Consider the following 143,470-nt stretch of genomic DNA (forward strand, 5'->3'; position numbering starts at 1 on the left):
TTTTTGTGACAAACTCAATCAACAAGTGAAATGTGGTTCAGATCAACGCTAGGAATTAGTTATAACTTATAAGTGGGTCTTTTTGGGGGGCAAATTTATAAGTGGGTCTTATCTTATGCGGAAAAATCTTCACGTACTCGTCGATAATTAATGAATATATTTGAATTAATTATCTGCATCCCATTAAAAAATATTATGGACGACACTACAAAAAAACGCGCAAATAGCGACGAAAACTACCGACGGCGACGCCGCCGCCGGCAATTACCGACGGCACGGCGGCGGCAAAAACGGCGACCCGCCTTTTGACTATTACCGGCGAATTACCGACGGCAAAACGGCCGCCGCTAATTAGCGGCGGTTACGCCGTCGCTAATTTAAATATATATTAATATACATATATATTATTTATTACCGACGGCATTTGCCGTCGGTATTTACCGGCGGCAATCGGCCGCCGCTAATCGCCACCGCCGGTGACATCCGGCGATAGCACAACCGCCGTCCGGCCAACGTTACCGACGGCATTTTTCCGCCGCTAATTACCGACGGCAAATGCCGTCGGTAATTAATTTTATTTTTTTTAATTTTTTTTTTAATTTTTTTTATTTTTTAATTTTTTTTTTCATTTATCATCTAATAAATTGATCAAAGATAAAAATACAAAAACATTGAAATCAAATATATATTGAAATACAAGTGAAAATGTTAATTTGATTAGTGATTCACTCATCAATCATCACTAATCCAAGATTATTACTAAGAATTCAAGATTCTTAGTAAGAATCTTATAATTATAACTTAAGAATGTTAATTTGATTAGTGATTCACTCATCAATCATCACTAATCCAAGATTATTACTAAGAATTCAAGATTCTTAGTAAGAATCTTATAATTATAACTTAAGAATGTTAATTTGATTAGTGATTCACTCATCAATCATCACTAATCCAAGATTATTACTAAGAATTCAAAATTCTTAGTAAGAATCTTATAATTATAACTTAAGAATGTTAATTTGATTAGTGATTCACTCATCAATCATCACTAATCTAATATTATTACTAAGAATTCAAGATTCTTAGTAAGATTCTTATAATTATAACTTAAGAATATTAATTTGATTAGTGATTCACTCATCAATCATCACTAATCCAAGATTATTACTAAGAATTCAAGATTCTTAGTAAGAATCTTATAATTATAACTTAAGAATGTTAATTTGATTAGTGATTCACTCATCAATCATCACTAATCCAAGATTATTACTAAGAATTCAAGATTCTTAGTAAGAATCTTATAATTAATTATAACTTAAGAATGTTAATTTGATTAGTGATTCACTCATCAATCATCACTAATCCAAGATTATTACTAAGAATTCAAGATTCTTAGTAAGAATCTTATAATTATAACTTAAGAATGTTAATTTGATTAGTGATTCACTCATCAATCATCACTAATCCAAGATTATTACTAAGAATTCAAGATTCTTAGTAAGAATCTTATAATTATAACTTAAGAATGTTAATTTGATTAGTGATTCACTCATCAATCATCACTAATCTAATATTATTACTAAGAATTCAAGATTCTTAGTAAGTAACTTATAATTATAACTTAAGAATGTTAATTGGATTAGTGATTCACTCATCAATCAACACTAAGGTTATGAATGGTGTATAAACTAGATTGAAAAAAAAAAAATCGAAAATTAATACTCCCTCCGTCCCGCTATTCAAGTCCCACTTTCCTTTTTGGGTTGTCCCACCGATAATGTCCCGTTTCCTAAAAAGGAAATAATAAGGGGATGCTTAACATTAAATGAGATCACTAATTATTCAACTAATAAACCCTTAATTAATTGATTTCCCCCCTATTCTCTATCTCTCTCTCTATCTCTCTTTCTCTCGTCTCTCTCTTTCTCTCGTCTCTCTCTCTCTGCGCCTGAGATCTCCACCGCCGTCGTCTGCTCGTCGCCGGAGGAAGCCTTCTCCTCCACCTTCACCGCCTTAGCCGTCTTCTCCTTCGGATCTGTCCTTCGCCTCCGCCGGATCTGTCATTCTCCCTTCGCCGGATCTGTCCTTCGCCCCCGCCGGATCTGTCAAGGGAGGAAGCCGCCCTTCGCCTGCCGGATCTGTCCCTTGGCTGAGCGACAGCAATTCTCGTCGCCGCCCTTTTCCTCCCTCTGATCTCCTCCGCCTCTCACCTCTGATCTCCCCTAACCCTCTGCAAAACCATAACCCCTAATTTGGGTTGCAGATTTGGTTGGGGGAAATCGTTTGATTTCTAAGTTCGATTTGGGTGGGGTTGTGGTGATTTACCGGCGGTGGTGCTTTGGTGGTACACGCGGTGCTGTGGTGGTGCAGGCGGTGGTGTTGTGGTGGTGCAGGCGGTGGTGCTGTGGTGGTGCTGTTGTGGTGGTGCAGGCGGTGCTGTGGTGGTGCAGGCGGTGGTGTTGTGGTGGTGCAGGCGGTGGTGCTGTGGTGGTGCAGGCGGTGCTGTGGTGGTGCAGGCGGTGCTGTTGTGGTGGTGCAGGCGGTGCTGTGGTGGTGGTGCAGGCGGTGCTGTTGTGGTGGTGCAGGCGGTGGTGTTGTGGTGGTGTAGGCGGTGGTTAATTAAACTACATTAAGTTTTTTGAAGACACAATTTAACTCTTAATTTTAGTCTCCTTAATCTCCGTGCCGAAAAGAAACGAGACTTGAATAGCGGGACGGAGGGAGTAATAAATTAATTAATAAATATTTTTTCGACATAAAAATAAGAACGGAAACGAGCCCAATCCGTAATTAACAACATTTTTTGTATATCATCTCGACATATTCTAAGGTTATGAATATATATGATATTGTATATTGAAGTAGACTTTAAATGAATTAATAGATACTATATATATATCAATAATACGAGTGTTCTGTACTGGTGACCATTCGAAAAGAACTTCAAGGTTAAGCGTGCTTGACTTAGAGCACAACTAAGATGGGTGACCGACTGGGAAGTTCGTCTAAATTATGCAATACTGTATAAATACCGAAATAAATTGTGGATATACAATAAAATAAATAAATAAATAAAATAAATAAATAAAATAAATAAAATAAAAAAAATAAATTAAAAAATATTACCGAGGGTAAATGCCGTCGGTAATTACCGACGGCATTTTGCCCTCGGTAATATCGTGAACAACTCCGGCGTGTGCGCCACCACCGTCCGGTGGAAATTACCGACGGTGATCTCGCCGCCGCTAATTACCGACGGCAAACGCTGTCGGTAATTTTCCGGCAACTCTCCGCCGTTCAACGGCGGTATTTAACGGCGGAAATGCCGGCGGCTTCGCCGCCGTTAATTGCCGGCGGCGGCCGATCGCCGTCGGTAATGGAGTTGCCGACGAACCGTTTAGCGACGGCGAGTTGCCGCCGGTAACGCCGCCGGTAACACTATTTACCGGCGGCCGTCTTTTGTTACCGACGGCGTTTCGCCGTCGGTAATCTACGATTTTTTTGTAGTGCGAACAATAAATCAAACACAGTGATTTGGCGCTAGGTCAATTAAATAAAAAAACAATGGTCGATTTGTGTTTTGACCATATTTCTTCTTTTAAGATTATAATAATTAATCATTTTTCTTTCATTTTTTATAATTCCCTTTGCTAAATCCTCTCAACACCCTAGCTATTAAACTTTGCTTATTTCTTTTCATCATGGTTATTTCAAATAATAAGATTATATTGTTGTATAGCTCACATATAAAATGTAATGTAAAATGATTATCCAAAATAAAAATATGCCAAATTTATTGGGATTATTCAAAAAGAAAAATATGTCAAGATTAAAGGGACAAAAGAAATATAACTCTAGTATCCGACGCTCTAGGCACATGTGGATCCAGTACAGACTTACTCATATATGTAAATATAAAAAATTGCTACTATTTTTTTTTATTTGTATCCCTTTTTAAATGATGTTAGTTTTCTTTCAATGAATTTTGTTAAAATAAATATACATGTATCATTATATCAACAAAAAAAGCAATAGCTGCGGAAACATTCAGTTATGACTTAGACATAGAAATTCCGCTCAACACTACGAGTTGAATACATTAATTCCATAATTTATTGTAAAACTTGTCGTTAAGGACGATTTGTTTCATCGTTGATGTTGATGTTGATTCTTTCAATTGCTATTCTAAGTGTAGAGAGAATTTTTTCAAAATGACTTATATCAATGATAAGTTGCGAAATATTAACATAAATGATCAATTTTTAAGTGATTGTTTAATCATTTTGATTGAAAGATTTTTTTTTAAATTTTAATATTGAATATCTTTTACATTCATGTTGATATAATTATTTATCGCATCTTCGAATATAAATTTTGAATATTTCGCTTGTCCGGGTTGTTTAGCGCATGACACATCAATTAACAATAAGTCAACAGAGTAATACATGACCCAAATCAAAAAAAGTAAAAAAAATTAATCATTAAATTGTACTAGTTTTTTAAACAATTATCATCGACTGTACTTTTAAATACTCCAATTCTTATCAGTAATGTCATTCGTCGATATAAAATGGAAATATCTTTATTTTAATTCTCTCATTCTCTTTTACCCAAGTAACTAAAAAAAAGACATAACACCACAGAAGCAAATTCATTAAGAAAAATCCAATACGAGAAACGAGCTTTATCCAATCATTCAAGAAAATGAACAAAAAGAAATTAAGCACGTTCTTAATTAATTTTAGTCCATCAACAATTAGACTCTTATTAAATATTGATAGATAATATGTATATTATATGTCATATACATATATAGATGATATGTAGGTGAAGAAGCAAAGTAGTGAGATGAGAGAGTTAATCTAAATGGTGGAGCCAGCGACGCAGATCCACTGTCCAATGAAGAGCGCAGAGCAGTTGAGATTAGGGTTAATGGCGTCAAAGGCGGTGCTGCTCAAATTCTGTCCCTTTGCAATATCAAAACATGTATCTCCACTTACCACTTCAACCACACTATCGCAACTTAATATTGCGCTATTAACTGCATGCAATTTCTCAAATTCAATTTAAGTTTAAACAATCAAAATGTAAATCCAAAATCAGGCAAATGGGACAGCTGTGATTCAAAACACCTACCTCCAAAAAATGATGTGCTTTCTGACACAGTGATGATGAGTATAAGTGAGAGCATGAAAGCAAGGTTGAAGAAAGTTGAAACTTTGTTGCTTTCCTTTGCCATCTTCGTTCTTCTAATGCTTAATTTTTGTGAGTCTATATAAATTTAAGAGTACATTTTACCTATTTATAGAAGAATTAATCCCCCCCTCCCCCCTAACTACTTATTCATAGAGCCGTCTTGCAACAACGCAATACATAAGAGACAATTATGAAATATATACAATCATTTTTTTTATAGCTAGCAAAAATAAATTCTAGCTCACAAGAAATAACCATTGTAGGCCTTGTTTATTTATTTTAAATTATAGTATTCTAATTCGACCGAATATTCTTGTATAGCGAGTTGGGCAATTCATTGTTTTGGCTTTCGTTTTCATGTCTGCATAAATTGTTGAAGAAATACATAGGTAACAAGAAATAAGTGGATGGAGTTGGACGAGTAAATCGAAGGTCACGTATATGAGGCAGAATCATCATATGCAAGTAACGACAAATAAAAAATATCATATTTGTATCTCTGTGGTTTTGTTTTGTGTTAATTAGGTATCCAGCAATTGAGGTACATAACTTTGTGTAGGGATTCATCAGCCTGGTTTGTCTTGTTCTTTTCATCAGCGGCGCCGCCCATATAAGATCCTCCATTAATATCGTTTGGAGGAGATCTCGAGCCATCCTTCAAGTATTGTCCACTGTTGTTGCCTTCCACCACCGCCAAAGCCACCGCCGTGCCGCAGATTCTGCTCAACTCATCCATCGTCGTCTTTCTGCTGCAGCCTTGTGAAAAATTGATTTTGTGGTTGTATTGAGTTATGGATGAAGCATAGATGTAGATTACATGTATAACATATAAATAGGTAGAGGCAGAGAGATTTGGTTGGCGGGAGACAGTGGTTTACTGAGTATTCTGGTGGCGTATCAATATGCGGATAAGATTCATTGTTGTTATGAGGATTAATGATCAGTGGATATATATAATTAATATGCCCACAGATACAGAGAGTGATGGGATTCGCACAAATCTGTCGCTAATTTTGTCCGCTAGTTAGAGCATCCGCAGTGGTGCTCGAATCTCACCTCGACAAGCCCCATCCTGCTTGGGGGGCTTGAACGTCGGCTCGTGAAATCGAACTAGGCTCAGACGATAAAATGTATAGCGCGTGCATTGCATGCGATTAATTTTTTTTTAAATCGCATTTTAAATGCAAAAAAGTCGTTGCAATATTTTTTACACTATATTTATACTCTTTTTATACTTCTCTTCATCTTTTACTCTCTCCGTCTCACGAATCTTGACACGTTTGGTTTTGACACGGAAATTAAGGAATTATAGATTAGTGTTTTAAGTGTGTAGTTAATAATGTATAAAAATGATAAAGTAGGAGATAAAAAATAATAGAAGTAATAAAATATGAGAGAAAATGCAATACTCCCTCCGTCCCAAACGAAATGTCCTGTTTTTCTTTTTGGGCTAGTCCCAAACGAAATGTCATGTTTCCTTTTTTGGCAATACACTCTCTCTCTACACTTAATATTTAAATAATTTCCACCAACCCACTTTATCTACTTTATACACATTTCTTAATCTATGTGTCGAAAAGAAATAAGCCATTTCGTTTGGGACGGAGGGAGTAATTATTACCTTATTTGAAAATGTGTCAAGATTCGTGAAACAGCACAAAAAGAAAAATGTATCAAGATTTGTGGGAGGGAGTGAGTAATATTTTAAACTAAGTTCTTATTTTTGCTCTTAGAATAACATTATCTTAATTTCGTAGCTGGATGGGATAAAATTCCCGAACACGCTCATTTAAAAATGGAGAAATACATCTCCACACGTCAAATCTGGTCCGATGAGGACAATGATGTCAGAAATACAGTTCCTGGGATGATGGTCCTTAATTGCATCATGGCCAAAACCGTAAAACCATATGCTATCGATCATCGTATTCATTTTAGCACGTCAAGAAAGTACATTCTCATTTAACTGATCAAGATTGATATGTTTGATTACATAGTATATCTTATATTATAAGAGGTATTAATAATATACAATTTGATTAGATGTATTTGATTATTTACTTTATAAATAAATTATGATAGGAGAATGGAATTTTAATAATTTAATATATTAATTTATAATATAAAGATGTATTATGATAGTTTACTCTAGTGTTAAATTAATAAATAATATAATTAAAATTTATATTATATATCTCACTTAGGAGATGATATACAAAATTCCAATAATTTATATAGTAAATACCGAAAATCCTCATATTTTGAAGCAGACATGATATTAAGATATTACTATAAATTATAAATATATTATACACCATACTGACTTATAGTAAACAATCCTTTGGTACATAAGCACTGCTACATAGTGATATGTTTGAGCCGAAATGGACTCAAGCTCTATTTATCGAATATTTCTAAACAAACTTTTTAAGTTTAGAAACAACTACAATGCGTATATGCGAACAAGCCAAATACTCGAAAGTCAAGACAGATTCAATTGCAACCGCCACATCATCTCCTACACAACACTTTGGCGGAACATAGCTTTCACAATAATGGAATTACTAAATACACTCATGCAAGTACAATGCAGTAGAAAAAAATTTATCCGATCGACACCGAGCATACACTACTTTCAGGGAGAAACTTCCACTTGCTGTCGAGCCAGGTATCGTTCTCGTCTTTCTTTCTGTATAGAGGAAGAAGATATCGATAAGTAGAAAACAACAGGAACTAGATCACTTTGTACAAGCACTTTTAAGGTGACAAGGCTCACCCATTCATCAATCACAAGTCCTTCTCCAACAAACTTTGGCCCTGTGTCTTCTGAGGGCTTCTTACGAGCCTCAAGTTCAGCCTCAGCTTCAGCTAATTGTCGCTTTAGTTTGTCTAGAGCCTTAAAGTATAATACAAAATTGATCAGCAATTTTAATCAAATCAATTGTATATTAGGAGCACATGAGTAACAACACACATGAAGAAGATTTAGAACTACAATAGCTTAACTTACAGGACTAGGGCGTTCGACATCCAGAAATACTACCCGAAGTATCTGCTCGACAGCTACTTGATCCTTGTGCTCATCGAACTGTGTTGACACATAATCAAAACATCATAATTAATGCGTATGGAGAGTTGAGTGAGACTTCGTTCAACAAATCAAGCATTTTCTCCGAAAGCTGACCAGATGCAAATGTGTTTCCATTCTAATAAGCATATAGCATATTAGAAATCATTCAAAATAGGCTAAAGCTCTTTCTATCCTATATTATTACGCTGCCAGTTTTCAAATGAGTGTTTGCATTTCAAGCTGTTTTATACATGAAAAAAAAGGAAGGCGACAAACCAATTCGGGCACATAGTCCATTTCTTCCTTCACTTTTAGGCTCATTATTTTGAACTTCACCCTGCTTTTCTGATCCATTGGCTTTTCATTGTTCTCTGGAACCTCTACAAACTTGAAGACTGATGGAAACACCCAACACCAAGAATGAAAAGATTCATAAGATTAAAAATATCAAGGATAGTGCTTCAAATCATGCATATATATACTGCCTCAATCCTTTGTTTTTTTTTGGTGGGGGGGGGGGTACAGGGGTTCAAGAAGATTACCAGTTGCTATTATACTCTCGCCAGGAACAAGAATGGCCCCAGGAGGACGCATGAAACAGCTCTTTGGTTCTGTTGTTTGGAACTAAAAGACCAAAATAAACAACTCTCAGAACAATCAATCATACAGAAGAAGTATATGCATATGATCATGAATTGTCTAAACAAAACCCTAATATTTACAAAACTTCACACAAATTACAAGCTGGTAAGCAAGACAATGATTAAATGCTTGGATTACCTTGAATGCTACACGAGACTTGCTTGTATTCTTTATTTTGATAGCACTTCGGACTTGTTTACCAGCCTCATCTGAATGGAGTTAAAAAAATAAATAATATGCCATGTACACGACCACAAATAGAAGGAACTAAAGTTCATCCAGTCAATCTGTTACAGAATTGCAATACTTGAAATTCAAATATCAACTAGAATTCGCTCTCGGCATCCAGATGGCAAACATGCGTGTCAGTTTTCAGTCGATTAGGGTAATTCTGAAATAGACACCGAGAAAGGAAAATCAGCCAAAGAAGTCCTTATGCTTACACTTCTGAAGATGGCAAACCAGCACATGGCCTAGTTAACTAAAACTGAATAAGAAAGATAGACTATAAACAAAAAGACCTGTTTGGTACATAAAACCTGTTCTTTTCTTGAGATTTTACTTTTCTCCATATCCGAATATGCTTCAGAAAGATAGACAATTTTGCAGAAGATCTTTCTGTATAACTAAACAGTCGAAACTCCAATCTCAAACTCATAATTCCGGAAGGTCTAAGAATATAACAGCACTTGATCGTTTCTCCTAGTAAGCTTTGCATTACCCCCAATCAAATTAAAAGTTAGGATATAATAAATGACAAGAACCAATTCAAGTCAAAATCTCCCTAATCTAGTTTAATTTTCTACAGACCATCTAACGAATAGCTTTCAAACAACATAATAATCTTTTAAATTACCTAAAATGTACCACAGCAACATAATTACATTAGTACTCAATCACATAACTAAAAATAAGAAGGAAATGACAATTTCAAGCAATCTATGAAATGATAATGTCAGATCAAGTTTAGCTAAATCAGGAAAAAAGAAGAGAAGTTCTCTTTCAACAAAAAATGTTATCAGCAGTCAAATCCAAGTATCGCCAACACACTGTCCAAACTTCAATGTGAACAGGAATATAAAAGAGGGAGAGAGAGGCATCCATACAGGGAAAATAGAGCTTATTAGAGGGATCGAGCTTCAAACGACGGCGCGTGGGGAGCAGAGATCTGGCCACCGATGAAACCGAGCTCCCAGCCCCACTGTGAGCGCTCGATCCCTCCACCTGGGAATGAGGACCGTTGCTCCCGTGGCCATAATTGTGCTGGTAATGGGCGAAATCGGAGGAAGACGATGTCGTCGGCTGCGAGTTTCTGAAGGGCATTTTGAATAGCCCCCACACTTTGCCGTCAGATTTGTCGTCGGCGGTTGGCATCCGTCGCCGGTCACCTAAACGACGTCGCAATGGAGGGGGTTTTGGTTTGGGTTTCAGCCTCTGGAGAGTGAGACTTTTCTAAAGTTCTTCGTTGGTGCTGTCTGTGGTTCTTGCAGAAATAGGAACAATTTTTACTGGCGTTGCTCCTTTTATTTACTACTAGTATTTTTTTATTATTTCTTTTTTTAGGGCCTTTTTCTCTCTCTTCCTTGTGTAGACTTTTTCAGTTTACGGCCGTTTTAATTGTCATCGGATTTGAATTTTGAACGAATATGGTTTCAATTTTCAACTTTTATTGATCTTCAATCTTATACTGATACACTAATATTGCTAGTTTAGTCATAGATATATTATTAGTTGAGAAACCACGTTGTCTTCAAATACAAAAAAGACATCAATAATTGACAGTTGTAATAAAAACGAGAAAGAAAAGTTGCATTGATTGATTAAAGTAGGTATATAGCAAGATAATCGCATATGGTAGCTGGCCAAATCCATATCAACTGTGCAGCTATGCCTAAGACGACCAACTAATTTATCGCAACGGATTATATGATGCCTCTCACTCAACCCCAACTAGATCTAGATGCCTACTCCAATTTCTTATATTTTAAAATATATTTTGTGGTGAATTGGAACATCTTATCTATTACTCCATCTGTTCCACTATAAGTGGCTCAAAACTTTTCAACACATAAATTAAAGAGAAGATGTAAATTAGTTAAAAGTGATGTTTAAAGGTTAAATTTTTCCATTTGTGTAAACATGCAACTTATAGTGGGACGTTCCAAAATGGAATACATGTCAACTTATAGTGGGACGGAGGGAATATTAATTACATAGTAGTAGTATATTTTATCATTTGCTCTTTCAATTTAATTACGAATTTTCATAAATAATAAAGTAGTTTAAGAAAATATTTACGTTCAGTAACTCTTTGTTGGGTTAACTAGTCTTTAACCACTTTTAACATTAAAAGACAAAATATTCATTATAAATAAAATTATACTCTTTCATCCTATTTTTAAATGACACGGGTTTTAATAAAATAGTTAGATGTGTTGTGAGTAAAGTAAATGTCTCATTTTATTATGAATAGAAAACTCATTAAAAATAGACTGTATACATTTTATGAGGACGAATGAAGCAATAATTATTCATTTTTTAACATTAAATGACAAAGTTATCCTTATTTAATAGATTCGAAACTTTATCTCGTGATTTTATATTACTCGAGTTGCGAAACTTAATTTGTTGTACATGATCGATCAATGCGAGTCGAACATTTATATTAATGCACTAATGTTCGACCACTGCGAGTTAAGCAATCAAGCATTAGTGAAAAATTTAACTGATACCCAATATAAGGATAAAAATTTATAGATGAGTATAATTTATACATATTTTATCAAATGGGTAATTTTTATATTATGTCTTTCAAAATTAGCGAAAGCCATTTCATGTCTTCTCAAATCTAGATCTATATCTCAATCTCCTCTCCCTCTCTTTCGACTTAGTAGATCTATTTTTCTCCCTCAAATTTGTGGGATTTAATCATATTCTCTATCATTTTGAAAATATTGATTACGTTAACTACATATGGTGTTTGTGAATATTTTTAGCTAGTATATCTTTCTTGTATATATGGCTTGGCTCGTAATTGTTTTTTCTATATTGGTCTTTGTTGGTTTTGTGCAGATGCATGTGTCTGGCTATTGTGGTCTTCACTGTTCAACTTGGACTAGCTTATCAAATCATTTTCTTATATTTGGAGTTATATGTAGGTGGTCAGACCTAGCTATATATATATATATATATATATATATATATTTGGGGTGCGGTTATAGTGAGAACCACACTTATCGTGAGAACATAAGAACCATTAAAATCAATGCATCTACTATATAAATTAATGCATTCGCTATTAAATTTAATGTATCCGAAAATAATAAATTTTTTGCTCCCTTCAGGATTCGAACCCAGGATCTGCATTCATCCACCAAGATGATGCATCCACCGTAGATCTTGATGATCGAATGGTTTAAAATGGTTCTCTGTTCTAATTTTATTTAGTGGTTCTTATTTGAACCTCTCCCTATATATTTGTCCATTTATATGACCTTATAAGATTGTGTTTTTTCCTTGCATTAAAAAAAATAAAATAAAAAACAACATTTTTTGTTCGCTAATGTTTTGTGCATGGAGAATTAATGAATGATTTTAATTATTCTTACAATCGTGCTGTTTTATCTATCTTCTTTGAATTGAAATTCATCATTAATTGACTTTGTTCGATAAACTTGTTCGTTCTTCTTGTTATGATTGGACATCTTCCCCTTGTCCCATCTCCAATTTTTATTATCAAAGGCCTCCTTTATGATTGCGTAATTAGAATTTTTCCTTTGTAATTAATATAATTGGATATTATTTTTAAATTATATTGCATATGAAAGTGAGATGCAAGCAGAATATTCTATTCCAATATTATGAAAATTAAAAATCTATTGAATATTGTTTATGAAAATTTACAATAATTGAAAGATTTTGCATAATAACTGGCAGATTTTAAATTTAATTAACAGATATTCAGAATCCATAAATGCAATAAACATAAAAATATAATCGGTCTTCTTTGTAGGAAAGAGTGAGGAACATAAAAGTTTAATCCTAGTTGACACTGGCCCTATTTTCCGCGTTTAATTTAAATACAGTGGTTGTCTAATTGTTTTATGAGAATGAATGGTTAAATTATTAAGTTCATACATTTAGTGGTCAGCGTAGACTATTTTGTGATGCTAAAGGTACATTATACTTTTGCTTTGATTTCTTCTTTTTCACATGTCCTACAAAGTATATTAAATAGTCTGAGCACACAAGATTTGAATCAAATGCAAAAAGGACGTGGCTGGCTTCTACTATGTATAAATCAATAGGTAAATACTCCCTTCGTCCATGAAATTTATGTCATAATTACTTTATCACAAATTTTAATAAAATATAAATGAAGTTAATAGTTAATTTATGACCAAATTTTATGTTTTTTTAATTAATGACCAAATATTATGTTTCTTTCTTCAAAATGATCATGCCAGTATACTGTTTCTTATATCTTATTTCATACAAAATAGAATTTAACCCTTTCTCATTCCTCATTTTTTACTATAAATGAGGGATAATATTATCAAACAAAAATAGATGGATAATATTATTCCTCCTCTGTAGTCAAGGACGGAGCCAGGAATTAAGTTTGGGGGGAGGGGGGCTGAACTTGTGCGGGGGTTCGGGGGCGGCAGCCCCCGATAAATTTTTTTGGGCATTCTGTATATTAAGGTATTTTTTTATTAAAATACGAGCATAATACTAATAATAACGAGCAATATTTTCATAGATTATATAGTTTCAATATATTACAAAACTTTTTTTGGACATTCCGTATATTTAAGACATTTTTTATTAAAAGACAAGCATAGTAATAATAATAATAACAAACAACATGTTCATAGATTATATATTTTCTATATATTACAAATTAGTTTCAATACATTATATTTTTTTTAGCATTTCATACATATTAGGCATTTTTTTATTAAAAGACAAGTATAATAGTAATAATAATAACAAACAATATTTCATAGATTATATAGTTTTAAATAACATAATTATCCTTAAATTAAGTATATAGTATGAGAGAATATAATAACCAAATACTCTTTTACAAAACAAAATTATTTTATAATAGGTATAAACATATATTTATATATTTAAAAAAAAACTCAGAATTTGGGAGGGGGCTCTAGCCCCCCCTGCCTCCGTCCTTGTCTGTAGTGAAAGCGAGGAATGAATAATGGTCAAATTTTATTTTATAGGAAATAAGGGAAAAGAAATGAAGGATTTAAATGGTGATTTTTTTGTTATCCCTCATTTTTTCATGATAAATTTACAACTAAAGAGAACGATCCCTTAGATGATTGATTATCATTTATGATCCAATCTTAACCCTGCAATTAGGGAGGTCAATCCAGGCCGAAATTTATTCTAAAGGGTTAATTAAGATTGAAAATTTTCAACTCGACAAAATTTCAATCCGAATAGGCCGTAAGCAAATATTCCGATAACTAGATAGGGTTGTTCTGAAAATAATTTGAAACCTATATCGCTTACCCGAAAATAATGTGTTTGACTAATTATATGAAACTTTTTCTCATGATTTGATTTTCAACTTCATTATTTTGCTTCTAAAAGTTATTTTAATAAGATTTTTTTTTCAAAGGTTTGTGAAATGTATTTTGATTCAATTTTAAAAGTTATACTCATCATTTTACTTCTCTGTGTTTTTAATATAATACTTAACATAAAATATTGAGATGTAAAAATTAGAAAATAATAATCATTTAAAAAAAATGTGTGCATTTTTATATCTCTGAGAGTTGTATAATTAAATTCACAAATTAATTGTGCAATTTAAAAAAGAATCAATTAATGTATTTGTAGCAGTTAATTAAGAAAATTAATTAAAATGAAATTAGTATATATACCTTGAATCATGTGGGCCAACATATTTTATACACTAAACACACTCGCTCAACTTTTCGTGCCGAAAAGAATCAAGACACTTATTATGCAACAGAGAAAGTAATATTTTAATTAACTATAAATACTAAATTTATTTGATAAAAAATTATTACAATAAAATATTGAATTATATTGAGTAGAGTGTGAACAGTACAGTCTACAGTGGATTAACCTTATTTTGCCTAGAATTCATGTGTAAACTGCTTCTAATTAACCGCGAATTCAACATATAAGTCACGATCAAACCCCTATGAACTCATGAATTAAGGCTTTGTACGAATAAAGAATAAAATAATATTTTAAGCTAAAAGATTATTATTAAGTAATTTTTTTAAACTTTTTTCTCTTTAATTATCTTTTTATCTTTACAATATGAAAGTGATACAGATTAGCTCTAGGACAACATCCACATAAAAGAAATGTATTTGAAAGCTAATAGAGCTTAACTTAAATGACAAAATTGAAGAATGAAAAAACACTATTTTAAAAAAGCATTGCAAGTCCGACCATGCAGTGGCGGAGCCAGGATTTTTTTTGGGGGGGGGGGGGGGCTGAATTGTTACGGGGGTTCGGGGGCGGTAGCCCCCGAAAATTTTTTTTTGGGGGCATTCAATACATTTTAGACATTTTTTACTAGAATACAAATATAATAATAATAATAACAACATTTTCATAGATAATATAGTTCAAAACATTTACTAAAATTTTTTTTGGGGCATTCAATACATTTTAGACATTTTTTACTAGAATACAAATATAATAATAATAATAATAATAATAATAATAATAATAATAATAATAATAATAATAATAACAACAACATTTTCATAGATAATATAGTTCAAAACATTTACTAAAATTTTTTTTGGGGGCATTCAATACATTTTAGACATTTTTTACTAAAATACAAATATAATAATAATAATAATAACAACATTTTCATAGATAATATAGTTCAAAACATTTACTACAAATTTTTTTGGGGGCATACAATACATTTTAGACATTTTTTTACTAAAATACAAATATAATAATAATAATAACAACATTTTTAGACATATTATAAATTTTTTTTTTCAAAATTTGGGGGGGGGGCTCTAGCCCCCCTAGCCCCCCCTGGCTACGCCCCTGCGACCATGATATGTACGTAACTTATTATACTTCATACCATATCAAATCATGATATGTAAAATAATCTAGTTTGATTATTTATTATTGTTTAATTTATCTTTATAATATTCATTTCGTCCACGAAATATTGTCATAATTTTGTTATTTTGGTATATCCACAAAAAGTTATCATAATCTATTTTTAATAAATTTGTGGGTCATTTTCTCCACTTACTAGCATGTGAGCCTCATTTTGCATTCACTACCTTAATTAACATTTTTCACTTTTCTTTATTTGTGAACTCCTTTCTTCACTAACTAAATAAACAACGTAATTTTTTTTTGATTTTTCACTTTTTTTTAAAGAACAAAAATTGTACATATCAAATCATGTACAAGCTACGTACATATCATGGTTTGAAATAAACTCTATCCACGAAATGTTAACCGTGATTGAAAAATTGAAGTGGCTGTCGACCTTTTTGACCTGGCAAGAAAGACTATCGATATGATTCTCATCCAATAACGTTTCCTGCAATCTTTACTTAGGATCAATTGACTTTGAATCAATCAACCAAATATGATTTATTTAATTTGCTTATACATTTTTAGAAGGTACCTAATTACAGTTGGGTACTTTTCATGATTTATCGTCGGGTGTAAGCACAATAAATGGCCATCAAATTACAAATAAGTAATTGGCTTAATTTTGCAATTTACAATTTTTTAGCCAGTTCACATTTAAACTAGACTTCCAAATGACTACTATTGCAACTCCATCAAAACAATAATTATTATGGTCCACTTCGAGCAAAAATCCATTTTTCTGAAAGAAAAACATTGAAGCATACTAATATGTATACCGAAGAGAAGGAGAAGTGAATGACATGAGAATTTTAGTATATAGTGTAATATCACAATTATGTATACATGTACACTTCTTACATAACAAATAGCTAAAAGCTCCACTACTCCTTTCACCCAAACAATCAAATTTAGCTTTCAAAAAACATAAAAAATATATATATAAAAATAGAGAAGGCAATGCATAAACGATGAAGGATATCAACCGGGTCCCCAGCAGCTCAAGTACATAACTGTCCGCAGCGACTCTTCAGCCTGTTTCAACTTGGATCCCATCGAACCGGATAACTTCCTCGCTTGCCTTGCAGACGAAGATTCCTTTGCTGAAGTCTGCTCTTTGATCCTCTGCATCGCCCTTATTGCCGCCTGGTACTCCACTCCGCTCATCTACCAACAAATCCCACTCTGCTGTCTATATGCTTTTCTCGACTTGAATTTTGTGGTGCTAGATGTAGATGGATATCAGAAACCGGAAATATTTCATTTGGGGCTATCGCTGAATTTAAATGGCGCATGCACGACATTGGATATGCTTGCAAGCAAAGAAAAATCGTTGTTATGCTGCGTAGGATGATGAAATTCAAACTTATCCAACTAATTATTTGGATCTTTATCTCACCAAAACTATATAGTCTATACACACCCACGTGCTCCTCGATATTTTTTCCACAGGAAAAGGTAACAACGTAACATAGACTAAGGGAGCAACTAGTAATGTTCATACTATAATATCATTTCTTTTAGAGTTGATTAATATTAATATTCCATTGGAAATTTATCCACTTAATATCCGAACGTCGGAGGCCCAATGTATTAGGTGGCAATGCATCCAGAATTTTCCGAAAACCAAGACTTTTTTGTCCCTATAATTGGGCCAATAGGGCCCAAATACAGTAGCCCATAGCCCGGGAAAGTTTCAATTGGTAGTACTGGTCTCAAACGCCGTCGTTCCTCCCACGAACAACTATCCAAACATCTGACCGTTGGTTCCCGCTCCCGCCATGGATGTTCTCATCCACTCCGCGGCCTCTCGATTCTCATTGCGTCTACACCGCCGCGCATCTCTCCGCCAATGTGCCCTCTCCGTGAGGTCGTTCGCTCCCTATTCCTCCGCCGCTCATTCTGGCACCTATTCTAGGGTTTTGATTTTCGTTTCTTCTGTTGATTATTGATTTCAGGTCGCAGTTGAGCCTTCCTTTCGCGGAGCAGAAAGCAAAGTACTATAGGCATCTCCAAGCGGCTGTTGATGTGGTTGAGCGCGCCTGCCATCTCTGCGTTGACGTAATTTTCTTTCCTTTACGTTTCTTAGATTTGTTTCTATTCATGTTTGCTGTTATTGGAATTTATTTTCTTTCGGAAGACAGGTGCAAAAGTCATTGTTTTCGAGTGATGGAAATATCATTGAGAAAATCGACCAGACACCGGTCACTGTTGCGGATTTTGGAGTTCAAGCTCTTGTTAGCCTCGGTATTCTTTTGATACTCAGAGATATAGAAAATTAAGATTAGCTATCCACTCGTTATACACTTTTTTTTTCAATGTTTTTGTTTCTTATCTTATGCAGAGATGAGCAAACTATTTCCTTCAATCCCACTGGTAGCTGAGGAGGACTCAGGGTTCGTGCGTGAAAATAATCTAGCCGGTGCTGTTTTTGCCGAGGTTACAGAAAAGTCATCCATCAGTGATAAAGAATTGAGTGAAGATGATGTTTTAAAGGCAATTGATAGAGGGGGAAAAGATGCTTATGTGTTTGGACCTGAGCCAACTACTTATTGGGTAAGAGAGAATCCAGATAAGGAAGTGTTTTCAAGTCTAACTGTTCTCCACTAAGATTACGACTTGGTTTAAGGTTTTGCTAGAATTTGTAGAGTCTACGATACACTATAAACATTTTCGTACACAATTTTTATTAGAAATGTTAGGGTGAATGCTGAAAACAAACTGCTCCTTTGAAGATGACATTGTTATGTTATATCGGTGCACTGCATATTTAGTTCAAAGCTTGTAACCTCAAATATGTTGCTGATATCATGGATATATACAGATATTGGATCCTATTGATGGGACGCGAGGATTTGTTAAAGGTAGTGAGGCTCTCTATGTGGTATGGTTTCTTTACGAGTTTCTCTTCTATCATGATGTGGGATTGGTTCCATTAATGATTTTCCTTTTGGAATGCATTTGCTTTGTGACATGTTGTTTTAGTCATGCTAGTGGGTGATTTACAATGCACTCAATTTTGAATGCATTGGAAGGAACAACACTGTGTAAAAGCTGGTTCTCCTCCTTGAGATAATTGTTGTGCATGTTCTAGACTTCAAGTGATCCAAATATGATTTTTTCCCCTGTGATTTATTAGTTGGCGTATGTAGTTGCTATACTGAAATAGTGAAATTTCCTTTTTGTTGTTTTGTGTTCATGATAGGACTTTCCTCTATTAATCCATTAGCTGGCACAAACAACAAAGTTCTGGAGATGACACAATTTTAGCTGTTAAATTGTTTTTTGAGTCTCATTTTGTTTGACAAATTTAGTTATTATGTTTCCCTGCCCTGTTATATGTGTCATGTAATGATCCTGTAAGGGTTTGTGTGTTGGGCCTCAGTGAAAATCTGATCCATTAGTCTCTGTTTTCTTTAAACATTGTAAAATTTCAGGTAGGTTTGGCTTTAGTAGTTGAAGGGAAGATTGTTTTAGGTGTTATGGGATGCCCAAACTGGCAGGAAAGGGATTCTGATATATCGAACACTGATGGAGCTGAGGAAAATGTTTCCAGATCAGGGATTATTATGATATCTCATGTTGGTTGTGGAACATGGAGTACAAGACTATGGGATTGGCCGAATAGCAATATCAAAATGGCTTGTAAGTGGATCAGGTGTGTAGTTGATGGGTTTCACCAGGTCCATGAAGCACGATTTTGTATTCCAGAGAGTCAAACATGGGAGTCTTTACCTTTGTCTGCTCAGTTTAGTGCAACAACTTTTGCTAACAATGTTGGCGAGAAACAGATTCTTCTTCTTCCTGCATGCTGTGGAAGGTTCACTTTTTAAGTTGTCAAATATCATTCATTCCCTTTTTATGTGTATATATTTTCTATTTGTTTCACTTGGTGTGCTTTTCTCATTTTCATGGGATGGAAGGTTTTCTTGTTATTACTACTTAAGAGCTGAAGTACTGCAGTTAAATGCTATAAATGGATCTATGGTAGCATAGAACTTGAATTAATCACCTTTTCATTCTTGTACCATCTCAATCTTTAAGAGTACGTATATGAAAACATGCCAAATATTTCAAAATATATGCACTTTTTAAAGTAGCTGAAACTCACTCAAATTGCAATTAGTATCTTCATGCCATAGTGAGCTTTAATGATCTGAGCTAATGTAACAACTCATGTACGTCGCAGATATAAAGATGTGTAGTATATCACTTGTAATTCGTTGCTTTCCAACTCTTGGATATCATAGTATATCTAGATTATACATACAAGTACATGAATACATTCATCCACTACATGTTCCTCCTACAATGATATGCCTTGACATTGGTTTTTGTCGTATTCGGATATGCTTTCTGTACAGTCTCTGTAAGTATCTGATGGTGGCATCTGGAAGGGCATCGACTTTCATAATGCGTGCAAGGACCAAGAGAATTATAAAGGTTATTTCTTAGTTTCTTTATGTGGTCAAGTTTTTGTCATATTCGGATAATGTGTGCATATCAAGTAGCTGAATCAATTTGAGTTTATGTTATTGCATTTAAATACAGGTCTGGGATCATGCTGTGGGAGTCATATGCATTCATGAAGCGGGGGGAAAGGTATGTACCTTCTAGTTCTGCACAAATTTTCATGTTTTATAATTGCAGTACTGCAATTTTAATTCAACTTTTTAGTAAATTCAGCTGACCTCAGTAGCTTCATCTAATCTAAAATAATGCAACGGTTCAAATAATTCGTATTAGCAAGTACTATGCATATTTATAATTGCTTACTTGTGATAGAAATTTGTTGAAACGAGTATGAAAATTAGGGTATTTCGATGAGCAGGTAACTGACTGGAAGGGAAATGCACTTGACTTTGCTGCTGATGAAAAAGAACGAAGAGTTTTATTCCCTTGCGGTGGTATTTTGGTGACAAATGACGGTTTACATAAACGGATACTGGAGATTATATCAGCCAGCTGATGATTACTTGATTTTAATTGCTAATCCACCATGATTACATGTATACGCATTCATCTGCATCCAACCTTGTCCTTATCTGATCTGCAGATTGAAAATTGTGTAATATTGTAAGAATTGAATCGGTTCCTATCAATCAGATATTATGGAATTATCAATAGTTGTTGTTTTTTTGTAACCTTGTGAATGTTGATGCGTTATAGAACACCCAGTTTAATTACTTCTGTTGACATGCTCTGTTTCTTTCAAACTCAAACGTCATTAATCAAATCAAAAGCTACAATATCCACTAACCATCTAGGAAAATTTCATGTCCAACTAACTTGATCAGAATTAGTTTCCGAGAAACTGCAAGAGCAGCAGCAGCTTGATCATAAAGTTTAGTGAGAGAGAGGAGGCATTTAAGAAATGGTGCTTCCCTTCTATTGGATACTCTCTTATTATTCTTATATTTTCTAATGTATTACACCAATACGATGATCCCCACATGTTGATGCCTAGAGCCAATAATGTGCTAACACGTTAAATATAAATATAAATTCGAGCCACCAATGACTATGATATTTTCATACATGAGAAGGCACACTAGCTACATTAGGCGAGACTAATTTACGATAATCTCAAAATGATTTCTTCATAGTTTCCCAATTCCCCATATTAAATTACTATTTTGGAAGACTAAGCTATTTTAGTTTAGCCTAGAAGCCTCTCGAATTTCTGAAGCCAGGTGTTCCACTCCATCAAATTATAAAATTCATCCAATCACTGCGCTTGCATTGCATGGCTACGAACATTAAACTACGCAAACCTACGCAAGGATTAAAATATGCAGGAAATTGCTGAGAATAGTAAACCTGGCACACTAGCCACAAATTCCTGTGATCCCATATCCAAAAACAGATCAAATATATCTAATAAAAATTGACGAATATCTCACTTTTCTAATCAAGGGTTTGTTGGAGGAAACGAACAGCTATGAGGAGAAGAGGCAACAGTTACTTTAACAGATAATCTACCGAAATTATATGCTGTTTGTTTGGTCAACTTTAGAGCGTAAGCAGCTTATTTTTGGAGATTAAATAAACCTCAGAAATGAACTAGTCATCACTGATTAGATTGCAAGTCTTATTAATAACTATGCATGTAGGAGTTGGGTAAATTAATTAGTGTTAACGTAGAGATACACTCTTACTACTTAGAATTGTTTGATTATTAATTAATTAAATCTAAGATGACCTGCGCTCCTGATAGCACGTTTGCAGACATTAAGCTAAGATTAAGGTTCTAAATCAAATTCCGAATCCAATTAATTAAGCCATTGAGTATATGCTTGTTTTAGCCTCATCGCTTTGCATTATGAGTTTGGACTCTATTATATTTAGGAGGAAAAATGATTTAATTACTTAGTTTTTTCTGTAATGCATGCACTTTGAAACTAAACCCTTTATTCCGATAAGATAATTTGTATATAATTAGTTAATTAATAATTATAAATTTTTATTGAATAATTAAAGGTTAATTACAATATATACATGCAAGCCCAGTGGAAGTGAGCTGGCATGATTGGTCTAAAACTGAACAGTAACGGCCAATATAATAATGTTTGACCTCAATTTATAACCTTGCTATTTGTGATAAAGGATGCGCGCGTTTTACACAATAATTGATTATAAAAGATTGTAATAATTAGCGATTGACTGATAAGGTGTGATCTAAGTGGCGCGTGTCCTAATCTAGTAGTCTCCCTAATTATGTCCAAGAAATTCGTAGGATCTTCACTTAAATTATATTTTCTATAGTTGAATTTGGTCCCCACCTTTACTATATCGAGCTAGCCACGTATAAGGTCCTACTTTCATCTTAATTTGTTTTATTGTTACAGCCCAAACGATATTAGTTTAATGTGTAATTAATTAGAGCGGCGAAAAAATAATTTGTACAGTACGTGTGGAATGCTATTAGATACGGTGGCAAATTCTTTTCAAAATTAGTTTAAATTTTACTAATGCGCATTATAAATTGAGCGATCGACTTCTTCTTGTTTGATCTACATGACTTATTATTCAGCAGGAGTTAGATAATTTGATCAAGATTAAGTGTACCCTTAAATACTGACTCGCCTTTATTTAGATGAGGGATACCATCAAATTACAAAGTTTGTGGTATTCTTCCTCATCTTTATAAACATGTATAGAGAAATTACTATATATATGTACAGGGACAGAGAATGCCTTCAAGCAAATCAATGCTGGGTAAATTTATTTATTTGATTTATTTTAAAGTCTTCTTTCAAAATTAACTTCTTACACTCCGAGTTTATATTTTTTTTTTTTGGTAAAATGTGATTTTTATTTGAAGTTTCATATATATAGTAGTATTTTATTTAGTCTTACACACACATGATGAATATCGATGAAATAAACTAATCAGTAATTATTATTCGTTTTTTTAATGCATGGAGGGATTCAAGTCATAAAAGCAAAGTTGAGGAAGTAAAAGGGAAATTAAATTCCAATCTAGTATAGTATATTGATGTGAGGTGATGGAGAAATTATGGTGATAGTCCATCATTGCTAATTCCTCTTGAAAACTTCAAGCTCTTATTTTGGATGGATGCTTATTGGAGTTTTAAAAGTCAATGAACTTTAAACACTCATGCGTCAATCTTCATAGCAATTAAATAAATACTTATATTTATTGGGAATTAAAAAGAATAGGGAAACCCCGTCTTGCATGTCTTTACAAAGAGTGGATATTTTTAAACCTAACGCAATTACTCCTGTTCCCTTCGTCCCAATTTTTAGTGTCTAATTGAGAATGATACGATTTTTAATAAAGTGGTTGACTATATTGTGAGTGGAATAAGAGTCTTACCTTTTATGTGAGTGTTAAAATAATTAAAGTGCATGGAGTAAGGGTCTCACCCACTTTTACTAAAAATATAAATAAAATGGGAGACATCCAAAAAAGAAAATATAGATACTAAAAGATGAGACGAAGAGAGTACTAGTACTATTTATTAAATTATGCAATTATTCCCTATCATATTTCAAATGCTAATATTCTCCAAATAAAATTAATGCCAGCTAGCTGTGGCGGCAAATTAATGGATGTTGATTTCTTCCATCTCTTTATGTAGAAATGAAAGTAATTTGACAAGAGGCTGATGCTCTTACATGTATTAAATTGAGAAATTGACGATGCACTAAATTTAAAATGGTAGGTCATTTTCTTTGGCGCCATATATATACGTTTGACCACATTAGTATTCTCCACTGTCGCTGATTTTTATGACACCTTTTTTTTCTTCACTTCCCCAAATTAGTTAACTTGTGCCGTATATGGGAAGATTTATTGCAACTTTTTAATTAATTCAATATCTAGTCGGCAATAGCTTACTGAAAATATGTTAGTATATATCATAAACATACCACACAAGTATGTTGCTTTGATGTATTAATAAAGGAAATATGAGATACAAATTGGTCGAGAATGTTAGCTAGGTAATGTGCTATTGCAAAAGAAGCACGTACTTGTGTAAATTAAAAATCACGGGAGTTTGTTTTTGTTTAGTTAATATGATGAAGATAATACATATGTATACTATAAATGCGCCCATATTTCGGCAAAAGCCAAACTCAATTATTGTAGCCTTCAAATTAAATGCAAGCTTCAAGTCCTCCACCCATTTATTATTTGAGATAAAATGTCCAACCATAAAAGAGAGGACCACCTGGCATTTCTACTCCAAATTTAAATAATTAATAACACAAATTAAAAGTTGAAGTCAATAATGCCCCTACCCCCGTACGTCTACACAAATCCAATAGGTTTTGGAGATCCAGGCAAGTACAGAATAGTCTTTTAATTATGAGGGAAGCTACATGGCTCCATGAAGCTGGCTTCAATTTCAAGCCATGCAGTTCCATTGGTTTGAAAACCTATATAGCTTTATTTATATATATATATATATACACACACACACAATTAAATTACTCCTACATTTATACTTTTGGTGGGGGTTACGTGTCCTTTTTTTTGTGTGTGTTGAAGACAGCTAATGTGAATCCAGAAAGCGAGGAGCCGAAAAATGATTTGTGTTCTATGTACTATACGTGACTAAACTTTGTGGTCAAAATATTAATTAGGCATAATAGTGCATCATTTAGCCATTAATTTTCATATAATATATATACAGAGCGATTTGGTGTCTGGAAAAATTATGTTGAACGGTCCTAATTTACAGCTAATTAACCTTCTTCCCTCTGTAGAAAGGACCCTAATTAACATGACAGATGAGAGTCATACAATTATATATTCCAAGAAATTTCACAAATTGTGAACATTCATACTGAACGCATGCACTAATGCAAAATCATGTAAATGGAGTGGTATTATTATTAATATTATGTGAATGGACGGTAATCATAAATGTAATATGAAGGGATGGTAATTAAAATTAAAAACCGAATAAGACGCGTCTGGTGAAATTGGAATGAGAATGGAACATGTGTAATTAATAAGCACAGTATGCAATAGTTACGTAATTGAGAAGTACGGAAATGTTTTCACCAGCGGATTAATTGGTTTCCCTCAATTTTTTGGGACACGTCGACTATGTGAGTAATAGGGACGGCACCGAATCCTTTTGACTTCAATTTGTTCGCTTCTAACCTTCTATTAATCCTTTCTGACTATATATATACCCTTCTCCAAACCCTGTTTTTATGTTAGGGACCTACACACCTCCTCTCTCCTACTATTTTTCCTACTCACTCGCAATGGGAAGAGCTCCTTGCTGTGACAAAAATGGCCTCAAAAAGGGGCCTTGGACTCCAGAAGAAGATCAGAAACTCATGGATTACATTCAGAAAAACGGTTACGGCAACTGGAGAACTCTTCCAAAGAATGCTGGTTAGTATAAATTCTACTCATTTTTACTTCTTTACACTCCAATTCAATTTCCAACTCAAACTCAAACTCCATTTTTCTAATTTAGGTCTGCAAAGATGCGGGAAGAGTTGCCGACTGCGGTGGACCAACTACCTCCGGCCCGATATCAAGAGAGGAAGATTCTCCTTCGAGGAAGAAGAAACGATCATCCAACTGCACAGCATCCTCGGCAACAAGTACGTTATTTAATTTATCATCAACTAGTAATAAAATACTCCTTAATTAGTTTTATACTCATATATGGAGCTTTCTAAAAGAGGAAAATTATTGATTTTATTGAAATTAATCAACACAGATGGTCCGCGATAGCTGGGCGACTTCCCGGCAGAACCGACAACGAGATCAAGAACTACTGGAACACTCACATTCGAAAGCGGCTGCTCCGAATGGGAATCGACCCCGTCACTCACAGCCCCCGCCTCGACCTCCTCGACCTCCTTAACTCCTCCCTCTACGCCCAACAACAACAACCCTCCAACATCATCCACTTCTCCAGATTACTAGGAATGCAGCCTTTCATCAATCCCGAATTAATAAGGTTGGCGTCTTCCTTCATCTCCTCCGACCGTCCAAACCACGCCTCCTTTCAAAACCAACCAATCACAAATTGCAACAATCAAGTTTCTCCATCTCCGACCACACTCGCTAATCACAATCAAGATGATCAGTTCCTTCAATACGACGCCCAGAATCCGGCCGGATTTGGGGACTGGCACCAAAATGACGGCTCGGTTTTTGATTATGCTGATCAGCTCCCCAACTATGGGTATTACGGTTCGGATCAGTCGGTGGTGGATCCGGCGCCGTCGTCGGAGACTTCGACCTTTCAGTCTAACAGTAGCAACAACAACTTCAGCTTCCAATCCGTTTTGTCCAACATCTCCACGCCCTCGTCGAGCCCCACGCCGTTGCATTCCGGTTCCACTTACAATATGACCGCCGCCGCCGGCAGCACCGAAGATGAGAGGGAGAGTTACTGCAGCGATATGTTGAAGTTTGAGCTTCCGGCGGAGATCTTGGATGTCGCCGATTTCATCTGAATTTTTTACCATCCGATCCGTGCAAAGCGATGCGGACTTTTTCCTTCTTCTTTGTTTAGTTTGTCCCGTGATGATCTTTCTCAAGTTCCATGTTTCTTGTAAAAATCATTATCTGTGTTCTAGTATAACTTGTTCAATTAATTTTTCTAGCTAGTGCTCACTAGGCAACACCATCTTTCTTTAACAATTGATATGTTAGAAAATTATTATGCCGTCTCAGTTTCTTTTCTGGCTTTCTTGTCTGGATATGATCAATGTCATGATCCATCAATTAATCGAAATTGATTGGACTCCTCTTCAATTATTGATATAATTGTATAGTAAAAAAGAGGGAGCGAGGGGAATACATCGAGGAAAAATAAAAATGCATAAATTGATACATCCAAAGAGTCAAAATCACATTAGACTTTCTGTCAATTTATTTATTATATACACGTCATAAAGAACACGAACATTGTTTGTGCTAATATACTGAATTTGGTAGCGGATTATCTATTTAATTATCATGCTTCAATGTATTTCATATTTGCATGGATACCAAAGCGGAAACCACATCATTAATTATTGTGAATAGCTACAACTTTCTTGATAACATTAATTAGTATATCTTGTTATTTTTAGTAACCTCATCATATCTTTTATTATTAGTTCGCATCATTGTCTGGCAAACTTGCTTAAAGGGGCAAACTAGATCCATAATTTATTGATGACACTTAAATTAATCCAAAAGTTGATACGTACAGAAAAAAGGAAGAAGATAGATTTAGCAGCGAGAAGATGGTTTCATTCACCCCGACAGCGGAGTTGCGGCGGTGGTAGCCCAGCCGCCGACAGTGGCCATAGAAGCTGACGCGTGGAGGCGCCACCTGTTATGACTTAACTGTTTACGTACTAATAAAGTAATGATAATATAATTGTAACAATGTGCATGGGTTAAGCAGGGGTTTGACTAAAATAGGTGGGCACGTGTCAGATGCTGGGGTGGCGCTAGGGACCACTCGAAAAAAATAAAAAAGGGATATTTAGCTTTACTTAAAAATCATGGCGTGGCTCTTGTGCAATTTATCGTCTTTTTTGTCCTCCCACACAATAAATGAGGCGTTCGTCAAACCCTCGGTGACGACAGCGCCGGGACACGTGGTGCCAATGACAGAGACACTGGGCCCCACTCCCGCACGGGTCGCCGGCTGCCCCCACGGCCAATCGGCCACATCCGGTTTAATTTTGGCTCAATTTTATCCAACTGTTTAACACTGAATTTTTGTTAGAGCATCCGCAATGGGGTTACATGATAGCCTACTTTATGATGGGGGACCACATGGTGTAAAGATGCTGCAGTGAGGTTACATGATAGAATTAGTTTTGAATTTTATGCTTTTTACTTAAATTTAATTGCTCAAATTTAAATAACACATTTGAGTAATAATTAAAATTTCATTCAAATAAAAAACCTAAAAATTATATTAAAAAAATTTAAAAACATAATTTAAATTACATAAATTAAACTCCTAGTCTAGATCGGGGCACCAATTTAGATCATAGTAATTTGGGTTGTTTGGATCCATGGGGTGTAGAGAGAGGAAGAAAGGAAAAAGATGAAGAAGAAGAAGTGAGGGTGTAGAGAAAAAATGAGGAAGAAGAAGAATAAATAGAAGAAAAAGAAGAGAAAAAAAAAACAAAAATTGGAACGGGTCAAAAACACGCAAAACGAGGCAGTCAACGGTCAAAATCGATTTTTTTTTTAAATAGGCGCGTGCGATGCACGCGCCTTACACTATTGAGAAATTGGGCTACACGATAGAACGTGTAGCCCTCGTGTAAGTTGAGTGTGCAACGCTTACACGATAGACCTTTTACACGATAGGGCTATCGTGTAAGGTCTATGGTGTAAGCGTTGTGAGTGCTCTTAAATTAAAAATTTTCAGTCATAACTTTTTACATTTTATTTAGTTGAGTCAATTATCTATTTTTATGTCGGATTAACATTTTTGGTGATCATCCACTCGATTTTCAGCTAGTCTTATCGGGGTTTTAGACTATTTAATTTGGGGTACCCCGATTAATTTTTTTTTCATTTTAATCCTCCATCTTTTTATTCAATCTATTAATTCAAATCGATCAATCATTTCGAGCTATATATTAATTCACAACCCTAATTGGTATATGTAAGTTGATCTAAAATTCTTCATTCCAAACGTTTTAATGTTCAAATCACAGTTCAAGGAAGATATAATACATTAATACGAGTATATCAGAAAATACATTTTCTGGTTTATAAAAGCAGGAGACGTTAATACAGTATTTGGAAGATTTCGAATGACAAAATCCTCAGTTCTTATTTTTGTACCTCAATGTACTAATTAACAATCATATAGATTATGATATAAATTACAGTCGTATGATGAATAGGTAAGAAGATATTGGTATCGAGGTGTGTATGCATTTTTCAGTAGTCAAAAAAATTTATTTTAAAGTATAAAAAGTTTGTGCAGCCTTAACCATCCGAAGGAAGGTGAGAGGGTCTTTGCGGCCATTAAATTTGCGATGGACGTCATTTACATGTCACAAATGCGTCATGCATTGTACAATTTTGAACTTTTCCGTGCCATTCACTCGTGAGGTTGGATTTCATTTACTCCATTGTAGATCAATATTCTATTTCGAGATACTTCACTTATATACTCATATTACTAATGTTTTAATAATATGGAGTAATTTTTAATTATATATAAATGTATCATATGTTGTCTTGAAGGTTAACAAGTAAATTTAATTACTATATCGTATAATATATCATATTTTTTTATTTGGATGTCCCATTTTAATAGGTCATTTTTTTATAATGAAAAATCAATATCTAACATACATTGCCCACATAACTCATATAATTAAATCTTTTTCACTAAAAAAATAAATATTTTTACTTCCTCTTACTTTTTTGACAAATACACTCTCAAAAAATCTATTTTTTCTCTCTTATTCGTTATTAACTATTCGTACTCAAGTCATGTTGCCTATTGAATTGAGATGGAGTATTATAGATCCTAAATTTCGTTAAATAATACTTCCTCTGTCCTATTAATAACGACTCACTTTATCTGAGCATATGAATTAAGCAGGAGATATTTAGGGTGTAAACTGTAACGTAAATGACTTGTAAGGAGGAGGTGTAAAGAAAATTTTTGGTGTAAATTAAGTGAGTATCACTTGTTTAGAGTGTAATGTAAGTTGGACACGAGAATTAAGGAGAGTTAAGGATCTTAATTATTTTTATTTTTGAATTAAGTCATTGTCAATGAGACAAACAGAAATGAAAAGAAGTAATTATCAATAGGATGGAGAAAATATAAGAAGGAAGTTTCTCCAATATAATTTTTTTTTATATGAATAAAGCGAGTTATTTTACAATTTGTTGTAGTAATAATAAAGGGTTTATATGATAACCAAAATATATAATCTTAGATCAGGGAGAGACAGACTGAGACTATCAATCACTGAACTGCGGAAGGAAGTTAATCTATACAAGCTAATCCTTCAGGTTGAGGAGATTTAGTTTGTTATTTTATGATTAATAAAATATATGATTGAGTATTTTTATCCTTAATTTATAAGATTTCTCCATTAATTCTGCACTTTTAATGGAATATGACTAAATCAAAATTAATTCAAACCATAGGAATGACCATAGATTAACCTATTCTATTTTTATCTATTTAAACTAAGGGAACATTTACTTTTGATGATTAATTAACCTCGATAGATAAAAATAATAAGACTAACCTTGATAGATTCAGTGCCCCACAATTTTGTGTGTGTCGAAATGTCCCACTATTATATCTAGTTACTATTTTTTATAAAAATAAAATTTATTATAATTAATAATATTAATCATACTTAATTTTTATTCTATAAAAATAAATTTTTAAAAATTATTTACCATACTTTAGAATTTATCAACATATTATTAGTTAATAAAAGTAAAATTAAATTATAAAAATAATTACACACCCTAATTAGATGGAACAAATCCTAGTTAATAATCATAATATTAAATTACAGCATACAAAATTAAAATTGAAAAAAAGAATGTAAGAAAAATAAAATAAAAAATGAGATATCGAATGTGGTACACTGAATCTCAATTTTTGAATGAGTGAGATTAGAAATCTTACTCTTATGAATAAAAATATCCAATCATGCGTTTTATCAATAATACAAAATTAATACTCCTATATTCAAAAGTAATCGCCCGTGAATCCGTAAACACTCAATATAGGATGAAATATTTACCTTAATAGTACTCCATTCTTTAATGAACTGAAAATTGGGTGCAACTGTTTCTTCCGTTTTCTTATAATTCATTTTAAATTGGATAATCAATGTGATTTTAGATTATTAAGTTAATCGATTGAGGTGGGCAAGGTGATTAATAAGCATGATTAATAGGATTAACGTGTCGAAAAATACAGGGTCGAAAATGTAAGGAAAATACATGCAATAGAAGCCGACCATGATCCAAAAATGAAAAGTCAGTGCTTTGCTTGAGAAGGCCTTTCTTTCACTATCTGGCTCGACCGCCCAAAGAAAAAGCACTTTCAAAGTTTTGAATAAACTCGACGACTCTTAAAAGTGTGCTCGTGTCTTTTCCATTTTTCCCCCTAGCCTCGGACTAATTAATCTTGCTTTTTATTTTGTGTTTAATTTGGGTGTTTTCCCCTTTTCACAAAATCTCCGGTACACCTGAGTGTACCGTACAACCGGGTTGACCCGTACTCAGAATAGTATTATTTATATGGGTTGAGTTAGGATATGGGTTCAAATCAGGGCATGAGTTAAAGTTTAAATGAAAGTGTAAGCCCGTTGTACAGTACACTCAAATGTACCAAGACCACCTCTTTCCTTTTTGGCATTATTTAGTCCATCAACCCGAGAAATTGTGCTTAAAAGGATGGAGTTTTTCAACTAAAGAAAGTGTGAAATGGGGCCTGCCTAGTATTTTTATTAATCTTTCTGATTATTATGGTTGACTTTTGGTAATCGTTCTCTCTTGGGATAGCAAATAATTTGGAGGTGAGAATGATTGCAGTGCTGATTAGTTTTACAGGAGTTGTTGGTTGTTGCTTCTTTTGAGACTTAAGTTTGGCAAGACCTAATAAAAGGGTTAACAATTCTATATTTCTATTTGTGGTCTTTAAGTTGGGCTTGAACCTAAGCTTTTTTAATAGTTACACGTCAAGGCTTAATAAGGAAATTGTCGAGAGCAATTTCAACAAGTTTAAGACTAACATAAACGACTGTAAGCAGTAGATTTATGTTAATTAATTATTTCCAGCAAATTATCAAACATTTTATGGGTAGTTGTAACTTGTAAGCAGTAGATGGAAAATTGAAGGAATTAATGAAGATGAAAAGTCCTAAATAAAGTTATGAGTACTTAATTCATGTTTGATCAGTAGGTCCAAATTATGGCAAAAAGAATCACAGCAGTCCCTGCTGTGCCAAATACTGTGTCGTTTTGGACCAATTTGTTCATTATACATTTTATTCTTCAAAAACATAATAGATATAATCAAATCTTAAATAAATGAGTGCCTAGTGTGCGTGTGTTGACCTAGTGGTAGGAGGTTAATGCCCAAGATCTAAAGTTCTGGGTCCCAGTCCTCGATCGCGCGGTCTTTAAAATTTCTTTATTTACTTATTTACTTTATAAAAAAAAAAAATTGAGTGCCTACAGAATTAAAATGTTGAAAAGATGAAATATTATTAAACTCTAATTATGAACATTCAACCCTAAAAATAATTAACTCAAAATCCTAATAAAATGATTTCTAATTTTGAGTATTTCAAGAGAAAAGAAAATTGTTTTTTAGTTAATCATTTTTATTAGGATTAATTTTTATAATTAGGGTTTAATAGTATTTTTCATTTTCAAAATTTTACTTTATATATGATTATTTATTTAATAATTGATTATATAATAATTATTTTTAATTTACAAGTAGATGGTTGTGTTTTTGAAATGCATGTTATTACGAAATTGGTGTATATATCATGGGTGTGTGACGAAACTCTAATTATATGACATGTTATTACGAAATTCATGTACATATATAATTTGCAGTGTGTGACGAATATCCCATAATATTTTTGGCATCATCCTCAATATAATAAAAGTCTTCCAAGAAACTCCACATTTGACAATATGACTATGACAGGCCTATATGTGATAAATATGCTTCTTCTTCTTTTATGATAAATGTGATAAATATGCTTAAAAATTGTAAAAGTCAGTAAAATAAATGTCTGTCAACTCTTTACATAAATAAACCAGCTAATTAGATTTTTGTTCCAAAGCATTTTTAGGTTCTGTTAGCTGGTTTGTGGACAACGTTGTCATTAAGAAATATGACATCTGATTGTTGGAATTGTGTTAAAAATGAAAGTGGGGATTTTTGTCCCACATTGGTTTTGCTATCAAAGTAGGTGGAGACCCTTAGGCTATTTAAGGAGTTCCAAGGTCTTTGATACAATTACACCAATCACTACCTTTAGTCTTGTGATTACTTCTAGTTTGAAATTCCTTGCTCTTTGTTTTAGAGGGGTGAGAGGTTTTCAAAGGCTTGTAAGAGTGTAGTGGTTGTGAGTCGAGAGGGTGAGAAATACTGTGTGATTGTAGAAATTTATCATATAGTAATTTTTCAGTGGGTCGTGGTTTTTCTCCGGATTTGGAGTTTCCACGTTAAATTCTTGTGTTGTTAAATTGTGTCTAGTTTTTTTCTTATTTCTTGCTTCTACCAAGTTTGGATGGGGAACTGATTTCCCAACAATTGGTATCAGAGCCTGGCTGAAGTCTCTTGATATTCCAAGTATGCTCTGTGGTTGCAGCATTGTCTGATCTTCCACATCAGAAAGCATTGTCTGATCTTCCACATCAGAAAGGATTTCTTGAGAAAGATCCGGGCGGGGTGTCTCTTGCGAGACGGCTGTTCATTTTGGTGGAGAAGCGGTACGTCAAGTCAACTTCAAGTCCAAATGAAGTTCGACATGGAGAAATTCGATGGAATAATAAATTTTGGCTTGTGGCAAGTGCAAGTCAAGGATGTGCTGATACAATCTGGGTTACACAAGGCCCTGAAAGGAAGTCCGGGTGCAGTCAAAAAGCCCGGTGCAGATGATGACGCAAACAACAAGTCCGGTATGAGTGATGAAGATTGGGAGGATCTGGATCTGAAGGCGGCAAGCACAATTCGTCTCTGCTTGGCCAAGAATGTACTTGCAAATGTACATGGGATTTCGAGTGCGAATGAGCTTTGGGAAAAGCTGGAAGCTCTGTACCAAGCAAAAGGCATCTCGAATCGGTTGTATTTGAAGGAACAATTTCATACCTTACGGATGGATAAAGGTGTGAAGATTTCAGATCACTTGAGTATTCTCAATGGCATTATCTCTGAACTGGAGAGTATTGGAGCGAAAATTGAAGATGAGGATAAGGCGTTGAGACTCATCTTGTCTCTTCCACGTTCCTATGAACACATGAAGCCAATATTAGTTTATGAGAAGGAAACTCTGGTCTTTGCTGAAGTCACGGGCAAACTTCTTTTGGAAGAAAGAAGGCTGATGAGTGAAGGACGTCCTTCATCGGAAAATTCAGCAATGGTGGCCTTTAGCAGAGGGAGGAAGAAAGACTCCAAGGGCGTTGTTTGTTGGAGGTGCGGAAAACCCGGCCATACGAAGCGAAACTGTCCAGGTGGAGCTTGTCAAGGTGAAGCGGATTCGGCAGAAAGCTCCGAACAAGCAGCTAACATCATTGTTGATGATGTCTTTTGAGGACATGAATATCCTTATGGCATGTCCAATGGCCATGATAGAGGATGTGACGATGTTAGTTGGACCACATGTGCATGGTTTTTGGCATGGATGCAGGTGTGTGGTGAAAAGTATGTCGATGGCTGATGACTTCTAGGAGGGCCAAAAGCTAGAAGGTTGCACCAAAATTTCAGCAAGGTTTTTTCGACATGTGCCGAAGTAAAATTCTTAGAATGGTTTATTCTAAGTGTTCTACTCATTTGGTGGAGTAGGTTTATTCTCTTTTGAGGATGATGGTTCTTTGTGATAAGAATCATAATTGTCGGTGAAGACAATGGTGTTTTTTCTTTCATTTTTAACAAGGTGGAGATTGTTGGAATTGTGTTAAAAATGAAAGTGGGGATTTTTGTCCCACATTGGTTTTGCTATCAAAGTAGGTGGAGACCCTTAGGCTATTTAAGGAGTTCCAAGGTCTTTGATACAATTACACCAATCACTACCTTTAGTCTTGTGATTACTTCTAGTTTGAAATTCCTTGCTCTTTGTTTTAGAGAGGTGAGAGGTTTTCAAAGGCTTGTAAGAGTGTAGTGGTTGTGAGTCGAGAGGGTGAGAAATACTGTGTGATTGTAGAAATTTATCATATAGTAATTTTTCAGTGGGTCGTGGTTTTTCTCCGGATTTGGAGTTTCCACGTTAAATTCTTGTGTTGTTAAATTGTGTCTAGTTTTTTTCTTATTTCTTGCTTCTACCAAGTTTGGATGGGGAACTGATTTCCCAACACTGATTACACAAGAAATTTTTAGTAACTAATTAATAGAACCAAGGAGAAATATTCAACTTTCTTAAACTTTATCTTCGACATGTCATGCACTGAAACACTGCCGACATTTTTTGCTCTTAAGAAATATTTAACTTTCTTGAAGTTTACCTCTGACATGAGTAGGACTGTTTAAATGGATATCGAATACCGGTTCATTTGATAATCGAATCTAACCGAATCAGTTGAACTAGAATTTGAGATAATGAGAGATCATTTCATAATAATATGAATTGAAATAAAAGGACTATGTTGAGCTAATGATGCTAGAGCATCAACAACGGCGGGTGCAATGGCGGGATCGAACCCGACCTATCGCACCCGCCACCGTTGCCGCACCCGGGAGCAATGGAGATGGAGCAACTGGGCGCACCGAGTGCAATGGAAGGGGGGTGGCAACACGCGCTCCTTTTCAAGCAAAAAAGAAAAGAAAAAGGGATAACTAAATATATTGGGTGCAATAGAAGTGGGTGCAATACCATTGCTGGAATGGGTGCAATAGAAGTGGGGACCACTTCTATTGCACCCACTCAGGTGCACGGTTGTTGATGCTCCTTTATCTTCACAGTTTGTACCACAGTTCGAATATTGATCATAGCATACAACAATTGCTTTCTTTTTCTTTTTCTTTTTCTCGATTATTCGAATAAATTTTGGGTTCAGTTTCGATTACTAGAATTTATGAAATTTTGTGCTCGAGTAACCAAAATTTTTGGTACGAATAACTGAATCCGAATAATTCGACACCTCTACGAGGCAGGCATCCATCATCTGTAAACCAAATTACCAATGCCCCTAGGGTCTCGAGACCACCTTATCGCTTTTTGTAATTATTATTACGAATGAACAAGTAAATTTGTTATGCAAAAATTAATGCAAAATCCATAAGGAGACTTTATACATAAGTAACGTACAAGAAGAGAAGCAATAGATGATGTAATAGATAGTAGATAGTAATAGGTGAAGCTATGAAATCGGATTTTAAGCGATTCGATCTATATTTTAAAAGGCCCAAAAATAGTTTAGCAAGAGGAAGCCCGACTCTACATATTAGATTTAAGCCTGGCGGTGGCCCAACAAGAAAACTCGATGCTGAATGGACTTCTATCACCCAATTTTTTGGACTAGCCCGGCGGCCCGGCCTGCCCATCTGACACCTCAGCTGACATGCAGTCTATAAACGATTCATGGATTTCGTCATAGATTGGTAATGGGGGATTATCCTCTCACTTTATTTACTATAGTCTTTTATTTTAAAGATAATAAAAAATATTTATAAATTTATTGTCATACCCAAGTTAATCCCAAACCAATACACCCTCCTAAATGGTTATGTAAATTTTCACATTCTCAACAAAGTAACCATCACTGCCACCTCTGATTTATTCGATCGATTCTGTAGATGTTCTGGTTGTTCGTTTTTTGTGTTATTGACCATATATTAGTTTAGCTAAAAATATGATTCATTTCTCGATTATAATTTCAAGATAATATCCATATTCTCTATATTATTTAGTTTGACCAAATGTTATTGACAAATAATGCAAATGATATATATATTCAATTAAGTCATGAAAATAAGGAAAGAAAAATGGTGAACTTCTCTTTTGTATAAAATGTGGGAAAAGAAAAGAGGCATTTAAAGACATAAATTTTTGTTATCCATCATTTTCTCATGATAAATTTATTCATCAAAGTAAATGCACCCTAAAGGTAATTGACTATGATCAAGTGGATCATATAATAGTAAAAATATCATGAACTTTCATAAGTATAAAATTGACATGGGCTTACATTTTTTTTTAATATGACAACATATAAGATCCGAAGTTTACGTGAAATTTTTTAATTTACTTGGAATATTCCTAACGAAATATAAGAGCTCTCCTCTTCTGTGAATCCTAATTTTATACCAATTTTCTCTTATAAAATATTGTTGACAAAATCCACAAGCATAACGATACGAAATTTTTAAACTTTTGGAATCATAGAAACATAGGCTTGTACAGACATATAAATTATGTTGATGGAATTCCTTAACAAAGAAGACCAACCAATATTTCATAAATTATTCACTGGATTCTCACAAGTATGATAACACATTTTTTTCTGCGAGAGAAAATAAAATTATCTGTTCGAGGTTAGGGTTCATAGGGGAAAAAAAAAGAATTCATATTTATTTGGGAATACACTAGGTGAATTTAGATTTCTCACATAATTTTTATATCAACTTGGGGTATTCCACGCCGTCAATTCAAGGGATTTTTGTATTTGTGAAAGTTTGGGATATTTGTTATTTTTTTTAAAGTTCAAATCATTTTTAAAATTAATTTCAAAGTTTCAGATATTTTTTTGTATATTTTAAAGTTCAGCCCATTTTTACAAATATGATTCTAAAGTTTAGGTAATTTTTTGCACTTTTTAAAGTTCATATTATTTTTACAAATGACTTCAAACTTCAGGCTATTTTTTTACTGTTTAGGTCATTTTTACAAATGTCTTCAAAGTTTGGACCGTACTTGAAGTGAGAGATTGAAATATATGGACTAGATTATGGTATATATATTTGATATATTAAATTTGGGTTTAATTAGTTAATTAATAGTTGGATAATTGAACTAATTAATTGGAAATCAGTAGCGAAAGATCGGTTTCTATCAGTGTACTTTTGTAAAAAAGGAAAAAAAAAAAAAAAGAAAATCGATATTGTACCTACGAAATCGGTTTTTCAAGCTACGAAACCACTTTTGAGCAAAAACTGAGTTCTTGAATTCAGAGACGGATCTAGAGGCCGGGCAGCCTCGGCAGTCGCCCGGTCAATTTTTTTTTTTTTTTATTACCTATATATATGTATATATTTTGATGAAATCTCGGCGGTCGCCCGGTCTGTTTTCTTTACTAAAAATTCATTAAAAACATTCGATGAAATCTCGTCCGGTCCTAATTAAATTCTTAGATCCGTCCCTGCTTGAATTTCAATAGTTTCTGCTAGAGTAAAATTTTTACCATCAAAATTAACTTCATCAAACACTATGTTAATTATGACAGATTTTTATGTAACATGTAAGGTGTGTAGAGTACTAGGTAGTGATAGTATAACTGAAGAATATTGGAGTATGTAGAGAATCTGTGTCAACACTTGTCCGAACCTTTGCACCACGTAGTTCATCATCACCCCAATTTCACAACGTGTCTTCTCCTTATATCCTCTCTCTCCCATACCATTAATTTCACAAATTGAGCAGTAATCTGCAAAGGGACGATCGATCGAGATGCGCAGGGCGTCGCTGGATCCGCTGGTGGTAGGCAGAGTAGTCGGGGATGTGCTCGACATCTTCGTTCCGACGGCGGAGCTGGCGGTGCGCTACGCCACTCAAAAGATCAGCATTAACGGCGGCAAGCTGAAGCCTTCCTCCGCTGCTGAAAGGCCTAAAGTCCGTATCACCGGCTCTCCAAATAACTACTACACTCTTGTAAGCCCCTACTACACTCAAGTCACATCAAAATATTTATGTTCATAATTATAATTGTAATATATGCATGACTCATGATGATGACTTGCTTATTTTTGGGCACATGAGTAGGTCATGGTTGATCCTGATGCTCCTAGTCCGAGTGAACCCGCATTTAGAGAGTGGCTCCATTGGTAACATATTCCAAACTTCACCGCATGTTAAATTCGATCTCTTTATTAATTACAAGATGCTTTGTCACGCGTTTTATCGAATCATTTAGGTGCTCAACAATCAAATTTCATTAATTGAGAGTTGTTCGATCGGTTGTGCATGCAGGCTAGTCATAAATATTCCTGAGGGATCCGATGCCAGTGAAGGTAGTGATGGCGCCATGAACTTAATTATGTATTTTAGTGAGATGGGATACAGTAAGTAAAAATATATGTTGTAGGGAAGGAGCTAATGGCGTACATGGGGCCACAGCCGCCGATCGGGATCCATCGTCACGTATTTGCAGCATTCCGGCAGGCGGGGCTTATGGAGACGGTGAAAGGGAAGCCGGCGGAGCGAGGACTTTTCAATACGCGGCAGTTTGCGAGCGAGAATCAACTCGGTCTCCCCGTCGCTGCTTTCTATTTCAATTCTCAGAAACAACCTGCTGGAAACAAGACACGTTAACTAATTAACTACTCTCTCTCTCTCTACTATATGTTTCTGTCTTTCGTCTTGTCTTGTGCGCCGCCATGTATTTTTTAATTAATACTTATATATTAATTACTGTAGTCTGGTTAAATTTAAATTTAGATACAGTCATTTTGAGCTCTATTCGAAATGAGAATATGTAATCGTTGTTCAGGGATATCTAATTCTCAGATATTATACTAAGTTCTCAATATTTTTGAAGTCACAATATTTTTTGTGTCAGTAATCCTGCCTCGCAATCAAATTCGTTAAAGAGGTAGTGTTTAGTGAAAAAGTGAAATGAAAAACTAGAATGAAAGAGAGAGTAATCATGTGTTTAGGAAAAATAAGGTGTAATTAGTAGCTTTAACTATTTCAAAAAGGGAAATGACTCAACTTCGTTGAGATGACCAGAGGGAGTATAATATATTAAATTATAATTAATATTTATAATCAATGAGATTTACTTGTCATTTTTTATTTAGACATGTCATGTCTCAATGTCTGCTGAAATAAGATTTTATTAAAAAGAAAAGAAACAACAACGGAGAACCAAAAACCCTTGAAAGCACAAAGCTGCAGACTAAGGGCCGAGCCTCGTTAAAACCTCATAATAGCTGAGGAAAAAGAGTACTCGTCAAGGACCAAGGTTGACAGAGCTGAGTTAGGAGGTCTCAAGGATTCCGGCCGAACCATTACCCTTAGGCCTCCCGGCTCACAACCGATCCAGAACGAAGAGAAAAAAAACCAAAAAATCAAGCGAAACGAGTAAAATAGGGAATAGAAACATCCTCCTTGACAAAATCATTTAAACCAGCAATGGCATGAGGCCAAAAACCCTCCTCCGAAGCTTGAGAAGCTAAAAAATCCGCCGATCTGTTGCCCTCACGAAAAATGTGAGAAATGCGCCACGTGAAAGAATGGAGTTTGGAGAGAGCAAGCTGCCACCGAGGCTTGAATCTCCAAGGAACCGTCTCAGATAGCGACTGAAGAAGCTGAACCACGTAAGAAGAATCCGACTCAAACCAAACTCTCTCCCATTTGGCGCGATGTGCAGATTCAATCGCAATAATAATAGCTAAAAGCTCTGCTTCGAACGCAACCCCATGGCCGCCTGAAAAATGATAACAACCAAGAACGTCGTTGAAGGCATTCCTAAAGACGCCCCCCGCATGAATCCTCCCTTCACGGACCGAGCCATCAGTATTAACTTTAATCCAAGACGGCGGGGGAAGGTGCCAAGCAACGTAAATAAAGGATAAAGGCTTCCTGGGTTGTCCAGCGATGGAAAGATTCTTAAGAATGAGTAGATCAGTAACCGAGTTGGCCATAGTGCCAAGGACGAAATTGTTGGCAGCTTCACAAAGAAAAACCCGGACCTGCTTGAGAATGAGGTGGCGCGAAGGTGCTAAATTGTTGTGTATGACGTTGTTGCGGTGAGACCAGAGACTCCAGAGGAGAGAGACCACCCCAACTTTCCACAAATTGCCAACTTGTTTGCTGTTATTCTGGTGGATAGAGAAGCGAATCATGCTGCCCACGTCCAACGGTAAAGTTTGCTCAATCAAAAAACCAACGAAAGACATCCGCCCAAATAGAAGCCGAAAAGAAGCAGTTCAACAGAACGTGATCCATCGTCTCTTCTGCTGCCGAGCATAAAGGGCAGCGGTTAGGCCCCTGAAAACTAAGGAGGCGATTCATATCAAAGGTAGGGAGCTTGCCAACAATAGTGCGCTAGACAAAGAGAGATCGTCGAGCAGGGATAAAAGGGGCCCAAATCCAGGATCCCCAGTCGACCTTAGGGAACTGAGGTCGTATGTGAGCAAAGGCCGAAGCAGCAGTAATGTTCCCGAAACCCGAGTGTATCCAGGATCTGTCGTCCGTCAATCCAGGAATGGGGGTAGATATGATGTCGAGAGCAATGCGCGGGAAAGACTGTATAAAACTATAAGTGAGGTGCCACTTATTATTAAAGTAGAAGTCTGAAATCTTCTGAGAGAAATAGGGTGTCATGAACTCCAGAATATGAAGTTTGTCGATCAGCCGATACCCGAGCCAATTATCTCTCCAAAAATAAATCGTATCTCCATTGCCAATCGTGCAGAAGGTATCCGAAACAATCTCCCGAATCGTCCTTCTAACACCAGTCCAAATCGACGAACTCGCCCATTGGGAAGCCCAATCCATGGTCTGAGTGAGATATTTCTGACGAAGCAGCCGATAGCCGAAGCTGTTCATGTTCAGAATATACCAACCTAGCCGAAACATGAAACTATTATTGATGTCAGAGAAAGATTTGACTCCAATGCCGCCATGTTCCTTCAGAGCACGAGCTCTGATCCAACTCACAGAAAAAGAAGGTTTCTTCATAGTACTCCCAGTCCAGATGAACGATCTACAAGCTCTGTCAAGATCATGCAGAAGTTTCACCGGCCATTTATAAACCAGCATACTATGTACCGCAACACTGTTGATAACAGAAGAAACTAAGCAGAGCCTGCCCGCCATAGAGAGTTGACTACCTTGCCACCTAGGGAAATGTGCAAGAATCTGATCAAAGATAGGTCGAAGTTTAGCGCAAGAAGGTCGACCCGAGAAAATAGGCACTCCCAAGTATGTGAAAGGCATGGAGCCAATGTTGAAGTCCAAAATCCGTTGGAGCCTAGAACGTCGCCCGGGCGACACCCCTTTCCCGAAGTAAAGAGTAGACTTATTTTTGTTACAATATTGACCAGAGACCGTAGCATAGAGCTGAATAATCGAGTCAATCATAATGCAATTACGCTTGGAGGCCTGACAGAACAGGAGCACATCGTCAGCGTAAAGCAGATGAGAAGGGAAACTCAAAGATCTCGAGAAACGCATGCCGGCGATTAAACCCCGATTACCAGCATCCAGAAAAATACGGCTAAGAACATCTTCCGCCAAGGCAAAAAGAATGGGAGACAAAGGATCTCCTTGTCTTACTCCCCGACCGCATTCGAAATAGCCATAGAGAGCACCATTGAACCGAATAGAGATGCGAGCCGAGCTGAGAATAGTTTTGATCCAAGAGCAGAAAATATTGGGGAAGCCAAACTGTTGAAGCACGAACAGAAGAAAATCCCATCTAAGCGTATCAAAGGCCTTATGAATGTCGACTTTAAGAGCCATGTTTTTGCCGTGTAAAGATCTCTCCATGCAGTTCGCCCCTTCTGAGGCAAGAGTGATGCACTCATGAATAGAACGTCCCAAAATAAAGCCAAATTGGTTGTTGGAGACGATGGTGGCAGCAGCAGCATTCAGTCGGATCACCAGAATCTTGGAAATAACTTTGAAAAAGAAATTGCCAAGAACGATGGGCCGATAGTCAGAGATAACCTTGGCATTAACTTTCTTGGGAAGAAGGCTCAGAGTATTGGAATTGAGACCCGAAGGGAGATAATGATGAGTGAAGAATCTTCTGATGGCGGAAGTGAAATCATGCTCAATAATTTCCCAAGCGGAACGATAGAAAGTACCTCCAAAGCCATCCGGGCCGGGAGCGCTATCTTTGTCCATAGCAAAGACCACCGCTTTGATCTCCGTCGCAGTCGGACAAGTAACCAAAGCCGATTTATGTTCCAAAGTGAGGCTACTGGGGATATAATTAGTAATCCACGAAAGATCGGCCCCAGGATTGATATCCGCCGCAAAAAGAGATTTATAAAAGTTTTCCACATGAGACGCCAAAGTGTTATGATCTTCAACCAGGACGTCGTTAATCTCAAGATGCTTGATAGTATGGCTAGCGCGCTTCATTCTCAACATGTTATGATAAAACTTTGTATTTCGATCGCCATCCTGGAGCCATCGAATTCTACTTTTCTGGCGAAGTAGGTTCTCTTGCCGAGAGAGCATGACCGAGATAGAGGCTTCAAGCTCAACTTCTTGATCAAAGAGCGTCTCAGAATAGCCAACATTATCGATATGTGCCTGAAGAGAAGAGAGCTTATTATAGAGTTCCTCAAGCGAAGTGTTGAAGTTCCCAAAAGTGGATTTATTCCACATTTTGAGCTCTTTCCTCAAACGTTTCAACTTGTGCATCATACGCACCATGGGGCAGTTCGTGTCAACAACAGGAGCCCAAGAACGCTGAACCATTGGAATAAAATCAGAGTGAGAACTCCACATGTTCAGGAAACGAAAAGGACGGGCGCCATAGGTATTAGGAGGAGTGGAACATTTAAACAAAATAGGAGCATGGTCAGAGCCAAGACGAGGCAAAACCCGGCTCTCAGTAGAATGACATTGCGTAGCAAAATCCTCTGAGAAAAGAGTGCGGTCCAGGACAGACTCAGTAGTCATAGGAAATTTACGCCTGTCCGTCCAAGTAAAAAAAGGTCCAGAGGTGGGAGCTTGTATGAGAGTATGGCGATCGATGAAAGCTTGAAAATCTCTACAGGAAGCACGGCTGGGAAACCTGCGTCCACGCCGCTCATGAGCTCCAAGCACAGCATTAAAGTCCCCAAGAATCACCATTTGAGGGACCATACAAGAAGAGATATCATCCCAAAGAATCCTGCGAGTGATATAATTACAACTTCCGTGAACAATAGCCACTCTGAAAGAATAGCTAGAAAACAAGATGTCAAAAATAACCATCTGCTCCGTGGACATAATCAACGAGCAGGTAACCCCGTTGGCGATGAGAATCCAGATGTTGGAAGCATGAGGGGCGCGATCATTTTGATGGAAATGAGTCAAATTGATAGAGTTCCAGAATGAGGTCGGAATATGAAGAAAGTTAGTCTTAGGCTCAATAATGCCTAGAATAATAGGATGATGAACATGACAGTAATTGTGAAGCAAGTTACGTGCCGTGTCCGTCATACCACGAATATTCCAAGAGAGAATGTTCATTGAGAAAGGTGGATATTATCGTCCTCCTCTTGAGGATCATAATCATCATCCACCATATCACCCCATTTCCGTGAAGAAGTTGTGTCCATACTTTTACCAGCAGCAGAAGAAGTTTGAGAGATGAGGAACTCTGAAATTTGAACGCCTTTATCCACCGCTTCCTTAACCAAAGAGTTAAACTCCGTCGTGGTCCCCTGAAGTTGTCCAACCTGATCCCCAATAGTAGCTGCCTGATTGTGTCGTAGACGATCTTTCATAGTCGGAGTTGCCGTGCGCACCAACTGTTCGACAGTTTGCTTAGGCGGCCTACCCCGCCCCCGTTTGATTGGTACAGCTTCAATCATCCCGTTTGTAGTACGACTAATGGCACCAACTGTTCGACAGTTTGTCTCTTGTTCTTGCCTTTCACTAGCACTATCAGCCTTTTGATTTTGAGTTAATGTTGTTTCTAAAATCTGCACTTTCATCATGTTTCCTAAGGCCACCTCCTTATCAGCAAAAGTACCCGTGTCAGTGCTCTTGTTATTACTTTCATCTTCGGGTATTATCAGTGGTACGGTGTTCGAATCAGGAACGGGTCTGCACGCAGCTGCAAGCAAATCAGGTCCGGACAAACCTTCTTTACGCTGGGGCAAATTATGTGCCCCATCTGTCCTCAGGGGGAGTGTGATTAATATGTTCCGAAGCGCTGATATTGGAAGTCCTCTCCTTCTCAATAAGAGGCTCCTGGTTGACGTCCTCATCTCCGGAAGGCTCTAGAGGTAAAGCTTCGAAAGAATTACCGATCGGAATCTCTTTATTTTTCTGCCATTCTTTCCCCATAGTTTTGTTGTGAATGGTTTTGAGAGGAGGTTGATCCGAGCTTGTAGGCTTCGTGATGTCCGTGTTGTTGTCCTGCTATTTCTTGCGGCGGCATTGAGCAATGTTATGACCTGCAAGATTGCAAAAGCCACAAAAATACGGCAAATTTTCATATACGAATTCAACCTCGAACGAGCGCGTTCCCTTATCCACTGTGAGAGTTTCGGGAATAGGCTTAGAGACATCCATGTCGACAAGAACACGAGCAAAGTGACCCACTTGCCCAGAAAACGCAAAACCATCAAGTTTAATAGGAAGACCGACATATCTGGAGATGCCGATTATCACTTCCGGATGCCAGTATTCGTGAGGAAGATAATAGATTCTCAGCCAGACTTGGGAGAGAGCAGATGATTCTTTGTATGGGTCAAAATCCGGAACCCATTCCCTGATTCGAATAATACATTTGCTCAATTTCCAAGTAGCCCTAGATTTTGCCGTACCAAGCTCATATTCATTCGTGAAAATTATTGAAAAGAAGCCTTTTCCAAGTGGCACCACACGGATCGCATCCGAGGTTTTCCATAAAGCCATGAGTTCTTGCTTAATGTCAGAAGCAAATCTGGGGGCGTCTCCCTTATTCAGCAAAAGCCTGGCGTGAACAGCGAACTCAAATTCCTTGAGTTTACTTTGATACAGGGATTCTGGAATCCGAAGAATAGATTTGTTGCCAATGTTTACGGGGTGAAGAGCGTTGTAGTCCTGGGCGAAAACATCTGCTGGTTTGGGAACTGATTGCTGGACCGTTCGCGCAAAAGAGAGTTTGTTCCTTTTCGCCTCAGTGCTAGGGCTAGATATTCCATGCAGCGTCGATTTGACAAGAGTCTCGGAATGACTCTTGCCGTTCTCAGAATCGGGTTTGAGATTGGAACTCGAGGGAACATCCGAAGGCCGAGTGTGGTTCTTACCGGAGGAAGTAGGCATAGGTCTTACAAAGTTGTTGGAGATGGGAAGAAAATCGGAAGTCATGAAAGCAGGCGGGTTGCTCATGTCATCCAAAAATTCCTTCTTGGGCCACAGAATATTTCAAACACGAAAATGAAAACAGCAAAAGTTCGAAATATCCGATAAGAGAACAAGATCGATCAGATTCGAGCAAAACAACCAACGAAGAAAAGAAGAAGAAATTCGAACAGAACTCACCTCTCTACTAGAGATTAACAACAAAGAGGTGATAAAGAAGCTTACAAGGAATTTCGATCGGAGATAGAGGACGAGAACCGCATCATCCGTTCCGGAGGAAGTTTTCTCGTAGATGAGGTTGACGGAGGCTGCTGTGGACGTCCAAAGGCTGCGGTGGACTTCCAGACGGTGTTGAGCTGATTTCCGCCGCTGCGGTATCTTCCGGCGGGCGGTGCTTCGGTCGGCGAGTCCACGGCTGGAGGCGTCCAGACCCGGCGCTAGGAGCAGCGGAGCGTAGGACGGCAACGCTCAGCTCTCGCCTGGTCCGCAACTCTCGATCTCCTGGTCCGCCGCTGCGGTCCCAGTCGCACCAGACCAGCCGAGATGGTGCAGCAGCGCTCAGCTTTTACAAGCTAATGGCGGCTGCTGCGGAGGGGCCGAACGTCGGGGACGGCCGCACCAGACCAGCCGTGAGTGGTGCGGCGGCGCTCAGCTCTCAGTCGGAGATGGTGGCTGCAGCGGAGGGGCCGAACGGCGGGGGTGGGGACGGCCCGGTCACCGGCAAAATGGAGACGGAGGACGTTAAAGTCAAGCCCGTGGGCTGCGCGCACTCCTCAACGGGAGAGAGAAACTTTTCAGCCGAAAGTCAAAAAAAATCAGCATTCATGTCATGTCTCAATGTCATGCATATGAAAGGAACACCTTAATATATATAGTGAGTTGGCCCAAGACCAAATGGGAGTTTGAGGTTCAACTTAACTTACACAGAGAACCATAAATAAATTTGAATATAGTAAATATTCCAGTAAAGTTTGTTTATTTTCTTCAAATTGCAAGTCTTTAGGATATTTTATTAGTATAAGATAATTACAATTATTTTTCAATGGCAAATTAGCGAAACATAGGGCATGTGGATCTAACCTCCTCAACACAATATCGTTCTTCGTCTTCATCATCACAATCATTTCATCTTTCGCCGCATGCGCCTAGGTTAACTTAATAACGATCATTCCCCTAAATTTCTATCTATATCATTGGTTTCCATCTCTTCAGTTTCTATGCTAATGCATAAAATCTCGTTTTATAAATTTCTTATGTTTTTGTGGGAAATCTTGAATTTGTGAAGGGTGTGATTCGTATGGTCGAATCCTTCATTAATCGTTAGAAGATGCTCGTCGAAAACTTACTACGCCTCATGCGCGCGTTATTCTATCAGCGTTTCTTTGCTGCACAGTTTTCGCTATGTCAAGGTTCGTAAAGTTTTATGTATATTTATTGCATCACGTCATTTGTTGTTTTCGAGCATTTGATCATTCTATGTTTATTGAAAGATACATAGGTTATTGAAAAACAAGTTTTAGAATGATAGAGTTATTCCTTCTTTTATTGACATGTATTAATATGAACATCTCGCGTTGTTATAGATGGAATTCCACATTATACGCTGTTAAAATTTAGATTATGGAAACGTTGTTTGTTTATATTTCTCAAGTATGGGTATTTTGAATTCCATCTCCTTAAGATGTGGCAGATTGTTCGGGAAAGCATCATCGTCTCTCCGGACTTGTCAATCTGGCATGAATGCACATGGGTCAGCCTATGGAGCACCTCTCCGACTCAAGATATGTTCTTCTCGATACACATTGTACTTCCATTACTTGTTTCGCAGCAGAAGACGTACTTGGGGTGCAACTTGTGAAAATGGAAAAGGTTTCTGTAATAGTTACTCAAGGAGGTATTCAACAAGTCCAGCTCGCAATACCGTAGCTTATCATACCCGGATTGTTTGGAAGAACATGGCAAAAAAGTCCATACAAAATGCCCAAACTCATCTCTCCATAGAGAAGATTGCTCAGGCTGTTAGCTTAGGCTTTAGCTATTCTTACATGGTTGTTCCGAGTATATTTGCTCTCGTGTGTGGGACCCATTTAGCATGGGCAGAGGAAGCTGCACCGACCACAAATACCGTCTACGATCCCAGGAATACTTTATACATGCATGCTCGAGACACCCACAGTTGTGTAACTGGATTAATATTCTCCATATTTGAAGGGATTTTCATGCTGATTAGAACTTTTTATTTGGCTGTTCTGTTTACTCCAAGCATCAGCATGGCACCGTTTGCAGATAGTTTGGGGCCCCATTTCAGGAGATTATGGCTTCAGGTTGTCCATCTAACTCTAGAAAGAGCTGGTCCAGCGTTTATTAAATGGGGCCAGTGGGCAGCCACACGACCTGATCTATTTCCTAAAGACCTGTGCACAGAGCTGTCAAAGCTTCACATGAAAGCACCCCAACACAATTTTGCCTATACAAGAAAGACAATTGAAAGAGCTTTTGGTCGTAAGATCTCTGAAATTTTTGATGATTTTGAGGAAGAACCAGTTGCATCGGGGAGTATCGCTCAAGTCCATCGAGCTTCATTGAGATCCCGATACCCTGGTCATCAGATCGATCCGATTCTAGTTGCTGTTAAGGTGAGGCATCCGGGAGTTGGGGAATCCATAAAAAGGGATTTTGCGATCATTAATGTTGTAGCAAAGATTTCAGGATTTATTCCTGGCCTTAATTGGTTGAGATTAGATGAAAGTGTCCAACAGTTTGCAGTGTTCATGATGTCACAAGTTGATCTTGCTCGAGAAGCTGCCCACTTGAGCCGCTTCATATACAATTTTCGAATGTGGAAGGATGTTTCCTTCCCCAAACCTATATATCCTCTGGTACATCCAGCTGTTCTGGTAGAAAGTTTTGAACACGGAGAAAGTGTTTCACACTATGTTGACGAATACCAGGGAAATGAACGAATTAAAAGATCTCTTGCCCACATTGGAACCCATGCACTACTGAAAATGCTCCTGGTAACTTATATCATGCCATTTTCTCTTTAATTACTTTTTGCTATCTTCCTTGTGCATTTATATCAGTACTGCCTCTTCTCTATGAGTATGAGGAATTCTGGTTTCGTTACGTACAATGAGGCTAGCTCTACCACAATTATTGTATAGCTGGGGTGGCACATAATTGCAATTGTCTTCCATCCATAAGCTTTTGATTCCATATATGGATGTTAAATGTGAAGTGGTAACTTAGATTATTTTGTTGATCCACACGGAGAAATTGTACTGTAGAGAACTTCTTTTCTTATGTATGATAGGACACTAATAGAAACATATATGGGACTTGAAGTTCACTCATTCATAAATAAAAAATTTGTCTTGATGCAAGACGCAACAATGTACTCCCTCCGTCCTTGAAAATTGTGACATTTCCTTATTTGGAAATGACCTCACAAACTTTCCCTCTCACTATTAACAAAAAGGTGTGGGATCCAATCTCCAATCAAACACAACTACCACATTTTTTCTTAAAATGAAAACATATGCCATATTCATTGGGTCACATACTTGCCCAATGCTCTTGGTTTTGATGCCTGTTAGCTTGAAGCTGCCAATATGCTCATTTTTAGTTTGATAGTCTTTATGTGGGCAATGCAAATGTTTTGTAATGGTAATGGCTTTTATTTGTGTTTATCTCAAACATGGTATGATATTACAATTTACACTCTAAGGAAACTTGCATTATTTACTTGTATGATTTATTCATATTTGAAGCTACCTTTCTGTGGGTAAGAGAATGCTTATTCCTATTGTTAACAAACATGATCACTTGCAAAGGATGATTCTGTTTCTTGAAATTTTGTCTTTCCTTTGTTAGGTTGATAACTTTGTTCATGCTGACATGCATCCTGGAAACATCCTTGTTCGTGTTGCTCGGAGCAACTCGTCTCGCAAAAAGCTCTTTAAAGCGAAGCCTCATGTTATTTTCCTTGATGTGGGCATGACTGCTGAGCTTTCTAAAAATGACCAGATTAATTTACTGGATTTCTTTAAAGCTGTTGCTTGTAGAGATGGCCGAACTGCAGCAGAGTGCACACTGAGACTATCAAGGAAACAGAAATGCCCAAATCCAGAGGCCTTCATCCAGGTGAACAACTAGCATTTTCATGCAATCAGGTGCATTTTAGATACTGTATGATAATTAGAAATTCTTGGATGTCTCCCTTTGGTTACGATATTTTCAATATTAGTTTGAACCCTCATATAAGGAAGATTGTAGATAGGATCCTACTTTGTCCATTACTATTATATAACTATACTTTGGATTATTATTGATATTGTACAAAGTTCATCACAGCCACCACCGTTGTGGATTCAGCATATGTAAATGAGACAAGCTAATCCGACTTTGCTATTATCACTGTATAATTGCAGAAGCACTCGATAATTGATACTTGCACTTATCTAAATGGAAAAAGAAGTTAAATGTGATTTTGTATTATGTTGCTTTATCAAGCTAAACTACTTTAGGAAGGAAACCTCTTTCTGTATCACCTCATAATTTGTGGTTGAACAACCCAAGTTTATGTTGGTTTTCATAGAGAATTGTATGATGCTCATATTCCATTCTCATATGGTATCCTCCCACTTGTGAAATGCATTCTCTAGGGAGATTTTAAAATTGTTGTGTTTTACTTTATCTTCTTGTGAAGTAGATGTCATAGCATTATAGATGTTAGTTTTATATGGTTAGAGATAATGAATACCTCATCCTGTAACACATTTTGATTTCTATGTGTGCAGGAAGTGAAAGAGTCATTTGATTTTTGGGGTACCCCTGAAGGAGATTTGGTCCATCCTGCTGATTGTATGCACCAACTACTTGAGAAAGTTCGGCGGCATAGAGTTAATATTGATGGAAATGTTTGCACAGTGATGGTGACTATTTTAGTCCTTGAGGTAGTCTCTTGTTTAATTTTCATATTTATGCCAAGGTGTGTTTGAGAGCTGCTAGAATGCAGCATAACATGTCATATGTGAATATTTTGATTTACATTCCTGTTGTATAGTTGAGGTTAATGGAGAAATATTGGTTGAGAGGTGATTTTGATTAGCTATGGATGATTTATATCTGATAGGGTTGGCAACGGAAGCTTGATCCAGGTTATGATGTGATGCATACACTTCAAACACTCCTCCTGAAATCAGATTGGGCACAATCACTTTCTTATACAATAGAAGGACTAATGGCCCCATGAGATTCCACAGTATATGGCTCTTCATTTTGTACATTAATTTCTCTGCTCATTTATGTGATTTTTTGACATCTTCTGGTGGCTCCCGTGTGTGCCCAGTCACAATTTTGTTACATTTTTAACCACCTCTATTACTCACTAAACTGACCTGCAAAAACCCCTACTCAAGGAGGCTTACCTCACAGAATACTTTGTTTGAGGTAATAAATAAACTCCCTCAACTTATTTATCATTGTTTTTGTTACATAATTTAGTCATGACATGTTGGGAATTTTTTCCCCCGTGTTTATATATCGAGGCGAGGCTCAAGAACTTTTCTGAAAATTATTCTACTTCATGTTGTTCCTGATTAATTTAACTAAATTCTATAGAATGAATTTTGTTCAGATTATTATCAAGACCTGGACCTGCTCATCGCTCTTCGGATTATTGGTCAGCTTATATTGGAGCGCCAACAGATTCAGAGTCAGACCAGCTTTGTTACTTTCCAAATTTTAGATGGAAAAATTTTGATTAGGTGGAAGAATTATGAGAAACTACACTAAGTTTTTATTTATTTATTTATTTGTTTATTTCATTGGATGTTAGATCAGTGGAGACTGAACTCCGGACGTTACCTGTTCCGATGGAATGGGACAGTAAACTAAGTTAGAGTGCATATGTACATCAAGCTATTATTAATGCAATTTGGATATTATAGTATACCCAAGCCAAGCTCAATATCCCAATCCTCGAATAGTTTTAGAGAGGCAGTAACTTCTTTTTGCCATTATAATGTTTGTCTTGAAGACTCTGAGCCACGTTTGGTAGGGTGTTTTTAGAGGTTGGAAAATGAATCTATTATTTGATGTTTGATAGGGGTGAGCAGTCGGTCCGGAGCGGACCGAACCGACGAAACTGAGGACTGAATTTTCAATATTTTTTGGACTGAACCGGACCAACTAAAACCCTAGGACCGAATCGAAACCGGACCGAAACCGCCATCGGTTCTCGGTCCGGTTCGGTCCAAAACTGATCATTTTTAAAATATTAAAAATTACTCCCTCTGTCCCACTCTAATAGGCTCACTTCTTTTGGGCACGAAGATTAAGAAAACTTACTTTTTAGTAGAAAAATGGTATGATCCACACCAATTAAGTACACTTTTTTTACTTAAAATGGAAAATGAGCCTATTGGAGTGGGACGTTCCAAAAAGGAAAACGAGCCTATTGGAGTGGGATGGGGGGAGTAATAAAAATATTAATAAAAACATTAGAAAATAATAAAAATATTAGAAATTAATAAAAATATTAATAATATTAATAAAAATATTAAATATATATTTAAAATATATATATTCGGTTCGGTCCGATTTTCGTCAATTTTGGCCTCCCCGGGACCGGGACCGAACCGAAATATTTTCGGTCCAAGAAAATAGGACCGGACCGGACCAATACATGGACCAAAATCGACCTAGACCGAAAAAATCGATCGGTTCGGTCCGGTCCGTCGGTTTTGGTCCGATTTTGCTCACCCCTAATGTTTGATTTGATTAATGAGTTAACCAATACCCTTAAGGGGCGTTTACTTTGCATGACTGATAAAATGAATGATTGAGTATTTTTATCCTCAAGAGTAGGATTACTCCAATCTCACCCTTTTGATGGGATAAGAATTAAGCAAAATTAGCTTAGAGGATAAAAATAATCAAGAGCTTTGGGATATCCCAAAGTTGCAATCCATCAAAGTAAACAAGAGATTAGTCTTACTATTTTTATCAATCAAGACTTATCCACCAAAGTAAACACCCCCTTAGTTGAAGGTAACACACTCACTCAATTTGTTACCCTCAAAATAGAGAAGAAATAAAAGAAATGAAATCCCTTACTTTTTTTATTTGATTTCATTTTATTTTCATTCCTGGTAGGGTACTTCTGGTGCCATGCTGGATTTCCCTTAATAAAGTTTCCTATTTCCTGACCAAAAAAAAAAAACCAAACAAACACCGAATATGATCGATCCCCCATGCATGCTTCTTCTAAGGTTACTTGTACGAATGAAGAAATAGTGCACATGGATTTTAAGTGAATTTGATCTCTAAGTCTCTTTGTAAGAAATCAATGCACATGCATATAGTTTTTAAGTTTATTATAAAGCATTGGTCAATCATTTGGCTCAATCCATTTTATATGACGAGGCAATAAAGTAAAGTAGGAACAATTTAGAATATTCTTACTTCTTAAGGACTTTCTAAATTAAAAGACATTGAACTATTATTTATCACCTAGTGTCCCAATATTTTTTGTGTAAATAATCTTGTCTCACAATAAAATTTTATTTTAAAATAAAATTTATTATAATATAATAAATTATACTCCCTCCGTCCATGAAAGAACTTCCTAGGAGGGAGTGACACAGGTTTTAAGAAAAAATATTGTTGAGTATATTGAGAGTGGATAAAAGGTAGTTGAGTGTATTGGGAGTGGTGAAAAAGTGTTATAATTAATATTGGGAGTTGTGAAAAGTGAAAAGTGAAAAGTAAGAGGATTATAAGTGGTGGGGTATAGTCCAAAAATAAGTAGGAAGTTCTTTTGTAGACGTCCCAAAAAGGAAAAATAGGAAGTTCTTTCATAGACGGGTGGAGTAATTAACATTTATAACCGATGGCATTTGCTTGTCATTTTTTATGTAGACATGTCATATATTAATGACATAGGATTGTACTTAAGTAAGTAGTAATTAAACTGCTGAAAAGGAACATCTTAATATAGTGAGTTGGCCACGACTAAATGGGAGTTTGAGGTTCAACTTAACTTACACAAAAAACCATAAAAACTATAATTATATTTGAATTAATACAGCAAATATTACAGTAAAGTTTATTTATTTTCTTCAAATTGGAAGTCTTATTTTAATATGTATAAGATAATTACAATTATTTTTCTATGGCAGATTAATAAATAATACAATTCTTAAGTGGACATATATGTTACATCTCAAAAGGGTACTTTCTTCGTCCCACTTTAAGTGTCCTATTTTTTTTTTCGACACAGTAATTTAAGAAAAAATGTTAATTAAATTATTAAATGGTGTAGTGTAGAGTTGAAAAGGTGACGTGAGTCCCAAATATTCTCACTTTTTGGGACTAACTTTTTCTATAAAGAGAAATATGACATTTGAAGTGGGACAATCCCCAAAAAAATTAAACAAGACACTTGAAGTGTAATAGACAAAGTTATGATACCATGTGAGAGTTTTATGAAACTCACCTCAAGAAGATAGTGAGTTGTATTCTCATATATATAAATAGAAATAATTACAATTAATAAAATAGAGAAAATAAATTAAATAAATATAATTGGCCCTGATGCTATAACTTCTAACTACTCTGACCATACATCTTCCTTTGCAGACGATACAAATGGGATCCTCAGTCCCAAAATATAATGTGTGCTACGTGTACCATTCTTTATTTTTTTTTAATTATTTTTTATTCAATTTTAATTTATTATGCCATTATATAATATAAAGATAATTAACAATGGTTCACTCATCCATTTAGGGTTTATAATTATTTGAATTAATAATAGATTATTTGGGTTCATTAATTCAAAGTTAGGGTATATATTTTTTTAAATTTTAATTTTTCAATGATAAATACTAATTAGAGTTTATAATATAATAATAATTTTTATTTTTATAAAAAACAATTTATAAAACAAAGAAATGAAGAGTGGTACACGTGGTACACACAATATTTTGGGACAGAGGATCCCATCTGCAGACGATATGTCTTCCTTAGTAGACAAAAGTTTATTAAAGTGGGACGGAGGGAGTATTATATCTCTATGTAGACACATATATCTATGTATATAGTCTGGTGGTTTTTTTTTTTTTTTTTGAAGACTATATATAGTTTGGAAGAGATTGTGCATGATTACATTGCAGGTATGTAATATAGTTCAGAAACATATACAAAACCTTCAAATCTTGAGCATGTATTCAGTAAATTTTTTAGCATTTATTACAAAATAAGAGATTAACAAATTGCAGATACGCTGCAACCGTGTTACAGAACCGCAACAACTGAACTGTACAATATGTCGATGGTGACAGGCCAGCTCGAAAGAAAAACGTACGCATCCAAACTAAAACAATGTAGAGAAAGTAACCCAAATCGAAATAATTATAATAATTTACATATAGGCTATCTTCTTCGAAGAAACGTTTTGCCCTGCGCATCTTCTTCCACAATACGCATAAGCTCATTGGGAGGAATGTGCCTCCAAATCTGCGGTTTCTTGAAGCGATGCCCCATCTGCGCGAATCTATCGGCAGCTCTGTTCCCCTCCCGATAAGTATGTGTGATGAGACAGTTTTGGAATTGCGGTATGATAAAATTGACGCGTTGAAGATGGGTTTGCACTTGGTGGCATTTGGGCTCCCGTTTCTGAGCAATAATGTCGACGAGGCTCTTGGAATCGCCCTCGAGGCACACGTGGGTCCAACCATTCTCGATGGCGATTTCAAGGCCTCGTACGAGGGCTGCCAGCTCCGCTATGGTGCTGTTGCTCTGACCAATGGACTGCGCGTAGCCTAGCACAAACCCGGCCTTATCGTCTCTGAAAATGCCTCCGATGCTGCATTTCCCGGTCTTGCATTTGCACGAACCGTCGTAGTTCAACTTGGTCCACCCTATCTGGGGCTTCTCCCACGTCACCTTGATTGTTTCCTTGTGAAAGCTTCTTGCCCAACACAATTTTAATCTTGAACTTATGCTCATCATCTCTAATTAATTTCTACCAGGATTTCTTAGATTTGAATATTTTGTTGGAGTGGACGATAAGGAAGCTGAGTTTGAGATGGAATTTGATTTAGACAAAGCCAACAAATTAATTCGAGGAATCTGTATCTTCATTTTCTGCAAGCAATCAATATTCTTGCATGCTCTTGTATGTATATATGCATGTTTTTGATATCTGGTTTGCTCCATTACTTTGTTAACCGTCCAAATAACTGTCCTAGTATCTTCAGATTGTACCGCGAATATTGGAGATTAACCGCCCAAGTATCAGAAGCCAAGAACTTAGCTAGGCGTTGGCAGTTTTTACCAATAAAGGAAAGGATACGCAACCACCTTATTTCTATTTATTTTTATTTTTAATGGGGGTGAGGGGATTGGAATTCCTATCATGCTCACTCACTCGCCCTTAAAAAGGAAAGGAACAACGCTATGCTACAATGCTCTTATCATTGGAAATATCATTCCGTTATAAATATAAACAAATACAATCATATCCCCTTGCATATATTTGGTAGGGGATTTATATATTTGATAGGAAATTCAAGCAGAAAAATTTAAGATACACCGTGCTCAGTATATAATTAGGGCTTCTCAAGTCAATTGTTCCATTTCCATTGTTTCAATCTCTATAGTAAGAAATATATGGCCAATTACGTACATTCCATAGGTTAATTTCTTTCACATTTCAAATAAATCATTTGAGTAGTTTTCAGATACAAAGAAGTAATATTGTTTGCCAATAATAACATAATTTTGCTATTAACGTTGGTGTTGTTTAGCAATACAATCTGAGACGCATGCTGTGTTTAAATTATAGTACATGGTTTCTTTTAAAAGACAAAAGAAAAACAAATAATATATATGAACCAGTAAAATATTAATGAGAGCCAATTTAAAAAAAATGGTATCTTTTTTTAAAAAACTTTTTGGTTGTGCACGTCATAGATAACTTTCTAAAAATATTGACAAATTTAATACGCATTTTTTAAGTTTTTAATTTTAATCACATAAGTGCATGAGGAGGATGTTTCAGCGCTGTGATCAAACTCCAAATACCAATATTAGAGCTTTCTTTATTTTATGTACAATACTTTTTTGGATCCAAAAAATAAAATAAAAAATGTGCAATATATTTTCAACCACCCATCCCTAACAACATCAAACGCATTGTAATGTTAATGAACTTCACAAGATAATTGAAAATTATTTCTTCACAATTTGTTCTCCACACATAATTTAAGCACATTTTAAAAAATTATTTCCTATTGTTCGAAATTTGAATATTATTTATTCACAATTTCCTAATATAATTAAGCACATTATTTCTTCACAATTTGTTCTCCATAAACATTTAGTTATTAAAAACTAACCTCACACTTTTGGGCTTGTAGCTAAGCCCCAATCAAGTGGGTGAAAGATAAAGATGCCTAAAGCCGAAGGTCTTGGGTTCATGATTGGGCGTATTTATACGCATTTATTTGGGAGATTTTAGTGTGATTTCTATGCTTAATTCGTGTTAAATATCATCTCTTGGATATGAATTATGGTCTTATATGAATTTTGATGGTATTTGATAGGTTTTGGAGAAAATGATTGCTTTTGAGAAGAGTTTTGAAGTGTTAAGTTATGAAGATTGAAGCTGAACTGATGAGAAAGAGATTTTGCTGCTGGAGTTTTAACTCTTATTACTTATTACTTATTAGTGATCCTATTTTATTTTATTTTGCCCAAGGCCTTGCGCCATTTTTCTTTTAATTAGTAGATTAGGCCTAGTCTCTAATAAATGGGCCTATGCGCCACTTTAATTAGATTAGAATTAGATTTAGTTAGTTGTTTGATTTAGTTAGTTGTTTGGGCTTTACGCCACTTTTTCTTTTCTTTTAGTTATTAGATTAGTTTAGGTTAGTAATTATTTACTTTTCCTTAGTTACATATATATAGGAGAAGTCGGCACTTTTTGGAGAACATCATCATATTCCAGCCGCTATTTTGGAGAAAATACTGGACGCCACCTTTGGAACTCAATTCAAGTTTCTTTTTCTTTCAATTTTTCGTGTATTTATTTACTTATTTGTTTAGTTTAATTATTATATTTTCTAGCTAAATTCGCTTATTCCGGCAACGATTAGGGAAGCACTAGCGAAATTATTCTGTGAGATCTAATTGTTCTTATACTTTATTTTTATGCTTGCATCTGCAATTCTCCATGTTTAATGATAGTAATTGTTTTAATCCTTTAGATAGTTGCAAATATTTATTGGGTTAGAATTAATTATATAGCCAATTGAACCGGCCATCCGTAATTGTGGTTTAGGTTTGATTAGTGGTAAATTGACACATCAGGGTCAAGGGAAAAGCAGTCTTAATTCAATAATCCTGCGTCAGAGTTTATTGGTTTTGAATCGGGTTTCTCTAGATATTAATGATGTCGGCTCATTAAACCTATAGAGCGTCTCTTACGGTTGTCAGTCGATTAGGGTAGTAATTAGTGAAGCGTCTTTCTGGTTACCGAATAATTAAGGAGAAATAAGATCACGTCAGAAGCGTCTTCGGTGGTTATAACTGGTTTGTTTGCATAATTTAAAGTTATTTTTGCATCGATGATCGGAATAATTGAGCTAGGGTGCTTAATTGATTGCTGAAATTCTTTTATTAATTGTTGAATTTTCATTCATCTTTTGGTTAATTGGAAAAATTGGTTTATTCAGATTTTATTTATTTAATTTTAAGTTTAGTATTTTCTATATTTTAATGTCAAATTTCGTGGGTTACTTGCAGGCTTTAATTAGAGAAATTCTTGCCAGTCCCTTGGGAGACGATCTTGCTTACTGCTGTCTGCGCAGTGTGGGCATACCGGCTGACTGCCGGATATTTTTGGTGTAAAACGACGCACCAAATTTTAAATCCCCCCACACTTAAACAAAGCTCACCCTCGAGCACCAAAAAGAACAACACGACAGGGAAGGAACAAAAGAAGACTCAAAACAGCAAAACAAAGCCTTGGCAACAATATGATAGATAATACTCGAAGTCTTGATCAAGATACAATCATCCACAAACCACTAACCATGCTCTTGCTCAAAAAATCATGCCATGTTCTTCATTCAAGTCAAAATTGTGCAAATTCAATCCTGCCTCACCAAGTTCACTCAATTCCTCTCAAAAGAAAAATATGGACATAATAGTTTCACACAATTCACAACTTTATGCCTTCAAACTTAGTTTGCCCTTATGTCACTATCTCCACCAAAATATGGAACCAATGCACAAATCAAAAGGTCTTGCAATTTGGTTGTAATGGGGCTAGGGTACGTATAGGTGGGATAAACAAGAAAAAAACATGATCAAAGATGCTCAATATGTAACTGAAAACATGCAAACACACCAGACCTTCCATCAATGAAACTCTAGGGTAGCTCCTCAAGATATCCACAATCCTCAAAAAGGTGTGCTCAACTCCATATAACATATAGGGCATAAAAAATGAATGAATGTATACACAATAAGCCCTTTATTTTCTTTGAACTTTTTCTTTCTTTCTCTTTTTCTGTTTTCTGTTCTTCTTCTTTTTTTTTTTTTTTTTTTCAACAGCATATATATCCCCAATAAAATCAATGAACTATCTCTCAACACACTAAAATTATAGGAGTAATCATCTTCTCATCTCGGCATAATCTAGTGAATTCACATGTTTTCAAGGGACAAAAGCAGGCGAAAATAGGCTAAGGCTCAATATATGTGACTTTTAATCAAACAAAACAGGAGCAAATTAGGCACAAACGGGCTCACTAAGGGAAAAGTGAAGGTTCGGATAATATGTTCAGGCCAAAATAATGGTTATTCCTAAATGCCTTAATCATTCCTAAATCCCTTGTGATGCGACCTTTAAATTTTTTTATTTAATATTGTTAATTTATAAAAAGAAAAAATAAAGATAAAGATCAGCCCATTATTCTTCCATTTCTTAAGGCCCAAAATATACCATATTGACTGGCCCATTCTTAGTAGTTAGCCTTACCCATGCGGCCATGCCTTTCTATTTCTATGGAATTACTCTACGTCCTCCAATAAGTGTTATCAGTCTTCAAAATTTGAATACCAAGAAAACAATTAATTCTTTTTATCCTCCAATAAGTGTTATCAGTCTTCAAAATTTGAATACCAAGAAAACAATTAATTTTATTCTTTTTATCTTTATATCGTACTCTGAACATCTTTTTTTTCTTTTCATTTTGATTCATTCCTACTATGTTTTTGGAAACAATTCCATTAATAATTATCCTTAATCTTCACAAACTTCAAATTAGAGCCAGACTTTAGAATTAGGGGGTCCATTTTTTTTAAATAAAATTAATAATTAAATAAATAATAAAACTTAAATAAATAATAAACAATAATCATTAACTTAATTTATAATATCATTTAAATTACATAACAAGTCAAAATATTTCAAAAATCACAACATTTCTCCCCTATTTTCATGTTTTAAAACCTCTGCATAATAGCTTCATTAGTAATATTTACAAACACGTCGTTTTCGATGTAAGATAATAAGCAATCGTTCAAAATATTGTCTCCCATATGATTGAGAAGAACTCTCTTGATGATCTTCATTACTGAAAAGACTCTTTCGACTATAGCAGTGGCAACTGGTAAATACAATGATAACTTAGTTCTAAGAACTTTTCATCCATGCGCACATCAACAATAAAGTTCTCAAGCTGACTTTCAAGTTTATATAAAGCAATTCAGAAAATTCATATGAATAAAACTTTGCAAAAATTGGGAGATTTTCAGAGGTTAGATTGAGAGATGCGAAAATTAACACTAAAATTATTATTATTATTATTATTATTATTATTATTATTTTTAAACCTATTTTTTATTTTTATTAATATATATATATATATATATATATATATATATATATATATATATATATATATATGGGGAGGGCTACGGTATAAACAATTCTTATCAAATAAAATACGAACTAGCTAAAAGGTATGAATTCTATGTAATACACGTATGAATTCGTTGTGCAAATGTATGAATTGCGAAAAATAATTTTTTGCTACCTATGAGATTTGAACTCGGGACCATGAATTCATCCAACAAGGTGATGAATCAACCGTAAATCTTGATGATTTAATGGTTGAAAATAATTTATATTTTATATGGGTGCGTTCTTTTTTGTTGTAAATTTATCATGAGAAAAGAAAGGATAAACAAAATTTCACCCTTTAAATCTTTTCTTTCTTTTTCCACATTTCCTACTTGGCCCCTTACTAAATCCTCATTTACACTACAAATGAGGAATAATATTATCACATCATTTTTGAAGGGATAATATTATCCCTTCTTTATAGTGTAAATGAGGAATGAGTAAGGGTCAAATAGAATATGTAAAAAAAGAAAGGAAAGATTTAAAGGGTGAAATTTTATTTATCCTTCATTTTTCATGATAAATTTACAACCGAAGAGAACGCACCCTAAATAAAAATACTAAAATATTCCTGCGAAAATTACCAAATTCCAGGCGGGGTCCGCCCCTGGATTCACGGTTCGATTAATCGGACCTAACCAACCAGCAGTCAACCTCATGAAGATTTACTAAATTTTTTATTTTTTGTTATTTTGGGTACTATGTCTACAAGAGTAATAAGCATACATTTTTTTATTATAAAGTTATTGTTGATATTAATAGGACAACTGTTTCTTTTGTCCCACATTTATTAGAAAGTGTACAGAAGGAATATAAAAATGCATTTCTCTCTCTGTCTTTTTTTTTTTTTTTTAAGAACCAAAAATGTATTTCGTTTGGTTTATTGTTATTTTACTTTTTGGATATAAATTCGGTCAAAACGAGCAAGAGAGTGTTTGGCCGAGCTTATAAGTTCTTCAAAACAGCTTATAAGTTGTTTAAGAGCTTGTAAGTTCATTCAAAATGTTTGACAAAATAAGTTCATAAACAACTTATAAACTGTAAAAATAAGTTCCAAGAGCTTATAAGTTCTCCAAAAAATAAGTTCTTCTATCTAGGGGTGAACATTCGGTTATTCGGTCACCGAACCGAACCGAATAACAAAAACCAAATTAAAACCGAATTATATAATTAATATCCAAATCCGAACCGAACATGCTTAAAACCGAACAAAACCGAATCGAAATATTTCGGTTCGGTTTCGGTTAAAACCAAATAACCGAAATAAATACACAATATATTTTTTAAAGTTTAAATAACTAATTAACATTCAATATACAAGATTCGAAATCCTTAAAAAATAATAATCCAAAATTTCAAAACAACTTAACCAAAGATTAAGAGTATAAATTAAGAGTAATTATTGAAAAGTTTATTTTTTTTAAATTGACTGAGATTTAGAGTAATTATTGACTATTTTATATAGTAGTAATAATAATCATTTTAATTTTTAAATAATATATATAAATTATTAAATTAATTATTATTTCGGTTCGGTTTTCGGTTAACCAAATATTTTTTCATAAAAACCATAACCGAACCGAAAAATTGAAAATTTCTAAATTCAAAACCAAACCCGAACCGAAAACCAAATTGACCGAACCGAATTAGTATTTCGGTTAGGTTCGGTTCGGATTTTTGGATTTTGCTCACTCCTACTTCTATCCCAACTTATTTTTCCATTATCTTATAAGCAACACTCATTTTATAAATTTTTAAGAGATCTACATTTTATAAATTCTTGAAACATTTCATAAATTCCAAGGGCTTATAAATTCTTTAAAATAAGCTTAGCCAAACACCTTCTTAAGCTACGGTTGGAAAACTAGTTGCTTTACACGGTTTTAGAGCATCCGCATTGGGGGTTCCTTGATAGCCTACTTGATAGTGGTTGTGTTATTGAGTAGGTAGTGCTGCATTGGGGTTACTTGATAGCCTATTTGATTTTTTTAGTTTTTAAAGAGGAGAGAGAAATTTTTAAAGAGGATAAGAGAATTAAAAAAAAAAAATCACTCGAGCATACTCGAAAACTCGAGTTCGAGTAAGGCATCGAGGATGCCGATGCCAATGCTCTTACAGACTTGTCGGCTGAAGCAGAGCCACCAATGGGCAATGGACTCAAAATCACCAAAAATGGTGCGTAAAATTTTCGTTAGGAATTTTGTTTACTTTTAAAAGTGACTGCCATTTAAATAAAATAATTTTGGCTCAGTTTGCGAATTTTATTTAACTTTTAAAATATATCAAATAAGTATCTAATCTTTTCTTCTTTGTTAGCATTAACTCTCCTAAATTTGTTGAGGTCACAAAGTTTCAAAATTTCATCGTTCAAGACCTTTATTTTGAGAAATCAAAGTTTGAGCTTTACCAATTTTGAGAGAAGTTACATTTTGACATATGGATTGATCAAAGTCCAACATTAGTGATGATGGCAAATATCGTCAGAGCAATTTCCTAATGTTAACGTTCGATTAAATGTTAAAATTATTCGCGATTAATATATATGTATCAGACACCGATCCATATATTAAAGTATTTATTTTTCACGAGCCGACTAAAATCCATTTCTATCACCCAATCGTTTATTATTGGATTATATATGTTGCTTCAATCTTGAAGAAGATGAAATCAGCTTCGCGGACAGTTCCTTTTTATTAATTCCAATTTCAAATTTACTGCAAATAAAAATATTTATTTTGTTATATGCAATTTTTTTTGAAGAAATATGCAAATATATTCATAAGCTTAAATTTAGAGAAAGGAATATAATTCTGGCAGTTCAAAGACTAAAATGAATACTCCATATAGTAATTAAAAAAATATTTATATAGTAATAAGTGCATGCTCGAAATATAATGAATTTCTCAAAATGTGAAGGTGGACCTCATAGAATGAGATTGTACTGGAAAACACAATGATGATGTTGTGTGCAGCGTGAATGCATATAGTCAAGTGTTGAATTCTCATTCTCATGTGCACACACACACGTATATATATATGCTTCATAATTTCCTATCTTTTCCACCGCATAATATTATAGCCCAGCATTGGCGCCGAAGCATATCAACTATTTCCATTATTCCATATAAGCTATTTTTTTTTTTTGATCGGGCAAAGTCATGTTAGATGTTAGTAATTAGTTCCCCATCCACTCCAAGAATCACCTTATCTCTCCATTCACCAAAATCCACCTTATATCTCCAATCTCCAATTCGCTCCCAAGAGGGATCGAACCCGGGTCACTTCACTTAAGTGAGGACTCGGTGGCCAGTGGGCTAAGCCCCCTGGTTTATTCCATATAAGCTATAAAAGATTTTGTATTACTCCCTCGCCCCCATTAATAATACTATGTTTTAAAAAAAATTACACTCTCTCACAAAAAATTATAGACACTTTTATCATTTAATCATTCTTTTTTTTAATAATGGTGCCCAACAAACCAGGGGGCTTAGCCCACTGGCCACCGGGTCCTCACTTAAGTGAAGTGACCCGGGTTCGATCCCTCTTGGGAGCGAATTGGAGATTGGAGATATAAGGTGGATTTGGTGAATGGAGAGATAAGGTGGTTCTTGGAGTGGATGGGGAACTAATTACTACTAACATCTAACATGACTTTGACCGATCAAAAAAAAAAAAATAAAAAAAAAAAAAATAATGGTGCCCAACAATAATGCATTATTATTAATGGAGCGAAAGAAGTATTTATGAGTGCATTTTAAATTAATTCGATTTTGATCCCGAAATTATCTACTTAGTGGAAATTTGTATAGGTATACTAGCTGAAGAAACGCATAAAATGAAAGAAGAAAGCACAAATGAAATGAGAAAGAAAAAGTGAAAGTGAAAATTGAGATGAATGAGAGCAAGGCTTTCTCTCGCATCAATGAAAAAGCCTAGAATCCTTTGCAGAGCTGAAGATGGACAGTATTTAATTTAGTCCAGGAAAAGAATCTACACATTACTTGTTGATGGAGCAAAATAATGCAACGCTATCAAATTAAAAGTAAGTGTAGGCACGTGAATTTATCAAAAGAAAAAGGATTTTTTTTTATTATAATTTTAAAATTTTATTTATTTTGAAATTTTATGAAATTCAAAATTAAATAAGATACATTATTAATTAAGATATCGTCACATCTCAAATATAGAGATTAATATCTTTGACAACAAATTAAATTTTAATATAATTTTCAAGAATCAATGAAATCGCACTACATTATCTTTAGAACCATAATCATGAGGGCTCAGGCCAAAGCCTGACTATTCTCACAATTATAAATAGAGGTCTCAATATTAGTTTTAAACACAAAAATATTTGAAGAGCTTAAGAAATTGAAGGATAAATTCACCATTGCAAAATCCTCTCCACCAATCAAGACATTCTATAAGGAAAGCAACATGTTTTTCATCAAAATCATCCAAGTCAAACGTTTGATTCAGAAATAAGGTGCAAATTTGAGTCAATGTCATCAAATTTAAAAACAAATCCAAACAGATCAAGAAGACGTACCCCCTCTAAATATTCAAGAAACTCATAGAACATTAAAGAAACTTTCGAAGAGAAAAATTTGATGATCAAGTAGAGAACGATCAAAGATACGTTTGAATGGACCTTAAAATCTTCAGGGACTTATGCCAAGCCACATACTACAATGATTGATATTTGAAGATGTCATGGGCTACCAAGCCACATACTACAACGTATCAAAAATCGGACTACAGACGAGAGAGCACGACCCAAAACAAATTAAAATGCTGCGTAAAGTTAAAATTTGCACGCGGCCGTGTACCTAGACTGTGCCGTGTACCTAGACTGTGTCGCCAAATTTAGTGCCTTTTGAGCACGCACATGTGTTTGGTGCTCGGGCTGCATGTTTGCTAGTCATTTGATAGGTTTCGATGGATTTTAAGTCCGAATTTTGTTTTCACTTGAATTAATATTCTGGCTCATAAATACCTTTCGAAAGCTTCAATAAAGAAAACATACCCTTTATTTTCTGAACTTTTGCATTGTGGAGCTTTAGAGATGAGAAGAGAAAACAAGTTTTTTGCAGTCAAGGTAAAAGATAGCGATATTCCGTGATTTTCCCGAGTTTTATTATTGAATTATACTCCATCCGTCTCATTACAAATGTCTCATTACTTTTGGGCACGGATATTAAGAAATGTGTAGAATGTAGATAAAATGGGCTGGTGGAAATTATTTATATTAGGTATAGAGAGATAATATATTGTCAAAAATGGAATGTGACATTTGTAATGGGACATCCCATTATGGAAAGTGAGACATTTGTAAATTGTAATGGGACGGAGGGATTATTATTTTTCATTGTTCATAATTTGCTAGTTCACATGTTTATGTGTGGATAGTAATCTTTTATCCTAGAGTTAGAGAATATATGATGAATTTCTTAACTTATTTTGATTGTTTAATCTATACATTTTCTTCATTTTCATATTCTTGATTTTATTGTTTGCTTAATTAATTGACCACCAATTTTACATGATTAATTGCATTGATTTGATATAGGGAGATGATTATTGATGTTTGATTGAGAACTCGAAACATGTTTTTCAATATTAACCGGGAGGACTTGAGATTAGTGTTAGGACTTATATTCTTAGAATCTATTGAGAGTACGTTGCATGTTTAAGTACAATTTCGAGACAATAGTCTTGCATGTAACTATGGTTTATGCACTACGAGAGTAAGTGTAAACTTTATCTGTGACTTTCTTAGGATGAATTGAGTCCGAAGAAGTAAATCGATATCATGAATTTATTTGATTTTTTGAATCTGTTGAAACCAACTTTCTCTTTGTTCAAAATTTATGTATCTTAACCGTGCTTGTTTATTTTATTTGTTTTCTTTTAAATTTAAAACAAACTCAAATTATCATCAGTGCAAATAGAGGATAGTAGTTAATTAGGAATAATAGTCATTGCAGTTCTCAATCTCTTTGGAATACAAGTTTACTTGTTGTTTATACTCAATTGCGCTCGTACACTTACGATGTTAATAAATGAGCGAACACCTAGCTTTTTGATAATTCCAAATAAAATAAATAGCATTTATGTGATTTCGGTATATGGATGAAATTATATGATGTAAATAAGTATGCATAAACCTACCTCTCAAAAAAAGTATGCATAAACCTAGTTATTTTAGACGGAGGAGAAAAATCGTCCAAAATTACAATGTACAACGAAAGGGGCAGTGGACAAAGAAACATAAATATTTGATATGAAATGTCTCACAACCACACCAAAAATGTTGTGGTCACCAATCCTATCTCTCTGTATCTATTTAATCTTTACCCTAAAAACCTTGGACCAAGCAGATATTGGAATTCCAATTAATGCAGTCACGTGTGTGACACACTGAATTAGGACTGTGTTTTTATAAGCAAAAATAAAATAAAATAAAAATAAAAATAATTGGAAGAGAAACTCCACAAATATAGGATTATCCAGCTTGAACTGTACCAACTCCTGCTACATAAATCACGTGAGAGTCCCTACTCCCAGCTACGTTTAAAATTTTTGGTTCTATATACAATGTTATCTTCTTTGTATGTGTCAAAGAAGGTAAATAGCTTCATACATTAATCATTTTACCATTAAATTAATATATGCATACAGATTATTGTTTATTTTAATGTTATATAAATTTAAAATGATGTTGTTTCGGGAATTATTAAAGAAAAGAAAATTAAGCTTATAGTATTAAAGAAAAATCATTGGTACACATATATTTCCCTATTAAATTGGCAACGACCATACTCAATTTTTAAGTTTGCAAAATTTATTCAGATAGAAGTATGGATAGATTTTTTTATAGTTCGAGTATTAATTAGTTAAAATCGATAAATTGTGACGGAATAGAAAATTAGAGAATAGTTTGGAATACATATATATAAAAGAATATTTTCAGGATAGTAGTAGGTAGAAAAATATAAATGGATATAATAGATTTGATGAATTTACTTTATCGGCGTTGAGATTTCTGCTTTAATTGATTGATCACTGGATCTTCTGGATGATCGACACATAGACTCTCGGTCAGGATGAAGGGAGAAAAAAATGAATAAATATGGAGAGTGAGTGAGGCGTTGAATGCTCATTGCTAGCTCCCCTCGCTCTCCTCTCTGCATTCTACTCCCTTACTTTTTCTGAAAGGAAAGTGGGAAAAGAAAATGGAACAGGAATTGGATCTTCAGAATCCGTTGACGGTTTACGACGACGTTTCGTCTCTCTTCACCAACGAGTCCGACCACATGCCGCGTCTTCTCTCCTTTGACCCCTTAGATTTGCGCTTCTCTATTCGCCGGACTGCTCTCTCTCTCATTCTTCAAGTAAACTCAACATTTCATCGCTATTGTTTTTATAAACAAACTCATTAACTTCTCTCTTCTTTTTGTCTTGTGAAATCTCTGCAGGCGAAGTTCTCTTACGGTTTAGATCCGTTTCTAGTCTACCTCTCTGTCAATTACGTCGATCGATTTCTCTCCAACCAGGAATTTCTGGTAATTTTGATTTGAGATTTTCAATTAATTAATCATGTACAACCGGTCGACTGCAATGCTTCCATGAGAATTATGTGTTGATAGTTGAATGTAAATCAGGATAAAAGTCCGTGGATTCCACACATTCTGTTTGTTGCAAGTCTTTCACTTGCCGCCAAGATGAGAAATTCTGATTCTTCGGTTCTGCTCGCCGTTTTACAGGTTTTACATAATCCCTTAGTTTATATTAGCTTTTTTACGTAGATTGGAAAAAATAAAAAATAAAATTACGGAACCAAACTTTCTATGCTATCCATATATATTGGCTGAAATTCAATTTTATCCTCTCTATTTTGGGGAGCTGGAATTGGACCGGTCACCCATCATGTAAATAGTAGGATTTGGGAATTAAATCGAATATGATAAGATGGTCTTTGACTCTTTGTGAAGTTTTAATATAGAAATTGGGAGATGTACGGAGCATCCAGAAAAACTGGAGTAGAATATATTTTGGGAAGGATATATTTGTGATAGTTTAATTCGTTGTTGAACAGAGAGAAGGTGGTTATGAGTTTGAGGCACAGTCAGTTCATCGAATGGAGAAGATTATACTAGCGGCCCTGCAATGGCGGATGCGATCCATCACTCCTTTCTCGTTTCTTCAATATTTCCTCTCTCTTCTCAACACACAAGACTCTTCTCTGACTCAATCTCTCAAGACCCGAGCTTCCGATATTATTTTCAACGTCCAACACGGTATTTCTATTTAATGCTACCCGATTTATTGGTATCTAATTTGTGACTTTGGTTACCTTTTCGCACGCAGAATTGAAGCTTTTAGAGCATAAACCATCGATAATTGCAGCTTCGGCACTTCTCTGTGGCATTCAGGAATTGAATCCGCTCACATTTTCTTCTTCCAAAATCACTCTCTCTTCCTGTGGATACGTCAACAAAGTAATTAAGGACTGTAATTAATATGTACCAATATTCAATAATTTTGTATGTTCAACTTGAAACTTAAAATGGTGTATTATTGCAGGGCGCGTTGTTGGAATGCGTGGGTATGATGAGTAGTGTCGTGGAGAGGCAACGTACAAGCGAGGACGGTTTTCCGGAAAAGCGGCGCAGGCTAAACGGTTTATGCGACAATAGAACATTCCAGATCACTCAGATACAGCAGTGTTGACACCGTGTAAACACCTACTCAAATTTTGGAAAAATACATCTTTCAGTGGGCGATCATAACTTGAGGGAGGCTCATGATCGAATTTAATCCGCTCAATATTTTTTTTAAATCCAACTGTTTTAAAAGTATACTAACTAGCTAGTACTAATAAGTAATAATTATAGATATTAAAAGAAAAGAAAAAAGATTAACTGTTGTTCCAACCTTCCAACCACAGGAAAGTGAGAAAGAAGGAACCGTAGACCAGCTTTCATTTTGTTAACAACTGCCACACACCAATATCAGTATCGAAACTGAACGATATTTTAAATAAATAAATATGCATAATATATATTATTTAAATATAAATCTAAATAAAAAATTGAAATTATCCACGACATAATTTCAATAAAAAAACATGAATTCGAAAATATATAAATTTTCAATTTTGTATTTTCAATTATCAATTAATTGATTTTCATTGATAATGTGTATAAATATATAAATTCACAATCAAAAGTAAGTATAAATGATAATGAGTATCATTATATATCATATAGTAATATTCTAAGATGTTCAAAACTATTTATTTGCATATAGTTTAATATTAGTATATTTTTGGATTGCATATTTAATCATATTTATGTGGTCATTTTGTTTAAATACAAATTCTAAAATAAAGTTCCTATACAATAGAAAATAAGAAAAATGAATGAAAGAGAAAGAACGGTATAATTCAAAGAAATTAGAAAAGAGAAAGGAGAGATAAAAGATCAGAGAGAAAAAAAAAATTATAACTTTAATTGATAATAACTTATTCATTTTAAATTTATTTTTTATAATTTTTATATTAAATTAAAGATAGTTTTGTTATCTTTAATTTAACATCCATGTTGAATATCTTTTTATTAATCAAAGTTGACGATTTTTATAAAAGAATCAAAACAAAAAACAGAAAAGTGAAGAGAGAGAAATTTTGGTGGGAAAAAGTAGCCGTTATACTGCTATTTTATATAATACTATATAGATAAGCTCCCGAAGGAGATGAGCAAGAATAAGATATAGGAAATCTATCTACATATGATAGCAAAATACAGGATGAGATCTAGTGTCCCACAATTTTATGTGTGTCACTGTGTCCCATGCTTATATCTATTATTTTAAAAATATCTTTTTTATAAAAATGAGATTTATTATAATACTACTATGAATTATAGTATTTAATTTTTATATTAAAAAAATATATTTTTTTAAAAGTACTCCATCTGTCTCACAAAAACATGAACGTTTTTCCATTTTGGGGCGTCTCACAAAAATATGAATATTACTATTTTTGAAAATTATCCCCTTATTTTTCATCCCTCCTTTTTACACTTATTTACAAAAAAAACCATTATGGCCCACCACTATCTTTTTTTAATTAATTCATTACTCTCACAACCTTTTTTAAAGTGAGACCCCTTTTCCACTCACTTTAACTCTCAACTAACATTTCTTAAGACCCGTGTCATTTCTCTTTCTTCATGTTTTTGTGAGATGGATGGAGTATATACCATGACTTTGAATTTATCAACCTATTATTAGCTAATAAAAGTGAAATTAAATGATAAAAAATAATTATATACCCTATATTGATGGAATGAACCCTAGTTAATCATCAGAAAATTAAACTAAAGCATACAAAGTTGAAATTGAAGAAAAAATATATAAGAAAATAAATAAAATTAAAAGTGGAACACAAAGTAGGAAATAAAGTGTGGTACACTGAATCTCAACTGTTATATTCTAGCCATAAAGAATAATTCTCTATCCTACGTAGCATCCCCATATTATTCTATTTTCTCTTTTTTAATTTTGTTAATCTTAATATAATCAAGCAATCAATAAATCTGCATGTTTTTTTTATTCTTGTATACATCTAAAATCAGCATTTTATTCATTTTTAATATATATAAATATAGATTGAATAAAAATAAATATCTATAAATATATATACACCAATTAAGTATATAATCAATAAACCTACATATAATATAAGCATATTTATGTATATATAGAGTGTACATATTTAGAGAATGGAGAATGACGAATAAATCAATAAATTTTTTGAATAAACCAATAAAATTCATGAACAGATGTATCTATCTAATATATTTAAAAACATGCCCCCTCCAGAATTTGAACGCATATGAAAATACTTGTTCATGCAAAACCCTTGATTTATTTGAAATATTATTAACTTATTCGTAAGGCCACAGATTCATTAATCTTCATTCTCTTAATATATAACATTTTCTATTGAATCTTTCTATATATACATATATATAGAGTTGGGTTCCGGTAATACAGTGTCATTAGGTAGTATGTAGTACCAAATTTGGATCACACATTTTGTACATAACTACATATGGTGCGCTAAGAACATGACGTGTGACAGAGGGCTTCCAAAGAAAAATACACGCAAGGGTAAAACAAAAATAAAAATTTTAGACATTAATTATTTTTTTATCTGAAGTATTTATAATACATATAATTGAACACAAAAATGCATGTATATATAAACACAAACATGCTTAACTTTGCACACAAAAATGTATTGAGGTCGTTGCACCTCTTGAGCTAGCGCCCGCCGCCACCCGGCACCTAACGGCCGCCTACCCTGCGCCCGCCTCTCAATACCACTGCTCATCGTCCGCTATGCATTTTTGTGTGTAATGTTATGCATATTTTTGTTTTCAAGTGTATGCATAATTTTTTTAATATCTAAACTTTTTATTCCCTTTTACCCCTGCGTGTATTTTGACTTGGAAGACATTTGTCACGTGTCACGTTCTTAGTGTGTCATATGAACAAAATGTGTGGTTTAGAATTGGTATTACATAGTACTACCTAATATCTCAATTATATATACTCCCTCCGTCCCAATATTCAAGTCTCCTATTCCTTTTTGGGCCGTCCCAATATTCAAGTCTCCTTTCCCTTTTTGGCAAAAATTAAGCTAGAATTAGTTGAATTAACAATGCTCTCTCTCTCTTCTCTCTCTCTTTGTCACTCTCTCTCTCTCTCTCCTCTCTTCACTCTCAAATCGCCGTCTCTCTCTCTGTAGCATAATCGCCGCATTTCTCTCTCGTTTAATTCTCCGTCCGGCGCCGTCGTTCGCGCGGCACGACTCAGGCGGTCAGGCCACCCACCCCTTCGCAGTTCACACCCCACCGTACAGGCGTCCACTCGCGGCTCTTCTCCGCCGCGACTCATCCACTTCCAGTCGCCGGAGGGCTTCTGCGACCACGACTCCCACCAGCCGGCGTAGCCAGTCGTCGGTTCTCCTTCAATTTCCTCTACCTTCTCCTCGTCGGAATATTTCGAATCGGAAAGCTCGAGCCCTTCTCGACTCTGTATCTTTGATTGTGTATCTTTGATTTTTGGGATGAAGGATGCCTTTATGTATGTGTGTGTTCTGCCAGAGATCTGTGTGTGTGTGTTTTGCAAGAGAGAACGGCGAGAAGAGAGAGAAGAGATTTGGGCTCGATTTTGAGAAATTGAGTGTGAGGAAGAGAAATGGAGAGAATGACAGTGAAGAGGAAGGGGGAAGTGACGCCAACCGAAGAAGGAATAAGGACGACGACTCGCCGGCCCCTCAGCAGCGGCGACGGCGGATCCAAGATGGAGGAGGAAGTTTTGGGGCTGAACTTGCATGTTTCGATTGAGTGTATGTGTGGGTGTTCAATGAGCCAAAGAAAGGGGGACGGAGTCACGACCAACAGCCTCGCCGACAGCTGAAACAGCCGGCGAACGATGGCGCAGAACTCACGTGCAGAGAGAGAGGCGCAGAGACTTGATTAGTTGCTTTAATTAAGAAATAAAATAACATTAATTAAAGCACTAATTATGTGGTCCCTACTAATTTAACATCAACTTTACCTCTCCTAAATACCCGTGCCCAAAACAAAGGAGACTTCATTATTGGGACGGAGGGAGTATATATGTGTGTGTGTGTGTGTGAGAGAGAGAGAGAGGGAGAGTTATTGTAATACCCCGGATTTTCGATCCTAGGTTTCACATGATCCTATTGATATTATTAAGATATGATAGATCCCTAATTCCCGGATAAAAAGAATAATTATCCTAGCAATGATTTAATGAGTCTTGATGCCTAGGTTTTCTCTAAAAAAAAAAAAGAGAGACGGTAAATAAGAAGATGATTATTTTATTTTTCTGTGTGTTGTTGATTTCAATAAATATATATATTTATTTTCATTTCAAAGTATGAAAAGCAAAGTGCATATTTTTTTTCGAATACGCGTTTGTTTTAGTTCGGGTTTGAACGATTACGGGCCCGTATAGAGGGCCAAAGGTGGGCCGATTCTTAGAGAGCCTTGGGCCGATTTTAAGGCCCTATTTTAGAGCCCAAATGCAGCCCATTTCAGCCCCCAAAGCCCACTTACACATCAGCCACCCTTTCAAATTCAAAAGGGGACAAGGGTGATCATTACATGCATGGGGAACTACCAAAATGCATGGGAAGTGCAAGAGTCTCACAACCAATGCACCCATGCATTGGTGGCAGCCACCCTACCCTCCCCTAGGCCTTATTTTCGTTCCCCCTCCCTCCACTTAAGTCATTTGGCTGATGCAACTTCCTCTATACTCTTTAACTCTCTCTACAAAGCCTAAAGCCTCACTCCCCCTCCATTTTTCGTCCCTCCTCCTTCCCCCACCCTCAAAACTTTTCTCCCACCATTATCACACTCCATAGAAGCCCTTGAAGCCCCAAGAGAAGTATCAAAGCAAGGGAGAGCGTGGAAAAACTAGGGCGTAAAGTTAGAGTGAAGGTTGTGCTTCGAGGGTGAGTTTTTCTTTGATTTTCTCAACTGAAAAAGCTTTATGGCTATGGATTTTTACACATGTGTGTGATATATTATGTGAGGATATGATTTATGATTTTAGATGTTCATTTTGGTAGAGTTTATTGGGTGAAAAACCGTGCATGAGGTAAGGCAGCGAATCTGCCATAAGCACACTGCTCCGGCAGTGTTTTGCAAGACGATTCCAGCCATCCAAACGGTCCCCAAAAATTCCCAAATTAATTGTGTATCGTTCTCAATATGTTTTATATACTATGATAAAATTTCAGAATATTTGGAGCTCGTATGTTTTATTTATGAATTTTTGAACATGACTGCCTGTCTGGAATGCATTTCTGGTAAACAATCTTTGGGAGGCCATAAGTCAAGTTTCAATCGGTGAAAACCTTTGAAACTTGAATATGTCACTCTAGACTCCCGTATCTTTCTTTTGGTATCGGCCTCACCATTTTTGAGTAAGGAAAACAACCGGTATAAATTCTTGAAATCTAGTTCTTATTCTTTGTACCATCTAGTAGCTTTTACAAACCTACGAATTTGAGGTGGAAAAGGCCAACCTAAATCTTTGATTCTCAAGCCCATTTTTCTACTGAATATTCATTGACATGTTAGGAACTTGTTTGTTTATTTATAGAATTTTTGGTAAAGACGAAGGTGGTTTTTCTGATTTAAACTTTGAATCTGCCGAACTTGAACTCTTTTTGTGCACTGAACTTTGGATGTTAATATCTCCTAAACCATGAATCTTCTTGGGGTAAATTCAACTGGAGAGTGTTACACTTTCTCCCTAGTTTTCGGATTGACCCTTGGAGTTCCTAGTGGCCTTTTGTAATGGGATATATGAATTTGTAAAGAAGGCCCATTGACTTGGTTCTAATCTGGAAATCTGAAATTTCCAGATTTTTGCTTGTTAAGTACCCATCTTTGAATGGGCATATCTTGCTCGTTTGAACTCTGTTTCATTCGATTCAAATTGGAGAATGATCCTTGAAGTGTCTAGTTTCCAGAATATCCTTTGGAGCCTCATTTAGAGATCCGAGGCAGAATTGGTGTCTGTTGCAAAACAGCCCCTTAAGAGCTCAAATTGTTGAATTATTTTCTAAGTTGAAAGTTGGTTTTAAAGGATGTTTCATGAAATATTATGTATATGTGCATGACGAGTTTGTGATATGTTTTGTGCAAAGTTTTCATGAAATTGAGTGAGTTAACCTAGATAAGGCATCAAGATAAGCTAACGTATGTAAAATGCATAATCCCTAGTTCGATTTTGCGTTGTAAGTCCGGGAATAGGTTGACCTAGAGATCCTAAGCAGAAAATGGTTTTGTTATCCATGATATGCTCTAAGAGTTAAGAACTCGTCTTGTAGGAATTGGTCCGCAGGACGGTGCCACAGCTTAAGATCACCTCTCTCTTTCACACCGAAGATCAGGTCGGTTATATTTGCAAAAGTATATTGGGTTAGTAAGCCCTCTCTTTTTATACAAGCAAATATGTTTTAAATTGTGAATGCATGCAAATATTTTGTTTGGTTGTTACAAAGAACAAACGGGGTTGTCCCCACAGAACAAGCGGGGTCGTCCCCAAACGATCGGCTCTGTCCCCGACGGGGGCCAGGGTAGTGTACACCAGTAAGAAGTCTAGGTATGGGATTGATTCGGCCGGGTCTCCCATACTTAGCACCAAGAAAGGTAACACCAAACCAGAAAGGCGCGCAAAGGTTAAAGGAGCTACGGCTCACAAGTATTTCAGAATTTATAGTAATTATTTTTCAAGTATTGCTATATTTTCTTACAGGCATGCATCTCACCAAGTATCACAGTTCTTTAAAAACCAGTTTAAAGAAAAAGGGGCATTAACTTCACTGAGTGCATTAGTACTCAGCCCAAAGTTTTAAATCATTTCAGGTTAATGGAGTCGGGCGCAGCGGGGGCTAGGTGGTGGTGGTGGTCTGGAGCTGTCGACAAGGTTTCTCAATGATATTTATTTCCCATAACCTCGATCACCAAACATTTCATTTTGTTGGTTATGCCCTGCGTGGCGATTATGAGCTTGTTTACTGCTTTCCCTAAACAACTGAACAATTGAGTTGCTCTTGGGCACTCAGACACCGTGATAACGAACTCTCTAAACTTGACCGGAGTCCTCATACTTCGTGTTAAGTTGGGTTTCCTTTGAGCAGAACGATTAAAGAATAGGTTCATTAATTCCGCTAATTAACCAAGTTTTTTTTTTCAAAATAGTTAAGTTACTTACTTCCGCTAAATAACCTTGATAATCACACCCAGTTCAGCGTGGCTGGCCCCTAGATAAGTCGGGCCGTCACAGTTATACTGAGATTGTTATCTTTCGTAAGAAATGAGAATGATTGTATAAGCTAGATATAGTATTGCATAAACTGTAGTATAATATTGCATAATTTATTTACCTAGGTTCGAATCCTGGAGGAAGCGAAAATTTTATCTAATTAATTGAATTTCGTTATGCAGTCATTATTAACTTATGCAAATTACAAGCATGTTATGCAATATATATACTGGCTTATGCAATCATTCTCCATTCTGACCACATTTGTCCATTCTAATTTGATCTTCTCTCTATGTAATTAATAATAATCAATTCATGTAATTTATACAATTAACTTAATTTGCGTGATTAGCATAATGACCAAATACCATGTCATTATCTATCAAATATTTTTTTAAATACGTGTTGTTCACTAAATTATATATTTATCAGGAACAGATGAAATATTATATAGTACTCCCTCTGTTCCATTACAAATGTCTCATTATTTTTTAACACGGAGATTAAGAAATGTGTAATTGGTAGATAAAGTGAATTTGTGAAAATTATTTAAATATTAGGTATAGAGAGAAAATATGTAGTCAAAAAAGAAATGTGATATTTGTAATGGAATATCCTAATATAGAAAGTGAGACATCTATAATAAGACGAATAGAGTATTATTATATAGATTATTAAATGAAATTGTAAGTTGTTGGATATTTGAAGCCTTAATCCAACCGTCCTTAATTGCTTCTTCAATTCTTTTCCCAAAGAGACAGATAAATTATGATATTCATCCCATACCACATTTAGTTATAAGATTAATTTAGGCAAACGACTTTTTCTTTTTTCGTTTTCCGAGAGGGCAAATGATTTATTTTGAAAGGGCAAGCAAATGTTGATACACAATCGTATATTACTCCCTATATCCATAATAAAATTTTCTATTTTTTTAAGACGGTTATAAAAATGTTTCTTATTTTATTTTTTGGATTATATCCTATTATTTATAATATCTTATTTATTTTTACTTTTCATTTTTTTCCCTCTTTTACAATATATTTTGACCATTTTTAATATACTCAATAATCTCATATTAAAATTCGTGTTACTCTCTCCTAAGAAATGATATAAGAAATTTTATGATGCACGAGGGAGTATTATTAAGAGCTACAAGCAGAGAGAACAGCAAAGTGATATTGGTATTAACATTATTCAAAGTCAAAAACAAGAAGTTTGACATCTCTGTTTCAGAGAAGAAGAAACGGAAAACAGAGATGGAAGATGTTAGAACCGGGTACACGATCGAGATATTACAAAATATTTATTTTGAGAAATTACAACTCAAAATAATTGAAAATATTACAAAGTAAATAATTTGAGAAATTACAACTCAAATAATTCGATACAACTGAAATACACTGTATAAATAAATTATACGTATAAACAAAGTCGAGTCGAGATGAATCTCTTCCCGCAAGAAGATTATCGCCCCGGTAGTGCTCTTCGGTTAGGCGTATCTTCCCCAAAGGTAAAACGACTTCGTCTCGTTGGATGTAGCACCACAATCCGGCGAGCTCCGGCGAACTAAATAGGATCAAGAACTGAGCACAAATGTTTGCAGAGAGTGTTGTATGTAAATGGCAGAATGCAGGATTTTGTTGGTGTATCTGTGTGTATCTTCTGCATGCTCACCACAAGCCTATTTATAGACATGTGGTAAGTATGAATTCAATTCATTGAATTCAACTCCGGTGGCTGGAAGCTGTAAACGTTGAAGAGGTGGCCGGTGGGCGCAGCCATTGAAGAAAACTTAGCTGCAAAATGGAGTTGGTCCAAAAAATAGTTTTGGGCCCCAAACACCACCCCAAAGCACCAATTGCCAAGATCCAAGTCCTTGGCCGCGGCCCGTACCCGACCCGCCCGTCCGGCGGCGGCGGCGACGACGTCGTCATCCGTCCGTCCGTCCGTCCGTCCGATCGATCGATCGTCGGCGGCGGCGCGCGAGGCTAGTACTTAGATCAAGCCCACTAGCAAGCCCACAAGTCAATTTATCAACTCCATGTGCTTTGCTATTCTTATACATGAAAAACATCTCTATGTTTTCCAATGTGGGATAACATAACATAAATGTTATTTTCCCTCTTCAACATCCAAACTTTGACATACAATATCTCACTCATCGGAAATCGGTTTTGAGACTTCAAGTATATCACGTTGATCTACTCGAGATGTAGATTAACATCCAATCATTATTTTAATTAAATAATAAATATTTAATTAAATAATAATTTCCAGATATGGCTTTAAAACCATATTTCCAACAATCCCCCACATGAGTGAGAAAACAGTATGCGAAGTATGCAAACACTTAGCTCAGTCCTCTTAAGATACAACATTGCATTTGGAAAGGTAGCTTGTGGCTTTGAACCTGCCATAGTCAATATTATCGAGTATACCGGCGGCCTAGTGGATATGATTCCTTGAACTAGTCCTCCTCGGTGTATACTGAGTCAACAATATTGACACAATATTGCTTCAATCCTTATTCGTTCTCACGTTTGTGTCCATTACTGGCCTTGGAACACCTCTTTGGATTCATAAGTGTTTCAATCGAAGCGGCCCCACTTCACACTTACATAGGTGACTCTTAACTCAAGTATCCTGCTATACTTGTCCTCTTCGAGGAGTTCTAGAGTCATTAAAAGTCAAAGACTTAACCTCACCACGTGCAGGTTTCCGAACACTCACTGTTCTACAAGGAATAGGCAATTCGAGTGTTCAACACACGGATTTTCATAGCTTAGTTGTCCCATTGAACCAAGTTCTTGGGATCCTCCAGTCATCATGGTTGGGTTGCCACTATGATTATCCTTAATTTGTGGACTTCAAACCCATTCCCCCTAACAGTTTATACATCTGATCTCGATGGATACTTTTTGTCAAAGGATCCGCTATGTTATCAATTGATCTTATATAATCAATTGTGATAACTCCACTAGTGATCAGATGTCTCACGGTATTATGACGTCGACGAATATGTCTCGACTTACCGTTATACAAATGGTTTTGTGCTCGTCCGATAGCAGCTTGACTATCACAATGAATTATTACGGACGACACAGGTTTCGACCAACATGGAATATCCTCGAGGAAATTTCTAAGCCACTCGGCCTCTTCACCAGCTTTATCCAAAGCTATGAATTCTGATTCCATGGTCGATCTAGCAATACATGTTTGCTTCTTGGATTTCCAAGACACAGCACCACCCCCCACAGTGAATACATAACCGCTCGTTGAAAACGAGTCTTTGGCATCAGATATCCAATTTGCATCACAGTACCCTTCAAGTACAGAGGGCTCCCTAGTATAATGAATCGCATAGTTTTGAGTATATTTCAAATATCTCAAAACCCTTTCAAGAGCTTTCCAATGTTCATTACTAGGGTTAGCTGTAAAGCTGCTCAACTTGTTGACCGAGCATGCTATATCGGGACGAGTGCAATTTGTTAGATACAACAAGCTCCCAATAATCTTCGCATATTCTATCGCGTCAACAGGTTCTCCCTTGTGTACACTCAAATGCACACTAGGTTCCCATGGTGTCTTAGCTATTGGCTTGTCAAAAGCGTTGAATTTCTTTAACACTTTCTCAACGTAGTGAGATTGTGTTATAGTAATACCATCAGGTCTTCTTAGAATTTTAATTCCAAGGATAACATCAGCTAAGCCCATATCTTTCATGCTAAAATTTTTACTTAGCATGCCTTTGGTTTCTTGAATCACTCGGGAATTACTTCCCATGATGAGCATGTCATCTACATAAAGACAAACAATAACATATCCGTTATTAGAATTCTTAATGTAGACACATTTATCGCACTCATTGATTCTGAATCCATTTGACAACATTACACTGTCAAATTTTAAATGCCATTGAAGCGGTGCTTGCTTCAACCCATATAAAGACCTTTGAAGTTTGCATACTTTGTGCTCTTGCCCAGGTACTACAAACCCTTCAGGTTGCTTCATATATATTTCATCTTCCAACTCGCCATACAAGAACGCAGTTTTCACATCCATTTGGTGAATCTCGAGATTGTGCAAGGCAGCAATAGCGAGAAGCATCCGAATAGATGTTAGTCTGGTCACAGGTGAATAGGTATCGAAGAAATCGTACCCTTCTTTCTGCCTGAAACCTTGAACGACAAGTCGGGCTTTGTACTTATCTATAGTACCATCAGATTTGTACTTCTTCTTTAGGATCCATTTGCATCCTAAAGCTTTACTTCCAGGTGGTAGATCCACTAACACCCAAGTATGATTCTGCATAATGGAATCAATCTCAATATCGATGGCTTCTTTCCAGAGAGCTGCATCTGAGCCAGACATAGCTTCTTTAATCGTCACCGGTTCGCCATCTAGCATTAAGACAACATAATCCGGTCCATAGAAATTAGCTTTTCTAACTCGTTCCCCACGTCTCGGTTCTACATCCATAGGTTTAGACCTTGGTCTTTTCCTATTAGGTGGTACATGATTAGAACCCGTGGCATCATCTACTTGAGTAGAATTACTAGCTACTTCCATAGGTTTAGAACCTGTAGCATCACCATCAACTCCATCATTAGAGTTCGATGTACCTTTATCCTTGTTAGGATAGATATTTTCAAAGAATATAGCATTCCTTGATTCTATCGTTGTCCCAACATGTATATCAGGTATCTCTGATCTGTGCACTATAAAACGATAGGCACTGCTATTAAGTGCATGACCAATGAAGATACAATCCACCGTTTTAGGTCCTATTGTAACTTGCTTTGGTAAAGGCACTTCTACCTTGGCTAAACACCCCCACACTTTGAGGTATTTATACGAAGGTTTCCTTCCTTTCCATAGTTCATAGGGAGTTACATCTTTCCCTTTGAGTGGAATCTTGTTCAAGATATAGTTGGCCGTTAAGACAGCTTCCCCCCACATGTTCTGGGGTAATCCTGAACTAATCAACAAGGCATTCATCATCTCCTTAAGAGTTCGATTCTTGCGTTCAGCAACGCCGTTAGATTGTGGTGAATAAGGAGCCGTCGTTTGATGGATTATACCACTTTTGTTGCATAATTCAGCAAACGGAGCTACATATTCTCCACCTCTATCACTTCGAACCATCTTAATTCGACATCCAAGTTGATTCTCGGCTTTATTTTTGAAGTTTCTAAAAGCTTCAATAGCCTCATCTTTACTTTTCAATAAGTAAAGGTAACAATACTTTGTGCAATCGTCTATAAAGGTGATAAAGTACTTCTTGCCACCTCTAGTTTGCACGAACTTTAAATCACAAACATCTGTGTGAATAAGTTCCAATGGTTGAGTGCTCCTTTTTACCGATTTAAACGGTAACTTAGCCATTTTGGCTTCAACACAAACTTCACATTTTTCTTGTGAGTTGTATTCATCAACTTTTAGTAAATTCATTTTTACTAATCTCTTTATAGCATTTAGATTAACATGTCCAAGTCTACAATGCCATAAATCAGAACACTCAATCAAGTAAGCAGAAGAAGTTGATGCATCTTTATTGATTTTAGCCTTGGCAGGCTTACAAGCTCTTACACCAAGTTTGAAAAGTCCTTCGGAGGCATAGCCTTTCCCTAGGAACTTTCCCCACTTGCGTATTACAACATAGTCAGATTTGAAAAACAATTCAAAATCCTTATTCGTAAGCCTAAAGCCCGAAATTAAATTCTTTCGGACAGTTGGAACGTGTAATACGTCTTTCAATGTGATCTCCACGCCCGATGTGAGTTGAAGAATCACATCTCCCATGCCAAGGACTTGGGATGTCCGTTCGCTAGCCTCCATTATCGTTTTGTTTTCCACTTCTTTGTAGTTGTGGAACAACTCACGATTTATGCATATATGGACGGTAGCGCCGGTGTCCACGAACCAAGCGTTCGGGTTGTCCACATGATTCATCTCGGAGATCATGGCAGCAAAGTCATCGTGGTTCCAATCGTCGAAGTCCTTCTCGACGTTGTTCACGTTGCCATTTGCTTTCTTCCGCTTTGGCTTGCGGCAATCCTTAGCCATGTGACCTTTTTTGTCACAATTATAACATACACCATCAAACTTTGATGGTTGATGTCCGCCTTGCTTCCCTTTACCCTTATTATTAGGGTTAGGGCGACCACGTTTGTTGGAGGGACCGCCTTTCTCGGTGAGATTGGCCTTTGCCTCCATTGGAGCTTTTCCCTTTTGATCACGACTTCTCACGTGATCCTCCATTTGAAGCTTGGATATTAATATCGGCACGGACATCTCCGAGCGCTCATGCTTCAAAAGGTTTTGAAATTTCCTCCAACTAGGAGGTAATTTCTCTATGATGATTGCAACGAGCAATGCATCCGCCAAGGGCATCCCTTCGGCTTGAACCTCATGTGAAAGATTTTGGAACTCTTCCACTTGGTCCATCAATGGTCGGGAGTCGACCATTTTATATTCCAACCATTTGGCGACAATATACTTGGTAGTATTTGCCTTGTCCACTTGATATTTCAGATCAAGGGCCTCCCACAATTGTTTCGCGGTTTCATGAACCTTGAAAACACGATAGAGCCGTTCGTCCAAAGACATGAGAACGGTGTTACGGCACAAGTAGTCGCCGCGGCACCAGTTCAACTCCGGTGGCTGGAAGCTGTAAACGTTGAAGAGGTGGCCGGTGGGCGCAGCCATTGAAGAAAACTTAGCTGCAAAATTGAATACGCATGCAGAAGTCGTAGCATGCGTTCTTCTGCTGCTGCTTCTTTTTTCTGCTGCTGCATGCTGATGTGGGCTGGGCAGTTGGGCTTGGGAATTAAATTCTGTTGGGCCAAGAAAATAATTCTGTTGGGCCAAAAATTAAAAGCCCAATGGAGTTGGTCCAAAAAATAGTTTTGGGCCCCAAACACCACCCCAAAGCACCAATTGCCAAGATCCAAGTCCTTGGCCCGACCCGACCCGCCCGTCCGGCGGCGGCGACGACGTCGTTGTCCGTCCGTCCGATCGTCGGCGGCGGCGCGCGAGGCTAGTACTTAGATCAAGCCCACTAGCAAGCCCACAAGTCAATTTATCAACTCCATGTGCTTTGCTATTCTTATACATGAAAAACATCTCTATGTTTTCCAATGTGGGATAACATAACATAAATGTTATTTTCCCTCTTCAACATCCAAACTTTGACATACAATATCTCACTCATCGGAAATCGGTTTTGAGACTTCAAGTATATCACGTTGATCTACTCGAGATGTAGATTAACATCCAATCATTATTTTAATTAAATAATAAATATTTAATTAAATAATAATTTCCAGATATGGCTTTAAAACCATATTTCCAACAGAAGATACACGAAAAAACAAAAAGAAATGGAAGAAACAGCAAAAGCAAAAGGAAAGAGTTGTAAAACAAACTAGGGAAGGTGTTATTTTAGAAGGAAATAGGAAGAGCTACTTGTCGACAACGAGCTTAGCCCTTGTATGACCCTCACTGATTTGAAATTCCTCCCCTAACCCAAAATGAGCCATGAGCAGCCAAACAAGGGTTATGAGCTCTCCTCCTTTGCTCAGTTGCTGCGCATGCGCGTTGGGTCTGCAACGTACAGCCGCGTACGACAGCATCTCAACCCAAACTCTGCTCATAATTCCCCATTTCTCCTCCTTCTTACCCATCAGCTCTTTCGCCAGCATGCAGCCGTCGAAGAGCACTGATTTGCTCCTATCTCCCTTGATGGAAACCGGCTCCACTTCCGTGTTTACGCCGTGGATCTTTTCGCAAGCTTTCACTTGTTTGGGATCCCGTTCTGTTTCCTCCCTCGTTAAGTAGTTGAGAAACTTCCCGACAACTTTCTTGCTCTTTAGGAAATTAATCCCTTTTCTCGGAATCAGAGGCAGAAACACGGTGATGAACAAGGAGAAGATGAAGGATAAAATGGGAGCAAACAGGGCAACTGTGAAATATTGGAGATAGCTGGCCAAACTCTTAAGAGCGTATTTCAAGACTCGCCAGGCGCGGGGCTTCTTCTCTCTGGATCCTTCCAGAAACTTCTTGGTCTCGGCACACGTGTCGCGGAATCGGATCTGGCCGATACCCGCCACTGCGGACATCATTGTAGGCTGCATGATGAGAAGATACAGCATGTAATCGGAGAGGAGCTTGGAGAATTGCAAGTGCTGCTTCACAGTGAATCCGTCGGTATCATGGTGATGAGGATCCAGCTGTGTTTCATCTTCCATGCACCAGCAGATCTCGGTGGCGATATGCCAGAGCAGCAGGCTCTGATCGTAGTCCACGCCGTTAATATATTTGAGCAGTTCGCCTGGCGCTGCCCTCTGATCGCGGCCGTGTCCCACGCGGAGGGCCCAATCGCCTCGCGCTGCGCTCAACTCTTTTGCGGTTTCTAGATCATCCGCCAGCTCCGATTTCTTCTTCAGCTCCACGAAGATGAGATCCCGCAGGTCCGTGGTGAAGGGCTTGTTCGTCACGTACATGATTGCATCAAAAATGGCAATTAAGTTGAGGAAATCCATGATTTTCTCTTTCTCCGGCAGCCGGTGATTCAGGCAGTAATTTATGAGGTTGAAACTGGGGACGGTTCCGGACCAGCGGCGGTGCAGCAAGCGCATGAGCTTCTTCAATAAGCCATACTCAGCAATCTTGTTGAATAAGGCGGCGGGATCAAGCTTGGATGTGGATGGAGTTCTTTGCTGAGAAGTAGTCTCCAAGTTGACAGCAGGCAGATTATTGGTACGAACAACGAGCCAATTAGAGGTGATGAGCTTGAAAAAGGCAATGACATCCAAGGCAATGGCTCCGAAGAGCAGAGTATAGGTAATGGCTACATCAGGGATCTCGAAGTCGCGCTTGTCCTCTTTGTAGAAGAGATTGAGCGATGCAATCACCAAACCAAAGGCAATCAACCTACCCAGGTATCCCCACCGAGTGTACACCACGCGAACCTTCGTAAACAGCACGTCGTACATGAAATTCAGCTCGATGCTTATCACCTCGAAAGCATCCTCCGCTGATCTCTCCCGGAAAAAGTCCCGACTCTTGTTGCGATCGCGGGAGCTGAAAATGAGGTCCACGATGAGGCCCTTGAAGATCTCGAAGTAGAGGTACGCATAGAGCACCGCTTCATTACCTTGGAGTGGGCCGGTTTTCACCACCGTCGTTGCTTGCTCTCCTCGGGGTGGCTCCTCGATCATCACGATTCTCGTGGGAAGCTTCGCCTCTGTCATGGACCGGTACTCATCCATGATCTTGGCGTAGTCGGGGCCCGGATCAGGATCCTTGAGCATGGAGTCCCGGAACCTGTTCAAGCTAGCACGGTAGAGCGACATGGTGCGCTCCGAGTACTTGATGAGGCCAGAAACGAGCATGCAGATGGTGGGGATGAGCAGTGGGTTGTGAGGCAGGGTCTGGTAGAGCACGTACCCCGCCGCACATGCCTGGAATATGAGAGCCAGAAGATGCCTGAGCCACAGCTCGTTGTCCTCGAGGGCGAAGGCGGTTATGGTGTCGGGGCCCCCAAGATGCACCAGAAGAAAGGGAGCCCAAAATGCCAGCAGATCTGCATTGTTGGACACACCTTTGGTGCTGCTGCACTTGCTGCTCTGGCTGTTTGAGATGAGCCCCACCGCGAAATTCGCTGCCCAATCCGCCAGCAGGTAGGCCGACCATAGAGGCAGGATCACCCAGCTTGACCGGGTTCGTTTTCTCAGAGGCGCTGCTAATATCAGAAATGACTGCAGGCACAAGCTCAGCAACACGAACCCTCTCAGATCCCAGGTCTCCCATAGATGCTTCAAGTACTCCACACCCGTAAATTTCATCCTCCCACCTTTAATTAATGTCACAACAGGATATACTTTAAATGAATGTAAACAAAAATACCATTCAACTAAAACTGAAGAATCCTTACTTACAAATTCAAATGTGTCGCCACTAGTTGGTAAGTAGGAGCACCGAGCACGAGTGTGGTATGAGGAAACTCTTTGCGATATTTAATGCATCAACGAAAAATGTACGATGCACTCTTGGAATAAAAAAATCATATATATCCAAGTGAAAAAAGAAAAAAGAAAAAAGGAAAGGAATACGACTGCCTGTAAAGATCAAAGAATCACCTCCAGAGCAAGCCAAGTACAAAACTGCATGGTCCTGCTTGCTATATAAGGCGTGTGCTTTTTGGGGTTCTCATCGTGAAACACGAGATTCCATTATTCCTGCACACAGATATTGATCATTTATCTGAAGCCATTTACGAAAAGATCCGTGAAAGTGAGAGCCATGGATGACATTGTAGAGGAGTTTCTGCTAGAGAAACTAGATAAGGAGATCGATGGTGCCCGTGAAGCTGAGAAAAAAAAACCACCCACGTGCAACAAGTTGATCTCCATTCACGAAGAGTGTCAAAAGTTGAGGGATTTGATTGCTGGTAAGAAGCCCGCGACTGGCGCTGCAGTGAAGGAGACGAGAAGAGAGAAGCTCTACTATCTCCTCAACCTCATCGAAGAGTGGCACGAGCTGTTCAACAATCAGCCGAGGGCACTGCTTTCCGTTGATCAGATTCCTAGCAAGCTGAAGCAGGTCAGAAAAGAACTTGAAGATGCACCCGACAGCCACAGCGAATTCAAACAACCATCATCGCCAGAAGTGTACCGCTGGAGTTGTCACGCAATGAGCCTGGCTAAGACTCGTGGGTTCGAGGACAAGCTCATGATCATGGAGCGCCTGCTGCTCAACAAAGGCTCAAAGGCTATTGGGATTGTCGGGGTGGCCGGCGTTGGCAAAACAGCACTTTCCCAGCAGGCTTACAACTACCAACCGGTGCAGGAGCACTTTCTCCTCAGAATTTGGCTCTGCTTGTCCAAGCAACAAAAAGAATTAATGCCGGCTGAGCTGAGCTTCGAGGATCGGCTGAAGATGATGCTGAGCTGTCTGGGCTTTGAGGATCAGGTCATCCAGAAGGTCGCTGAGAAGAAACTACTCGAGCTGGCGGTGCGGCGCCACCTCAGCCGTGGAAGATACTTAATTGTCCTTGATGATGTCTGGACAGTGAAAGACAACGGCAAGGACGTGGCTGTGGAGAAGGAGATTCAAAGCTTATTCTCTTTCTTAACTGCTCCACATTTATCCCGATATGATGGGGCGATCATTGTGAGTAGCAGATCGCCGGAATTGGAGCAAATGGTTGGCGCCAAGAATATGCACTGGCTTTTGCCTCTTGCAGATGATGAGAGCTGCTGGGATATTTGCACTGATTCGATTAAGGAAGATGGAACCCACCCACCTCAAAATTTGGAGAAGCTAAAAGGAAACATTGTGAAAAACTGTGATGGCCTGCCATTAATGGCCAAGATGCTGGGCAAAATCGCCCACCATGAACTCAAAAACCCTAGCTAAACAAGAAATCCCAACTCAGCAGGAAGCTTAGATAGCTTCTACTAATTATATATTCAATAATGTGCCTAGTGCATGCTGTTGCATTTGATCTCTTTTAATTGTTGCTTCCACTTATTCAGAATAAATGTATGAAAGTGATTCTAGTGTTGTTTTATTCAACTCTAGATTGTCACGGACATGCAATATGTTGTATTAATTCATATAATTCAAATTATTTCGTCATGAGAGAAAAGTTGTTCTTGGCCACATGCATTGTCGATAGTTCTCTTTGTGACTTTCCTTAATTAAAAAAAGTTGTGTATATCACAAATCAAAGGTCACCCCTAAATTTAACTCTCATTTTGATTGCACGACCAACTATGGGAATTGTTTAACGTTGTCTATAAGATATATTCGGATATGTTTGGAAAAGCAAGACGCTAGAATATTCAAAGAGTGTTGGACGATTAATTAATTATTTCACACTCTCTCTTTATCCTTTGGCCAAATGTCAAGAAACAATTATTCTCCTCGTGAAGAAAATGACACTAAGATTCTATAATGCAGTGTATAACAATACATCGAAACGTTTATCACGTACTACAAAGCATGGATTACTAATATAATTTTATTGGAAAAGCAAAAGGGTTCATGATGAGGAGATAAACAAGTCACCTCTCGGAAATCTCATGTTTAGGAGGTATTGTTATGATCAATCCTTCACTATAGCAAAAAATACTAGCAAAAGGCGTTCGTGTTCGATTTGATTAATAAGATTTGATTGATCAAATAATCTAACTTCATCAAATATTGATTTGAATTCAATTTGTGATAAATAACTCCTATGTGTACTATATTTCAATCATCGATCATGATTTATCCGTTCAAATAGATTGATTATTAATCGATCTAACACAAAATTCCAAAAATACCCTCACTAAAATTATTTTTGGTTCTCTTCGCCCTCGAATATTCTCAAGTGAATGCAAATTGGAGGAAAATGGTTTTTCTATTAAAAGACAATCTTGATATTATCCTATATTTTAATCATAATTCTTTAATTTAACCTACACTACATTAATAAGCCAATTCAAACACAAATTCAAATAATTTAATTATACTCTATACTATCAATATATATTACTATATCTTATTCACTAGTAAAATGTATACAATCAATGAAGGATGGAAGGGGAGGGGATAGGGGGGCATTGGCCCACTGAAATTTCAAAAAAAAAAATAGTATGTAGATTATGTATTTAATATTTTTAAAAATCAAATAGATCTAACAAACTCTTCATTTATGTTTATAAAATTAATTTAACAAACCATATCTTTATAATAATCGATAATTTATAACATCAAAATTATTATTTTTTATTAAAACTTGATTAGTTATATGCTTCTATTTATTATAATTGTATTAAATTATTAAAATGCGTTTAATTATTCAAAATGTGAATATTTGGGCATACTACAGAAGAAAATTGAGTTACGGACAATTATTATAAGTCAAATTAATAATTTAATATATTGTAAATATATTGATGTGGATGATATTCCAGACTTCTCTCTTTTTACAAAGAAAGAGCCCATACTAAAATATAAAAGCTCGTAAGACTGTAAGAGGCCCAATTAAGATAGTCTCCATCTTGAGAGGATCGCCTATTATTAGTATGGGAGAACTTTAAAAGTAACCAATTTGATAAATGGAGATTTATTTTCTAGTCACCAATAAAAACGTACTATATATTAGTCATTTTAATCTGCAAAGACAATAAGCGTGAAAATAGAATATGCCCTTTTTGAAAGATGGAACATAAAAAGCAATTCATTTTTTACAAATCAATATACCCATTTGAGACCATTTGACCCTTATGTACCAACTAAATATATATTTATTAAAATCATAAAAGTAGATAAAATAGCCAAAAAAAAATAATTAAAAAGAACAACAACAATCGTCCATCTCTTAAAAAGTAAATCTAGGGATTTACTTTTAGCTTTCATTGCCTCTCATTTCTTCACCATTCGTCCATCAATCGTCTTGCTGCCAGTCAGGATTTCGCCGCCCCACCATCCATCGTGTCGTGTTACGCGTCTGATAACTTAAATGTGGTAGTGATGTGGTTCGCCAGCACGCACCACAAATCTTCTTGTTCGATAACTTTAACGTAACATTTTGTAACAGTACAAAACTACGTTGTTTTGCACATATTTATGATTAAATCCATGAAAATGAAATTAAAACCCTAATTTCTCTAAAAAGGTATTCTTCATCTTCTTTTTTGTCGCGTCGCGCTTCTAAGAAATTAGGGGGAACCTTCTTGTTCTTCTTCTTCTGAGCTCCGGTCGAGCAATTTAATCAAGCATTCATGATCCAAGTGAGAAGAACACAGAAATGCCTAATACATTCAGGTAACTTATTTAGACTGAATCCAGATCCGAATCTGATATTCGAAGCCCCACCCAAAATCCAACTGACTTAATGAATGGAACATAAAACATGCCTCGAACGTCTTCTCGTTTTACCTACTGCAAGATTGTCAAGCACCACCACCACAATCGTGCTCTGCCGCCAATTTATAGTTGTACTGCTGCTAGCACCAAGAGTTCATGCATTTCTTCTTATTCTTGCCCCTTCTTTAAATTGGATTGCGGCAATTCATTTTCATCCAAACACAATTTGTACTGGTCGGGGAATCGGGATGTTGAATCGTAGGTGCCTTCGGATAAACACATGTCTCCAATTTTTAGTTCAATTTTCTTGTTTCTTAGGAAAATTATTTGTTGCCTTAGGGAATTTTAGGGTTTATGAATGTTAATTAGATTATCTTGAAACGATGTTGTTTCATTTGTAAACGACGCCGTTACGTATTTACACGTGTAAAATTAAATCCACATCAGTGCCACATTAATTTTAAGTTCATTGGAGATGAAAATTGTGGTAAAAATAAATAATTGTGAAAGTTTTTGATAAAAAAAAAGATTTTCCAATTGTGGTCAAAGTGTGATGATGGTGATATTTGGCGCTAGAAGTATTGAGATGAAACATAGATCTAAGACCACTGAAAAGAGCAGAATGAAAGGACATCATAGCAGATCGAAGAAGGATCCCCGCTTCTAAGCAAAAGATGCAGATATGAGCTTCCTACACAAAATGACAAAATAGTTTGTTATGATTGGGCACGTGAAAATCAATGATTTGCACTTCTCAGATACGCTGGCAGGAGACCCTTAGAAGAAGACCCTCCTCAACAATGACAGACTAGGTCACTCATTCACACCGAGTACGTGAAGGACCTGAACAGACGAAGAGGCCCCTCATCATAAAGAAGCGTAGATCTGAAAAGACTATTTTACTCCTCACTTTGTAAACTATATACTCTCTCCGTCCCGCGCAAAGTGGTGCGTTTCTTTTGGGCACGGGATTTAAGAAGTTGTAGATTAGTGTTTTAATTGTGTAGGAGAGAGAAGGTAATAAAATGATAAAGTAGGAGAGAAAATGTAATAAAGTAGGAAAGAGAATGTAATAAAGTGATAAATAGGAGAGAGAATGTAATAAGGGAGTGATTAAAGAAAAATAAGAGGTGTCTAATTTTTGCCAAAAAAGGAAATGTACCATTTTCGGTGTGACAACCCAAAAAAGAACACACGCCACTTTTGGTGGGATGGAGGGAGTAATTAGCGTTCGAATTTCCTTGTACAATCAAGTTGATCATTTTGAATACACCGAAAGGCTATTCATTTGATATTTCACTCTAAAATTCTCGTGCTTGGTTTAAATTCCATAACAAATCCACCATGTTTTCATTGTTCCGACGTCTTCTCCGTTTACTGTCACACACATGTCAATTGTAGTCAATCTTATTAGGAATTTGATGTTGAACCTAAAAATCAACTCAACAAAATGTATTTTGACAATTTTGTAATTTTACATACATTTAACCCAAAAGGTGAAGAAATTTTAGTAGAATTTTGAAGAATTCTGGTCAATTCAGGATTTGTGGTATTGATGCATCTAGTTGTCCAGTTAAATACTTGTCGGTGTGGAGATAATGAGTTCATAAGAAGTTTAACCTTTATGAGTTAATAGGTTTTCTTGAAACCTAGTGAAGATATAAAAATATATTAATCAATTATCATAAACCGTACGAGATAAATTATTGTTAGATTAATTACATTAGTTTAGTGCAGTTGATACATTCCCTGAGATAAGTTTTTCATTCCTGATATTTTTATATGAGTTTGATTATTAATTAATTGCCTAGTTGATAGTCACACTTATTAAACTCATAGTTGGTTTACTTGGATGATAATAAGGTGTCTACATCTATTGAGATGAAAAGTGATGCGACTACAAAAATACAAAGCTCTGGCCATCATAAGCGGAGATATTTGGAAAGCAACAAGTTTGGTTGATCATCACACAGATTAATTATTAAGTAGAGGACATATTGATATGGTAATACAAATATTGGTGGAGTAAGACGTAGAGCAGCCACACAAATCCAACAGTAAAGTAATGCACCCAAAGGAAAAAAGAAATATCTAGTCTGTGTTCTTCCACACCCCCTTTGCATCACAAGGGAAGAGAGTGAGGTTTGGGCAGCCGACCTTCTCCAGATACTTCAATTTAGGAAACAAGCCTTGAAGCTGCCTCCATTCCATCTCTATTTCGCCCAAATACTTGAGACGCAACACCTCAACCGTCCATTTCTTCTGACTTTCCGACGCCTCGTCATCGATGCCTTGATACTGACCTAGATCACGGAACTTCCCTCCTCTGATGTACAGTTTCTTCAGCTCTATCCCTTCCAAATTATTAAGCTTGAGCCAGTTCGGAGTGGCTTCCTTGGGGAAACACTTGAGGTCCAGCTTCTTTAGCTTGGAAGGAAGTTTGGCTGCTTTCTTCTCTCCATTTTTATCCCCTGTTTTGGATGACTTTTTATCCCCTGTTTTGTATGAATTTTGATCCTCTGTTTTTTTACCGACTCCCCAAGTGATTGTTAGCTTGGTGAGAGCTTCCAAGTTGTGGAGAGCGGTGACATGATCCTCCCCAGGAAAATCCTCCCAGTCAGTGTAAATGCAAAGCTTTTCGAGCTTGCTCAACTTATGCAAATCGGCAAGCGTACAGCTGTTTCTGGAATCGGAGGGTTCGTTGACAAAGAAACCCTTGAGCACTTGGAGATTGGTGAGTTGTGCGAGAGCCTGGGGCATGTGAGCCAGCAAATAGCATTCCGACATGTCCAAGTGCTTCAGCTTCTTGAGATGATCTATTCTATCCGGGATGGTCTCCAGATTAGAGCAAGCTCTGAGATCCAGCACCTCCAGATTTGTGAGCTGCTGGATCGACTGGGGAAGTGCTATTATATTTGAGACCCCTTGAAGGCTTAGCAGCTTTACATGTTTCATCTTCTTCAACTCCTCCAAGAACTTTGGCTCCTCCACTTCGATGTGGTGAATTGCCTCCGCCTTCCATCTCCCCAGGTACAGGAAATTCAGATTCTTCATCTTCCCAAACCAATCGTTTATGAATTCCAGGATGTGCTCCTCCACATTCATCAGCAGATGGAGCTTCTCCAGCTCGTTGGTAAGATCTTTTATCACTTTAACCGGATCATGAACACCTTTGTCTTTGTCTTCCTTATTCATCGTCTTGAAATCCTCGTAGCTACCTTCGTATTCTTTATTCCTCTTCTTGAAATCCTCGTACGCAACTTTGTGTTCGTACTCTTTGAAATCCTGGTAGGAGATCAAGCCCTCCCCCATCAAGCACGCTTGAAACGACCCCGAGAAGTTCTGCGTCGGATCTCCTCCCTTTCCGAAATTGAACAAGTTGGCCCTCTCGGCTAGCGTCACCAATGCTGCTCGATGGAAGGGGTGAAGCCTGCAGCTGCCTACGGTGGGGCTGCTGTTGTTGTTCACGGTCTGGATGAACCCCTTCTCCATTAATTCTTTGAAGTAGCCGTCCGCAGCTTCCACGGTTGATGCGAACCCTTCAACAACCCACCATTGCAGCATCAGCCTCTTCTTCACGGTGGCCCCCTGCGGGAAAATAGAGAAGCACAGCAAGCATAGCTTGACGCGCAACTCAAGCTCGTTGTAACGAACCTCGAAATCTTTCAACTCCACACTTGTCTTGAAAAGATGGGCATTGTGCAGCTGAGGAATCTCCTTGGACTCCTCCCCGCAGATTCTCTGCTGGAGCTTCTTGATTGACTTGTTGTCGTGCTTGTTTTTCTCCGCCCTGACGTCGTACTTTGAAGGAATCGCGAGCTTCACTTTCATCAATTCCTTTCTGAAGGTGTTGAGCCACGCCTTTCTCTGCTTCTCGTCTCCCTCGCCGGTTCGGATGCCTTTAAAAATATCCTTGAGTGTTTCGAGCTCGAGAGTGAGTTGGGTGTTGTATTTGGTGAGAGCCTTGGCCTCCTCAGACATGCGATCTAGATCGCCATTGATCAAATTAACAAGCAACATTGAGTCGGCATCCAAGGGCGGGGACGGGCTCGCGGGTGCCGGATTCAGGGACGGGCTAGCGGGTGCCGGGCTCGCGGGCGCCGGATTCGCCTTTATCAGCCCTGCTACCCTCATTTTGCCCATTACTCTCCTCCAAATATTCCTTGACCGTCTCGAGGGGACCTCCTCTTTCTTTTCATTCTGCTCCGGCAGCTCAGTTGAATTTGGGATATGCGACATGGATCACAACAATTCTCTTTCTCTCTCTTTTTTCTTTCTTGTTTTGGGTGGAGGAAATGAAGTGATGAAGGCACATGAAAACGGAGATCAGCTAATATAGAGACTATGGCGATCCCTCGAGTGCCACCCAAGTAAAAGAAAAGAATTCCTTCTCCTTTCATGACGGACAAGTTTTAATAATACCTTACTCTTCTATTCAGAATAGGATTAATTCAGTTTCTACTTTCTGCTTTGTGAAAATCCATTACCATTTAAGAAAATGATTTAAAGGGATAAAAAATTATTATTTCTCATTTTCTTATTATAAATTTATATCAATTAAAGAGAGGTACTGACTTCCCTGATCTGGTTTAGATAGTTCACTAATATCTCATCTACACCCTACGATTTCTTTCAGTCTTGAATCTCACTCCAAACCAGATACGAGTTTAGCTTACAATATAATTTAACTTCATATATTTTGGATAGAAATAGTAAATCCCAATTTTGAATGAGTTGGGTCCCATACCATTTTGCATATTTTCTTGACAATACACACTTTATTTCCCAGGGTTTTTTTTGTCATCTTCTCCCTTTGTAAAGCACTTTATTTCCAATAATTAAGATATCTTCGAAAAGAGTATATCCTAATTAAAGAAACAAATCTGGAATTCTTGCACTGAATTTCTCTTTTAAAAGAATTATGATAACTTACATTTACCATTGCAGTCCGATATATGTACACCGATTTCGACATCCTAAGCAGCAACGGACTCCATATTGCCAGAATATTTTCTGGAATCCCAACTATTTTCCGTGGCGTTTTTGAACAATAATTTTGCCACCTCACATAAATATGCTCAACATATTCCCAGATTCCAGCACAGTTTGAAGAAACTTACTGACGACGCCTTCATCTCCACAAGTTAGTGTAGGCAACAATTCACACAATCCCCACCACAGAAGTCGGCAAAATAATGGTGTCGTTGGAGGTTTGTTGCATGCTGAGGAGTTGCGGACACTTGGTTGACACAACAAAAGGTGGATGTAACTCCAAGTATGCTTTACTGTCTTCGGAGAAGCTTCCCACGCATATGGTGTCCCCTCTACCATGCCAGATCCCATCCTGGACGTTGTTCATCTCCAATGTCCTCGACTCCTGTTCAAGGTCACAATAATCGTAGTGGATCAATTTTACAGCTGATGCTTCATACTCCAATCAAGTGCGGAAAATAGAATCTAACATGAGGACGGACCTGACTTAACATGCAGCTCGGACAAATAACATGGTAAACAAAGTCATCAAAGGAAGTATCACCACCCTGCACCAGCAATTAGTCGCATCATCTATCAAGATATGCAAACACCAGGGAGTGTAATATGGAGTTTCAAACTTCAACATATGCAATCGAAGCGAATGAGATGTAAGCAGAAGGAAAAAGTCATTGTATGTAAAATCACAGACCATGTAACGAGATACACATATCCAAATATACTAGTGAATAAGTAATGTTTAACAGAAAAAACTATGGAAGAACTGAGTTTAGTGAATAAGTAATGTTAAGAGAAGTAGCCAAAGGAAGAAAATAGAACCATAAGATCTATTTCATGGTTGAAATGCCAAAAGAAAATAAATAAGATAAAGATTAAAGATGACTATTACAATACTTGCTACCCAAAAAAAGCCAGTGACTGAGAAGCAGAATAGAAAGAAAAAAAAGATCTGCTCGCTTTATTCTGCTAGCAGAAAACTCAAGTGTGCTTCTGTAGTTAATACAAAAGAAGCCACAAAGATCCATAATATATACTCCCTCCGTCCGCCAAAATTATGTAAAATTGCTTGGGCACGGGATTTAATAAAATTAGTGATGATTTTGATGTAGTGGAGAAAGGGTCCCACCACTTTATGAGATGTGTGGTTGAGATTGAGTTTTGAGTGAATTTTTTGTAAATAAAGAGTGTTAGTAAGGATAAAATATTAAAGAAGATGGTGGGACCATTGCCATAAAAGGAAAGTAACATAATCTTGGCGGACGCCAAATATAGTAATTTTTACATAATTTTGGCGGACGGAGGGAGTATGAACTAGGAGATTATAGTACCCTTTCCATTTCGGAAGTGGATCAAATTGAATCTGAGATGATACGAAGAACAAGTAACAGCTACTAAATAAATCATATAAATGATTGGAACAACTTTGTATAGCTCATATGTGTTTTCTCTTTCTCCACCACTTACATTTCTAAAGCCTATTAAATATTCCCTGTTGTATACTAGAATACTAGCAACAATAATCATGAAATCATATTATGATGGAAATAGTATAACTTTTCTATCAACCCTGCTGTCCAATCATATACACTCAATTCGATTCAACTAGATACAGGGTGCATCGCATGTAGTGAAATCTGCATGCAGTTACATGGATAAAAAGACTTTTTTATCCTTTGAAACTGAAATGATAGTATTGTCTAGTAGAAAATAGCTTTAGAAGGCAATGCTTACTTTTATATTGAACTTCTTCTTTATCTGTATACGGTAATATCCCATATATGTTCCAACTGAGAGGGCAAAAGATATGGCCAAATATAGAAAGTAGCATTTTCTGGTAATTGTGAACGCTAGCAGATTGGAGAGGGCAATGACGAGAAGAATCAAGTGGATAGATCCCTGCGCAATTCATATAATCTTACTAATCAGCAATCAAAGAGACTCATTTTAGAAGTACTAAGCAAGCCTGAAAAGCAATGTCAAAGAATCAACTCCTATAAAGTTTAAACTCCTTTAACTGGTTAAGGGAAAAACTTTGCTCTCCTAATGAAAGCTGATCCAGATATATACCAGTTTCATACAAAATAAACTCACTAGTTAACTATTTGAGGACAATCAAAACCCTTCCACACAATTCTTTAGGATATTCAGACCCTGCATATTCGGATTGTAATGTTACTAAGTATATTTTCACATACTCCTTAATCTACGGGTTACCAGGAAACTCCAACGGAAAAGTTGAATACAAATGCTCCACAGGAAAGAACAGTACATTTACCTGAAGAAAACAAGACCCAAATCCAGCTCGTTTCATATTCTTGCCAAATCTGTAACAGGGGCAACTGCAACAAATGGCAATCTCATTACAGTATTACACACAATCACCAGATTAATTTAAGTACATCGTAAATGAAAATGACTTCAGGAGAGAACTACTTAATGAAGCAAGAAACACCGGGGCTAACTCCTGCCTTATTTTACCAATAAGTCACTAAATTTTAAAAATCAACTTGCTTAAATAGTTTAAATTGCCTAATCTCCATCCATATAAGTTAAACAAGAAATTTACTTCGCCCCAATCTGAAAGTTGTGGCTCCTCTTTGATTATGAACTTTACATTTGGTCATAATTAAGAAAGGTGGAAACCCCAAACTAATTTGAACAAGTTCAAATCAAAACCCTCTCAGCCTAACAACAATTCGGTGACATACTACTTGGGGAAGGTAAAGAAACTCCTCAAATAGTGTTAAGCGTTAAATTGACGCCAAAACCAGAACGGCCATTTCCGAAATTGAACCACCTTTATTTACAAACAACAGTTCACCCCCCAAAAACGAAGGGAAATTTAATAAAACAGAAAAAGAAGAATCTCCCAAATAAAAGCAGAACCCAGAACCCCTGAAAGAAATATATTTTTTTCGAAAAAAAATATTTAACAAAAATATAAACACAAGAAAAAGAAACGTTGTATAAGCTGTTAAGGACGACCAAGTACCAGGACGATTGCAGAGCGAGGCGCCGATCATCGAAGCAGTCGTAAAAGAGCTCACCTTCCCACATTCTATGCACACCGCCTCCATATTCACGAAAATTAGACACAATATATTCCTCTTCATTATCTCCGTTTAGCTTTCCCCATTTCCCCTGCTGCGCCTGCATCGCCACGGTTGAGCAGAGCGTGTCGAAATCCAACACGGCAGCTTCCTCCCCCAACAACCTCTCCTCCTCCGCCGCAGCCTGTTCGCCACCTCTCTTATCCAGCTCCGCCATAATCGAAAAGGGGGTGGCTTCTGCCTCCTGTAACGTCAGTATTGTCTCTGCCGGTAATCGATTGATTATGCAGAGAATTTCGGGAAAAGCGAATTAAAGTTTTGGGTTGTTTGAATAAACAACAAATAATGGAGAGGGATTCTATCGGGGTATAAAGGCAAGCAGCAAAGAATGGTTGCATGCTGGTTGGCGCCAGTTTAATGTGATGGTGGGCCAACGGATATATTAAGGGCGCTCCGCCCACCACGCAATTTGAGGGTTTTTATAATTTATGTTTCTGTTGAGGGTTAATATCATGCTATATACATTGATTGATACTAAAATCATATCATTGTATATTGTAATTTATAAAGATAAGAGAGCGAAATATGCAAGGGTTGGGTTTAGGTGCTAATCAGCCAACGCGGTATGATCTGTAAATATTATCTGATTGGATAATAAGCATAATTGAATGGAATTATTTGGCGCATCATAATAATTGTGGTGATCGAATATTGTTGGCTGGTCATGGTAGGTTTATTAAGCTTTCGGCTCCTGGTCAACTATGGATCGATCAATCACTCCAAATTAACTTTCTTGCCAAACTATATGTTTATATATAGGCACGCACTCATATATTTTATGTATAGTGGAAGATATCTTCTCAAAAAAAAAATGTATAGTGGAAGATACAGATTTTTTGTATGTGGTAAGTAGATATCAATATGGATTATGGATGATTAATCTTGATTTATAATTATCATAAAAATATATTATTGTAATATTATAAAAATATTATTATTATTATTATAGGCATGGCTTGTAAAATAATATGGAGAAAATTTTTATAGGATCACATCAACATATATAGGAAATGGTTAGGTTTCAAATTTCTTACAAACTAAAAACTGAAAATTTATAAATTTTATGTCGAGTATGTATGAATTCGCTATGAAAATATATGAATTCAATTTTTTTTTATGAACATTAATTCATTCAACAAAGTGATGAATTCACTGTAAAGTCATAATCTAATTAAGTGTTTAAAATTGATCCTTTATATCTTAAATGAATTTTTATTTTAGTTCATCTCTCTCTCTCTCTCTCTCTCTATATATATATATATATATATATATATATATATGGGAGCGCTCCAGTGAGACCCCTATTTTTCGTGAGACACTGAGTACAATGAATAAGACATATATATTGATGAACAAGGTAGTATATACTGATGAATAACGAAATTTAAATAATTGGTAATGAATTTTTTTTTTTTTTTTTTTTAAATTTGTTACAACCAAAGAAAGGAAAAAACACACTCACACTCTAGCTCCTAGGGTGACTCGAACCCCCGACCTATTGGTTGGAGGGGAAGCGTCTTACCAACAGACTGCGCTTCATCGTCAATAATTGGTAATGAATAAGATATATATATTGATGAACAAGGCATTATATACTGATTAATAACAAAATTTAAAATATTTTGCTTAACAAGGCATTATATACTGATTAATAACGAAATTTAAAATATTTTGCTTCCTCCAAGATTCGAAACCCTGAGATAAAATTTCGTCCTCTAGGTACAATATCAGTCATATGATTGATAAAATAAACGCACGAGATCATGTCTAAGATCTCACTAAAAATAGGGGGGTCTCATTGGAGCGCTCCCATATATATATATATATATATATATATATATATATATATGGTGAGTTAAAATAAAAACAACTCTTAAAATATTAAATATGAACCATTTGCAGCCTTTAGATCATCAAGATCTATGGTGGATTCATCACTTTGTTTTGATGAATTCATGGTCCTGAGTTCAATCGAATCTCACAGGTAGCAAAAAAATTATTTTTCGTAATTCATACAGTTACACAGTGAATTCATACATGTTCTACATAGAATTCTTACATTTTAGCTAGTTCGTATTTTATATGTTAAGAAGTGTTTATACCCTAGCCATACCCTATATATATATTAGAGAGATAGAGATAGAGAGAGAGAGAGAGAGAGAGAGAGATGGGGGGAGAAAAGTTCTATGAAAAATGCTAAATATTTAGAGATAGAGAATGCGTGAGAACACGACGAACAAGTCAATAATTTCTATTAACAAATCAATGTTACTGTATGAACAAACATTTTGATTTGGGATCGAATCCTAGAGGAGGCGAGATTTTCACCATATTTACTAGATATGTTTGTTCATGAGTTATGTTGGTTTGTTTGTAAAATTTATTGATTTGTTCGTTCTTCTTCATTCTCTCGGAATGTATAATTCGTGTCATTTTTACAAATGACTTCAAAGTTCATGCCCATTTTTTATATTTTAAAAATTCATGGCATTTTTACGAATGACTCCAAAGTTCATGTCATTTTTCCATATTTTTAAAAGTTTAGGCCATTTTTACAAATGACTTCAAAGTTCAGGCTACTTTTTTTATATTTTTTTATTAAAGTTCGGACCATATTTATAAATGGCTCCAAAGTTCAGACCATAAACTACAATTAACCCATCCATTAGCTATTCCTTTTTAGTGTAATCAAGAATACAAGTTAGTCATAAAAGTGTGCAAGTATCCCTCATTGTTATATAGAAATGAGGTCAATTATCTATAAATATATGAATTATACATAAATTTCATTAGTTAATCAATATAATTTTCTCAACTCTCTTCGTGTTATTATTAATGACATGTATTCCTTTTTGAACCATCCCAAATAACATGATCTATTTCTTTTTGGGCTATAATTAAAACTTAATTAAACTAACAATTTAAACCTAAACCCTACTCTTTTTTCAATCTCACGCTCTCTTACTCTCTTTCACTTCTTCACCCTGCTTTCATACCTTCTATTTTGCCCCTTCGCCACCGCCCCTCACCATCCCTGCTCCACCCATGTCGTCGTCTTCTCCACCTTGAACGTGCTGAACTTCTCCAGCACCGCGTCCAGCTCCCCGCGCCAGATTCGTCCGTTGTCCACCCATCTGAGTCAAACCCTAGCAACGGCATGGTGCCACATCCGTCTGCGGTTCACCCCATCCGAGTGAAACCCTAGCAGTGGCGAATCATGTGGACTTGTATAAAGCTGGAAAGTATACTGCATCTCTTTCCGCTTGAAGGTCATTTCATTTCATTTCCATCAATTTTTTCTTCAAAAAGCTTCGTCCTCTCTGCGCCTCTTTGTATAATCACTTTTCTCCAATTCATTTAAAGCTTTGATCTTTCTCCAAAGTTTTGCAGTAAATTTTTGTGTTGTTGTTGATCTTGTCTTGTTGTAGGAGAAAATGTCCACCGAAAATTTTGAGTAAAATTTTAATTTATCTCCTAACGGGACGACATGCACCTTTCCCCCTACACAAATTCTTATGTCAAACCAAATGTATAGATCATACGAGTCGGATCGGGACTGAGGCGCAGGTCGTGGGTCTGAGCTGGATAATTCAAAGTATTATTGTTGTGATGAAAAGTAATATTCGACACGAAAAAAAGTACTTAATGTTTTTAAAGCATTACCTTTCTTTATATGAATAATTACTTTTTATCACAACAATAATTATTTGACCAAAATAAGTACATCGTCGCAGCGCCCTTCGCTCCGCGTCTGCGCCCTCCACTGCTCTACCAATCAGGATTGATTGAAAAATATTATTAATGTGATGAAAAGTAATAATCGACATGAATAAAAGTAATATTTTTAAAACATTAATTACTTTTCTTTATTTAATAATCACTTTTCCTTAGAACAATAATTACTTAATCAAAGCCCCCGCCGCGTCCCCGCGCCCTTCAATCGGATCAAATTATTCCGTTTTATTTATACATTTGATTTTATAGGAGATCAACTGATTCCTCTAATAATGAGATGAAGAGGGAGTACATCAGTTTTTAATCGGTAAAAATTTAACCTCAATTAGAACTCCTCAACACTTAATTCTACTTTTAAACATTAGCTTTTTTTTTTGGAAGGTTACTTTTAAACATAGTTAGATTTCCGTGCATTGCACGGACGCCTATATAGAATTGCAATATGGGGAATATTGTAGCACGTGTCTTCTGCTAATGGATAGGCTTTTAATGTCAGAGGTGGAACATAATTTCGTCCCTGTCAGGACGCGGTGAGAGTGGGATATTCTGCTACTACGCATCCTCTTTCTATTTGGTCAAACAAAATAATTGTCAAATTAGTTTTTTTAGTAATTTCTCGGTCCATAAAAAATGTGATACTATAAGTGACAAATGATTGAAATATAAATAGATATAAATTACTTAATAATTTGTAAGATGAATTTATTTGTAAATATTAAGTATAAATGAAGTTGAAAATATAAATGTATATATTCAAATAAAAACACAATATTTATTGTGAAAAAATCAAAATGATAAAAAGATCTCATTTTTCGTAGACATCTACAAGTGAACAATGATACATTCATTTGGTTTAGTATTTATACAAATTTAAAATATTTGTTACTGCCCTCCGTCACATCAAAATAAATTCTTTTTATTTTTTACACAAAAATATATTTTAATATTTTTCTTAAAAATATAATATATATATTTATATATATATAATTATTATATTTGATCTATATTTGTTGATCTATATATTATTTTCATGAATACTAAATAATATTTCTTCAGTCCCACTTCAAGTGTCTTATTTTTCATTTTGAGTCAAATATCTTCTTTTCCTTTCATAGAAAATAGTATTATTCTCAAAAGGTAAGAATTTTTGGGGTCCGCATTACTTTTTCAATTTTACACCACAATCTAATAATCTAATTAAATTTTTTCTAAACAACCGTGTGAAAAAGAAACAGGATGCTTAAAATGAGACGGAGAAAATATTATTTTAGTGAAAAAATTAAGATAATTTAGAATTAAAAATGTACAATAATATAAAACATGTCATAATAAATAGACAATTAATTTCGTGGGACTAGGGGCATATTATTATCCTATGAAAAATATTGGAAATTTGGAATGCATGATACCCAATTAGCAGTTTAGCACTATACATTTCCATATACATAGCGAATTTTGTATCAAAGTGCATATCAATGTAATATAACTAAATCGATGGTGTTAAATTATAATTAACCTTAATCAATATTTTTATACAAGATTTTATGTCTGTTTAAAAAACAATGTTTTCTTTCTTTCTCTCTTTTTTGTTGAGGAACAATATTTTACTCCCTCCATCCACAATTTAAAGCCTCACTTTGGTATAGGCACAGAGACTAAGAAAGCTGTAAAAAAGTGATGTGGATAAAATATAAGAGTAGTTGACTAAAGTGATAAAGATAATTAACCAAAGTGATAAAGATGTTGTGAGTGAGTCCAGTAGTTATAAAATATAGTAAATATAGAATATAAAAATGATAAAAATATTTTAAGGTGAGTCATTAATGACAAATGATAGTAAATATAGAAAAAAAATAAAAAATAAAAAGTACAAAAAAAATAGAATAGAACTTTAATTTGTGGATAAAAAATTAAGAGCAAGTAAGCTTTGTTGAAAAAGAAAAGAAAGAGTAATCTAAAAAGTCAACGTAAGTGCAGGAAGAAAATTAGATAGACCGGAAACATCTGATTTCTATCCCCGACCTTTCTTGTTCGGGAGCTAATCACAGTCGCCCGAAAACGCAAGAACGAGCCGAGTCATCAAATATTCAAAATCAACTCATCCACCCCTTGTTTACAACCCTGAAAAACCCTAATTCCATCTTCCCCCAAATCACACTCCACAGTTGATACAATTTTACTGCATGGCTTCACCAGGCAAACCTCGGAAGGAAAACGACCGCCCGCCGGCCGCGATTCTCCACCAGCCAGCTTCTCCTCGCTTCCCTTCCGGAACTCCCACCGCAGGCGCCCAGCGCAAGGTCGCCATCGCAGTAGATCTCAGTGATGAGAGCGCCTACGCCGTCAAGTGGGCTGTCCAGAATTACCTCCGGCCGGGCGACGCCGTCATTCTCCTACACGTGCGCCCCACCTCCGTCCTGTACGGCGCTGATTGGGGCGCCGTCGACGTCTCCGTCGACACCGCCGACGAGAAATCGCAGCAGAAACTGGAGGACGATTTCGACAATTTCACTACGAGCAAAGCGAATGACTTGGCGCAGCCGTTGGTGGAGGCGTCTATTCCGTTCAAGATCCATATTGTGAAGGATCATGATATGAAGGAGAGGCTTTGCTTGGAGGTGGAGAGGCTAGGGCTAAGTGCGGTGATCATGGGGAGTAGGGGATTCGGAGCGTCGAGGAGGAGTAGTAAAGGGAGGCTGGGGAGTGTGAGTGATTATTGCGTGCATCACTGCGTGTGCCCCGTGGTCGTGGTGAGGTTTCCGGATGAGAAAGATGATGTAAGTGGGGGCTCGGCAAAGCCACTGGACAAGGATACCTCTGCTCTGCATCCGGTGCCTGAGGAGGAGGAACCGCTCTTTCTTGATGCTTCTGATCAGAATGCAGGTGAAGTATGATCAAATGGAAAAATTTATCTTTTTACTCAGTGGATGCGACGAGGATTCATTCTTTGGTTTCTTGGGTTAGGACTTAGGATGGCATCAAAGTTTGCAACTTTCTCTTTATATCTCTGCATAGTACAAGTGAAGCAATTAGGGGAGGCTAATTTCGTTTCAAGATTGAATTTTGATTCACTTTGATATGTGAGTTGGTCAGACGAGTATAGTGACGGAATGTGCACCTGCAAGATGGAAAAATTGCGAGTTGCATTTGAAGTAAGACCTTGATTTCTTATTGTGAGGGCGACTCTTAGTATTACCTGAGCTGAATAGAAGTTTAGATAGACCAAACTCATAGGTACCAATGGTTATCAAGGTCTTTGAATTTTAGTAGAATCAAGTTCCTTGCTAATTAAAATAATGGACATAAGTCAATGAGCTTGTAGGATATTTTGCAGACATAAAACTAGAATGCTAATTTTCTCCTCCTGGATATTGAATTTGTGTTGACCTCCTTATCTACTCATGGCACCAACCAAAATAATTGAAAAACATTTTTGTTTACATTGTTCTTGCTCCAACATTTAAGTTGATTTTCAACTACGGAAAACTATATAATGCATTTGTTGGTTTACAGCCACATAACCACACAAAGCAGTCTTATATGCATAGAAGCTGATCTAGAAGAGTGATAACAAGTTCATGGTTGTTTAGTTTGTTATGTCTTCATGAAATATCTGTTTCTAATTCTTATGTCTTGTTCATGTTTGTTTTTGTAAGAGCATGGTCATGTTGGGTAAACAGTGGGGTTTCAGCTTTAGCAGGGGACATGGGTGTGTCGGGCTAGAAGATCTAAATGGTCAAAACTTGGTCACTGAAGCATATATGAGTCATCTGTTGATTTACTAAAGAAATATTTTGTCTTAGCACAAAAGGAGATATCTATTAACCCCAGAGTATAAGGCTTTCTTGAACTAAGTTGAGTTGAAAGTTCTGAGTGTATGTCTCTACGGAGAAAGCTTATATAGTATCGGGCTCACTCTCTAATATCTAATTGTGACCTCAGTGAAGGCAATAATAATTGACTCATCAATGTAGCTCTGCTTTTAAAATTAGCATGCTGTAGTGATTCTAAGTGGTAACAGCCATAAAAATGCATATTAAGCTCCAGGTTGTGTTGTAATTGTTGGAGAAACCAATATTTCTTAGAAATATAAAAAAACTATCTTTTCAGTGTTGAAGCCTGGCTTAGTACATCATTTGAAGATTAGACTTCTTTTGGAGATCACAATCCTGATATTATTAAGATTCCCCAAAAAGAATAAAGCTTGAAATGTGCAAGGTATAGCTGTCAATGATTTGGAGAAATGGTCTCAATATTGAAGCTGGACTATATTGTCTATTATACACAACTCAGATTGCAGAAAATGTGTGGATTTGCTTTATTGTTTGACTAGAATCCAAAAGCTTATGAAATTATGTGATACAGTCCTGATATTTCATAAGAAAATATTTATAATCAGCAATCAAAGCAATATTTAATTATAAATTTGTCCTAATTCCCAAAACATTTTGGGTTTCAGATAGATCAGGTAAACTAGCATAATTATAGATGCCATGATTGCTATGGTACACACATGCTTCAAATTGAATATTGAAGCTGCAGTTGAAGAGATTTTTCCTACAAGATTATCTAGAAAAAAAACCATATTTTGCTGATTGCTAACCTAATGCTTGTTCTTCTGCATCTGCATTTGTCAATTCATAGCTCGTCTCAGTGAACAACCAGCTTTTCTGATTCGAGTCTCAATGTTTGTTCATAAACGTATAATATTGGCTCATTGATCAACAGTATTCATATGCTGGCCTGATTTTCATCTAATTTTTGATTGTTCATTCTATTGATGTTAATTGTATGGCCTTTAGAGGTCCTGCTCGCTGGATATGAAATGTATGCTTTTTTTGTTGTTCTCTTAATGTGCGTATGATTTAGTCCTGAGCTAAGTTGATAAGATTTTGCACGATGTAGATGTGGAGAAGACTTCTTGAGCTGATGATTGGAGAGGGTGGTGAGACGGTGATCATCATGGATACTTGTTTGTGTGAGAGAGGCTGTGTGCTTATGTCAAGGTTTTTGCATTCTGCTCGAATGATCATCATTGTTGATGAGTTTCCTTGCTATGTTATAGATCCTGAAAATGGGGTCATGCTATCGATGTGATGTAAGTTATCTTTCCGACTGCTCTTCGAGTTGCATTTCATCTTAATGGAGATTATACTAAAACTATCTCGTTTCTCTATTTTATGTCTCCTCATACAATCTCATTCTGCTCTGTTTCACTTATTTCTTACTCCTTCCGTCCCGCCCAAGATGCTACATATTCCTTTTTGAGCTGTCCCAACGAAGATGCTACATTTCTATATTTGGCAAAAATAAGGAATTTTAAACACTTAATTAACACTAATTAAGTATTTCTTTATTACATTCTATCTCCTATTTTATCACTTTATTATTTTTTCTCTCTCTTACTTTATCACTTTATTATTACACACTTAAAACATTAATCTACAACTCCTTAAATTCCGTGCCGAAAAGCAAATGTAGCGTTTTGGCCGGGACGGAGGGAGTATTTCTTTTCTTCTGATTGCACGACCGTTGGAGAGCATAAAGTCTGTAGCATCATGCTTTTGACTAGTGTAATTGCAAACCTTCTAACTCAATTGAGGCCAGCAAAATTCGAAGCTCTAGTCGGAACTAAGTGGAAGCAGCATTGCAAGTTGCAACAACATTGCTTAATTGTTAATATTCGTGCAGATCTGCTGCCCTGCCACCGTCCTAAGTAATTACTTGTTGAATAATATGGGAATATAATGAAATTATGAAGGACATACTTTGGAGGCAAAATTTGGTGCCCATTATAGATGCTGAAATTAAAAGGAGACCATTAATTTAATTTTAATAAATTGTAGTTATTTTTTAAAATTTTGGACAAAATTGTCCTTCAAGTAAATGCGGATAAAATTATAATCATACCAGTACAAATGAAATGATTCTGCATCATTTGTTTCAACTAGTGCATCAAGTGAGGACGAAGATTTAAAATGAGAACGAACAATCATCTCAATCTATGGATCATGAATTTTTGCTTATGGCTTTTAATTTATTTTGACATAAAGTAAGAGTCGGTGCATGAATAAAAATTTTAATTAACATCTATGATAAAATAAATAGTATACAAAATGAAAATAAAAAATTTGATATTTTAATATGTCAAATATTATCTCTAAATCCTTTCATTATTTTTTTAAGTTTAGTTAATCTATAAAAGCTAATGCAATAAAAATAAAAATAAAAATTCAAAGTGAATAAACAATAAAAGAAAGAAATAAAAATTGAATCTAATGGAATAACGAAAAGGGCTAATTGTAGTTTATAACCCAAACTTTGAAATCATTTATTAGTATTGCCCGAACTTTAAGAAATACAAAAAGATGTTGAAGTTTGAAGTCATTTATAAAAATATCCGAATTTTAAAAAATACGGAAAATAACCTAAACTATGGAATCATTTGTAAAAATGGTTCGGACTTTGAAGTCATTGAAGTCTTTGTAAAAATAGCTCGAACTTTGAAGTCATTTGTAAAAATTACATTAACTTTAAAATGTACAAAAAATAATTTGAATTTTCAAGTTATTTGTAAAAATGACCCAAATTTTAAAAAATATTCTAAAATGGTCCAAACTTTCATAAATACAAAAAATTTCCTATGAACTCTAACCACATAAATAATTTTATTTTCTCTTGCAATTTTTTTTGGTCATGCTTGTGTCTTCAACACAAATTTTCCTTCTTTATCTGTGCATGATTAGAATTTTATGAGCTCGAAGTTAAAAAAATTAAAGAGAAAAATTGTTTGTACGAGCTTATAATTCTTATAAGATCGAGTATTATTATATTTTTTTAGGATTATTCTAAATAAGTTTTGATTTTCACGTCAATTTAGGGCTTTCCATATTGCAATAATTCGAGTATGAGAGTGTAAGTTCATGCAATTTTTATGCAATTTTTATAACTTTTATTATTTTTTTTGCATTTAATAAAGTTCGTGCAATTTTTACAAATGATTTCAAAGTTCATGCCATTTTTTTGTACTTTTTAAAGTTTATGTCATTTTTACAAATAACTCCAAAGTTCAGGCTATTTATACAAATGACTCCAAAGTTCATGTCATTTTTCCATATCTTTTAAAGTTCATGTCACTTTCACAAATGACTTCAAAGTTCAAGCTATTTTGTTATATTTTAAATTTCAGATTATTTTCACAAATGACTCAAAGTTCGGGCTATAAACTACAATTAACTAATTTAACGAAAATATTGAAAACAAATTTCATGTAGAACACGTTTGAATTTTAGGTATAAATGTCAGAATTGCGAAAAATAAAATTTTCACTACCTATGAGATTCGAACTCAGGACCATGAATTCATCCAACAAGATGATGAATCAACCGTAGATTTTGATGATCTAAAGACTAAAAATGATTTCCATTTTATATCTTAAGAAGTATTTTTATTTTAGTCTCCTCGGGTTGGTTTAGTGTGGGAGAAATTCTGTGATTATTTTGGCTGGAAAAAAATAGTTTGAGCTAAAAACTAAGAAGACTTAGGTTGGACAAAAGACACTGGGACATGAAGGCGTAAAGTATTTCATATTGTATTAGACAAAAAAAATATAATAATTCATATTTTGCAGTGTACGGCTTAGATAATAGTATCGGCGTGCACATATGAGAAGTCGGTTTCATCCCAGAGTTGGTGTTTTGTGGTCAAAATTTATAAAACAGAAAACACGTACATTCTTTCAAGTAAAGAAGCAGGAATATATAGACGTATTGATCCACCAAGAATGCGTCGTCGCCACACATCTCCCTGCCCTCAAATCTGTGGTCCGCCACAATTTGCTACCAATCAAAGTCTATTACTTTTCCCCTCTTTCATTCTCTCTCTCTCTCTCTCCACTGAATCTTCATTACATCATTACCTAAAATAATATTGAACTAGTGCAAGTGCAACCAACTTGTTAATTGTATAACATCAAGGGTTGTGCAAATGGGGTGTTGTGTTAAGCACGTGGACTTGTCGGTGCTACTCATAATCAACGGTCTCCTTAATCTATAATTGGGATACCGATAGTTTAGTCTTTGGCAATGGCATCGCATAAATAAATAAATAACCTAATACCTAATCTGCGATTTCATGATCAATTTCCTTAAGGTGGGGACGGCTACGCAGCCATAGGCTCTAGGGTTTAATTAATCCCAAGAATTCAAACCTTAATCAATAGCAGATTTTAGCCCTCATAATTTGTAGGTCGCTAGCTTAGCAACCAAAAGTTGAGATGCATTATCTTATCGAGTTTGTTTACTGAAAAAATTGTAAGTTTGTGTGGCGTAGTACAAAATAGAATGGACAGATGTAGGATGAGAAATTGGGGTTGTCTGAGGAGAGGTTCATGCACATTTCCAACTTCAATTGGCACGACATGCTTGATGTTGAATCTTTAAGCATTCATCAATTTATGACCGTTCAAAACTTTCGCCATCCACATTTGTTGAATCCACGTGGAGTTTTCTTTCCTTTTTAGTCTCTATTGAAAAACACTCGGATAGCGACTGTTAGGGTCCGGTATTATATGATTCTTCACTTCACACCCACTATACTAAACTTGGTTTTTCATTTTTAATTTTTCTAATTTTCTTTCATCGTTTTCTCTCTAATTTCAATTTCGTATATTTCTTTCACTCATTTAGAGTATATAATCATTTAACTTTTTATTAATTAAATAGTTTAGGGCAAATTGCATGAAAATACCTCACTTTATACCAAATTCCGATTTTTTGACAAACCTTTTAATTGTAGCAAGAAATTGAACGACCTTTCAATTTATTGCAATTGGCATTCTCGGTGTTTTTCCGGCCAAATCACACCCATCATCCCTTCCCACGTCACCCTCTCTCTCTACACCCTGGTGCAAGGATTCAAATCCTTGAGCCGTTTCACGGCGACGGTGGATGCTCGGAGAAATGTAAGATTGCAGTTCTTTGAGGTTCCAGAGGAAGCGGCGATGACTGGCGGCCGTGTACCCTGGTGTTGACCATCGTCGGTTTTCGTTCGGAGGCGGCGGCAGTGGTATTCTTCTTCGCGATTCTCATCGGTTCTGCGTGGATTCGGCGGCGAAGGCGGACCCCCTTAGGGGCCGCGTTATTCCCCAAGGCGGAGGAGCTCTGCGAGCGTCTTGAGAAGGCCTCGGATCTGAATCAGAGCTTTGATGCAGCGAAAGGGTTTTTTTTTTGCAGAAATTTTCGCGGGCTTCCGTTTTAAGGCGACAATGGCGGATCTCCGAAAGAGAAGAGTTTTAGGCGACGGTGATTCGTGGTGAATCGGGGGCTGAAAGGAACCATCCCTTGCTCTGACTAGATGTGCTGATGGCTGGACGGTGGCGTCCGCCGAGAACAGAGGTAGGCGGCGAAAATTTTGAGATAGGGAGGAGTTGCTGGTGCTGCTTGAAAGCTCGCCGGATTGTGAAATTGGCGTCGCTGATTTTTGTAGAGGAACTCGAAATCTTTTTCTGCTCAGCCCCCCTTTTTTTTGCTCAGCCGTTTATGATGCTTCTTCGACGGTGGAGGGAGAGAGCTCGGATTCGACGGCACGGTTGTTTAGGGAAGCGACGATGCTGAGTATCGGCAGTGCTTGAGCAGTTGGGAACCGTGAAACGACGACGACGGATGCACGGTTCATATGATTGCGGTTTCACGGCGACGGCAGATGCACGGTTCAAGGATTCGAATCCTTGCACCAGGGTGGAGAGAGAGAGAGAGGGTGACGTGGGAGGGGATGGTGGGTGTGATTTGACATTTCTGATGCCACGTTGGCATTCCGGCTGCCAACTCAGATTTAGTTTGGCCGGAAAAACACCGGGGATGCCAATTGCAATAAATTGAAAGGTCGTTCAGTTTCTTGGTATAAAGTGAGGTATTTTCATGCAATTTGCCCAATAGTTTAATGGGCAAGTATCACTTTAAGTTTAGATTATATTCAATTTATTAAAATTGTTCCGAATGACAAAAAATATTTATTTAAACCTCAAAACTATCAGTTTTGTAGTATAAAAATGTTCTTGGTCCATTTTTCAGCTCTCGAAATCTTGTGCAAACGCTGGTTTAGTGGTGGAGATGTATGTTGAGCAGCTATGGGTAGGTGGGTGGACTTTTTTTTTTTAATTACATGGCACAAAAAATCATCGTTATGTGTCATCTATTTAAAAAATAAAAATAAAAATAAAAATAAAAAATATACGGTGATATTCGACGAACCACGCCAAGGGTCAAAAAATGGACATCGAGCATTTTTTACACAAAGTTAATAGTATAATAGTGGGATGCAGTGACAAAAAATATTATTGACACTAGAAGTTATTCGTTGATTGTTTTTTTTGATCACTAATTCGTTGATTGTTAGCCCTTGGGCATGTGAGGGTGGAATTTGGATTGGTCCGAAAATCCCGAATGGAGATTCCTATTTGATGCCATCCCTACTTCAAACTTGAAAGAATTAAGGACAGGAATCATGTGAGTCACACACCACACCAACTAAGATATTATTATATGTTGTGTGTAAAAGTTGTGATCTTGATGATTTCTTGCAATCTTAATTAGTGTCCGCATCTTCAATTTCACATATTATCCCATCCACAAGTATTCTGTGTGTGCAATATCTTGGAGATTTTAGGTTATACTATAAAAGTGTGTTTGCTTTTTATCCCTCTAAATGGAGGGATAACAAAAATTTATGCCTTTAAATGTTTGCTTTTTTATCCCACATTTTACACAAACACCATTTTTCCTTCTTTATTTTCACTTCAAGGAGGGATAATATTTAAAGGCATAAATTTTTATTATCCCTTCATTTAGAAGAATAAAAAGCAAACACACCCAAGTCAATCTTGGGCACAAATCAAGAATATATGGAGTTAGTTTTGCGTTAATTAAATCGTTAATCACCCCACCACACACAGAATGTAGGCGCAGGGATAATTGAACAACACTGCAAGTGGGATTGTTGAACAACGAGAGTGGAAACATTAAGCATAACACTACACTGCTTAATTAAGTACAATAATAATTAATACACATGAGAAAACATGATTGAAATTAAGCTGCTGTCTTCATCTTATGCTATCGCCACATCCATGATCTCATCTTTTTAGCACCACTCTTGTCTTCCGAACTTTGACTTACCTGAGCAATGGAAAAGAGCAAAACTGTAAGAGATGAGGTTGAGGAATTCGAGTGAAGAAAAGAGTGCATATATTACACATACATCATAGGAAGTTGTAGGTGTGGAAAGAGCATCTCTTGTGGTGCAGGAAGAAGTCGAAGCCGAAGCCAAAGAGGGCGGTAAAGACAAAGGCACAACTTGGTTTTCACTATCATCGTCATCATCAAGAGCAAGATCACCATTTTCCTCATCCTCATCATCACCGTCTCGTGCGCGGCCATTGACGCAGGCCTCACAGACAGAGACAGTGGGGCCGAGTTTGGGGCCGGAGCCGGTCCATGGGGTTGGAGACTGGCAGGCGTGGCAGAGGAGAGTTCGTGTGTGTTTGGCCACAATAAAGTTTGCTGTGTGAACCCTCAAATCGCAACCCCAGCACAGCGTTGCTTCATCGGATTCACAGTACATTCTTGCGACCTTGTTGCACAGCTCGCATTTCTTCATTTCTTCTTCTATTCAAAATACTGGGAATTTCACTCCCTTTTTTATACTTCTACTTCCCTCCTTTCCCGGCTCAAACAGAGGACATTGAATGCTAGTAAAACAGTGGATGGCAAGTTGCCTATATTGATTTATTGGGCTTCTTCTTATATGGGATGTGGTATAGCAAGTTGTTTTGTGCGTGTGTGGGGATTTCAAGGGCTGAATATTTCAAGACACAGTTGCCCCACATTCTTTGCAAGTAAAGAGTGGCATAAATTGGTCTATTTTTCTTGTCTTTTTTCCTTCACTCCTTTTGGTTGCTTCATCCAAGGGGGACTGTGGCATATATTAATGGAGTTTGAGATCAACTAAGATTTGGGTAGTAAAATCAGTGGTCATACTCATACTTAAACTCCAACCAATATGTTCTCGCAATTAAGCGGTGAAATGGTAAATATATAACAAATAAAGTATCGTATCAATATTTCCTTCAAAAAAAAAAGTATCGTATCAATATAACTCGATTAATGAAAATATAGTAAGTAGTCGGATCTGGATACCTTATCATTATTTAGGCAAACAATAATTAAAATCAAATAAACAAACAATAATTTCTTCAGTAACCCTCTCGTGTGGGAATTCCTACAACTAGGCAAACAATGACTAAACAAACAAATAAACTAACTCAGATAAAAATCAGGATGAAAAAGATTAATTTTAGAGAATGTAATGACTCAACTAAACTCGTGCAATAGACTTATTAATCCAATTATTAATTTAATTAAATCTAAATGAAAGATCACAATAATAATTACACAATCTCTCTCTCAAGCAGTTTAGGATAGCAAATTAATAAGTTATGTATCTTTGTTAAAACTAAAAAAACCTACTAACTTTAAACATCGCACTAAGCATAGGTTTCTATAATTCATCTATATTTGTTAGGATTCAAAGTAAAATCATGGAGTATTACACATTCCTAAATTGGTTGAACAATTATCATTACTACATTTCAAATTCAACAACTAAACATCTAAGAAATTTCAAATTTAACAACTAGACATCTAAAATAGTGATCAAATACCTCACAAGAAATAAGCACTATAAATCATAAAATCATATGTTGAAGGGCAATATAGTATTAATAAATAGAAAGCATAAATTCAATCGAGACATACAAAGAGTAGAATTCGATAAAATTCTAGTAAAAACATGAATGAATTAAGTAAAATTAAATAAAGATAAATAAAAACTAAAGAAAACATGAATGAATTAAGTAAAATAAAATAAAAAACTGGTAGGCGAATTTATGATGAACACAATTAAATCAGACTCTTCAATCATTGCAAAAAACATTAATCAGAAACTTGAAGAACTAAGTCTAATAACAGTGAGGTCCCGGGTTCAAACCCCACTGCTCCCCCTCCCCAACTCCCCCAAGTAAAAAAAAAAAGGGTCTAAGAAAGCAAAATAATTAAATATAGAACCTAGAATATGAGTTATAAGTTGAAAATTGGTTACAGGAGATCCTATATATGCAGGGGCGGATCCAGGAATTTTGTTGGGGGGGGCTGAACTTGCACGGGGGTTCGGGGGCGGTAGCCCCCGGGAAAATTTTTTGGGATATAATATATAGTAATTAATAAATAATTGTTTTTTTGTCATTAGATCAACAACAATAATAAAAACCTACAATAGTTTCATTCATTACCATGTCTATTACATTACAAATAATCTATGAATAGACACTTGGCGAACCCGAGCTAGTAATTGTGGAAATAATAAATAATCACCTGGCCCAAAGTTGATCAATGTTGAATTGGGAGAAATTATTTCTCGGATCAAGACACGCCATGCATCTAAGCAAATTAGTGCTAGCTTCGGAAAACTGAGTGTTTAGCTCTTGTATTGTTAGATCAACAACCTAAAATATTAATAGAGTATTTAGTTTATTATTAGTGCTAGCTTTCAGTCTGTCCCGTTTGTATTTCTTAACAGAGTATTTAGTTTATTATTATTTTTAATTTCTATATTTAAAATTTAAAAAAAAAATTCAAAATTTGGGGGAGGCTCTAGCCCCCCCTGGATCCGCCACTGTATATATGGGCAGAGGAAAAAAGACTTGGTACAAAACTCTCAAATACATGGAGAAAATCCGAATAGGGCCTAACATGGATGAACTCGGCGACCAGGCACGTCGGCCGATGAAGTTGAATTGCATGAATTCACAAACTCGGCGATTGTTGAGTGTCTTCAAAATTGATAGTGAAATCGGTGATCGCAACAACGATCGCTGAGGTTCTTATTGTGCTCTTCACAAATTCGATCAGCAATTGGAACGTTGGTCGTCATTTTATTCTTTTTTTTCGGCCTTGATTTATTTCTTGCCCATTTTCTAAGTTTTTCGACTCGCTTCTCGTCATTTTATATGTGTAGGGTTAGGTTCTAATGAGATTGCTATTTTTTGTGAGAAGTGAAAATAATGAATAAATCAGTATTTAGTGTTGAATAACGATATTAAAAAAATTAGTAAAATTTTTGTTCACTCCAGAATTCAAGCCCAGGTAAAAAAAATTCTCCTCAAGGTAAATATCAGTCATATGATACATTAGATCAACACCTAAAAATCAATTTAAGATTTCACCATATATGAGAGATCTAATTGGAACCATTTCATATATATATATATATATATATATATATATATATAGGGGGCCGCTCCAATGAGACCCCCTAATTTTAGTGAGATCTAGGGCACGATCTGGCGCGTTTATTTTATCAATCCTATGGCTGATATTGTATCTGGAGGGTGATTTTTTTTCGCAGGGTTCGAATCCTGGAGGAAGCAGAATATTTTAAATTTTGTTATTCATCAGCATATATTGCATTGTTCATCAGTATATACGGCCCTGTTCATCAGTATATATGTCTTATTCATTACGAATTTTTTAAATTTTATTTTTCATCAGTATATACATCTTGTTCATTAGATATACGTTTTGTTCATTAGTATTATATGTCTTATTCATTGTCCTAGTGTTTCACGAAAATTATGGGGTCTCACTGGAGCGCGCCCCTATATATATATATATATAGGAATGGGATCATATAGATCCCAATGCTTATAATAGATCCCTAGATCCAAATCTTGACCACACATTTATGACATGTGGCGCATCAAGATGGTGACACGTGGCAAGGATTCCAAGGTAAAATCTGGAGGGGTAAAATTAGAATGTAATTTTCGGATTTAATAATTAAAAAAAATATATTTTTTTTTTAGATTTTCTCAAAATAGATATATTTTAGATGCATATAGTTTCACACAAAGATGCATAAAGTTTTCACATGAAATGCATAACTTTGAACAGAAAAATGCATTTAATTTTTCCAGTTTTGGTATTTTCACCACCCCACCCCATACCACCCCCCAATCCAGCCCACACCACCCCCCAACCCTCCCCATTACCACCCCCCAAAAATATGCATGTTTCACATGCATATAAAATCAAACAAAAATGCATAAAGTTTTCACATAAAAATGCATTAAATTATACAAAAAATGCATTTCATTTTAATAAATCTGGTAGTTTCGCCACCCCACCCCTGCCCCTGCCCCCCACCCCCACCCCCCCTCCCCAATTTTTTTTTTTTTTTTTCAAAAACTGATTTTCTAATTGCTGGCCCACCCCCACCCCCACCCCCCCACCCCCCCAAAAAAAAATTTTATTTTTTTATTTTTTAAAAAACTGATTTTCAAAAAAAAAAATTTTTTTTGGGGGGGGTGGGGTGGGGTGGGGTGGGGGGGTCAGTGGTCAGAAAATCAGTTTTTGAGAAAATTAAAAAAAAAAAAAAATTGGTGGGGTGGGTGGGTGGGGGGTGGGGGGTGGGTCAGTGGTCAGAAAATCAGTTTTTAAAAAAATAAAAAAAAAAAATTTTTTTGGGGGGTGGGGGGGTAGGGGGTGGGTGGGGGTGGGGTTCTGGGGTGTGGGGGGTGGGGTGAAATCTTATGCATATTTATATGAAACTTTATGCATTTTTATATGAAAGTTCATGCATTCTCGTATGAAACTTTATGCATCTAAAATATACATATTTTGAGAAAATATAATTTTTTTTTTTTTTGAATTTCGAAAATTACATTCCAATTTTACCCCTCTCTAGATTTTGCCTTGAAATGCCTTGCCACGTGTCACCATCTTGATGCGCCACATGTCATAAATGTGTGGTCTAGATTTGGATCTACGGATCTATTATAAGCATAGGGATCCACCGGAACCCAACCCTATATATATATATATATATATATAGGGAGAGGCTAAAATAAAAACACATTTTAAGTTATAAAATAGGAATACTTTTGATGCGTTAGATTAAAATAATTTGATGGTCAGATCTTCGTCTATAATTGTTAAGATTTCTATTCACGTTTTTGGGATTGGGTCATATTAGTAATTTGACTTTGAATGGAATTAATTATTTCATAATTTTAGGGATTGTTGTTCTTACGTGCTTTTTTTCCTTATAGATTGGTATATTACTTTATGTAGTTCAAGAATTCAATTAATTCCTTTCTTTAATATTTTCGTGGACATGTTTAATATTTTTTAAAAAAATTGTGAATTTATTATTCATTTATGGTGTTCTTATTATTCAATAGAAGATTGGTGGTTAATCTATCTTTCGCCATGTAATATTTTATAGTGAATCCTTCATGAATTTGTAGTTTCCTTTTGAATTTTCGTGGATTTACATATGAATAGATGGTATATCATGGATTTTGAACTTCTTCTTACATTTTAAAGATTAAATATTTTAAAGATTATACATTATTATATTTTTAATTTATGAATAACTCTCGGGTTTAATTATTCCAATATTTAAGGGATTCCTTGATAATTATAGAATATTTAGTTATTATATGAAGATTAGGTTTAGTATTTTTTTAAAAAATCTCAATTCGTGATCTTTTTTTTTTGTTCAATAACTTCATAATATTTATTGTATAATAATTAATTCACATAATTCACATATGTTAATTGTTAATTCATACTACATGTCGTATTAATTCATAATCACTACTGTATTACAAGAATATCCATATTGTAGGGAACAATTCGTACCATTATTGATCATAATTCATACTGAAAAATATATAATGCTTGCATTTGTTTTGTTCAATTCGTATCACGTTGTTTATTCAATGAAACAATTCATACAGTATATCATATCAGTTCATGCGCGTCAGATATCTAATTCATGTATAAAAGATTCATGAGCAAGTCTGGCATTAAAACAATCTAACACCTAGTAATCCAACTTCTCTGGTGGATCCATGATTTAGAAAGCATAGGAGATAAATTATCATGAATGTTTGTACGAATTCTTATATATAGAATTATGAACTGCATTATGATTGTCAAACATGGAAAATCTAATTTTCGAATGCTTGTACGAATTCATATATAAAGGATTATGAACTAAATTATCATGAATATTTGTACGAATTCATATATTTAAAATTATGAAGGTAGCTTAGGCAAATAATTGTCAAACATGAAAAATCCAAATTTTCCTAATTAATGTGCGCGAATATCGGAAAGGAGTAAATGGATACGGAAAGTCAAAATCTAGCAATTCCCATTATTTCCTTCAGTTAATTAATGGTACGAATTCAACTGTGTAATGCTGTGAATTGAGACGAATCAGCAAAATCAAATCCAGGCCATTGATTGAGTCTAAATCTATGATTCAAAATTGTTCCTATTTTATAGTCTAAAGGTTGTTTTCACCCTAGCCTTCCCCTATATATATATATATATATATATATATATATATATATAGGGGGCCGCTCCAATGAGACCCCCTAATTTTAGTGAGATCTAGGGCACGATCTGGTGCGTTTATTTTATCAATCCTATGGCTGATATTATATCTGGAGGGTGATTTTTTTTCGCAGGGTTCGAATCCTGGAGGGAGCATAATATTTTAAATTTTGTTATTCATCAGCATATACTGCATTATTCATCAGTATATACGGCCTTGTTCATCAGTATATATGTCTTATTCATTACGAATTTTTTAAATTTTATTTTTCATCAGTATATACATCTTGTTCATTAGATATATGTTTTGTTCATTAGTGTTATATGTCTTATTCATTGTCCTAGTGTTTCACGAAAATTATGGGGTCTCACTGGAGCGCGCCCCTGTATATATATATATATATATATATATATATATATATATATATATATATAATATGAGAAGGTTCAATGGAGAAGCAAATGTTTGCAAAGAAAGGAGAAACAATCTCAGCCGTTGATCTTATCTAATCTAACAGTCAGCGTTCGTTCGTTTAACGTTCAACGAGAATTGTGTTGAACTTATACAGGGTTCGAACCCCCAAAGTCCCAAACGTTAAACAAAATTATTAGTATGTTCAACCGCTTCTACTGACATGTTTATGACATGTTCAATATTTCTCCATTCTCTACTTATATATCCTTCTCCATATAATGCGACCATATATATAAGGGTTCTAGTAAGAACTACAATTTCGTAAGAACTTGAGAACTATTAAAATTATTACATTTGATGTAAAAATTAATGCACCCGCTCCTAAATTTACTGCACTAGAAAAAAATAAAAATTTTGCTCCCTTCAAAATTCGAACTCAGATGTTGCATTCATCCACCGTATATCTTAATGATGGAAGGGCTGAAAATTATTCTCTATTCTTATTTTATTTAGTGGTTCTTAGTTGAACATCTCCCTATATATATGAGGTTACGATCAAGTGAGAATCACGTATTTTCGTGAGAGCGGAGAACCATAAATAAATACATAAAGTACATGAACAACAGATAATTAAATCGTGAACAATTATAATACATAAAATACATGAACAAGAGATTATCGGATCTTGTATGAATGTTGTTATATTTGACTGTTTACGATCTTACTCTCTCTTGTTCATGTTGTTTAGGGTTCATAATTCTTCGTTCTCACGAAAAGATGCGATTCTCAAATCTGCATCAATTAGTTAAACTTAAACTCAAACCCCACCTACATATAAACTTATGGGTGGTATTATTAATCCGTCCGTCTCACTTATCTTGAGACATTTTTTTTAGGCGTCCCACCTATCTTGAGATATTTTTTTATTTGGCAAAAATTTTATCTTTTATTTATCTTTTCACTTTTTCATCTACACACAAAATACTGCTTTCTTAATTTTCGTACCAAAAAAAGATCTTAAGATAGTTGGGACAGTGGGAGTATTTTTTTATTTTTTAAGAACCAAGGGGTATGATATTTTTAAAGGTCAACGGTATGATAGCATCCTCCTATGTATATCATTAATTAACGAATATGATCAATTGATCATTGTAGCGTTGATCCACCGTCAACGGGAAAAATAAAATATAAATAAACGAGTATCTTGTTTATTTCACTCATGAAAATATAATGTAGATATAAACATCTATGAGAAAGACTCTTACAATTAGTAACGTAGTCAAGATTTTGTTTTACTTCAATTTGTAATAGTTTTGAAATAATATATGTAAGTTAAAAATAAATTAATTGTTTGTCAATTTAAGTATAATGCATCGTAAAAAAAAAAAGCTAGACATGACTATATCACATCATTTATTTTCTTATGTATATTTTAGTATTCTAAAATTATTGCATAAAAACTTCAAAGTAACATTTATGAATAAATCTTCCGATGTGAGGTATTAAGATTAATCGAAACATATCCTAATAAATTACAAGATAAAGTTTAAAATAATCAATAATAACTTAATATCTCAAAATAAAAATAATACTCCACATCAAATCTTCACATAACAAAATATATATATATATATATACACACACACACTAAATGCTCATTAATAAGCTAAATACAAATAACATATATACAAAAAAGAAATGAAAACTAATTTTCTAGCATGTTGTGATTTGAGCTAACAACTAATATGGACTAGGAATAATTACTCAAGTTATATTAACAATAATATTTTAATAATTCTCATAATTAAAATCAAGTTATAATTTAAAAATATTATTTGATAAAGAATCTAAAACAAACAATTCACAACATAATTTAAAAAATAAAATCAACATGGAAAGTAAATTAGAAGGTGATTGAAAAGAATTTTACATTTTAAAACTCAAATTTTACTCTTTTCTTTATGATATGGATAATTTGAAATTTAAATTCACTCATACGATTTTAAAAAATGCACAATAAAATAACTTCGAAACTATTTTTTTTTTTTAATATTATGTATCTATGATTATTGTAGGAAAGAAAAAGCGATTAAAATTATTTTTTAACTGAAAATATAAATATTACTATATAAATGCTAATTATTTTAAATAAATTAATGAGGGGCCCAGTGCCCCCACCTGGACCCCCCTCACCTCCGTCACTGCTTACATCACAAGTGTAGCTGTAAAGCCTGTAACGTATTTTTTCATGTTGTTCTATATCCGTATGTTATATATGATGGTAATATTAACGATTTTAGATCTATGTGTATTAAAATAACGTAACATAACATCTTGTTTAATAATATTAAAATGAAAAAGATGTCAGAAATAAGTGTAAGATAAAACCAAGCAATGGGCATAATGAAGTCGCTGTCGTTTCACAAGGGGAGTGCGATTAGTGGGCCTTTTTGACGCAACTCCGCTTTCAATTAGGGCCCTACTTATTTAATTAATTCAATAGTTTACTTAATTTCTTTTAAATATGCGTGTCATTATTTATGAGGTACAATTTGAATTACCTTCACCCCCGTGTAATAATTCAAATATCATAACAAAACAATATGAACAAACAATTGGGGTTTATAATTGGAAATGTTGAGGCCCATGCTATTTGATATCCAGTATATTATATCCAACTTTGTTCGAGATGTGCGTGGGTGACATGTCCTGTTCTACGCAACAATTCATTCACGAGAGATTTGGTTTAAATGATAAAGCATGAATCATAATATAATTTAATTTAATTAAATATTTAATTTACATAATTCGATCCTTAATGTATAACTTGATTTGCACTTTAATCATTTATTTTGAATAATTATTTATCATTTTGAAGTTGAATGAATTATTTACTTAGTATCTTATTCATCAAATCAAACGTCTTCTTTATATACTTATACTCCGAAATTCGAAATGTATGTGAAAAAACACTAATGGTGTATTTTGTTGGCCGTAAATTGGAGTTTGATGGGTGTTTAGATTTTTCAACTTTAATTCTTTTCATGAATTAATTAAAGTGCCTCTCAATAGATAACTAATTAGAGGGGTCTGAATTTTTTTCAATAGTTGCAATAGTTTATTTGGTCACCATAAGTTAACATACATGCACATATGTTCTTTTTTTTTTTCCCCTTGAAATCAAGGATAGCATATCCTTAATAGTAACTTTTATTTCCCCCCAAGATTTCAAATGACTTTGTTGCTGGGATAGGACTCCTATAAACTTTGAAGAATCATCTATTAATAATATCAATCAAAATTAGTCCACAATCATTTACGATTCTTGATACAGAAAAAATACCAACTTGCCCGCAATTTTTGTAATGAAAATATGCGTATATTAAATAAATAAAAAGGAACAAAAACAAAAATAAATTACAAATTAACTAAACCTTAAACATACCTAATGGAATAAATAGCCACAACGACAAGGGTCGAGAGCGGGGATGTGGGGTGGACTCAAGAATGATGAGTCCTAATAAGATTTTAGTCCTATTACCCGTTCGGTTTGAAGGATTAGATTGGATTAATCTTATCATATTTTGTTTGGTTGGGTAAATAGGGCTTGTGATTCAATCTTGGGAGAGCGCCACATATGATTAGTCTTGGTGTATGAGTCTTGGCTTACCCTCTATGACAAAATTAATCTTGGGTCAACTCAATCTTAGGTAATATCGGGCTAATTTAATTTCGGCAACTGAACTCTCCGATGGAATACAACCTTACAAAGGAATACTATCTTTTACTTTAAGAAATTCTAAATGATTATTTGCTTGGTTGGTGTAGTAAAAGTTATCGTTTTGTAGTCCGAAGTGCGGTGCTTCGGTTGGGCCTAGCTAGTGCACCCTCTCAAAAAACACCCAATCATCATTTTCCTTGTTTTGAACAATGCATGGCGGCTACAATCCTCTCGACCAAACATGAAGCCATCATGATTGTAAGCCGAGGGACAAGCACACCAACGTTACAACTAACGGTTTCAAGCTTCATGCACGACCACTTGGCAAACGTATCTGTCATATCCCAGTTTTTAATCATTGATTAAAGACTTAATAATTAGGGTTCGGCATCCATTAATAATAAAAATGGTTTGATTTATCAGATGTCATTTAATTGTTTTATATGTGTCTTGATGTGCTTAATTCTTATTATTATTTGAATCCGTTTGAATTTTTAAAGGATCTTTATAAATATGGTGCACAAGTTTAATTAGTGGTTTGAGCATATTATATGAGCCTTATGGATTTTTTTTTTAGTGGGCATGAAGCCATGAAATTTCCTTTAAATGGGATATTAAGTTTTATAAAGTGTTTTACTTCAATAATTTTACTGCAAGGATTTCATAAAGAATCTTTTAATTGATCAGAGTCAAGAGCTCTATTTAAATTTGATACATCTTAACCGTAGCCTACTTCCCCACCATTACATTTTTTTTTCTTCTTCTTTCTTTTTCCCCACCACTACACCTAATCTTCCACTTCACTACCAACTTTCACCACCAACTCTCCTTTATGCAGACAATCAAATCCTCATAATCTTAGCAAATCTTATCATCAATCCTCTGCCATTTCAATTAGACAAAAGCCAAGTTTTAAAAGCTAAGTTTCATTCTATTAGTTCATCCGCTCTTTCCTTCTCTTTTCAACACACCCAACAAAGTTTAAAGTGCAGAGGTAAGTGTTCCAACCAATTCTCTTCTTCTTCCTTGGGGATACAACCCTCCATTTTAACTATGTTTATGTTTCCAAATTCCAGTAATCAAGCAGATTCAGATCCAAATTCATTGTTAAATTGTTGATTCGCAGATCCAACTTTGTGAGTTCAGAAAATTATCAAGGTTACCTCCTACTTTACTTTTTCCATACATTCATTTGTTAAATTACAAAACTATGATTCAAATGAAAACAGATAGAACACACGCATCCATTACCACTTCTTTTAGACTATTATTGTTTCAATTACATTAGCTTATCACCATCAGAGAACCACCAACAGAATAATACACACGCACACATTTTACTATATTTCTATCTATTACAAGTACAGATCAGTTTTTGTAAATAGAAATGAATGAAAATGAACAGAATTGAAACCCTAAGTGCTCTATGTGTGTTTTGTGCGTGTGACTGGAATTTGGGGGGGGTGAGAGCAGCCGACGGCTGCTCGCGGCCGGAGGCGGCGCGGCGGCAGCCGCCGCCTTTTTCCTTTGTCTATCTGAAACGAGAGAGAGATGGTTAGGGCTTCTGTAAAAATAAAAAAAAGAGAGAGAGATACGGGAAAAAGGGGGAGAGACTTATCTTTTCCGACGACGCGGCGGAAGCAGCGGCGCAGCGACACGAACGGCGGTTCTGTTCGGCCGGAAAAGAGGAGAAAAGGGAGGAGTTCAGATCTGTTTTTTTTTAAAATAGAAAGGAGAGGAAAGGGAGCTCAGATCTGGAGCTTACCTTTCCGGCGAGACAAAGCTCGGCCATCCACCACGATTCCGGCCATGGCGGAGACGGCGGAGAACAGGGGAAGCGGCGCGGCGACGCTCGGCTTTTCACAACGGCCGGAGAAGGCACATGCAGCGGCGGAGAGGCCTCTGCCACCCTGTTCCAAGGCCGGGGACGACCAGGCGGCGCCGTGCTTGGCCACGGCGGAGGCGGCAGTGGCACGCGAAGGAGGCAGAGGCGGCGTGTGGTTGTTTCCGAGAGATAGAGACGGACGAAAAGGGAAGAACCAAAGGGGAAAGAGAGAATAGGGGAAGGGAAGAGAAGCGGCCGGCGAAGCGGCGCTCGCTGCTGACGGCGCCGCTGTCGTCCGGCGAGGGAGAGGGAGGCAGACCGAGAGGGAGAGAGAGGGAGAGTGAGGCGTGCTGTGTGTGTGCGTGTGTTATGTGTTTTGTGTGTGTATGTATATGTATGTATGATTAGGGTTAGGCTTGGGCTCAAAGCCCTATAATGAGGATGGGCCGAAATTTTTTTAAAAAAAAAAAAAAAAAACGAGTGGGCCGATTTTATTTCTGTTGGGCTCATTTTAATTAATTTTGGGCTGTTATTGATTAATGAAGCCTACGAATTTTGGCCTAATTTAATTTAAAAATGCTTGATTTTTTTTCACTAAATTATTTTAGTGAATTTAAATCTCTTGACTTAATTTTAATATTGAAAATTGGGACTATTTATTTTAAATGAAGTCCGTTCTTTTATCTAAATTTATTAATGGACTTTAAAGCAAATATTTTGGGATTAAGCCCCATTTATTATATGATAAAATTATTTTCAAAGCTTACGAGTATGGATTTTTTGTTTATGGTTAAAATGTTTTATTTCATATCAATGGATTTTAAAATGTTTTATTATTTATAAATGAATAATGGAATTTCTTATTTATTTTCATGATAAAAAAAAAATGTGGAATTGTGTTATAGAATGATTAAGTATATGATTTACTTTAACAAATGAGCTTGGGATTTAATTGAGATATTAAATTACTAAGCATGTGTTTTTAAATGATTTATTTATTTAAGTGATGAAAATGTGCGAAGTATTGGAAAGCATGATTTATAATTTTCAGGGTGATAATATATGGCTTGTTCTTAATTGATGGAGTACTTGACTAAATGACGGGTATAGAGGGAGGTTATGGATTATGTACATGTTGATGTTCGAACAAATGGGTTCGAACCTATATGATAGTTACATGATAATTGGTTACATTTTATTGATTGAATGAAACGAGATTAATATGGATGCTAGAACCCTAAAACTTTAAAAGATACCTTAGGCACGTAGAATTAGACTTTGTCTTATGACAATTTCTTCACGAACTTATCGACTCTTCATCAATGAAGGTCCGAGCGACAGAAAGTGAAGCAGAAGAAGAAACGATTCCACGCCAACTTTAAGAACAATTGAGGTGGGCATTATTTTATTATTACGTATATAGAGATCCCCTGCGTGACGTAGGCCTCATATGCGAATATATATGCATGATATGTTTTGACTATTTATTCAGTTCTTATGAAATGTTTATATGTTTAATGCCCTTTATGAAAATGAAAATGTTATGAAAATGAAATGTTTATGAAATGATTGACTGCCAAAATGTTTATGTTTTTATATGTATCCTATCTGTGTTGGTTCGCCAACTTTAAAGGAAATCCAATTGGGATCCTATGCTAGACAAAGGTCGCTAGCTAGGGTTAACGTGTACACTCATGGAGACCGCGAGTCGCTTGCGACCGGTCTTGGCGTCCGTGGTAAGGAGGCCTCCTTCCCGGCGCGTGACAGAAAGGACAGATATGGATCATATAGACTGAAAATGGGATGCATCCACCTTTATGAAAATGAATGAAATGTTTTAGTAAGCGCAGGTCATTTATGAAAACCCCTGTGTGTTACTGTTATGGCAGTTCAATTTATATATGTATGCATGTTGTATTTTCGGCTTATGTCACTGAGTATTTTTATACTCAGCCCTGCATGTATTTCTAAATGTGCAGGTTGAGCAGGCGATGGAATGGATCGGTGTTGAGCGGATTTCCCTTTTGATGTTTATGTAATGAAACCTTGAGTATGCATCTCCATATGCATAACTCACACGTTTTTCCGCTACAAACACTCTGAATTTGTTATCGTATTGTGGAACTTATTACTCCTTCATTTTGTTTAACTCTCATTTGGGGTTTAGTCGTTATGGCTGGCTCATTTGTTAATTACCCAAGTGGTTATATATATATATATATATACCACTAGTTTGTTGTTATTAATGTTGGTTATTTAGTAAATCCCTTTTTAATTTCCATTTCTTATTGTTCACCCAAGTCATAACCCCGGTTAACCCGTCATTGGGATAGTGGGCTGTGACAGAGTGGTATCAGAGCAGTTCATTTGCTCTGGCCCTAGAAACCTTATTCTAAAAAGTCATGTCTAGATTGATTCACTTGACATATGTGGGATCATACGACACCGCTCAACACTCCATTGCATCGTGCTCAATCAAGGAAAAAGGTAACTGCAGTTACAATGTTTTAAAGATGTTATTATTCTAAACTGTTTCATGAAAATGTTTATGTAAAGAGCATGCTATGATGAAATGTTGAAAGTTTTGCCTTTCATTGAAATGTTGAATGTTTTGCCTTTCATGGCATATCATTGCAGTTATGATGTTATGATAAGAGAAGAATGATAGAGAATTGACACATGCTTTCCCCAGAAAACATAGATTGCTATAAGTTGCATGATCACTATTCTAAAAGAACATAGACTGCTGGATTAGTAGGATATCTCTACAATCTAGATTCTTAAAGTGATGATGTAGAAGAATGAAAGAGAACTTAGAGCATTTCAAACTCCCACAAGAAAACAATGGTTCTTTTGAACTACAAAGAGGAATGAAAAGACATGTACACGTTGAAGGAAAAACACGGGATGATGATACAAGACGAATTCAAGGCAAACGCTGCATCAAGGGTTTGAGCATAGTCTCTACGTTCAAATGTTCACACGCGATGGAACACCGAATCGACTTTTAGTACACGATAGATTTTAAGAACAGTATGCTTTGCCTATATATATATGTATATATTTGTGTACATGTTATAGCGGGGGTTTGGGTCCAATAGGACATAGAACTTTAAATTAAGCTTTTGGTTTGCCAGTACGAACTTGAGTTTTATTATTATGAATAGTTGTCCACGGCTTTCTAAGTTTGGGATGATGTTTTCCGTGTGATTGGGAGGTGATGATGATTGGACCTAGCCAGTCCACATGATCCAAATATCAGTCGACGTCTTTTGGGTTGAAAACCCATGTGTTTCAACTTTCGGTTGAAAAGCCAGATGAGTTTTTATTCTAGATCATTTTGTTCGACCTAGTAGTTACTCCTTTCTACCATCTGGTTATTCGTTTGAGTTTCTCAACAAATTTTTTTTCTGCACCACTTTGTTTTGATATCGTTCAAGAATTGAGCCTTACAATTGTTGAGTTGTCCTAGTACCCTCTTGTGATCAATAAGGATTTAGATGTTTTGTTATGATGCTTTCATGATTAAATCAAGAGGAATATGTTATGAATTGAGGTAAGGAATATACTGAGGATCTTTTATTTTTGAAGCACAGAATGCCTCCCAGAAGAGCCCCAAGAAACAATGTGGGAACCGCAAACGAACCCCCACGAAGGGTTGAGGAACTTTTTCTTAAACAGAGCCCACCAACATTCAACGGGACCGGCAACCCGACTGATGCCGAAATCTGGATTAGAGCAATGGAAAGGATTTTCGACTTTCTTCACTGTACTGATCAAGAGAGACTCTCTTGTGTTGCATTCCAACTAACTGGGTCGGCAGATTTTTGGTGGGAAACCAAGAAGAGGGCAATGACCCTCGAACAATTGGAAAACCTGACTTGGGAAGACTTCAAGACGGAGATCTACGATAAATACATTCCCAAGAGCTACAGAAAGAAGAAAGAGACGGAGTTTTTCAATCTGAAACAAAACAAGATGTCCGTGACGGAATACGATCGCGCTTTCTGCGACATGTCTCGCTATGCCCCTCATCTGATCGACACTGATGAAAAGATGGCCGAGAAGTTTCGTTCAGGCCTTAGGCATGAGATCAAGATGGCGCTTGCTAGTCATGGTGATCTCACCCACTCTGAAGCACTTAGCAGAGCCCTGGATGTTGAAGCAGCAATGCCTGAAGACCGCCCAACCCAGACTCAAGCTCCGGGAAACAACGATCGTGGGAAGAGAAAATGGGAAGGCAACAACAACAATAATAGGGGTTACTACAACAACCAAGATAACAAGAGGCCATGGCAAGGAAACATGATGCCACAAAGGCAATGGCAAGGACGACCAGTCAATCCAGGATCAGCTGGAAACAATCAGGGCCAGCTCAGGGCACCTTTGTGTCCCAAATGCTCCAAGTCACATCACGGCATATGCTTGGCTGGCAGCAATACCTGCTTTAAGTGTGGCCAGAAGGGCCATTTTGCCAGAGACTGCCAAGGAAAACCACAAGGAGGAATGAAAGGGCCGAATCAGCCGGGCCAAGTACAACCACTCAGGGCTATCCAAGGCCAACAGTTACTCTACCCACCACCACAGCAACAGTATCGACCTGCGGCACGTCCACCGCAAATTCCACAGGCAAGAGCCTATGCATTGCACAAGAATAAGCAAGGAAATAACCAAGGGAATTTGGCAGGTATGGGCACATTACTTGACACACCTGTTATACTTCTGTTCGACACGGGTGCCTCGCATTCTTTTATTGCAAGTGTATGTGTAAAAACTTTAAAGCTCCAACCTGAAAAGACTAATCAGGACTTGAGAATTTCTTCACCAATAGGAGGAATAGCAGTAGTAACACATGCTTGCTCGAACCTAGAACTGACCATAGGATCGTTTAAGGTTATAGCAAACAACTTGCACGTCATATCGATGGAGGACGTTGATATAATCCTGGGAATGGACTGGCTAGCGGAGAACTATGCCACGATATTGTGCCAAGAGCGGAAAATCGGTTTCAACTTTCCAGGAAGGGACGCTTTGAGTTTCCACGGAATATGCAGGAGGAACAGAGTGCCGACTATTTCAGCTTTACAGGCAAGGAAGATGATGAACAAGAAAGACTGCCAAGCCTTCCTCGTATACCTGAACGGGGGAATTGAGACCGAAAAGACAATGGAAGATGTAGAGATCGTGCGGGATTTTCAAGATGTTTTCCCAGAAAATTTGCCAGGATTACCACCTGACAGACAAGTAGAATTCACCATCGATCTAGAGCCAGGAGCGGCGCCGGTATCAAAAGCACCGTACAGAATGGGCCCGAAGGAATTGGAAGAGTTGAAAATCCAGTTACAAGAGTTATTGGACCTAGGCTTCATCAGGCCTAGTGTGTCCCCATGGGGAGCGCCGGTGCTGTTTGTCAAGAAGAAAGATGGCACCTTGAGATTGTGCATCGATTATCGAGAGCTGAACAAGCTAACGCTTAAGAACAAGTATCCATTGCCCAGAATTGAAGATTTATTCGACCAACTCAAGGGCGCGAGTGTTTTCTCCAAAATCGATTTGAAGTCTGGGTATCATCAGTTAAAGGTTAGACATGAAGATATACCCAAAACGGCTTTCCGAACAAGATATGGTCACTACGAGTTCGTAGTTGTGCCGTTCGGACTAACAAATGCACCAGCTGTGTTCATGGACCTCATGAACAGAGTATTTCATTCCTATTTGGATAAGTTCGTCTTGGTGTTTATTGATGATATTCTCATCTACTCCAAGAATGAAGAAGAACATATGGAACATCTGAGAACTGTGTTACAAACGCTAAGGGATGAATGCCTTTATGCCAAATTCAGCAAATGTGAGTTTTGGCTCAAAGAAGTTACATTTCTGGGACATATTGTATCTTCAGAAGGTATTAAGGTGGACCCCGCCAAAGTGGAAGCAGTACAAGGATGGAAGTCGCCAACTACCCCAAACGAGATCAGAAGTTTCTTGGGATTGGCTGGCTACTATCGAAGATTCATTGAGGGATTTTCCAAGATAGCAAGGCCGATGACGCAATTGCTCCGAAAGGGAATTAAATACACATGGACTAACGAGTGTGAAGAAAGTTTTCAGCTGCTCAAGGAAAAGCTAACTACAGCGCCAGTGCTAACAATTCCGGAACCAGACAAGGAGTATGTGGTCTACACGGATGCATCAAAGAACGGACTAGGATGCGTTTTGATGCAGGAAGGCAAAGTGATTGCATATGCATCGCGGCAACTTAGGCCACACGAATTGAATTATCCGACCCATGATCTTGAACTAGCGGCGGTAGTGCACGCACTAAAAATTTGGAGACATCATCTATATGGTGTCAGGTGTGAGATTTACACCGATCACAAAAGTCTGAAGTACTTCTTCGAGCAAAAAGATCTCAACATGAGACAGCGAAGGTGGCTCGAATTAGTAAAAGATTATGACTGTGGTATAAATTATCACCCGGGGAAGGCCAATGTAGTAGCCGACGCATTGAGCCGCAAGGTCCCATTGAAACTGGGATACATCCTTACAAAGGAAGAAGAGCTCATACGAGATTTTGATAGGATGAAATTAGAGGTGATAAACCCACCTGCTACAATAGCGGGGGTGGTCGCGATTATACCGAATTTGAGGAAATTGGTGGTAGAAGCTCAAAGGAAGGATGATAAATTGGAGAAATTACGAGCTAAGATAAGAGAAGGAAATCTCAAGAACTATCACGAAGAAGCCGACAATGCTATTTTCTTTGAGAAGAGAATATGCATCCCTCATGACAATGAACTCAAGAACAAGATCATGAGCGAAGCCCATGACACTCCTTATGTCGCCCACCCGGGAAGCACTAAGATGTATCAAGATCTAAAAGAAAATTTCTGGTGGGAAGGAATGAAACGAGACGTGGCTTTATTCGTCGAAAAGTGTCTAGTTTGCCAGCAAGTAAAGGCTTTACACCAACGACCTTACGGCGAGCTACAACCTTTGGAGATTCCAGAATGGAAATGGGACGATATTGCAATGGACTTTGTTACAGGATTGCCAAAAACAAGACGAGGTAACACGGTAATATGGGTCATTATAGACAGACTCACAAAGAGTGCACACTTTCTGCCTATCCCTATCACGTATAGATCAGATAAGTTAGCCCAACTCTACATCAAGGAGATCGTGCGTTTACATGGGGTGCCGAAGACAATCACGTCCGACAGAGATTCGAAGTTTACCTCCAGATTCTGGATAAGCTTGCAGAAGGAATTGGGAACAAGGTTGAATTTCAGCACAGCTTTCCACCCGCAGACCGACGGTCAGTCCGAAAGGACAATTCAAACGCTAGAAGATATGTTAAGGACTGTTGTGCTAGATAGAGGAGAAGATTGGGAGCGTGTGTTGCCACTAATCGAATTTGCTTACAACAACAGCTATCAAGCAACTATCGCCATGGCACCTTATGAGGCGTTATACGGGAAGAAATGTAGATCGCCGCTTTACTGGGATGAAGTCGGCGAAAGAAGAATCTTGGGGCCAGATACAGTAGGCGAGATGATCGAAATCGTCCGTCAGATTCGACAGCGTATTAAAGAGGCCCAGGATAGACAAAAGTCTTATGCCGACAAACGTCGAACCGACTTGCAGTTTGAGTGTGGGGATAAAGTCTTTTTGAAAATTTCTCCCTCTAAAGGGATTACAAGATTTGGCGTAAAGGGTAAGCTTAGACCCCGTTTTATAGGACCCTATGAGATCCTAGAAAGGGTGGGCCCGGTAGCTTACAGGCTGGCGTTGCCGCCAAGCCTTGGGAATGTGCATAATGTGTTTCATGTGTCGCAGTTGAGAAAATATGTTTATGATCCAAAACACGTGATCCAAAGAGACGACGTTATCCTTAGCCCAGATATGAGCTATGAAGAGAGACCCGAATCTATTCTAGATCGGAAGGTTCAAGTACTAAGGAATAAGTCGATACCCTTAGTAAAAGTCCTTTGGAAGCACCATGATCAAGAAGAGGCGACGTGGGAACTCGAGTCTAGCATGAAGGAGAAATACCCAGAATTATTTCCTGAGGTACAAATTTCGGGACGAAATTTATTTTAAGGGGGATAGTATGTCATATCCCAGTTTTTAATCATTGATTAAAGACTTAATAATTAGGGTTCGGCATCCATTAATAATAAAAATGGTTTGATTTATCAGATGTCATTTAATTGTTTTATATGTGTCTTGATGTGCTTAATTCTTATTATTATTTGAATCCGTTTGAATTTTTAAAGGATCTTTATAAATATGGTGCACAAGTTTAATTAGTGGTTTGAGCATATTATATGAGCCTTATGGATTTTTTTTTTAGTGGGCATGAAGCCATGAAATTTCCTTTAAATGGGATATTAAGTTTTATAAAGTGTTTTACTTCAATAATTTTACTGCAAGGATTTCATAAAGAATCTTTTAATTGATCAGAGTCAAGAGCTCTATTTAAATTTGATACATCTTAACCGTAGCCTACTTCCCCACCATTACATTTTTTTTTCTTCTTCTTTCTTTTTCCCCACCACTACACCTAATCTTCCACTTCACTACCAACTTTCACCACCAACTCTCCTTTATGCAGACAATCAAATCCTCATAATCTTAGCAAATCTTATCATCAATCCTCTGCCATTTCAATTAGACAAAAGCCAAGTTTTAAAAGCTAAGTTTCATTCTATTAGTTCATCCGCTCTTTCCTTCTCTTTTCAACACACCCAACAAAGTTTAAAGTGCAGAGGTAAGTGTTCCAACCAATTCTCTTCTTCTTCCTTGGGGATACAACCCTCCATTTTAACTATGTTTATGTTTCCAAATTCCAGTAATCAAGCAGATTCAGATCCAAATTCATTGTTAAATTGTTGATTCGCAGATCCAACTTTGTGAGTTCAGAAAATTATCAAGGTTACCTCCTACTTTACTTTTTCCATACATTCATTTGTTAAATTACAAAACTATGATTCAAATGAAAACAGATAGAACACACGCATCCATTACCACTTCTTTTAGACTATTATTGTTTCAATTACATTAGCTTATCACCATCAGAGAACCACCAACAGAATAATACACACGCACACATTTTACTATATTTCTATCTATTACAAGTACAGATCAGTTTTTGTAAATAGAAATGAATGAAAATGAACAGAATTGAAACCCTAAGTGCTCTATGTGTGTTTTGTGCGTGTGACTGGAATTTGGGGGGGGTGAGAGCAGCCGACGGCTGCTCGCGGCCGGAGGCGGCGCGGCGGCAGCCGCCGCCTTTTTCCTTTGTCTATCTGAAACGAGAGAGAGATGGTTAGGGCTTCTGTAAAAATAAAAAAAAGAGAGAGAGATACGGGAAAAAGGGGGAGAGACTTATCTTTTCCGACGACGCGGCGGAAGCAGCGGCGCAGCGACACGAACGGCGGTTCTGTTCGGCCGGAAAAGAGGAGAAAAGGGAGGAGTTCAGATCTGTTTTTTTTTAAAATAGAAAGGAGAGGAAAGGGAGCTCAGATCTGGAGCTTACCTTTCCGGCGAGACAAAGCTCGGCCATCCACCACGATTCCGGCCATGGCGGAGACGGCGGAGAACAGGGGAAGCGGCGCGGCGACGCTCGGCTTTTCACAACGGCCGGAGAAGGCACATGCAGCGGCGGAGAGGCCTCTGCCACCCTGTTCCAAGGCCGGGGACGACCAGGCGGCGCCGTGCTTGGCCACGGCGGAGGCGGCAGTGGCACGCGAAGGAGGCAGAGGCGGCGTGTGGTTGTTTCCGAGAGATAGAGACGGACGAAAAGGGAAGAACCAAAGGGGAAAGAGAGAATAGGGGAAGGGAAGAGAAGCGGCCGGCGAAGCGGCGCTCGCTGCTGACGGCGCCGCTGTCGTCCGGCGAGGGAGAGGGAGGCAGACCGAGAGGGAGAGAGAGGGAGAGTGAGGCGTGCTGTGTGTGTGCGTGTGTTATGTGTTTTGTGTGTGTATGTATATGTATGTATGATTAGGGTTAGGCTTGGGCTCAAAGCCCTATAATGAGGATGGGCCGAAATTTTTTTAAAAAAAAAAAAAAAAAACGAGTGGGCCGATTTTATTTCTGTTGGGCTCATTTTAATTAATTTTGGGCTGTTATTGATTAATGAAGCCTACGAATTTTGGCCTAATTTAATTTAAAAATGCTTGATTTTTTTTCACTAAATTATTTTAGTGAATTTAAATCTCTTGACTTAATTTTAATATTGAAAATTGGGACTATTTATTTTAAATGAAGTCCGTTCTTTTATCTAAATTTATTAATGGACTTTAAAGCAAATATTTTGGGATTAAGCCCCATTTATTATATGATAAAATTATTTTCAAAGCTTACGAGTATGGATTTTTTGTTTATGGTTAAAATGTTTTATTTCATATCAATGGATTTTAAAATGTTTTATTATTTATAAATGAATAATGGAATTTCTTATTTATTTTCATGATAAAAAAAAAATGTGGAATTGTGTTATAGAATGATTAAGTATATGATTTACTTTAACAAATGAGCTTGGGATTTAATTGAGATATTAAATTACTAAGCATGTGTTTTTAAATGATTTATTTATTTAAGTGATGAAAATGTGCGAAGTATTGGAAAGCATGATTTATAATTTTCAGGGTGATAATATATGGCTTGTTCTTAATTGATGGAGTACTTGACTAAATGACGGGTATAGAGGGAGGTTATGGATTATGTACATGTTGATGTTCGAACAAATGGGTTCGAACCTATATGATAGTTACATGATAATTGGTTACATTTTATTGATTGAATGAAACGAGATTAATATGGATGCTAGAACCCTAAAACTTTAAAAGATACCTTAGGCACGTAGAATTAGACTTTGTCTTATGACAATTTCTTCACGAACTTATCGACTCTTCATCAATGAAGGTCCGAGCGACAGAAAGTGAAGCAGAAGAAGAAACGATTCCACGCCAACTTTAAGAACAATTGAGGTGGGCATTATTTTATTATTACGTATATAGAGATCCCCTGCGTGACGTAGGCCTCATATGCGAATATATATGCATGATATGTTTTGACTATTTATTCAGTTCTTATGAAATGTTTATATGTTTAATGCCCTTTATGAAAATGAAAATGTTATGAAAATGAAATGTTTATGAAATGATTGACTGCCAAAATGTTTATGTTTTTATATGTATCCTATCTGTGTTGGTTCGCCAACTTTAAAGGAAATCCAATTGGGATCCTATGCTAGACAAAGGTCGCTAGCTAGGGTTAACGTGTACACTCATGGAGACCGCGAGTCGCTTGCGACCGGTCTTGGCGTCCGTGGTAAGGAGGCCTCCTTCCCGGCGCGTGACAGAAAGGACAGATATGGATCATATAGACTGAAAATGGGATGCATCCACCTTTATGAAAATGAATGAAATGTTTTAGTAAGCGCAGGTCATTTATGAAAACCCCTGTGTGTTACTGTTATGGCAGTTCAATTTATATATGTATGCATGTTGTATTTTCGGCTTATGTCACTGAGTATTTTTATACTCAGCCCTGCATGTATTTCTAAATGTGCAGGTTGAGCAGGCGATGGAATGGATCGGTGTTGAGCGGATTTCCCTTTTGATGTTTATGTAATGAAACCTTGAGTATGCATCTCCATATGCATAACTCACACGTTTTTCCGCTACAAACACTCTGAATTTGTTATCGTATTGTGGAACTTATTACTCCTTCATTTTGTTTAACTCTCATTTGGGGTTTAGTCGTTATGGCTGGCTCATTTGTTAATTACCCAAGTGGTTATATATATATATATATATACCACTAGTTTGTTGTTATTAATGTTGGTTATTTAGTAAATCCCTTTTTAATTTCCATTTCTTATTGTTCACCCAAGTCATAACCCCGGTTAACCCGTCATTGGGATAGTGGGCTGTGACAGTATCCCTACTAAGTCCACTTTTGATTGGGTGTTTTTAGAGATTGGAAAGTGATTCAATTAATTGAATCCATTACTTGTTGTTTGGTTTGGGTAATGACTTAACCATTACCCTTGCTTGAGGGTAACCCAATCACCCAATTTGTTACCCCTCAAAATAGAGGGGAAACAAAAGAAAGAGAATCCCTTACTAATGATTCATTTCCATTGTTAAACCAAACACTTAATAAAAGTAATGGTTATTGTTACCATTCCACTCCTTTATTTGATTCCATTCCCTTTCCATTCATCTACTTGAACCAAACGAGAACTAAATGTCTCATCTTGCCTGCAATACCGACCACAGTCCAACAGAAAACATGCTTGAAGGACGGCCTAGTCCCAAATGTGCTCCAACCTCCTCAGGGGAAAATAATTCGTACAAGCAAGAGTAGACTGTTACTTTTATGTTCTTCACAATCTTATTTACCACTACTAGCTCATCTTCGAAGATCACTTTGTTACGATCTGCTCACAATTTTTTTTTCTTTTTCTTTTTTTAATGTTAAGCTGCTTATTGGATTGGATTAGTCCACTCAAACTTCGGCTGGATATAAGTATAACTATCTTAGTAATTATGGCCCCAAAATGACCATGATCCATCTACGGATGTCAATAAAGTTCGAAATTGATGGATCAATCCAAATAAACCAACAAAAAAGAAAGATTAGAAATGAAATTTTTTAGCTGAAAAAAAATTCAACGCAAATAGCCAAAACCGAGAATAGCACGATAGGATTTGTGGCTTGATTAACCGATTTTTTTCTTATTATTTAATTTTCAAATTTTATGGATTTTTTTTATTTGATAATAAGATTTTGATACTTGTGAAACGTGTTTTGATTTCTCCAATAATAAATAAAAAATTTCTGACATAAAATTAAAGAAATATAGTTATTTATGCTAAATTGTATATGCAATTCTTATCGGTAACAAAGTTATTTATTACTAATATTATGTAAATTTAATTAAGTTGAAGTGACACTAATTTTTATATCTAAATAAGGCGAAATGTCTTGATTAAAAAAATATGTCCTATTTTTTCTTACAAGAATATGATTATGAACAAAAATTGATCATACATGTAAAATAATCATAAATTTGCGGACCCGACGAATTAATTCAAAATCGAGTGCATTAGGGTTATGGTCGAATTACTTTCATCCGAAAAAAAAATCTATTAACCTAAACCAAAAAATAATTCGAAACCAAATGAGTTAGCCTAAAACTGAGCGGGCCGATCTAGTGGTGCCAAGGGCTAACCGGGCCTGGCGGTTCGGCTCAGGAGTCAACGGTTCCAGTCCGGACCGTTGACCACGGGCCGGTTCCGAAACCGGACTGCCAAACTAGAAGGGCCGGTTAAGGTTTAGGAATCCACGGCTTGTCGGTTTGGCCTGGAACCGCCGGTTCCGGCGCGGCAGTCGAGGCAGCAGGCCGGCAGGCATAGGACTGCAGGAGTAGGTCTTGACCGGCAGGGTTATTGGGCACGGCAGGCGAGACGAACCGCTGGTTTTGGGCGATTCACCGCCGGTTTTCACCGCGGTTCAAAATCATCCACCTTCAAATTCAAATTCAAATTTCTCCCACCAAATTTTAACTATAAATACCCCCATTCTTCCACCTTCAAAATCATCCCATTGTGTTAACGATTCTACACTCTCTTCTCTTCTACTTCTAATTATCCTCCATTCTTTATGTGTTATTGCTCTTGTTAAATTGTTGTTGATCTTGCTCTATAATTCTTTTGTTATTATCTTGCTTAATTGCCTTACTTTAATTTATTGCTATCTTGCTTACATTATATTACTAGTACTACTACTAAGGGGGGTGTATTCGTTGTGGATTTCCACAGACTTTAAAAAGTCCATAGAATTTAAATTCCATGGAATTTACATAGATTCCAGACGATTTTCAAAGAATTCGTGGTTGGATTTCACCCCGATTTTCACTGATTTTCGAAGACTTTACGGGATAATTTTGGAATTGAATTCCATGAAACCAGCGCCCGCTCACACCCAGCGCCCGCTAGAAAAGACCCAGCGCCCGCGGAGTCCCAGCACTCGCTGGAAACCCAGCGACCGCTGGGAATAACACAAAACTATACGTTAGAAATGAAGTTCCAGCGAGCGCTGGTATAATACTTTGGCTACCTCAGTGCTGCTTGTTTCTACAAATTGGATTTCATTGTCAGCAACAGCAGCTTTTACAAATTCTCCATAATTAGGTAGAATATATTTTCTATGAAAGTTTGCACCAACTAGATCAATCACACATTCACTTAAGTAATCGAAGTGATGTTCACAAAGGATTGCTGAGCTGCCTGGGCCCAGCGGCCGCAGGGAACCCAGCGCCCGCTCACACCCAGCGCTCGCTGGCTTCTTGGCCGCAGGCGCTGGAATTCAGCGCTCACTTAAAACTTCATGGATTTCAATTCTCGTGGTTCTTGGCCGGATTTCGTCGTGTGTATTTTTTGGATGAAATCCATGAAAGTCATTCCGGATTTTAAGTCAATGGAATAACGAATACACATAGATTTGTATGGATTTTAAAAAGTCTTGAACGAATACACCCAGATTTATATGGACTTTTAAAAGTCTTGAACGAATACACCCAAATTTCTGCAGACTTTTAAAAGTCTTAAACGAATACACCCAGACTTTTAAAATCCATAGAAATCCATCAAATTCCACAACGAATACACCCCCTTAAGTATTAAATACTATCTACTATACTATATATTTCAATTATACTATCACTACACTCACTTGCTTTACTTTATTATTTTTGCTTTACATTATATTACTACTAGTACTACTACTAAGTACTAAATACTATCTAATATACTATATGTTTCAATTACGCTATCATTACACTCACTTGCTTTACTTTATTGTTCTTGCTTTACATTATATTACTACTAGTACTACTAAGTACTAAATACTATCTACTATACTATATAATTCAATTACACTATCAGTACACTCACTTCACTTGCTTTACTTTATTGTTCTCTAACCTCTATTATCTATATACTTTTCTCTACTTGTTCATTTGTTATCATGTCTCATGGTCGTGGTAATTGTGACAAGTCTATCAATGTCGACTCCGAATAAGATATTGATAGCACTCTCACTTCTTCCACTTTTTCTCAAAATGTTCAAGTTCCATCATCATCCTTTAAGAGTAGGTGGAAAGCGCCTGTTGAACCGCCAATCTAATTGACGTCCCTAGTTGCATCTGTTTCTTGTAATACGATAATTTTTTTCTTTCCATCTTTAAAGAGATCAAACAAATCATTTTAAATAAGAAATCTCTTCCATCATGTGGGCTCATAAGAATTGTCAATTTTCTTTGAATATATATTGTAAGAGAGTTCATAAGAATTGTCACCTTCCTTTGAATATATATTAAAAGAGAGTTCATACAAAATGAGAGGAAAAAAATATTTTTATTATTTGTTCACTATTTTCACATTTTTATTGTGATAGAAATTTTTTTCGGGACAACTCATCTCTACTAATTTTTTCTTTAATATTGGATAATATTATCTTGGGTAGTTTTGTGGAAATATTTTTCAATATTTTCACATCTTTTCATCTCTAGTATACATATGATTAAAATAAAAAAAATATATTTTCTCATATTTTCTTATTTATCATTTTTTAAATAATTTTTTTTAATATATAAATTCAATGGATTAAATTAACTCCTAATTTAATTTCTCTCTCTTTTTTTATGCGTATCTATATTCTATCCTCCGACAGAATATGACTATATTTGGAATAATTGGAGACTCATCATGTTGGATATCACACATGAAAATAAAAATAGAAATGAAAATGACAGATAGTCCAAAACGATATTATTTAGATTATGTCTCCAAAATCACCCACCAGTGTCTTCTTTTCCAAATGACGAACTCAAACGTTTAATACCTGAAACTTGATTCTCGTTTTGGTAAATAAAAGCAAGGAGTGGGAATTGTATTGAGATGTGTTCGACTGAATATAGAAACAAGAGGAGAATGGGTATTGGTGCGCCAACGGCTAAGGGACGTGTACGAGTTGGTGGTGACTCGGGTCTAGCCGGAAACGGCAAGATTCGGGTCAATCTGGGATTTTCTCGTCTTGCCGGAGGCGCTGATTTGGGGAAGAAGATAAAAGCATTCCGGAGCATAGTTCCATGTAGGGATGTCAATGGGTGGGTTTTACCCGGACCAGAACCAGAACCGTTCATTACTCGTTGAGCTATAAGCAATGGTTCTGGTTCTGGTTCTAGACCCGATCCATTTAGACCCTAAACCTGACGGGTCCAGATCCGACCCGACCCGTTTGTTATGGGTCCGGTCCGACCCGACCTGTTTTGCCGCTAACCCACCACCACACACCCCTCCAATTTTTTTTTTTTTTTTTTAATTTTGTTTAAAAAAATTCCTCCCCAATCCCACCCCAACCCTGCCACCCCCACCCACCCCCCACCCCTCCCCCTCCAAATTTTTTTTTTTTTTTTAAATTTTCCTCCCCAATTCCACCCCAGCCCCGCCACCCCCACCCACCCCTCTAAATTTTTTTTTTTTTTAATTTTTTTTTAAAAAATTTTCCTCCCCAATCCCACCCCAACCCCGCCTCCCCCACCCCCCCCCCCCCCCTCCCCTCCAATTTTTTTTTTTTTTTTTAAAATTTTCCTCCCCAATTCCACCCCAGCCCCGCCACCCCCACCCACCCCTCCAAAATTTTTTTTTTTTTTAATTTTTTTTAAAAAATTTTCCTCCCCAATCCCACCCCAGCCCCGCCACCCCCACCCACCCCCCCCTCCAAAATTTTATTTTTATTTTTTTAAAAAAAATTCCTCCCCAATTCCACCCCAGCCCCGCCACCCCCACCCACCCCCCACCCCCCTTCTCCAAAAATTTTTTTTTTTAAATTTTTCCTCCCCAACCCCACCCACCCCCACCCAAAATTTTTTTAATTTTTTTTTAATTTAAAAAAAAATAAAAAAAATAAATTGGGGGTGGGGGGTGGGTGGGGGTGGCGG

The 143,470-nt window shown here is 36.3% G+C and overlaps 14 protein-coding genes and 2 long non-coding RNA genes across 23 annotated transcripts in view; 9 read left to right on the forward strand and 7 right to left on the reverse strand.

Moving 5' to 3' along the window:
* Window positions 1-4,764: 4,764 nt before the first annotated feature.
* On the reverse strand, window positions 4,765-6,158 carry LOC130985610 (uncharacterized). The gene is made up of 2 exons (XR_009089030.1): window positions 5,137-6,158; window positions 4,765-5,041 (listed from the first exon to the last, which is right to left on the reverse strand). It is a non-coding gene; the product is annotated as an uncharacterized LOC130985610 (long non-coding RNA).
* A 1,328-nt stretch (window positions 6,159-7,486) lies between these two features.
* LOC130985609 (vesicle-associated protein 4-2-like) lies at window positions 7,487-10,620 on the reverse strand. Of its 2 annotated transcripts, XM_057908675.1 has the most exons (7): window positions 10,015-10,620; window positions 9,047-9,117; window positions 8,809-8,890; window positions 8,543-8,661; window positions 8,207-8,284; window positions 7,973-8,092; window positions 7,487-7,885 (listed from the first exon to the last, which is right to left on the reverse strand). In XM_057908675.1, the coding sequence occupies exons 1-7, from the start codon at window positions 10,280-10,282 to the stop codon at window positions 7,832-7,834; spliced, it is 792 nt and encodes a 263-aa protein (XP_057764658.1). In that variant the 5' UTR covers window positions 10,283-10,620; the 3' UTR covers window positions 7,487-7,831. The 2 variants fall into 2 exon arrangements, with proteins under 2 accessions (XP_057764658.1, XP_057764657.1); XM_057908674.1 differs by having other exon boundaries at window positions 7,487-8,092; window positions 10,015-10,509.
* A 7,066-nt stretch (window positions 10,621-17,686) lies between these two features.
* LOC130985611 (putative PAP-specific phosphatase, mitochondrial) lies at window positions 17,687-21,192 on the forward strand. Of its 2 annotated transcripts, none has more exons than XM_057908677.1 (9): window positions 17,687-17,918; window positions 18,007-18,109; window positions 18,193-18,295; window positions 18,393-18,604; window positions 18,873-18,932; window positions 19,486-19,706; window positions 20,413-20,491; window positions 20,600-20,650; window positions 20,880-21,192. In XM_057908677.1, exons 1-9 carry the CDS (start codon window positions 17,830-17,832, stop codon window positions 21,015-21,017), a joined length of 1,056 nt encoding a protein of 351 aa, XP_057764660.1. In that variant the 5' UTR covers window positions 17,687-17,829; the 3' UTR covers window positions 21,018-21,192. The 2 variants fall into 2 exon arrangements, with proteins under 2 accessions (XP_057764660.1, XP_057764659.1); XM_057908676.1 differs by having other exon boundaries at window positions 17,703-17,918; window positions 19,486-19,868.
* Window positions 21,193-25,725: 4,533 nt separating this feature from the next.
* On the forward strand, window positions 25,726-27,148 carry LOC130985612 (transcription factor MYB74-like). The gene is made up of 3 exons (XM_057908678.1): window positions 25,726-25,928; window positions 26,014-26,143; window positions 26,263-27,148. The coding sequence occupies exons 1-3, from the start codon at window positions 25,742-25,744 to the stop codon at window positions 27,005-27,007; spliced, it is 1,062 nt and encodes a 353-aa protein (XP_057764661.1). The 5' UTR covers window positions 25,726-25,741; the 3' UTR covers window positions 27,008-27,148.
* Window positions 27,149-38,902: 11,754 nt separating this feature from the next.
* Window positions 38,903-39,788, forward strand: LOC130985613 (protein MOTHER of FT and TFL1-like). Its single transcript, XM_057908679.1, has 4 exons — window positions 38,903-39,103; window positions 39,215-39,276; window positions 39,422-39,462; window positions 39,537-39,788. The coding sequence occupies exons 1-4, from the start codon at window positions 38,903-38,905 to the stop codon at window positions 39,761-39,763; spliced, it is 531 nt and encodes a 176-aa protein (XP_057764662.1). The 3' UTR covers window positions 39,764-39,788.
* Window positions 39,789-40,006: 218 nt separating this feature from the next.
* LOC131025465 (uncharacterized) lies at window positions 40,007-41,352 on the reverse strand. The gene is made up of 2 exons (XM_057955260.1): window positions 40,738-41,352; window positions 40,007-40,015 (listed from the first exon to the last, which is right to left on the reverse strand). The coding sequence occupies exons 1-2, from the start codon at window positions 41,350-41,352 to the stop codon at window positions 40,007-40,009; spliced, it is 624 nt and encodes a 207-aa protein (XP_057811243.1).
* A 6,126-nt stretch (window positions 41,353-47,478) lies between these two features.
* LOC130985614 (uncharacterized) lies at window positions 47,479-52,433 on the forward strand. 4 transcript variants are annotated; one of them, XM_057908682.1, is made up of 7 exons: window positions 47,479-47,620; window positions 47,757-47,880; window positions 48,153-49,488; window positions 50,345-50,614; window positions 51,271-51,426; window positions 51,606-51,922; window positions 52,110-52,433. In XM_057908682.1, the coding sequence occupies exons 2-6, from the start codon at window positions 47,873-47,875 to the stop codon at window positions 51,723-51,725; spliced, it is 1,890 nt and encodes a 629-aa protein (XP_057764665.1). In that variant the 5' UTR covers window positions 47,479-47,620; window positions 47,757-47,872; the 3' UTR covers window positions 51,726-51,922; window positions 52,110-52,433. The 4 variants fall into 4 exon arrangements, with proteins under 4 accessions (XP_057764665.1, XP_057764667.1, XP_057764664.1 ...); XM_057908684.1 differs by having other exon boundaries at window positions 48,162-49,488; XM_057908681.1 differs by having other exon boundaries at window positions 47,509-47,880.
* Window positions 52,434-68,290: 15,857 nt separating this feature from the next.
* On the forward strand, window positions 68,291-70,288 carry LOC130985615 (putative cyclin-D6-1). Its single transcript, XM_057908685.1, has 6 exons — window positions 68,291-68,845; window positions 68,930-69,016; window positions 69,116-69,217; window positions 69,550-69,751; window positions 69,822-69,952; window positions 70,038-70,288. The coding sequence occupies exons 1-6, from the start codon at window positions 68,687-68,689 to the stop codon at window positions 70,182-70,184; spliced, it is 828 nt and encodes a 275-aa protein (XP_057764668.1). The 5' UTR covers window positions 68,291-68,686; the 3' UTR covers window positions 70,185-70,288.
* Window positions 70,289-74,857: 4,569 nt separating this feature from the next.
* LOC130985616 (uncharacterized) lies at window positions 74,858-77,218 on the forward strand. The gene is made up of 3 exons (XR_009089031.1): window positions 74,858-75,009; window positions 76,396-76,458; window positions 76,934-77,218. It is a non-coding gene; the product is annotated as an uncharacterized LOC130985616 (long non-coding RNA).
* Window positions 77,219-84,698: 7,480 nt separating this feature from the next.
* On the reverse strand, window positions 84,699-87,434 carry LOC130985617 (uncharacterized). The gene is made up of 2 exons (XM_057908686.1): window positions 87,278-87,434; window positions 84,699-87,192 (listed from the first exon to the last, which is right to left on the reverse strand). The coding sequence occupies exon 2, from the start codon at window positions 87,182-87,184 to the stop codon at window positions 84,800-84,802; it is 2,385 nt and encodes a 794-aa protein (XP_057764669.1). The 5' UTR covers window positions 87,185-87,192; window positions 87,278-87,434; the 3' UTR covers window positions 84,699-84,799.
* Window positions 87,435-87,453: 19 nt separating this feature from the next.
* LOC130985618 (probable disease resistance protein At4g19060) lies at window positions 87,454-89,003 on the forward strand. The gene has a single exon (XM_057908687.1). It carries the CDS (start codon window positions 87,642-87,644, stop codon window positions 88,755-88,757), a length of 1,116 nt encoding a protein of 371 aa, XP_057764670.1. The 5' UTR covers window positions 87,454-87,641; the 3' UTR covers window positions 88,758-89,003.
* A 4,130-nt stretch (window positions 89,004-93,133) lies between these two features.
* On the reverse strand, window positions 93,134-95,863 carry LOC130985620 (disease resistance RPP13-like protein 4). Its single transcript, XM_057908688.1, has one exon. It carries the CDS (start codon window positions 95,433-95,435, stop codon window positions 93,288-93,290), a length of 2,148 nt encoding a protein of 715 aa, XP_057764671.1. The 5' UTR covers window positions 95,436-95,863; the 3' UTR covers window positions 93,134-93,287.
* Window positions 95,864-96,085: 222 nt separating this feature from the next.
* Window positions 96,086-99,844, reverse strand: LOC130985621 (uncharacterized). Of its 2 annotated transcripts, XM_057908689.1 has the most exons (5): window positions 99,181-99,844; window positions 98,464-98,527; window positions 97,920-98,084; window positions 96,671-96,736; window positions 96,086-96,573 (listed from the first exon to the last, which is right to left on the reverse strand). In XM_057908689.1, the coding sequence occupies exons 1-5, from the start codon at window positions 99,453-99,455 to the stop codon at window positions 96,358-96,360; spliced, it is 786 nt and encodes a 261-aa protein (XP_057764672.1). In that variant the 5' UTR covers window positions 99,456-99,844; the 3' UTR covers window positions 96,086-96,357. The 2 variants fall into 2 exon arrangements, with proteins under 2 accessions (XP_057764672.1, XP_057764673.1); XM_057908690.1 differs by lacking the exon at window positions 97,920-98,084.
* Window positions 99,845-104,965: 5,121 nt separating this feature from the next.
* Window positions 104,966-108,209, forward strand: LOC130985622 (universal stress protein PHOS32-like). 2 transcript variants are annotated; one of them, XM_057908692.1, is made up of 4 exons: window positions 105,020-105,916; window positions 106,127-106,185; window positions 106,690-106,779; window positions 107,939-108,209. In XM_057908692.1, the coding sequence occupies exons 1-4, from the start codon at window positions 105,217-105,219 to the stop codon at window positions 108,128-108,130; spliced, it is 1,041 nt and encodes a 346-aa protein (XP_057764675.1). In that variant the 5' UTR covers window positions 105,020-105,216; the 3' UTR covers window positions 108,131-108,209. The 2 variants fall into 2 exon arrangements, with proteins under 2 accessions (XP_057764674.1, XP_057764675.1); XM_057908691.1 differs by lacking the exons at window positions 106,127-106,185; window positions 106,690-106,779 and having other exon boundaries at window positions 104,966-105,916.
* A 5,816-nt stretch (window positions 108,210-114,025) lies between these two features.
* On the reverse strand, window positions 114,026-115,103 carry LOC130985623 (zinc finger protein CONSTANS-like). Its single transcript, XM_057908693.1, has 2 exons — window positions 114,290-115,103; window positions 114,026-114,207 (listed from the first exon to the last, which is right to left on the reverse strand). Exons 1-2 carry the CDS (start codon window positions 114,686-114,688, stop codon window positions 114,145-114,147), a joined length of 462 nt encoding a protein of 153 aa, XP_057764676.1. The 5' UTR covers window positions 114,689-115,103; the 3' UTR covers window positions 114,026-114,144.
* A 27,235-nt stretch (window positions 115,104-142,338) lies between these two features.
* LOC130985624 (G-type lectin S-receptor-like serine/threonine-protein kinase At1g11300) overlaps window positions 142,339-143,470 on the forward strand; it is a 6,121-nt gene continuing 4,989 nt past the window's right edge. Inside the window, exon 1 of the mRNA XM_057908694.1 lies at window positions 142,339-142,620. The gene's annotated coding sequence lies outside the window, so the exon portion shown is untranslated. The remainder of the gene's footprint in view (window positions 142,621-143,470) is intronic.

The sequence above is a fragment of the Salvia miltiorrhiza genome, chromosome 5 (assembly GCF_028751815.1).
Source record: "Salvia miltiorrhiza cultivar Shanhuang (shh) chromosome 5, IMPLAD_Smil_shh, whole genome shotgun sequence".
NCBI classification, from domain to species: domain Eukaryota; kingdom Viridiplantae; phylum Streptophyta; class Magnoliopsida; order Lamiales; family Lamiaceae; genus Salvia; species Salvia miltiorrhiza.

Coding starts and splice junctions, on each gene's coding strand:
- LOC130985609 (XM_057908674.1), bottom strand. CDS start 10,282: ATGCCAACCGCCGACGACAAATCTGACGGCAAAGTGTGGGGGCTATTC. Junction 9,118..10,014: donor TAATAAGCTCTATTTTCCCT/GTATGGATGCCT, acceptor AACTCCATTCAG/ATGAGGCTGGTAAACAAGTC. Junction 8,891..9,046: donor AGTCTCGTGTAGCATTCAAG/GTAATCCAAGCA, acceptor TTGGTCTTTTAG/TTCCAAACAACAGAACCAAA.
- LOC130985611 (XM_057908676.1), top strand. CDS start 17,830: ATGGATGTTCTCATCCACTCCGCGGCCTCTCGATTCTCATTGCGTCTA. Junction 18,933..19,485: donor GTAGTGAGGCTCTCTATGTG/GTATGGTTTCTT, acceptor GTAAAATTTCAG/GTAGGTTTGGCTTTAGTAGT. Junction 20,651..20,879: donor TTCATGAAGCGGGGGGAAAG/GTATGTACCTTC, acceptor TTCGATGAGCAG/GTAACTGACTGGAAGGGAAA.
- LOC130985612 (XM_057908678.1), top strand. CDS start 25,742: ATGTTAGGGACCTACACACCTCCTCTCTCCTACTATTTTTCCTACTCA. Junction 25,929..26,013: donor AACTCTTCCAAAGAATGCTG/GTTAGTATAAAT, acceptor TTTCTAATTTAG/GTCTGCAAAGATGCGGGAAG. Junction 26,144..26,262: donor CACAGCATCCTCGGCAACAA/GTACGTTATTTA, acceptor TAATCAACACAG/ATGGTCCGCGATAGCTGGGC.
- LOC130985613 (XM_057908679.1), top strand. CDS start 38,903: ATGCGCAGGGCGTCGCTGGATCCGCTGGTGGTAGGCAGAGTAGTCGGG. Junction 39,277..39,421: donor TTTAGAGAGTGGCTCCATTG/GTAACATATTCC, acceptor TTGTGCATGCAG/GCTAGTCATAAATATTCCTG. Junction 39,463..39,536: donor GGGATCCGATGCCAGTGAAG/GTAGTGATGGCG, acceptor TATATGTTGTAG/GGAAGGAGCTAATGGCGTAC.
- LOC131025465 (XM_057955260.1), bottom strand. CDS start 41,352: ATGTCTTTCGTTGGTTTTTTGATTGAGCAAACTTTACCGTTGGACGTG.
- LOC130985614 (XM_057908682.1), top strand. Junction 49,489..50,344: donor CACTACTGAAAATGCTCCTG/GTAACTTATATC, acceptor TTCCTTTGTTAG/GTTGATAACTTTGTTCATGC. Junction 51,427..51,605: donor TGACTATTTTAGTCCTTGAG/GTAGTCTCTTGT, acceptor TATATCTGATAG/GGTTGGCAACGGAAGCTTGA.
- LOC130985615 (XM_057908685.1), top strand. CDS start 68,687: ATGGAACAGGAATTGGATCTTCAGAATCCGTTGACGGTTTACGACGAC. Junction 69,218..69,549: donor TTCTGCTCGCCGTTTTACAG/GTTTTACATAAT, acceptor GTTGTTGAACAG/AGAGAAGGTGGTTATGAGTT. Junction 69,953..70,037: donor CCTGTGGATACGTCAACAAA/GTAATTAAGGAC, acceptor GTATTATTGCAG/GGCGCGTTGTTGGAATGCGT.
- LOC130985617 (XM_057908686.1), bottom strand. CDS start 87,184: ATGAAATTTACGGGTGTGGAGTACTTGAAGCATCTATGGGAGACCTGG.
- LOC130985618 (XM_057908687.1), top strand. CDS start 87,642: ATGGATGACATTGTAGAGGAGTTTCTGCTAGAGAAACTAGATAAGGAG.
- LOC130985620 (XM_057908688.1), bottom strand. CDS start 95,435: ATGTCGCATATCCCAAATTCAACTGAGCTGCCGGAGCAGAATGAAAAG.
- LOC130985621 (XM_057908689.1), bottom strand. CDS start 99,455: ATGGCGGAGCTGGATAAGAGAGGTGGCGAACAGGCTGCGGCGGAGGAG. Junction 98,528..99,180: donor CTCGCTCTGCAATCGTCCTG/GTACTTGGTCGT, acceptor CATTTGTTGCAG/TTGCCCCTGTTACAGATTTG. Junction 98,085..98,463: donor TTGGGTCTTGTTTTCTTCAG/GTAAATGTACTG, acceptor TGAATTGCGCAG/GGATCTATCCACTTGATTCT.
- LOC130985622 (XM_057908692.1), top strand. CDS start 105,217: ATGGCTTCACCAGGCAAACCTCGGAAGGAAAACGACCGCCCGCCGGCC. Junction 105,917..106,126: donor TGCTTCTGATCAGAATGCAG/GTGAAGTATGAT, acceptor TGAGTTGGTCAG/ACGAGTATAGTGACGGAATG. Junction 106,186..106,689: donor AATTGCGAGTTGCATTTGAA/GTAAGACCTTGA, acceptor TGTTTTTGTAAG/AGCATGGTCATGTTGGGTAA.
- LOC130985623 (XM_057908693.1), bottom strand. CDS start 114,688: ATGAAGAAATGCGAGCTGTGCAACAAGGTCGCAAGAATGTACTGTGAA. Junction 114,208..114,289: donor CACCTACAACTTCCTATGAT/GTATGTGTAATA, acceptor TCCATTGCTCAG/GTAAGTCAAAGTTCGGAAGA.